This window comes from Stegodyphus dumicola, chromosome 2 (genome assembly GCF_044657685.1).
Source record: "Stegodyphus dumicola isolate Sdum_Otavi_A_Nest chromosome 2, ASM4465768v1".
In the NCBI taxonomy this organism is placed as follows: Eukaryota; Metazoa; Arthropoda; class Arachnida; order Araneae; family Eresidae; genus Stegodyphus; species Stegodyphus dumicola.
This window is the reverse complement of record NC_140769.1, coordinates 153,302,580-153,416,245: the sequence shown is the minus strand read 5'-3', so window position 1 is coordinate 153,416,245 and position 113,666 is coordinate 153,302,580. Positions and strand designations below refer to the sequence as shown.

Here is a 113,666-nt window from a genome sequence, read left to right as displayed (position 1 = left end):
AAAACTAATTGATATTTTTACACCAGTATGTATTTAAGTATTAGGTAAACAAAATCTATCGTGCGACTCTTAGCACTATTACTTATCTTTAACTGGAAGTTGCATTTACAAAAATTGTCAACCCTCTGCTTTATACTAAGGAAAGCTCTCAATGATTACATAAATCTTTCGACATTACACATCTTATAAAATTCTTTAAAACAATTTAATTGAGCTTATACAATGAATAAAATAAAGTTAGATTTACTGTACGTGCGATACAAAATGTATAAAATTTGTTGCAAAATTGAATTCTAACATTTCAATTGAAAATGCATCTAAATTACCCTAGGTTTGCTGTTAGGATGAGTAGCAGGTATTTTCCCACTTTTCCACGTGCCTTTGTGGTGTAACTGGAAACATGTCCGACGCGTAATAGGGAGAACCTGATTCGAGTATTGCACTTTTTCACACTCCTTGACATCGAAAAATTGTAAAATACTTTGCATATATATCGTGGTAATTAAGTGCATATATGGTAAACAAAATACGTAGTCTTCTTTTAAGGTTAGTTTTGGAGATCGATACACTGTTTATTTTAAAATATAAAGTAAAAGATATCTTTTCGAAATTGGCAACGATAGTACAAATTCGAAAGATGTAATGGTCGCTTGTGTTTTATTATGATAAATGTGATTATTGAGAAGCTTGATCTAGAGTCTAGAAAAAAATTTGAAATGAGTTTCACGTCAAATAATTGGATGTATCTTTGCATTTTATTGAAAAACGAAATCAGGTAATAGAAATCTTATAGCAAAATGTTCCCTTGAAGAATCTAAGTAAATCTGCAGCTTCGGCAAATTCCTCTCATCATTCAAAAAGTCTCATAATTAGTTCAAATAAGTTTTCAAAATCATCTTGCGTTGCGTGTAAGCACGCTCTGTTGTCTACAGATGTTCAACATTCAAAGATATGAATTATATCGAAAGATTTGATGACGTCAAGAAACATAGACTCTGTTTAAATTGCTTGCTCCCAATCTCATAAGGTATCTGAATATATGTCAAAGATAATATAGGTCAAAGATAACTTGTTCGATGTTGTATGTTTTTTCGTATTTCGCAATTTTTAATGTTTTGAATTTTTATGTATTTTTACCTTGCGGCGAAGTGAGAACTGAACTGATTGAATGAGAAATATATATCTAATGAAATTCGAGGAAATAGATTGAAATGAAATGCCGCAAAAAATGTGTATAATTTTAACAGATCGTATAAGGAAGTCATATGGTGTCCACATCAAATATTTTTATATATTCTTCAAGTAGTCGTTTCATAGTCATGTTTTATAACTTATTTTTACATGTTATACTTCATTTTAGGAACTCACGTGGATCACTTAAAATTAAGAAATAGATCAAGTGTTGACCCGCGAGTTATAGGTTTCCGAGGCCAAATGTAGACTATCAATTTGTGCTAAATTTTTAAGTTATTACGTTTTATTTCAATATTTTGAAAAGTAAAAAATCAGACAAAGGAATTTATGGTATTCGCATTGTTAAAAATGAATATTTTTAAATATTGTTTTAGTAATGAACATAAACCACTCAAACATATTTACTAAAAATAAGCCAAACAGGCTGAATTTTTAACATTCTTGCAACCATTCTCTTAACGAAAGAATGACGTCATGCCCCGTGATGTCAGATCGATGCAACACAAAAACTCAACGGATCGTCTGACGGACTGCAGGCGATAGGCATTCCGATCGCCTCGCAGAAATTCCATCTGAGCGAGTCTCTTCGACGCTACTGCCCCAGTAGCGGTGTAAAATCTCCATTTTAGTGTTGGGCCAATATCCGTAATTTCCCATCCCTACCTTTTTGTCGTGATTAGCTGTTCTAATGTTTATATGCGCCTTACCTAAGTTTCTCTCTATTCCCATTTGCTGATAATCAGGCTGTTGTTGTCTTATTTCACTAATGACAGTTAGCTCTCTTTCAGCTCACGTCATTGATTGGTCATGTGTCTTGTTGCAGGTTCTACTTCGTTCCAGCTCATTGCGGAAGAGGGGGAGGGGGAGATCTATTATTCTTCCCAGCATGTTGCCTTGAGATGGGTGCTGTTGTATTAAGTAAACAGGGCGTTGACATATTAGCGAAATCAGCTAATATTGAGATTTGTGTACCTAAGTAATTAGACTAATGGAATAATATATTATGTAATTAGTTATTTTGTAGAACTTTTTTCAGCAAATATAATAAAGAATCGGAATTCAAACAATTTCTCGTATATCATTTTAATTATGGGTTTTTAAATTGTTATTGCTAGTATATATAAATAATAGAGCAAAAAGGTGGAACGTTCTTGGGATTAGTGCTTATTTAAACGATACTACTGTTCTCTATTTTTAACTATTGAATTGTAAGCAAGTTTCAAATTCTAGAGTCATTTTCAAATGTTAAGTCATTTTAAATTTATAATTAACTAAATAGTCATTTTTTCGCATTTTGGATGAACAGAAGAAGTAATGAATGAGGTTCTTATAGAAGAAGTTTTTATTTAAGTATTGGAATGTAATACAAATTGTAAAGTTTAATCGACGAAGTTCATAACAACAGATATTCATCCCACAAGCTCGTATTTTAAACGAAGTGACAAGTGAAACGAAAAAGAACAAAAATGATCGGGCATATTCTTTAATGAACATAAAAACTAAAATAATCAAAATAAAAAGAAAGGCTTTTATTTTAATTATATATAAATTCAACACCTTTTTATAGTAAATACATTTTCGAAAAGATGAAAATTGAATTCAAAAATCAATATCATTTGTTTAATGAGGAAACATATTCTCAGAAAAATAATCGGACACTTTTAGTAATGGCCAATAATGACAAAACTTACATTGTTTTTGTTTCTTAATATTTTGTAGGATAACCTTTACATTTGCTCACTTCATTTAATCTTTTGGGGCATTGACTCCACAAGTGTGTGTTTTTTTTAAATCTAAAGGAGCTTTGTCTCTGAGGGGCTATTTTGCTTTCGTTATTTCTGAACTTATTTTACGACACTCCTCTTGAATCACTGCTTTCAGTTGCTGCCTCCAAGATGTGCTCTGTTTTCGAATTTTCGATTCTAATTCGTGCCAAATATGTTCAATAAAATTAAGATCGGGCGAATGGAGTGATGCCTGAGTTATTTCTGGACACTTATATAACAGGCGGAGTCTGACACTGTGCGCAGTATGCTTTGGATCATTGTTCTGGTAGAATTTTAAACTATTTCGTATATTAAGATTTTGCTCTGACGATGCCAAATTTCATTTCAAGATGTTAAGGTATTTATACTGATCCATTATAGCATCTACAAATTCTATATTACCAAAATCGGAATGTGCCATAGATCCCAATACCATAATTCCCACTCTACCAAGTTTAACACTTGGTACTAAGTTTTGCTTCCGAAACTCGTCTTTTGATTTTCTCCACACCAACACTCATCCATGTGAGCTGAAAGATGTTAAATTTGCTTTCATCAGCAAACAACACTTTTTCCAGTAGTCGGGTGCCTTTGTTTCATCGGTTTTTGGAAAGCAAGGCAAAGTTTTTTTTTTTTTTTTTTTTTTTTTTTTTTTTTTTTTTTTTTTTAAACCTAGATTTACAGATATTCCATATAATTCTCGATGTTCCGCAACAAGTTTAGAAGTACTCAGTCTTGGATTCATTTTAATATTCCTTATAATAAAGCGTGTCATTCTATGAGATAGCTTACTAGATGGTCTTATAGGTCTTCTTTTGTTTTGAATATCTTATAACGCTTAATCTGCATCTTATAACGCTTAATTACTCCAAAAACTGTAGAATTACTTAAATTAAATTAAATGGGCAATTTTCTAATAGGTTTTCTTTTCTTTTGATGCAAATCAATAACTAATTTGCGGGTTTCTAACGATGTTTCCTTTCGTGACCGAGCCGTTGCAAGAAAACATTAAAATAACGAACATTTTCTAAGAAGAACATCCGAATTATAAAAGCAAACAATTTTTAGAGTTTTGCCGAGCTTCTTTATCCGAACTAATTCCATAAATTTCGTTTTTTATTTATTGTAAATAATTTTGATTAGAAATCCTGAAAATGTCCGATTAATTTTGTTACATCTTTTTCTTCCATTTCAGTCTAAAACGCTATTATTTAAATTTACAATTTTGTTTTCCCGAATTTATTCAGTACAAGGTACGACTACAAATTATTCATTGCGACTACAAATAAAACATCCTATTACTTCTTTATTGTTTTCAAGTACACGACCACGCTTTCGGAGCCAGTAGGTCCCACCAGTGGGCGAGTGGTTAAGACCGCTGAATATTGGTAGTTCGACCTAGACACGATCAAAAGCGAACGGGTTAACTGCATAGTTATTTTTGAGATTTTTCCCGTGTGTAATATGTATACGAGCCAGTTTCCCTGTAGGGATTTATATTTATTTTAACTAATAATTTAAATTTTAGTTCAGACTTTCCTCTGAGCCTTCATTCCCTAATTGCCAGTGCCAGAATAGTTAAATTTGGTAGCGCGCGTGGAAGAATGCAAATTCTACTTTAAGGAGGTAAGTTTAAATACCGAGGTGTTAGAAGGGAAGTTAGAGAGTTGAGCTCTAGCTGCCGTGTCTGCCGTAGGTACGTTTGCTTATTGCTGGTTCTAGTGGCTTGATTGCATTTATCTGCTGCCACTAGTTTTAGAAGGGGGTTGAAGTTTGGGATCTCGCTGAGCCCTTTAGATTAGTTTAGCACTTGTTAAACATTTCAACTTTTGATTTTAAATTACCTACTTTTCAGTTACCGCCCAAGCACAGGCGAAGTTTGTTAGCGTCGAGTTGACGCAGTGTAAATTTTAAAGAGTTAATAAAGGGTTTGAACCCTTCTTTCTGTGTAGTTTCCTGCTACTCCTGTATCCAGATAGAAGTTAGCCCACCTGGATACTACATCTCTTAGAAAATCTTCCACGAAGGCATTCCTTCCTTTAGACAGATATCTCTTGTGCGCTTTCCTACATACAAAAAATCTAACCTAACCCGGAGCATCATTCCTAGATGGAAGAACTAACTGAACTTATGTAGATTTTTCTTTCAAATTCATTTCAGCAGGATTTCAGCAACCTGCTATTTTTATTCATGTTAAATTGAAATAGATTAAATTATTTGATTACGGAAAAGCACACTAGAATTATCTAAGTGTAAAATAGCCCATGGCAGGGTTGGAAGATCAACCGAGTATTTACAGAGGGGTTTACACCTCTTTAGAGCGACTTTGGGATCCTTTAATTAATGTTTATAATGCATAATTAGTGTTTATAATGTAATTAATGCTTATAAATTCTTTGGTTCAGAGAGTTCTTTGATCGTTGATCTGCATACATTTTTATATTGTAATTTCAATTAGTATGTTAAATGTCGGTGCTTCCTGTAGCATAAATGAAAATTTGGATTTATATTTTTTTAGCATTTGAGGCGAAAGGGTAGAGAAAGCGTAATTTGGTGGAGTACGGAGAAAATGTTGATTTCTAGATCAAATGAATTTCCGATTTGTGAAGTGAATATGAAATTGGCAGAGAGAAAATATTGTAGCCAGTACCTATGCGGGAGAAAGTGGTGATCTGAGTTTTTCTTCCGTTTAGTGAGATTAGGCTCAGTAAAGTAGGCTGGAATAACCTGATATCAGTCGAATACCTGAGCGCACTAAATGAGCATGCTATTTCATCAAAGGATTTAGCCCACCAGTGGTCGAGTGCTAAAGTCTCTGAAAACTGGTAGTTCCGACATGGGTTCGATTCCAGGCAAACGGGTTGGCTGCACAGACGTTTTCGTTGTTTTCCCGTCTGTGACATGTATACGAGATAGTTTCCCTTTGGAAGTCCTGCATGAAGACATCTCTTCTCTTAGGCAGATAGCTCTTAAGTACTTTGCCACTATTAAACAAACCAAACTAAACTACTGATTCATTTTTTTTCTTCATTGAAAGCATCGCTGTATTCTAGGACATTATTTACAAGATTCATCGAGCTCAGACTGTGAAAGATTAATTCGAGGAGCATACAAAGAATGGCCACCAAAATGTCCTTACCTTAACCCATTAAATGCCCAATTTTTTTTCTCTGAATACAGAGACTGTAAATTGTGATATAAATGGAATATAGATGAAATCTGTCATGAGCTCCAAATGGGGATCGACATTCAAGTAGCCCTTACCGGAAAAAAATTCACTTTGCCAATAAATAGTTAGTAAATATATTCTAAAACCATTAGAGAACATGGCAGTATACACGAGTTGGAAATTATGTACATAATAATATGACATACCGCGTTTTGAAACTGTTGAAATCCTTGAAACTTACAAAAATGTTACTTTTTCTCACAAATGATACTCTCCAGTTCACTCATTTAACAACTACTACTCAATGACCCTTGCAAAAGCTTGAGAAATGTTTAAACAACAATGTAAAAAAGTAACTATCGTTGCCTAACAAATTAAAGTTATGAAATTTCCGATGCCAAGACAATTATGGCAGTTAACAGAGTAATCCAAACGAAAATATAACGGATATACTAAGAAAGGATCTAACAAGAACCTTCTCTCCTTTGATACCGGTTTTCCGGAAACCCATACATTTTCTGAAAGCTTATATCACAAGTAGAAAATCTGTGAAGTCTTAGGGACAGAGAGAGGGACAAGCGTTTAGGAGCTATAGGACCCACAAAGTATCATTGAAGTGTGTATGGATGGACATATTTGCGTAATGGTGTCTTCATTTCTTGTATGCTCATGCATTGTATGCTTCCGAAGTACCTGATGGTAAAGTCTTACAAAACGAACTGGAACCTGAAGGATTTAGGGAAAGATTCAGCCTCTCGATATTTATTTTTTTCAGGCACTACAAATCTTTTGTTCGTTACATAACGGGCACAATCATTATCAAGACACATGAGCATATTTGGCATCGTGATAGTTTTCTGGCCCTGCAGTCCTTTTCACTATATTTATTCAGCGCTCCTCGTTTTAAGAACTTGATTAAGAATGCTTTTTATAAGGGCAGATACTTGGACGACGAGCCTGGAATATGGATTGCGCCAATGGCTTACTGCTTCGATTTATTGACAAATAATGAGTGTGAAAAGTGTGAGGCTACCGCTTTTGTAAAATGTGCCCATTGTGAACTGCCTTTCTGCCTGTCTCACTGTTTATATGATGAATTTCACATTGTCTCTTGTAACAAATTTTGTTTGAAGTCAATAACAAGTCGCATTTTCAACATCCCAACGTATAATGTTTCTTTCCAACGAGTTGTTTCTTCCTTTATATATTTATATATCCCCGCCTTTTTACCATATTATTAATTCATATAAATACGTGAAACAAGCATTTTAGCGACTTTTGGTGTCATGTTTCCAACACTTTTCTGATACATTGTAGGCCCTATAACTCCTGAACGCTTGTCCCTCTGCCCCTAAGATTTCGCAGTTTTTCTGCTTGTGACATAAGCTTTCAGAAAATATATGGTTTTCCAAGAAACCCGTATCAAAAGAGAGAAGGTTTACTTTTAGGGAGTAATATAACACTCTCTTCTTACACCAAGAATTTTAGAGAATTATTGATGCAACCTTGATAACATGTAAGTGCTGAAACCATATAAGGTCATTCAAACGATTCTATGACATATGCACTGCTAAAAGGATCCAACAAAATGTTACAACAAAGTGTTTTTCGTGCTTATATTTGTTTGAGGAAGGCATGATACTTAGTTGGCTAAAATACAAGGTCACATAATTTCGATTATAATGTTCAAAGCTTATCCTCGAAAGATTAATAGACTATTCAGTGTTTATTGATTTCAAGATTGCCTTTTGACTTAGTAACACCTGGGTGTCGATATCCCATCGTTCCGAGAACTCTTTGTTCATTTGTAAAATGGCTGCTCATGAATTTGGGAATCCAAGTCGATAAATAAAACTTTACATACATGACGGTTATGTTTTTTGTTTTAAATAAAGTGTTATTTTCTCGAAAACGCGAGCCTCAAGGCTTTCACGAAAATGCACTCTTCTTTCGGTAAGACTGTTCCCTTACAAATAAGTATTGATCTAATCCAGACATGACTAAATTATTACTTGCTTAACGTGTCAATAGCAAGTTGTCATATCCAAAATGAAGGCTGATCCTTCTGCAAATATGTATATCATCGACAGAATTGTTAACATGGAAAGTTCATGACTATGCTAAAATATTGAGATACTATCAGGAAAATAACGAACTGTAGCTACACGCAAACATGTCAAATACCGTAGAATAATTATCAATCATATTTTCAATGGCATACTTCCAAGTTTTTGAAAAGATTCTTCTCTGTTTATTAAGTAAGATTTTGATTTCATAGTAAACAAATTATATGAATACAAAAATATTTGGTTCTCATATTAGATAAATAACTGTAAGAACGGAAAAAACTCTCTATATATAAAAAAATGCTTGTTTGTTTGTCTTTTATATAAATCTACATTTTAATTCCGATTTTTATGAAACTTTTGACACTCGATCTTCAAAACAAGATGAGGGTTATGTAAGATTTCTCGAAAACCAGCCCACGGGGGTCAACACTGTTTATATACGTATATTTTACGCTAACATAGCGGACTTTTAATTAAAAACACAGAGATTTAAAAGCTTTGCACTGCTAACGTTAAGATATATGTGTTTCAAATGTGCAGGTTAGAATAAATAGAGTAAGCATTGCAGGGCTCCTCACTTTTATCTCTATTGACTAAGTGTGAGGGAACCTAGTGAACTACTAAGCGAATAATCGCTTAAGTCCGTAAACAGAAAGGTAAAGAAGCGTTAATTACCTTTTATTGCTCAAACCAAAGGTGTACAGACGGTCCTTTTTTCAGGACGTATAACAAGGCCTCCGTTTGGGCGTAAACTCAAAAATATAAGACATAAGAACTTAACTTAATGACTAACTAAAGAAATTTAGCGAAGTTAACACAACTTCTAACTAGTTGGCCCCTATACTGGCCCAGTGTGCAGACCACTACACCACGAAGGCACGCTAAGAAGGCGGGAGAAATACTTTATATACTCCCCCTTTTAAAGGGCGACTGGGGTTTTTTTTAGGGGACCCAATCGCCAAACTCTGGGTGGGGAGAAATCGTCATTCAACATCCTTTTAGTTCTGGCGCCACTGTAGAGATATTAGGTACTTTTGGAAGCAGACAAGATGAAAAATTAGCAACGCCTTCGCCGTGAATCAAACCGCGGAGTTCTGGAATACCGGCCCAGTGTGCAGACCCCCATATCACGAAGGCACGCCAGGAAGGTGGGAGAAATAACCTTATAATGTAAATATTGCACCCACATAATTTTAAAATCGATAATATAACTTCTGTTATATCAAAGGTTAAGCCCCAGTTCTCTTTGATACTGACATAATTTTCCAACTAACTATGACTAATTTCTTTATATCTGATACTTGTAAAGAATTATATATATTACAAGCAACCTTTATTAAGTATACAAAAGTAAAGAGAATTATTAAACTAAATAAATTTAATTCGAGCATAATGTGAGAAGATACAATACAGTCATGTAAAAAAAAAAAGTGTCTTGACGACGAAACGGCCACGGTGAAATGGCGACGGCGAAAATTCCTAGACCGCACTGCATAAAGTTGTTCCATAGTGGGGCGAAAAGGCACTGTGCAAGCCTGTTCCACAGTGAGTTGGAACTGCTCTGTTGCATATTGGCTTTAAGAGTACTCTATAAACCTGTTCAATTATAAGCTGAAAGCCTGTTCAAATGCGTTGTATAAACTTGTTCGATAGCAAGCTGAAAGACCACAGCATAAGGCTGTTCCACAGTGAGCTCAAACAGTGTTATATTATATAAGACTGCACTGTTGTGGGTTGAAAAGTCTATTTTCCTTTTTCTCGATTCTGCCAAGTTTTATTATCAAGTGTAACCATTCTCTTAAAGATTTCATCAGTTTAAAACTTAAAAGATGAATTTCTAGAAACGAAAGACTGAATAGTGTCAAGACTGCTATTCCTTCTAATTGCTTAGGAAACATGTAGTAATTCTGAATGGGAACAGGGAGCTTACTCAAGCTATGTTCGTGTGTGAGTGGAAGAGACAACACAAATAGGAAGGGTTAACTTTACCCTTTATTTCTCACAGCGTAGAGGCGCACCCGGACTTCGGGATACAGAGACCAACACTTTTGGTCTAAAACGTAGAAAATAAGAAATATTCAAATAACTAAATAAGAATGAAACTTAAATTCTGTACAAAGACTATTAACGCCGAATTGGCCTTTTGACACTACGTATGTAAGTGAGCGAAAGGCAAATACTGCAGTACATTTCATATATCAACAGGAATTAAGTTCTGGCCTTAAAGGCAGACATGAACTGACTGAAAAGCACGCGCATGGCAGCAGGAAGGCTTTTCTCTTAGCTAGAAGCCACTTCTTAAATACCTATACAATTTGCAAACTCATTAGCATAAACAATTCCTACTCGCGCTTATTCGGGCCGGAAATGGAAAATATGAGAGGATAGCAAAGTTTTAAAATAAAATAAACGTTAGTAAAACTTAAAATCCTTATAATAGTACAGGAGGCATAATAAATGAACTTACTTTACGTTAATTATCCGTATCGCACAGATCATCATCGTAGGAAAATTTAGAATATTTTCAATCTCAGTCATAATCCAAAGTAGTAAATATCCCAGCTTTTACCTCGTTCATACAAATGGCAAGGATGAGTTCTTTTATTTCTTTGTGCAGTTGCTTATATGCATAAGAACAAGCACCTAAAGTAACATAGTAAGAATAGTAGTACTTATGCATATTTTACACTGTAACTGAGCATAATGACCCGATGGTAAGTTTCATAATCAGCTACAATATTTGATTGCATATTTCACTATTACCTTAATTGTGAATAATCGATAGATGATACTTATATCTTGAATTATAAGATGAAGGTATCATCTAGCGTACTTGTACTGAAATTCTGTGTCGCTAATATTTCGGAAAAGCCAACCTCTTCGGCTCTTGGTCAGCTCGCTATTTCATTTCTATGCATTCATATCGTGAATCAAGTTCAGAAATATGTCCATTTCCTCCCCTATCATTTATTCTCAACATAAGAAAAGTGAAGGGAGATAAAAATTTACTTCTTTAAATCTAAAATTGGTTAGTTGGTAATCGCAAGTCAGTTAGGCACACAGAAAATGATGAATTCATTCCTGAATATCTTCACGAATTTCTCACTTGATGGGGAGAGTTTTGTCATTAAAGCGGGATAAACTATTTAAATAACTAATTTTTATTTGTAAATTTTTGCTCTACGGAGATGATAGTTTTTCATAAAATCCTTTAGTTTGGTTTTAGAACCTTTGTAAATTAAAAATGTATTAGGATCACCATTCAAAAAAAATAAAGATTAGAGGCGCTTTTTTTAAATACCTTACACAGTAAATCACCTTTTAAATAAAAAAAAACTCTAGATGCACATTTACCTTTAAATACTTTCGGGATGTATATATAGCTCACAGAAGTTCTTTTTATAGGGTTCAAATGGATGAGTGTAGAATTTAATAACATTAAGTACTGGCTACAGTTTTCATGGCAGTTTGATATTCCCTAAATACACATAAAGCTTGGCAGTCCTCTTGAAAATTAAGGTCTATCTTTTTTCCTTTAAGAGCAAAGAGCTAAATTCCTTTTTTCTCGAAAGAAAGCTATTCATTAGAAACTGTTTTCTAAAAGAAAAAAAAATCTGATGTGGGCACCACATGACTTCCTTGTGAGGCCTATTAAATTATACACATTTTTGCTGCATTTCATTTAAAATTATTTCCTCGAATTTCATTACAGATATGGTTCTTATTCAATTAATTCAGTTCTTACTTCGAGGCAAGGTAAAAATACATAAAAACTCAAAACATCTTCATTAAAAATTGTAAAATTCAGACAAACCTAAAAGGCCAAATGAGGTTGAAACAGATAAAAAGCAATTTTTACTATCCAAATTAGTTTCTACGCAAAAACAAGCAATTTGGCCGGCGGCAAGAACGCAGATTTTTCGGTGCAAAAAACTGAAAGTTACTTTTGGTTCCACTCGGTAAAAAGATACTGAAGGTGCAGAAGCTGATTTAATTCACTATTCTACTAAGATGTTCAAATGTAAACAGATGATGGCCTCGTTAGGCTTAGTAACACGTAAAAATTTGTAAAATTATTCATAATGCTACAACATATGCAGATTCACTAAAAGAATTGTTCAAAAACAGGAATCGAGAGCTATCGAAAGGGATATTTTCTCTGAAATACGATACCCGAAATTTCTCGTGATTACAATACTTACTTTACTACCTACAAGGAAATGAAAAAGAAAAGAAAAACCTTTTTTTCCAGATGTGAAGGAGATATAAGAAATTTTACAAAATTAAAAAGATATATTAAAAGGGCAAGAATACTTTAAAGATTGATTTCAATTTATACTGGACTATGATTACCCACGCCAACACAGCCCGGAAGAATAAATATCTAGAACATGTTGTCTATGCACAGGTAAGTACAGATAATTGAAAAACACAAATAATAAAAAATAGCCCATACCGTAAAAAAGAGAAATATTGAGAAGTTATAAAGGAACGCCACAGAGTATTCTGCTTAAAATAGTATTTTCACTCTTTCCTTGCATTTGAAGATTTATTCTTTTGCTCAAGAATATCAGCCAAGGCAAAGAGGTAAATGATCCTCTCTTCATTTCACAACCTGGTGGAAATTCCATCGTAATCTGTACTTATAAAATAATTTGAGTTAATCTTTAAGCTTCAACACTTCGTAGAGACATTAAGTTAATTGGAAAAGTCGGAGATGTGAAAAATTAGCCACCGCCTTCGCCTGGTTAGCAGCTCAGCATGCAGAACCACTACACCATTAAGGCACGCTAGGAAGGCGGGAGAAATACCTTATAACTTTACTTTTTATTACTCTTGAAAACCATCAAACATTAAGGGCAAAAAGAAATACATGAAGGTTTGGCATCTATGTCGAGAAAGAATTGCTTGAAATATCTGGAGATGAGAAATTTTTTGTGTTATTATGACATCAAGGATAGCGGGCACCACGGAAAAGTCCTTGAAACTCCTGGAAAAGAGGCACCACAAAAATTCTCGTTGCTGATTTTACTATCGAATGCATAGTGCAGCTAAATCAGGAATTAGAGAAAAATTGAGAAGGAGCTGGTATTATATTGTAAATGTTCTGAAGATTATATCTATTCTGTTGCAATAAGGCAAAGAAATGACAGACGCTAATGTAAGTCTTAGCTTCCATAACAGTTTCAAAGAAATGAGACCCATAATTCCTCGACTTAATCTCTTACATTACACAATAATTTTCGCAATACGTAGAGTAGGCTGCATAAACATATGCAAATTTTGAAAATTCTATAATCAGTAATTTTGATAACCAAATCAATGAAACAATGCCTTAACCTTAAAACTTTTCAAAGCATTAAATATAGTCTAAAAAAGCAGCACTGTTTTAAAGCACAAAATTATAGCTAATAAAACAAACACCAACAAACATATTATATTGGCCTCACATCTGTTTCCGGAAATGTTTTTTTTCCGAAATTGATTTACATAGATCTCGTATTAAATATTAAAATATATATTTCTTTTTATTTCTCATATGTTATTTTTCTCTCTTTTAAACCTTGCTTGTTGCAAAATAAACATCATGAAAATATTTTTTGTAATAAAACAATTAATTCAACAAGTGTCAATCCGTAATTCACATACTAATACGGAGTTCGAAAGTTTCGTTGAGATGTTTCGACAGACGATATTTATTCTTATAATTTTTTGTTTTAAATGAAGAAACATCACAGGAATTATTGTCTGCATATTGAAATTATCTCTTACGTGGAACTGTTGAAAATGACATAAGTCTGGACCACAATCTAATACTAAAGAGTCAGAGATATATCTTATGAAAAATCAAATAAAACACAAAATATTAATGCTGTGAAACTTACAATGGATTTAGAAGAACAGTTGCAATAAAAGTGAACCCTGAAACTGTTAAAAGAATCATCAGGGCATGGATACTGTGAGCAATCAATATGAAATTCTTTCTCAACAAGGAAACAAGGAAAATTCTCTTGGCATTCTTAGAATCCATGATAAGCAAATATCTATCCTATTGAAACAATATTATATTTGCAGAGAAATCACAATTTAATTATTTGGGTCCGATGGACGAATTGCGGAGAGGCGAAAACCGAATGAAGAATTAAATCCGCTTGTCTACTATTAAGCGCGAGGGCGCAAGCATAATACTAGTTTGAGGATGTCTCGCTGCTTCTGTGATGGAAAATTTAGATTTTATAAAAAATAATATGGATCTGTGTAAATATATAGATATTCTCAATGAAAACCTGAAAGAATTAAAAAGAAAACTTAAAATGTTATTAATACACATTCAAATTCTATCAGAATTGCGATCCTGAACATACAGCTCTAAACGTTCATTTGTGGTTATTATAAAACTGCTCTGTTGTTATCAGAACTCCCCATATCCTCCAGACTTCAATCCTATCAAACATGTATGGAGTGATTTAAAGAAAAGAATAAGGAAACATATTTCTTCAAAAACTGTTATGAAACATGTTTTTGTTAAATATAAATTGTTTCTTTAAAGTGTCCGAATACTTATGTTAGTTCTTTTTCAGAACTTTCTGAATAAATAATTTTTTTATAAGCGAAATACCATCGTGACTCATCACGATATCTCCGAAACTATACATCCGATTGACTTGAAATTTTGCTTTGTTACTCATTCCACGATGTAGACGCGCACTAAGAACGGATTTTACTTAAATCCTGTCCAAAATGGGCTTTTTGTTATGCAATAGAAGTTTCTCATACATTTGGCTTTCAAATCTAAGTTCAGAATTTTCTTTTATTGTTGCCAAAACTAGATATGAAATACAATGCTGCCAATGAATGCATTTTCCTTTAAAAATATTAAATTGGTCAATAACTTGCATCTATCAAACGAATACAAACAACGTTTAAATGCTAAGGCTAATAATAACATTTACATTTAACTGTTATCATAAGTTTCATGAAAATAAATGTTATTATTAAGAGAAATAAATAATTGTGATGAAAAATTAAAATGTTGTTGTTATTTATAAAAATTTCCATACATAAAAAATCAGGGACAAATAATTATAATTGATTAAAATATTTGATAAAAAAGACAATAATATTTATTTTCGTGAAACTTATAATAACAGTTAAATATATATAAATAGTTTTATGTTGGCAATTTTTCGTGGTGTGGGCCTACTGGGAACCCCGCCACGTTAAATAATGGGGACCCATCCCAATATACAGTTCCTCATGGGTGATGAAGAAATCTGTGTATGACAAATTCACTGAATGCACTATATTTCCCGACTTTAAATTCAAAAAAAATTTCATTACTTTTCAATTCGAAATTAGACATTTCGTCCATAAAAGAAGTCTAGGTTCACATTCAAATAGACAGTGTGCCCAGCAAAGCGGGCGGGTATCAGCTAGTGTTTAATATAACTGATATTTTCGAATTAAACAGAAAACACAAGTGTCCGAAAGCAAATGCGAGTCACTGTATCTATTTTCATATATTAAGTAATTCGTATAATAATTTCCCCTACATACGAGCCCCCTAGTGACAGCACGGTTTAAAGAATTGAAATGAAAATTGAGGGCAAACAACAAACGAAGAAAAAAAGGGCGACATGCATCTTGTGAACGCAGGTAGTTTGCATCATGTCTAAATAATCTATAATTAAAGTGTAGTCACATGGATTCTGTGACTGGTTTTCTTGATTTCCAAAATTCTCTCTTTGCCATAATGCAGATTATTTCCATTTATCAGAGCCGGGAGAAAGGCCAGTGTCGTTGGAAGAATCTAGGAACAGTAAGTACACCAGAGTGAGAGCTACCCAGATTCAGGCAGTAGTAGCCTATACACGGCCAACTGGAAGAACACGAAGGTCACGCCCAGCACTCCGGATGCGATCCCGGAAGAAAACCCCAAAGATAATCATTAACATTATTTAACATGTAGCGATCCCATAGGCCGAGACAGACTTGGCAATACCCTTACATTCCCAGCCAAGCCTAAACGCATCGCCGTATGGAGATGATTCTAGTCCAGGGAAGGCCAACCTACGGCACTCGTGCTACAATGAGGCAAAGCAAAGTTTTAACAGTGTCACGCGAAGAATTACTGAAAAGTTAAAAAGATTTGAAAATATATTGTTGCGTGCGTACGGGTTCGTAATAGACTGAAAGCACAAGTCTGATGAAAAGTTAATAAAATTTATTCTTATCACAAGAAATAAAACCAAATGCTGAAATTTTCCTCACAGATATTCGTACAATATCACACAGCAGTTATATTTTAAACTACTAAAACGTTAAATAGAACTCAATCCAAAGAGCAAAGAAATCTAATCCGATCTCATCGCGAAACTACTAAAACATTAAATAGAACTCAGTCCAAAGAGCAGAGAAATCTAATCCGATCTCATCACGAATTCGCTACAATCAACAACAAGAACTTAGTAAACAACTGAAATGAGATATTTTTCTCCGGGTTTTATAAGCTTTTTAATCATGCAAGAGAACATTCTAATATTTTCTCGAGGTTTTTGGAAAGCAAAAGAGTACAATTACGAGATATCTACTTATGAAATATCCGTACTCCTGAATTTTTACTTTTTCAGCTTAGATTTCTCCTAAAACTCGTCACGCGCTGCATTGCGGAAATAAAACAATTTTAATTATAATTCTACTAAATATAGCAAATTAAATGCAAAATCCGTAACAATATTAATATCGTCTGTATCAGCTTCATCGATAGGTACACACATAAACACATTAGAATAAATGTAACAACTCGTTTGAATTTCCGTTTAGGTTTATATCACTTGCGATACTCGCCCTATTCTCTAAGTTTAACTAATGCTACATACAGAAGTAGAACGCATAAGAAAATATATATCGAATCGTTGCTACACGTTAGATGCAAATACCATAATAAACTCCAATGATATAAAACAGAAATTAAACAATAAAAAAAGGATATTCACCGGACGCTTGCGTTGTATAGATGACAACAGCCAGGATGTTGGCACTCAAATTATCTCTGCACTAGAATATTGCAAATACTGCAAACTTTGGATGAAAGCTGTGACGTCATAGACAATACACAGTTAAGCATATTTGTATGTTACACTAGTGATAATTTTGATGTGGAAGAACTTCTTGATTCGCGCCACCTATTTTTAACTACAGGTTGCGAAAATAAAGGTAGGGAAAGTACTTAAAGCCGGGTGGATGGGGATGGGTGTATATGTTTGATACTGCCAACTGCGATAAAAAAACAAATCTGATGTGTACACCACATGACTTCCTTGTACGGAATATTAAATTATACGCATTTTTTCTTGCATTTCATTTAAACTTATTGGATTGAATTCAATCTACTTCGCCGACAGCGCATAAACCACAATAGAATAAATGCATTTTTTAAAAATAACTCTAGTATTTGTTTACCATAGCGACACTCTGGCGCTAGATTCACTTAACAGTATTATATTTCGTTCATATTATAACTCATAATGCACAAAATTTATATCATTTAAAGAATAGAATTATCTAATCGTTGCCACATGTTCTATTCAAATACTATAATAAAGCTAGAATGATGTATAAAAGAAATTAAGCAAATAAAACAAAAAAGAAACAGTTTTTCACAGACGATTGAGTATTTCTCATTCAATTAATTCAGTTCTCACTTCGCGAGAAGGCAAAAATACATAAAAACTCAAAATATCTATATTAAAAATTACGAAGTAAATCTTAAACACTCATTTCTTCGAAAAAATTCCAGAAAGGATTAAGCATGATTTAATTAGCAATAATAAATGAAGGCGTTATCTTTGTTGTAGCGAAGCTAAGTTTCTCTAGATTGGCAACAAATCCACTAGTCTGTTGTTTCAAATGTAAAAAATCAATGGCCGCCATAAAAAAAAAGGCTTAGCGGCACTTAAACAACTTTAAAATTGTTGATAATTCTAAAAATATTGCATACGGATTTACTAAAGGCATAAAAACCTTAACCGGAAGATAAAAACAACATAATTCAATCATTTTTAAAGCAAAAAATGTACAATTTACAAATATATAAGAGTAAAGAAACTGAGGCGAGTAAAGTTACTCGGCATCGCGCACAACCTCGGCAATACGCACCACATTGGCTTTGCCCATGTGCACATCGATTTATTTTCACTAAAAAAATATCCCAGAATTGCACAAACTCTGCATCGCGCACAACCTCGGTATTGCGCACCACAATGACTTTGCCTATGTGCACATCGATCTAGTTTCACTTTAAAAAAAATCACATGATTGCACAAACTCTGCATCGCGCACAACCTCGGCATTGCGCACAACATTGGCTTTGCACATGTGAACATCGATCTATTTTCACTTAAAAAAATCCCAGAATTGCACAAACTCGGCACTGAGCGTGCACATCGATCTATTTTCACTTAAAAAAACATTCCAGAATTGCACAAACTCGGCACTGCTCACCACATTGGTTTTGCCCATGTACACATCTATCTATTTTCACTTAGAAAACATCAGAGAATTGCACAAACTCGGCATTGCGCACCACATTGGTTTTGCCCATGTGTACATCGATCTATTTTTACTTAAAAAAATCAGGCATTGAATAAATTCTAAATTGCTTATATACTCAGAATTCTGCTTTCACTTAAAGAAATCGGAAAATTGCAGATACTCGCGCCTAACCAGCTCCATTGATTCGAGTTGCAAGAAAAATATGTCCAGAAAAATGATACAAAACAATAATAAAGCTGCCAGAATAAAGCAACCGCCGAACATCCAAACTGCACAAACTCGGCATCGCGCACAACCTCGGTATTGCGCACTGCATTGGCTTTGCCTATGTGCACATCGATCTATTTTCAATTAAAAAACATCAGAGAATTGCACAAACTCGGCATCGCGCACAACCTCGGCATTGCGCACAGCATCGGCTTTGCCCATGTACACATCGATTTATTTTCACTTAAAAAACATCAGAGAATTGCACAAACTCGGCATCGCGCACAACCTCGGCATTGCGCACTGCATCTGCTTTGCCCATGTACACATCGATCTATTTTCACTTAAAAACATCAGAGAATTGCACAAACTCGGCTTCGCACACAACCTTGGCATTGCGCACTGCATTGGCTTTGCCCATGTACACATCGATCTATTTTCACTTAAAAAAATAAAGAGAATTGCACAACCTCAGCTTTTCCAATCTTCTAGGATTGAGCCAAAAAGAAATACAAAATATTAAAAATAAGCAACTTTAAAACGAAGCATACAAGAAATTTTTTTCCTTTTCAGGAAAAATGCCTTTTTGAGGGGTTTTATATATGTATATTGAATTTATCTCAAGGGGAAACCCTTTTGGACCCCCCCCCCTCATCTTTAAATAAATTTACTAACGTTTTATACGCCGGTTCCGTAATACCCACAAGGGGAAAAAAACACTCGATTAAAAAAAGAACCACCACATAAGAACATTCAAACTGCAACAGAATTAACTGCTCAAATTAACAAGTAAAAAAAAAAAAGCTTTCATATTTGACATTACGGTTTCTTTAACGTTTGTGTGTTACCTTTCTGTATCAAATATCTTTACACTTAAACCATAAAAATCAGTTCAAAAGCAATATCGCAAAATAATTTTAAAATGAGCATAGCTTTAAATTTCCAATACACAATTTTGCGCACACCACATAAAAATGTTTTTTTTTCCCCGTACTTTGCTGCTGTTACTCGCTTTGAAATCTTTGAGTTTGTTAATCAAAAATTCGTTAAGTTTTATAAAATATGAATCAGATTATAAAAAAAATTTCCAAATTCCAAGTTTAGACTTCCAGAAGCCCATATTAGTTTGGAAACGTACGTTATTCAAAATTTGATGGGTCTAGGTACCGTTGTTTTATCACAATGCGAGAAAGATTTATGCAGATTTTTCAATATTTAATTTCTTTATAACAAAACGCGATAGCATTTAGTGGCAACAGAATAACAACACAGCTTCGAAACATCGGGTTAGCCATGTTGACGCGTTTATTGCCATTGAAAAACAATCGCCAAGCAGTGGGCTAAACCGCATTTCAACCCTGATGTGTACACCACATGACTTCCATGTACGGAATATTAAATTATACGCATTTTTTTCTTGCATTTCATTTAAACGTATTGGATTTAATTAAATCTACTTCGCCGACAGCACATAAACCACATATTATAACTCAGAATGCACAAAATTTATATCATTTAAAGAATAGAATTATCTAATCGTTGCCACATGTTCTATTCAAACACTATAATAAAGCTAGAAGGATGTATAAAAGAAATTAAGCAAATAAAACAAAAAAGAAACAGTTTTTCACAGACGATTGAGTATTTCTCATTCAATTAATTCAGTTCTCACTTCGCGAGAAGGCAAAAATACATAAAAACTCAAAATATCTATATTAAAAATTAAGAAGTAAATCTTAAACACTTATTTCCTCGAAAAAATTCCAGAAAGGATTAAGCATGATTTACTTCGCAATAATAAATGAAGGCGTTATCTTTGTTGTTGCGAAGCTAAGTTTCTCTAGATTGGCAACAAATCCACTATCCTGCTGTTTCAAATGTAAACAAGCAATGGCCGCCATCAAAAAAATTATTAGGCGTAGTGGCACTTAAACAACTTTAAAATTGTTGATAATTCTAAAAATATTGCATACAGATTTACTAAAGGCATAAAAACCTTAACCAGAAGATAAAAACAACATAATTCAATCATTTTTAAAGCAAAAAATGTACAATTTACAAACATATAAGAGTAAAGAAACTGAGATCACTGAGCCGGGTAACAGAGTGGATATATTTATAAATATATTTATATACGTTTGGCGCGTCCGATTGAAACTAAAATACGAGGTGCACATCTACATGTTATAGTAGTCTTATATACAAAATTTCAACGTTCTGAGGCTGCTCGTTTTTGAGTTATGCGAGGTACGTACATATGTTTGTACAGACGCCACCAAAATTTCTCTTCAGAATTCATTTGAAAACAGTTTTATAATTTTTTTGGAGGAAAAGAATATTTTATTTTGTCCTTACGTACAGATATCATGCAAAAATATCGTTAAATTGCATTCAATAGCGGTCAAAATGGATATTTTCGTTGAAACATGCTGCCTGAAACTTTTCGCGATTACAATACTTCCTTTTTACTTTGTACAAGGAAGTAAAAATATGCGTGCGACACACATTTCATTCGCTGGCAGAAGTTCATTCTACCTGCGTCTTATTCATCGTAAATTCGAATAGCAGTCGCGTCAAACTGTCAAATGATAAATGCAAACAACAGAATCAATTTGTGAGTACCGATTTGGTACTACAAGTCAACCGATGTACTTGTTAGTCAGTAACGAATACATGTAATTTGCTTCAGGAAAACGGACATCTCTGATTGCTACTGGAACTTGCATGAGGCTTGTACACAAAAATCGCATCTTCAAATATGTCTTTTGTACCACGTTCTTCGTAAATATAAAATGTTATTTTATTAAAGTGAATTGGTTAATTTACACAATCTGTCATGTTTAATTAATTTCAGTGATCAGTATCTGTAGGAAATTAACAATACACTCACCTTTAAAACCCCTTACTTTTTTTTGTGGGGGGGGGGCAACGAGTGTTCTCTCGCTAAGAGAGAAGAGTGAGTCGGTTCTTTGAATCAATTCTCAAACGAATAGCACACCTTTCTAAACTACTGGCCATTAAAATTGCAACACCAGGAAGGAATGATCAGACAAAAGTCAAAATCACATGAAAGGAAGAAGAGGTTGGGATATGCAAATATAAGTATTATTTCAGCGCATTTAGACGATGCAGGAGGAAGAAACGACTTCTTAGACACTGCATGAAAGAAAAGTTGTGTAGTAGATTTTATTCGGAAAGCGCTTTGCAAAGTCAGAATTTACACAGAATATCGTCTTATGCCTGGAAGAAGAAGAAATACTTACCAGCAAGTGTTGGAATTCGATAGAGGCAGAATCCTAATTTCGAAGTCAAACAACAAAAATCAGCAACAAAAATCAGCATAACCCGAAAGTTAAATTTCTGCAAAATATGTGCAACTTTATAGCTAATTGATGGAAAGAAGGGAATGACAACAAATGCATTGTTTATTCTCCCATCAATAAAATTCCGAGTTCTATACTTAAGGACCCCATTCCGGATATGAATTCTTGAGGTATTTATAGGATTCCTTGCCAGTGTGGTTTGATTTACATTGGCCAAACTAGGAGAGCCTTAAAATTTCGTGTCAAGGAACATGAGGCATATGTTAGAAAAAAGGAAACACAGAAGTCTTCAGTTGCTCAACATCGCTGGTCCGACAATCACACTTTCAATTTTTCTGCTGCCAAAATTATTCAAAAAACATCTTTCATTGGAGAACTGGATTTTCTAGAGGCATTTCACATTCAAAAAAATCTTTCTGTTCTAGTTAACGATCCTAATTCCAATCCATCTTTGCCTTCGGCCTTTAAAGAAATTATGTTTTAGTTCTGGTTTCACCAACAGATGGCGCCACTTGCTTATTCTTGTCCAGGCTTTCTTATCTTATCTAATCATTATTTCCTATCTTGTTCATTTGCAGTTTTGCAGCTGTGGATGGTGGTTTGGTAAAACCATCGAAACTAGTCCTGTGAAAATTTTGAAAATATAACTCTGATTTTTGTTGTTTGACTTTGAAATTAGTATTTATTCAGCGTGTTATTGTGTCTTAATTAGAGGCCAAATCGTTGCCTATCGAGAGAGGGGATTATCATTTCGTGATATTGCCCATCGCATTGGTCGACATCCAAACACTGTCATGCGCACATGCAATCAACGGATTGCCGAGGGTCATACTGAACGTCATGCAGGGTCTCAAAGCCCTCCCATGACTAACGACCGAGAGGACAGACATATTGTGAGGTCAGCCCTGCAAAAGCATACGACCACATCATGGACCATTAGTCAGAAAAAGGCCATGTTTGCAGCAGCGTGAACTATCAGTACGGCAACCATTACTTTGGCTTCCCTCGACAATGCAGCATAGAGAGAGAGACGGCAACCCGAACGACAAAGCTCGAGACGAGTCCCATTTCTTTGTGCAGTATTCTTATGGCTGTATACATGTCTGGAAACTCCAAGGAGACTGCATGTTGCCTGTTTGTTTTTGATATTAGCAGAGGGACCCTGCATCTGATGTGATGGTTTGGGCAGCCATTTGGTACACAACATGCATATCTCTAGTTCAAATCAATGGTAATTTAACGCAGATCAGTTCATTTTCTGTTATCTTATGTCCAGGGGTTGTAACCTATCTTCAAGGCCTATCAAACACCATAGTTCATTGAAAAAGTTCTGAAAAAGAAGTATTCAGACACTAGGAACAAATATTTTATATTTGATAAAAACACAATAATGAGACACTCAATATTTTGTTTGACATCCTTTGGCTAAAACTACACTTTTCACCATTATTTTATCATGATACAGCTTTGCTTACTATAGATTTTTGTGAATGCCAGGTGTATTTTCCTTGTTGACGAGGAATTTTCTTCTTGGCGATCGCCTATTGTTTCCACTTGCTCTAAGGATTCTTCTAATTGCAAATTATTCTTGCAAATTCGTTGCAAGTTTTTGAGCAATAATATTCGAGTTTTGTTTCACTTTTAATACGATGAACCTCATTCCTCTTAATTAGCTTGGAATGTGGTCTATATTTCAGTGCATTTTCAACAGTTCGCTGCAATTTTCAGCATTTTATAACATGAAAGATAAATGAATACTAGATATACATTATGGATTTTTTTTGGATGCTTCGAATAATTTTACGATCTTTAAAATGATGAATACTTAAATTTCTAACAAACTTGTCGTTACTTTGTTGCATCCTATCACTTCAAATATGGAACTGTTAATATATTTTGGTAAACAGGTAATAATTTCCAAATGCAGATGATATATGTTCATTTAAAACAAAAAACTATGACAAGATACTTTACCTGCCAAAACAACTTAACAAATTTCGAGCGAACGAATTATTATGTAAGCTACCGACTAATACATTTTTAATAAATGATTTTATCACAAAGAATATTTTCATGATATTTATTTTGTAATATGCAAGGCTTGAAGTGAAAATTTAACATATCAGAAAAAAAAAAAAAAAATTAAGTCTATGTTCTAATACTTAGTGCAAGATCTATCCAAATAAATTTCAAAATACAAGTGTTTGAAACCAAATGTGAGCCACTGTACATGAAAAATGCATCTCTGTTCTGTGCTGAGAATTAAAGATGTATTTCAATATCACTGTCACTTATCATTTTAAAAGTTCTAGTTTTCATTGGACATTTTACACTTCTTCTCGACACTGATAAGTAATTATAAAATATTTACCAATACTAATTAATAATTGCAATTTTTTGTTATTTAAAACCTTATTCTTTAAAAAAGTTGAATATTGCAGTTGTCTGCTACGATATACTGAAATGTTCTGGTTAAATATGAATGTTTTTCCATCTTAGATAGTTTCTTTAATGAAGAAAGTTAAAAAATTAACAGCAAAGTTTATAGTGAAATGTTTGTTTGACTTGCAGTTAATTCTTAGTCAATATTTCCCACAGTACCTGGAAGACAATTTTTTGGGATCCAAAACACCTTTCATGGTGTAAGTCAACAGATATGAAAGCAGCTGATTTTGAAGAATTCATTTGATAACCAATACCTGCATTTTGTTAAAAAAAAAGAATGAATTAAAAAATTTGGATAAATTTGCCAGAGGAAAATCCTAATTTATCAAAACGAACTCCTATTTTACTTTCTTTTGCAACAATGTATTTGTGCGGGCATATTTCTCTCTTCGATAGGAGCAAAGAAAAAAAAAAAAAAAAAAAAAAATTCTGCACAGAAGGAAAGAGCCATGACATATTTATTCCAAAAACAAAGAATGAAGGACAGCAAAAACTAGCATAGTGTTGTCTATTTAAGGAAATAGTAAAGACACATAAAAAATTATTTATTTCTTCTCTTCTGACATAAGATTCATGCTCTTTGATGTGAAATTTTAATGCTCATTTAGTATGGCCAATATATCTCAAACCACAATAAATTACATGGAATCTTTAAAAATTAAACAATTTCTTTTTTCTTTTAATGTAATGTCCACTGTCTTCCCACACTTTTCTAAGGTATTTACAATTAAAAATAACATACAATTTAGCACTGATTTAAAGAAAAGTCTTTATATAGAAAGGAATTCAGATATCAAGTAAAATGATAGTTGATTTGAATAAACTGAAACTGATAATGCATGAATTATATGAATTAGCAGAGCATTTTTATCAAATGTAATTATCACCTGAGAACTCATGTTGCTCTGTTATCACAGCAGATGATGCAAATGAAGAAACAGAAAGATGCTTCCTCAGAAGAGAACTGCACTAGACAGAATAGAGAAAGAGATGCCGATTTTTCAGAACTGTCACATTAGAAGCTTCTTTTATAATTCAACTTGCATATAAATGAAGATTGAACAGGTCAAGATGCAATTATCAAAAGAAAACTACATCTGAGAAAAACATTTTATTACAAAATTTATAACATGATTTTTTTATATTACAAAGTGTTCTCAGAAAATAAATGATGTCCTTATTTCCTTGGCATTTATGAAATGAAAGCATTCCTCCCATTGAGTTACAACTCTCATTAGTTTGACAGCAATGCTGACTGCAAATGGATAAAATAACTTGCATAAATTTTAAAGTTATCTTTACAATTACAAAGTGGTCAGTTTTATGCAAATATCTTTTCCTCCCTTCTTTTCTTAGTAATGACTGTGCCTGGCTTATGTTGAGCATCTGGGTGATTAGCAAGTTCTGGAGGACAAGTAGATATAGGACTGGTCATAATAAGTTGCTTCAAGTCATAAAACAAATGAGAATCTTCTTTGGTAATGAAAGTAACAGCAATACCATGTTTACCAGCACGACCAGTACGCCCAATACGGTGAGTATAATCTGAAAGATAAAAATATATACATACACATTCAGTATGAGAATTTGCAGTTATTTAGAGAAATTATAGTATATTGCTATAGGCTTACTAACAATTGAATCACAAAATGAATCATTTTTCATTAGGTCATTAAAAAACTAGTCTGCTTTAAAAATGAAAGCCACATAAAATGACTTAATGACCCATATTAATCTTGACATATCATATTTACTTGCATATTCTGTCTCTCTAGTTTTACTAATCTTACTTCTCTAATAACTAAAAACAGAAAATTATGTTGTACACCAATTTCTAAAGACATTGGTTAAAAACGAACATAGCAGATTAAAAAGACACTGTTGTACACTTCTTACTTAAAAGCATATATGCATCAATATTAGTAAAAAGATGTAACCAATATTACTACAGTCAAAAGTCGTTAATTCGGGCACCCATAATCCGGACCTCAAAGCTAAAATCTTTCTTCGCAAGTGCATAGGCGTTTACGCGTGCGTGCAAGACTTTTACGACTGCGCATATGCGTCTGCGCAAGCGCAGAATACGTTTTTGCGAGCGCGTTTAATGTATAACGGACGGGATAAGCTAAAATTATCTAATTATCTATTTCAGTTAATGCTGATGATTGCGTTGTTCCTTAATCTTCGAATTGGATACGGCTTATTATTTTTTGCAGACTGTAAGAGCAATTTTATAAAAGTAAGCTTGAACTTTCGATTATGTCTAATAGAATTTCCGATGCTTGAGCTCCCAAAGGATCTAGAAAACGAAAGTATGTTTCGATGTCCATCAAACAAAAAACGAATTGCTACAAAAAATGGATAAAGGCATATCCTTTGTTTATCAAACCGTTCTGAAATCTGTTTATCAATTTCACGCTGCTCTGCCAAGGGGGGGGGACGTCACGGCGCGCAATTAACTGGAAGTTGATCTGTCAGCACTATCCTTATCTTCAGGGCAAATGTTTTTATTTTATTTGGCTTATAATTCCTTACTAAATGTAGTATTTCATCTCGATGTACTCCGTCTTTGATATGATTTAAGTCAAATTCATTATAAATATCACGAATACAAATCAAATAGTTTTCAGGTTGCAATTTTCTAATTTCGGCTATGCGTAAGGTATGCTGTACGCATGCGCATTGAAAGAAATGTTTAATAAAGTAAACAAATAAATATTACGTTTCTTTTTTTGTAAATTTTGATACCCTTTAGATCATAATTGCTCATTATTTTATAAATTACGGTTTCATATTTTTAATTTTATAATTTCTGCATGCCATCTTACCAGATTTAAACTGATGATCTATAATCCGGAAAAATCGATAATCCGGAATCGCCGAAGTCCCGACGAGTCCGGATTAAAGACTTTTGACTGTATGTTCTAAATTTCAAAAATCGGCTGCATTTGTCACTTTAAATACTACTTTTTTTATGTATACCTCATGCAATGCTATCTATCTAAACCTTGCATGTTATTATCATGCATGAAATTCCTTTAAATCATAAATACAATTTTTTTTCCTGAAAAGGCTGGATATGTGAGAAGGCAAAAGTATGAGTAAGTACATTAATCTAGCCCTTAATACAAGACCACAGAATTACTTTTTCCTAACAAATAAGCTAAATAATCTGATGAATTTATTAATTAATTCAACTTATAATTTCACAGCTTATTATTTAACTGTATCCCTAGGGAAGCTCTGCAAAAGTCAGGATAGTTGAAAATATGAAGCCACATAAATCTATTTACATAAGATACCTCATTTCTTAATTATAAATCTAATCAAAGAATTACATATTTCCCCCCCTTTTATTTACTAATTTTTTTCATATGAAAACTGAGAGGGGAAAATTATGTGAATAAATTAATTTCCAAACAGTGCAATTACATTAAGAACATAACAGATGAAGGTCAACACATAGTCAAAAACCATAACAAAAGATGTTATGGATAAACTTCAGGTGACTATTATAATATTATTTCTTTAAAGGAAACCTACATTCCAACAAGATACATAGCAATATTAACATTACAATATCTAATAAGGTATCTTCGTTTCTACTTTTCTATTCCTTAGACCTCAAACCATCCATAAGTAATTAGAGAAGGTGAATGTGCATTTGACTTAATGAAAAATAGATTGAATGTTAGTTCACGTATGTTTCACTGCGATGGGTCTGTTCTTATATTAAGCTGGCATAAAGTTTAACAGTTAGAAAGAAAAGGTTCAGTGTGACCTTCACAATAGTTTGCAAGGGTTGTCTTTTTTAGTAAGATGAAAACAATCACTATGTGAATGAATCTATTTTAAAATTCAACAGAGGCTATTCTCTGAATGCAATGAAAAAGGGGAAAATTGTGTAAATATTTAAAAAAATTTCAAAACCTAGTGCTAAGTAAGTAGGAGGGAAATGCAAGGAACTAGAAATAGAAGGCTTTATATAAATCTATGATTGTATTTCAATGGCTGATTAATCAAATGATAAAACCCAGATTTAAATGAAATGAAATCTAAAGCTGTCATTAAAGTAAAATTCAAAATTCATAATTTTACCCTATCATCTCTGATTATAACTACAAAATAATGATTTTCAAATATAATAAATTTATAAACCAAAAATTCTAAACTTACCTTCAATAGTTTTAGCCATATCATAATTTATGACCATCGATACATTTTGAATGTCAATACCTCTTCCAGCTACATCAGTTGCAACTAAAATATCTTTAGAGCCACCTTTCAAACTAGCCAAAGCATATTCTCTTTGCTCTTGACCCTTACCACCATGCAGTGTACAAGAATTGTACTAGAAAATAAATTTGGAAAAAAAAAAATTAAGCACTGTATTTGAACAAATCATATAATCATAAATAACTTGCTGCTAAGAATAAGGTTAACAAACAATGGGTTTTCATTAATACAAATCAATTTTCAATTGGTTGGGATCCCATATACAGCATCCACAGTTACTCTTACAAATTGAGCAAATCCAAGGACAAATAAAAACAAAGGAAAGAGGAATAACCCATATAATAATATAAAAACAATTACCAGTATTTTCAAGCAATTTTAGACTGTAGACTTTGTTTACCTGGTGGCATAAATTAAATGAATATTTTTTTTTAAAGGAAGATCCATGGTTTATTTATATTATTTTTGTATTCTAATGAGAGTCAACAAACGCTAATCAAACGCTAATGGCTGTGATTTATTTTATGAACAGAAAATTTACTTTTAATGAATATTTAATAATGCTCATGCTATATTCTGTATTATATACTGCTGGGGGTAAAAATAGCTCCTATAAACTAAGACATCATCTACAATCATTATAGTTATTCCACACATTTTCCAATTCCTTTTTCATTTTTTGTAAACAATTTTATTTTAACCTGATGTTTTGTGATAGTAATGTTCTCACTGTAATAAATTTTTTACAAATTATTTATTTATTTTAAACAGAGCCTAGTTAATATCCAGTTTATGAGGAATTGACTACAATCAATAGCAAATATTTTGTCTGCGAAACAGGATGTAATATTAAAAGAAGGCATATATTTCAGCAATTAAAATTTATGGTTTAATAAGTTGTATTACTGTAATATGTATATAAAATGCACACAGATAAATTGCTAAAAGAGAATATGAACACTCGGAACTTTAGATCAGATCATTTCTCAACATCATTCTCTAGGTTTACACATTATTCAAAAGTCTGATCTGGAACATAATTTTTGATTGAAAAATTTATGCACAGATGTGACCTGGAACTTTGAAAAGCTAACGATAAAAATAGAAGTTTCTGAGACCCATTATAATTTGCTCCAACTAAAACTGCAATATGTATTTTGGAATAATTTTTACTTGTGCACTACCTGTCTTTTATGCAGTCGAAATTTTTGAGCCAATACATGTAAAAGAGATTAATTTCATCCTTACTCAATATTTTCTTTATATTAGAGTCCATAGGTAATTTTTCCCCCTTAATCACGTACTTCTTGCACATACTCTATGCTCATGGTATAATACCATAATGGCATAATGTTCAACAACTTTATTGTTCTCAAGATAATCTTGTAAGTACTTAAAGTTCATTCTTTTGCCTTAGCTCTTAAAATTGGTCTGTTAACAGCAACATTTTCTGACCATTCTTGTTTAAATTATTTGAAGAATGTGGATTTAACTCAAAATCTTCAGTGTCTCACCTACCTCAAAATTATTCAATTCAGTTTCTCTCTCTCTCTTTTTTTCTCCCCATACAAATCCGGAGTTCTATAGAATTCAAAACCCTTGTTCCAGAACTAGTCTTCTGCCAACTATGAATTCATTACTAAATTGTGCGATTTCCAGTTCCCTTACTTCCAAAATGGTAGGCCAATAAATGTTTAATTTAATCAGCTCAATACAAACACCATTAATCAATATCTAAATTATTTACACTTTAAAGAAATAGCTCACTGGTTAAAAAAATTACAGTGTATAGTGAAACATGAAATGTTATACAAAAATGCTACATGAAATTTATAGGTAAACATGAAATGTGAAATACTAGGAGATTTTTATGCCATGCATACTCATATCTTTAAAAGAACTCCAAAACTCCAAAGTGTTAAATGTAATGTAAAGTCATTTTAATGCATTATTTACATTATTAAGCTATTAAAATATATTTTGCAATACAGTCAAAAGTCTTTAATCCAGACATCCATAATCCGGAATGATCTATAATCCGGACCTCAAAGCCACGAACTTTCTGCGCATGCGTAAGTGCATAATGCGGTTATGCATAAGCAGAAATTTGCATAATACCTTTACACATTCACGTTTAATGTATAACGAATGGTATAGGCTAAGTTAAAATTATCTAATTATCTATTTCAGTTAATCCTTCAAACAAAAAGTGTAATTGCTGCAAAAAATGGAAAAAGGCATATGCTTTGTTTATCTGTTTATCTAACCATTCCGAAATCTGTTTATCAATTTCACGCTGCTCTGTGGGGGGGGGAGTGAGAATGTCACGGAGCGCAATGAATTGGAAGTTGATCTGCCAGCACTATCCTTATCTTCAGGGCAAATGTTTTTATTTTATTTGGTTTATAATTCCTTACTAAATGTAGTATTTAATATTGATGTACTCCGTCTTTGATATGATTTAAATCAAATTCCTCGTCATTATAAATATCACGAATACAAATCAAATAGTTTTCAGGTTGCAATTTTCTAATTTCGGCTATGCGTAAGGAAGGTATGCTGTACGCATGCGCATTGAAAGAAATGTTTAATAAAGTAAACAAATAAATATTAAGTTTCTTTTTTTGTAAATTTTGATACCCTTTAGATCATAATTGCTCATTATTTTATAAATTACGGTTTCATATTTTTAATTTTATAATTTCTGCATGCCATCTTACCAGATTTAAACTGATGATCTATAATCCGGAAAAATCGATAATCCGGAATCGCCGAAGTCCCGACGAGTCCGGATTAAAGACTTTTGACTGTAAAACATGTTAACCTAAATTTAATTCATTATTCGACTTTTTACATTTTTGATTAGTTTAATTTAATTTTGCAACTTTTTAAAAATTTTTTTGATAAAAACATAAGCATTTTAAATACAAGAAAAATAAAATTAATAACTAATGGAACTTGTAATAAATACTGTGGATAAACTCGGCAATTTACCATTCAAATATATAAAGCAAAATTAATGCAAATATTTTAGCTCAGAGTTGAGAGCTTGATAAAATGTTTTACAACCTCTATAGTAGATTAAAACAGATTAGTAAAAAATAATCCAAAAAATTACACTGAAAATAACTTAAAAAACATGAAATTCTTGCAAGTTTAAATTTCATTAAAATATGGCATGCCTGAATTTTATTTTCTTTTTTTAAGAATTTAGCATAAACATTTTCTTTTCGGCATTTCCTTTACAATTTGCACCAAGATAACAACAAATCTAAACTGCATTTGAAAGGAGTGATATAAATTCAGATTTAAATTTTAAAAAAAACTAACGGATTTACTGGGAGAAAGATGAGATGAAAAATTAAGAATCTCCCGATTTTACCAGAGGATTTTATAGATCTGTAAAATCTATATTTCAGCTTCAAATTAGATTTTTAATTAATTTACTGTCAACAATAAAAACAATGAAAACATTCACATTTTTCAAAATTAGGTATTAAGAAAATGTTAGTCACACTTTGATATCACATATTAATGTTTAACGTAACTCGAATCAAATGAATTACCAAAAAATATCAAGAACTTGTGATTAATTTTAGATCTTGACCTATGAACTTGATTAACTTTCTTTATGGCAACATCCATTTATGGCAGATGCAAAGTCTTCATTTTTCTATTGTTTATATATTCAAGGTGTGAATTGATAAATGCAATCTCAATAAGATAAATCCCTCCATTATTACTAACATTATTAAGTTTTTCAAAACAAAAAAACAAATATGACAGACATTAAGGAAATTCAGAATAAAAAAATAGCTACTTATTTAAGAAATGTATTTTTCAAAAGATTATTAAATTTTAAAATAAAACATTTTCTCTTTTAAAAGAAAGATAATAATATATATAAACCTGTTACCAGAAACAACCAAATTAATGATTTGCTAATAAAATTTACAGATCTGCCATTAAAACTTACACCCATTTTTTCAAGACCTTTGGCCAAAACATCTGCACCTTTCTTTTGGTTGACAAATATAATAACTGGAGGTTCAACACCTTCTTCCAATATCTCCATAAGCTTCTTCCTATTGTAAAAGAAAAAAAATTGAAAAATATTGCCCTATAGTTTCTCTCAAAACAAATTTGAAAATACTTCTATTAAATTTCCTATAATGAATTTATCACTTTACTTCAAGAAAATAAGAACAAGAAATAATACAGAGTCAATGCATTAAGATATCATTGATTATCAATGTAAAGACCAATTAATATGACATACACACATTTATATAGAAAACATATTTTTAATGATTATAATAAAAATACTTCTAGTAAATACATATTCACACAAAGATCAGTAAGATCAATGACAATATTAAAAAATCAATATTTATATTAACACTGGTGTAATCATTAGAGGCTATTTTGTTACCTAGTATTTAAAATTAGTATCAGAAAACTACACTGAAATAAACTACAAAAGAGAATGAAATTATATTTTAAATCCATAAGTCTTAAATCCATAAGGCAAATTCATTTAGAACAGATGCTGGCATTTATGCACAGATATGCAGGGTAACTATTCATAATTATTAATGTATTGTGACAAAGAGAAATACACTATATATATATATATATATATATATATAACATTTTGAGAAAGATGAGGCATTCATATCGTGGAAATCTGAAACAAACCTTGTAATGTGCGTAAGTAAACAAATAAAATAAATAAAAAGACACCAGCTCGTAACACTGCATGCAGATAGGGGGTGTAAATAAATAAAATATTTCTAAAACTAATATTTTTATAAGTACGATTCAATATAAGATAAAGGAAACATAGTAAAAAAAGCATTGATTTGTTAAAGTTACAATGAATTAAAATTAATGAAAAGGCAATTACTTAAATTTGCTTCTTTTGGACAAAACATAGTAAAGGTAACTGATTAGCAATTAAAAAAAGTTTATGATTACACTTGGAAGACTACAGATGAGAGAACATCACTTCAAATATACTTAATTTAAACCATATAACACTTGTACTAAGGGGGGGGGTCTTTCAAATCCTTATGATTAAAAATTTCAAAATGTATATGATCATTTTGAAATAAGATAGATGTTATGCAGAATTTATATCAATATACATCAGAGGTACAGTAAGAATGGCAGGGGGAAAGACAGTAAAACTTTAATAATAAATTTGTTACATGTTTTGCATGTAAACACACAGAACATTTTTTATTCTTATCAAAAAGTATAGTGAAAATTTTACCAACCAGACAATTTACTCCACAAGAATTATACAAAGAGTTAATATTTACAAAACTGATCAACCTTTAGATATAAAATGGTTTTCATGAAGTTCTCTCTTTTTTATTTCTTTCAGAAATGTGTTCTTTAGAAAAATATGGCAGGAGCAGTATTTAACCCCTTAACTGCCGCGGAAAAGGTACAAGATTCATTTCACAGTGCCACGGTTTTTCACACAGGCGCGCGTAGTTATGCGATGTATTAGAAAAAAATGAATGCACAAAATTTAATGTTTTGAGTAAAAGTATAATAAAAAGGTGTAAGTATAATAAAAATGATCTTTTTATAATAAAAAAGATCCCTAAAATGGAGTTTGATCAATTCATTTTTAGACCAGTAAAGTGTAACATCGGGTTTCGGTGTTATACCTTGTGAAATCAATATGCCTAAAAAAAGATATATTTCTTCTGAACTGGTTGAATGCCACGATTTTGTTCTTGATTTTTCGTTTGCAAGGTGTTGGTTCATATACTCATCTACAAAACGGTTAGTTTCAATAACAATATGAAGCACGAGCAGTTCATCAAAAAATAATTCAAAAAAGATAAATGGATTTGAAACATCCGTTATATCTTTCTTTATTCCTGGAACCTATTATAAAAAGTAAATGAAAACGGAGAACACAAAATAAAAAAAATATGTTTTACTCAAACAACACCAGCCAATACCGCCGTCATTACTTTCACCGCTTTAGACACAGCCCTCTCTCCAATTTCTCCCCACACTTTTCTGGAATAGTATCCTCCTTCGCATTCTTTGTCAAGGTCATTGTGGTGTCGCTTTCCAAATAATTTTACGGTAGCAGGGTAAAGCAAATGATAGTAGTTTGGAAGGGCGTATATATATGTCCGGGGCAGTTAACGCATCGGCTGAGCAAGGCGTATATATACGCCCGCGGCAGTTAAGGGGTTACGGAAATAAAAACTATTGCCACTTTCTTCAATATTCCGCATATTTACTTTTATATTATTTTATCTAATGACATGTATGAGACTGATGAACAAAAAGCATCAGTAAATATTTATATACAGAATGCTATAAGCTTTAGAGGTAAAGTTGTTAGAAAGTACACATATTTAGACTAATTTCATATTTAATATTTATCAAAATATGCAAAATGATGAAAACTTACCTCTTAACATTTTCAGTAACCATATAAACTATTTGTTCAACTCTTTCAACGGGCTTTCCAGCAGAACCTATATATACTATAGATGGCCTCCTTAAATAAGATCTGGCAAGTCTTTCAACAGCGGGAGGCATAGTTGCAGTAAACATTACCGTCTAAAAGATTATTAGAAAAAGGAACTTACATATGAAATATCAACTTTTATTTGAATAATAACTTAAAATGTTAGTTACTAAGCAACTGAAGGTAAAATTAATACCTACACATGATAATACTTAAAAGTTTCCTGAAAAACTAGTTAAAAAAAAACATAAAATTAGATGGCAGCATAATAGCTGCTTTTGTTTCTTCTTCTTATTTTTTTTTTTTTTAAATAAACAAATTTTGAACAAAAAACGAAATGATTTCAAGCAGATACATAATATATGCCATCACAAATACTGTTATTAATTGTACTAATACATTATTAAAAAATAAAATAAAGATTTAACAGACTCACACCCCCCAAAAAAGTCTGAACAAAACATGACTTTCTTGTATGCCCTATTACATTATACCTATTTTTTGCTGCACTTCATTTAAACTTATTTCCTCAAATTTCATTAGAGATTACTCATTCAATGAATTCAGTTCTCAAGTTTCTATGGATAAACAAGCAATTCTGCAAATGGGCAAGAAGACCGAATTTTCAGTGCAAACAAACTGAAATTTAACTTTTGATGTTACTGGGAAAACAGACATTAAAGTTGGTGCACTGACTTAATTCACTATTCTACTAAGTTTCAAATGTAAACAAATGGTGGTCTCGTTATTCTGAGCAGCAGTTAAAGTTTTAAATTGTTGATAAGGCATAGAAAACTTCACCAAAACATCAGAACAACATAATTCAATAACTTTTAAAGCAAACAATACACAGTTTACCAACAAATAATAATAATAACAATAATAAAACAGGATTAGCTGATAAGGTAACAGAGTAGCAATATATATATATATATATATATACGTTTGGTTTAATTGCAACCAGAACACCTATTATAGCAGTACACAACTACTTGTTATAGCAGTTTCACATACAAATTTAAATGTTTTGAGGCTACACATTTTTTAATTATGCAAGATAAATACATACAAATGTACAGATATACCGAAAAAAATAATTTCTTCCATTTTACAATCCGTTTTGGGAAAAAGAGTCTTTTATTGTGTCCGTATGTATAGATGTCGCACAAAAACATCATTCAAATGGATATCTTCATTGATATAAGATAACCGAAATTTTTCGTGATTTAAAGCAGCTCCTTTACTTTGTACAAAGAAGTAAGAAGCATTTATTACTTTTATTTTGCTTACTCTGTTAAGCAATTAGAGATTGATTGAGAAATCAAAAGATAAAACATATCTAGGTTTTGTTAAACGGCAACACTATGGGAACCAACCATGTATGGTCCACTGCGCAAAAGAAAAAAAAAAGGGGGGCAGTTCTATATCTCCCATGGGCTGATTGATAAAATTCAACTTGTGCTTTTAATGTCACGAAAGCTTGACTTAAAATATATATTAGAATTATATATAGCATTGTTCTAATAGAGGTATCTTGACACAAAATCGGACTTTTTCCGAAATGACATGCCAATTTTTTTTTTCCATATTTCGATTCTATGACTGAAATTATACCAAACTGCCAAGTTTTGTAAAAATCGCATGAGTAGAAAAAAGTTTGCTGGGACCAAGTCTAGAGAATATGGCATATTGTGCACAATGGAAGTGCAATATGTTGTCAGATTACTGGTAACAAGAAGTGATGTCTGAGTTGCAGCATTGTGATAATGCAACATCCAAGTCTTCCACTCCTCACAACTGAAGTTTCTTCTTATGCAAAGCATCTCTCAATCATGTTAGAATTCTCTGGCAGACTTTCTTGTTTTCTGTCTAACCACATGGAAAAAATTCATAGTGCATTCTGAGCATGTTGGTTATCTGTTTAAGTGAAAGGTCATCAAGTCCTTGGATCTTCGTCAACCAAATTATACCAAACTGCCAAGTTTTGTAAAGTTTATCCTTGTATAAGTTTTTCTTAAAGTTCCATTCTTAAGTAACAATATTTAATAGACGGAATTACATCTCACATTACAGAAATTAAAAAAAAAAAAAAAAAAAAAAAAAAAATTGGAAAAATACAAAAATAGTCTTAAAACATTTGCACGTGCAAAGCAACTAAAACTGATTGCTATAAGAATTCAAATAGAAAAATATACAAAAAATTTCAAAATACATAATTTTTATACAGAAATTACAGATAAGATGATACTGGAAATAGATATAACCTGTCTGTATTTATTCTTTGAATTAAAATTAGCCAATAACTTCTCTTCATCTTCTGCCTCATCTGTATCAGGTTTCTGATTTGTAACAGGCATGTACTCCAGAATCTTCTGCACATCTGGCTCAAAACCCATGTCTATCATCCTGTCAGCCTAAAACATTCAAATAAATCACTCATATGAAAAACTTTTATATAATGTGAACTTCTTAAAAACTCTTAACTATCATTTCTTTAAATTAACACTTTTTAAAGCAATCTTAAACATTTAGTTACATCAGTGAGTTATTAAAAAAATTTCCTATATGATTTCATATAGTAAGCCCAAAATGCTATTCATAGAATGTACTCATATCTTTAAATGCAAAAAGGGGACACCATACTGAAAATATTCAAACCTTAAATAATATCTTAGATTAAGACACAATAACACGCCGAATAAACACTAATTCAGAAGTCAAACAACAAAAATCAGCGTTATACCTACAAAATTTTCACAGGACTAGTTTCGATGGTTTTACCGAACCATCATCTTCAGCTGCAAAACCGCAAATGAACAAGATAGGAAAATAATGATTAGATAAGATAAGAAAGCCTGGACAAGAATAAGCAAGTGGCGCCATCTGTTGGCGAAACCAGAACTAAAACATAATTTCTCTAAAAGCCGAAGGCAAATTTGGATTGGAATTAGGATCGTTAACTAGAACAGAAAGATTTTTATGAATGTGAAATGCCTCTAGAAAATCCAGTTCTCCAATGCAAGATGTTTTTTGAATAATTTTGGCAGCAGAAAAATTGAAAGTGTGATTTTCGGACCAACAATGTTGAGCAACAGAAGACCTCTGTGTTTCCTTTTTTCTAACATATGCCTCATGTTCTTTGACGCGAAATTTTAAGGCTCTCTTAGCTTGGCCAATGTAAATTAAACCACACTGGCAAGGAATCCTATAAATACCCCAGGAATTCATATCCGGAATGGGGTCCTTGAGTATAGAAGTTGGAATTTTATTGATGGGAGAAAAAACAACCCGAAAGTAAAATTTCTGCAAAATATGTGCAACTTTATAGCTAATTGATGGAAAGAAGGGAATGACAACAGAATTTTTATAATCTCCTAAAATAAGAGTGTGGCTTTTAGTGTGTTGAGATGAGAATTTTTTAACTGCTTGATTAATAATGTTGGGTGAAAAGCCCCTGTCAATAGCTATTGCTTTTAAATAATTTAGTTCTTCATCAAGGGCTAGTTTGGAGGAGCAAACTTGAAGAGCACGGAAAACATAGGAATAAAATGAAGCTAACTTTTGTTTAGTCGGATGACATGATTTAAAGTGTGGTGGAAGGCAAACCGATGAAGGTTTACGGTAAACTGTAGTTGGATGTGTTATGTGTGACCAGAATGTCGAGAAACGGAAGAGAATTGCAAGTCTCAAGTTCAAAAGTGAACTGAATAGCAGGATCAATAGAATTCATTGTTGAAAGAACTTTATTTAAATCATCTTTATTACCTTCAAACAGTGGAGGGTGCATTAAGATGTCTAGAAACCAGACTTCGCGAATTTCATTTCTCTTGCATCGAAATTGATGAGCTAATTTCTCTCACTCAACTCTGTTTGAAACAAACACATTTTGTTTTCCAAAATAAATATTACAAGCAAACTGAGGGATTAGCCATGGGAAGTCCCCTCAGTCCCATCCTGGCTGATATCTACATGCATTATTATGAATCAAAATTGTTTGAAACTTTAAACTTCCCGGCATGGTTCCGCTACGTAGACGATACTTTTACCCTGTTTGAAGGTAATAAAGATGATTTAAATAAAGTTCTTTCAACAATGAATTCTATTGATCCTGCTATTCAGTTCACTTTTGAACTTGAGACTTGCAATTCTCTTCCGTTTCTCGACATTCTGGTCACACGTAACACATCCAACTTCAGTACTACAGTTTACCATAAACCTTCATCGGTTTGCCTTCCACCACACTTTAAATCATGTCATCCGACTAAACAAAAGTTAGCTTCATTTTATTCCTATGTTTTCCGTGCTCTTCAAGTTTGCTCCTCCAAACTAGCCCTTGATGAAGAACTAAATTATTTAAAAGCAATAGCTATTGACAGGGGCTTTTCACCCAACATTATTAATCAAGCAGTTAAAAAATTCTCAACACACTAAAAGCCACACTCTTATTTTAGGAGATTATAAAAATTCTGTTGTCATTCCCTTCTTTCCATCAATTAGCTATAAAGTTGCACATATTTTGCAGAAATTTTACTTTCGGGTTGTTTTTTCTCCCATCAATAAAATTCCAACTTCTATACTCAAGGACCCCATTCCGGATATGAATTCCTGGGGTATTTATAGGATTCCTTGCCAGTGTGGTTTAATTTACATTGGCCAAACTAAGAGAGCCTTAAAATTTCGCGTCAAAGAACATGAGGCATATGTTAGAAAAAAGGAAACACAGAGGTCTTCTGTTGCTCAACATTGTTGGTCCGAAAATCACACTTTCAATTTTTCTGCTGCCAAAATTATTCAAAAAACATCTTGCATTGGAGAACTGGATTTTCTAGAGGCATTTCACATTCATAAAAATCTTTCTGTTCTAGTTAACGATCCTAATTCCAATCCAAATTTGCCTTCGGCTTTTAGAGAAATTATGTTTTAGTTCTGGTTTCGCCAACAGATGGCGCCACTTGCTTATTCTTGTCCAGGCTTTCTTATCTTATCTAATCATTATTTTCCTATCTTGTTCATTTGCGGTTTTGCAGCTGAAGATGATGGTTCGGTAAAACCATCGAAACTAGTCCTGTGAAAATTTTGTAGGTATAACGCTGATTTTTGTTGTTTGACTTCTGAATTAATATCTTAGATATTCAAATTCATACAATATATTAAATTTCTTATTTCTTTAGTTTCAAAAATGGATGCTTCAGTATGTAGCATAGTTCGAAATGCTTTTTATTAAATTTATAAAATCTGATTATGCTTGTAAAAATAGAGGGAAAAATTAGTTCTATTGTTTAACTGAATTTCAGCCTGTCATGCGCCAAACAGAAAGTGACTTTATTTAAAAAGCTCATGAACAATGATCTAATTTACATTAAAATGTAATTTTAGCAGATTTGAATAGAATGCTACACAAATGAAGCGAGTAAGGTTTTTGTCGATTTCATAACAGCTGAATTTTTCATTGATAATCACAGTATGACGATTCTTTATTATTGCATTTGAATTTTTTTTAAAGGCATTCTGAGCATAAATGGAGAATGGAGAATTATAATTTTTTAATCTGATTTCTGAACCTGAACATTTTTTTTAAAGTTTTATTCATCTGAAGTCCGAAAACTCTTTAAATAGATCTATTCATATTGTTGATATTCTAAGCAATCATTGTACAGATATATGACAGCATTTTGGATCTGCCTATTCTTTAGTTAACAAGCTAAGAAACTATAAGTACTGCTGAATGGCAAAATCATAAATTTCATAGCACAGTTCAAAAACATAAACCAAACTTTATGCATAGAATTTCACTAGATTTTGGACCATATTATATGACATGGATGAGAGTAATAAATCATTTTGTGAACAATTAGAAAGCAACATTTTTTGTGATTCTGATACAGACATTTACTTGTAAGAGAAGGAGTTCAAGTGCCTGCCTCCCACTTTCCATGAAAGATTTTGTTACTTCTTGTAAATAGTCTTTCCTGTATTTTTTTTTTTATTAATTTTAAAGTTTATTGATGTATTTTTCCAATTATAACTTAATAATAATTTGAATAGCACTTCAGAAAATTATTCTCAAAGTAAGCAATTTTTTGTACATTTTCATGTGAAGTAAAGAAAAAGGAATATTAAATGCTAATTTTGACATATATGTGGTTCTTCCACATTTCTTATCTGGGGGCGTTGAAGATGCTAAATAACAATTCCAACGTTGTTTTCCACACCACAGAACATTTAATAAAGATAATCAGAAAAGGTACAAATTAGATTAAATACAAGTGCCATTTGATACAAACAGGATCCTGTATAGCTTTTTCCAGTCTTATAACATAACGGATTAGTGCCTACTCGCACTTGCTGATGTATTAAACAGTTCAATTTACCACCTTCGCGTGGAAAACTACAGTTCCTTATTCTACACCTTCACGTGTAGACAGACATCTCACCACCTTCGCGTGGGATAGCAGAAGAGTCTCTCTCATACTCCTCTTTCACCTTGCTGCTGGCGCATCGGTGAGGCCCTCTGGTGGTTGTGTCGCACTTACAGATACTACATATATGATAGCTTAAGTAATAATCTAAAATATAGAAAATTATGACATTAGAACTTAAACATTTCCACTTCCCCTAAAGTTAACCTTAGCGACGCAAAACCCTATCTTGTGTGACAATTCCTTTCGACTTCCATCCATCACGAGGTAACATCTTAAAAACCATCTCAAAAAGGTTAATTCAGATTATCTTCCTCATATCATGAAAATTCCGTAGCTTGAAACTCATATCTAGAATCAGTATTTAAGTAAACAAAGAGCAAAATGTAATCAATTTTAGCAAACAAAATCTTATGTACCCAAGATGTGTAGAAAAGAATGTTTCATGTAAGCAGTTTCCAAAAAGTCTTCTTAGAATTAAAAAGAATTCATTTCATTTATGGGTTTTATACTGCTATTACATGTTAACTGCTGCTAAGGGAAAAAAAAAAAAAAAATTCTTGTGTTTGATGTACTTTTTGCATCTTTCAAAAGCTTGCATAAATATACACGATATGATCTGATAAATAACAAATATCTGTCCTTCTTTTAACAACATTTTAAATTTCTAACATTAAATATATTAAGAAATAATTCAGTTCAATTAAGTATTTAAATGGTTATTTTTTTTAATTCGATAACATTCAATTGATATGCAATATCTTATTTGGGTGAAGATTAATACTTTTTAAAATCTAATTGTTCTCAATTAAAAAAAAAAGAAAGTAATAATAAACCTACTGCAAAGCACTTACTTCATCCAACACAATATATGTGCATCTATTTAGGACCAAATATCTGTTTTCTAAAACATCTATTAAACGGCCAGGTGTAGCAATGACAATCTAAAATAAAAAATAAATTATATTACATATTGTTTGATCTTGATATAAATTACATGCTCACAAAATGAAAACCTCATACAATTGAAGACAATGGTTTATATGAAGGTATTTTTCCTATATTTTCATTATTAATAACAGAGATTTCAAAATTTTAAAATGTTCACCGCATTAAACATAATAAGGCAAAATATATGCAAGTTCAGAATCTATACAAATTTACAGTGTATATTATTTTATAATGACAAATGATAAATAAAAAGTTCAAAATGATTTTATAAATCTAAATATATAACTCAAATGAATATTTATCCTCTCCCCATTTAAAAAAAAAAAAAAAAAAAAAAAAGAATAAAAGAATAAAAAAGTGGATGTAAGTGAAATTAGTACTAATTCGTTTTTAGGGCCCTTGATCTATACTGAGATAAACTTTCAATTTTATTGGAACTCAAAACAAAATTAAAGAGGTGAAAACATAACTTTATGTAGTAGTATCATTTTTAATATTTTCCTAAATCATCAGAATTAAACAGGAAAAGCATTGGTACTATATTTCTTGTATGGAACAGTAAATTAAAATAATATAGTGTATATTGTTTCTTATTGTAAACATTTAAAAATGCATTAGATATTTAAATACAGGCAATTTTATTTCAACAGATAAACACAAAATGACTAAGAAATGTATAAATAATAAAAATAGGGAATTTCTCAGACAGGATTTTTGAAGTTCAAGAGCTTATAATTATAATAATAATTAACTGCTATTTATTACAAAAATGTTGTTTCTATACTACAGCCACTTTATGATTATAAGCCGCTCTGTGATCTAACTATATGGTTGCATAACAATATAAATCAAAAAAGAAAACCATGTTTCAAAATCTATCGTAAATATCAAAATTTTTTATTATTTAGTAATTTTCTTACATTTATCTCATATTTTCTTATAATCAATTTTTTAACATTTTATCTATTTTGTGAAAACTTGTATGTTAGTTTACAAAAATGTTTTATCATTTATATACAGTGCTGGGGGGAGAAAAATTTACAGATCAATTTTTTAATTCACTAAAGTACTGCTAAACTACCACAAGGTATGTAACAAGACGCTAATATGACTTTATAAATATGGACAATTCATTCATTTCCTTAAATTTATGAAATTTGTGTGGATATATGTAGTTTGATTATAAATTTGTTTATATTTTTGAAGTGTCCCCTTCCAAACACTCCCAGCAATGTATATATGTATAATTTTTTCTATTGAAATGAAACCATTTTCTTTAAAATGCACGATTTTTTAAAAAATATTACAAAAATGTTATTGCAGCATATTCAGATACTATAAATGATAATATATAGTAAATTTCAGCACTTAATTTCAATAATGGTTTTTAATTAAACTAGGCCTTACAGAGAAAAATCGCCCAATCCAGTGCATATGTATATTTTCAGTGTGTGGGTGCTTGGGGAGCACTTCCTCCTTCTTTTGCCAGCCCCAAATGGGTCAGAAAAATAATAACGTATACTAATGTGGTAATTACTAGTAACATGGTATTGAAAATAAAAATTAGATATAATTTCTATTTGGTCTTTTGCCCTGTATCTAAAGTTTAATTTAATTTCAATAACTATCATTTCATTTTTGAACATCAATTTGTTAAAATTTAGTACAATTTCTGTATTTATTTTAATCTATCTAAATGCTTAATTTCAGCTTTACAGCATACATTTTGTAACTTTAAATTGTTATATGTTACAACAGTACTGCAGTATCGACTGTATGCAAAGTTTTCACAAATGGAAATAAATAATATATACAGAAAGATTCACAGTACTCGATTTATAATATAATTCACAGAAATCACACTGCAAGTCTATGATGGAAGCAGACACATAAAAAATATTGATTCACACAATTTAGAATGAACTTTGAAAAATTTATGATGTTCATTTAACATACCTCACATCCTAGACGAAGACGGAAACCTTGTTCTTCTCTTGATAAACCACCTATAACTGCTACAGTTCTAATTTCCAAAGTTTTTGCAAATTTTATAGTTTCTTCTTCTATTTGCTGAGCTAACTCACGAGTTGGAGCCATGATTATAGCATACGGCCCTTGATCTATATCTTCATTCCTAAAATAAGAATTTCAAAACATGCTTTAAATTATAAATTTCTTATCAAATAAGATCTTTATACAAGAAAGTTAAATTTAATCAAAGTTATTCAATATACACAAAACAAAATGTATATATGGTTTATACATAAATTAAGCTTATTTTACAAACCACAAAAAATATTTCATACAGAATAATCAGTTCTCTAATTATTGACTGCATAAGGTATTATGGAAAAATAATAAGATTGGTTTCATTAAACATATCAGTTTATAGGAAACGCATTTTTGTAAAACATAGTACAGTCAAAAGTCTTTAATCCGGACATCCATAATCCGGAAAGATCTACAATCCGGACCTCAAAACTAAAAACTTTCTGTGCATGATCTTTATGCATGCGCATATGCGTTTACGCATGCATAAATGTATACCGGACGGTATAAGCTAAGCTAAAATTATCTAATTATCTATTTCACTTAATGTTGCAGATTGCGTTGTTCCTTAATCTTCGAATTGGATACAGCTTATTATTTTTTGCAGACTGTTAGAGCAATTTTATAAAAGTAAGCTTGAACTTTCGATTATGTCAAAAAGAATTTACGTTTCTGGAGCTGCCAAAGGATCTACAAAGCGAAAGCATGTTTCGATGTAAATCGCACAAAAAGTAGAATTGCTGCAAAAAAATGGATAAAGGCATATCCTTTGTTTCTCTAACCATTCTGAAATCTGTTTATCAATTTCACGCTGCTCTGCCAAGGGGGGGGGGAAGAACGTCACGGCGCGCAATGAACTGGAAGTTGATCTGTCAGCACTATCCTCATCTTCATGGCAGATGTTTTTATTTTATTCGGCTTATAATTCCTTACTAAATGTAGTATTTCATCTTGATGTACTCCGTCTTTGATATGATTTAAATCGAATTCCTCGTCATTATAATTCGCTTCCGATAGCGAAGAAAGTGACACAGAGGTTAAATTTCGATTGACAAATTAGTGGGTAAATTTTGATACCCTTTTAGATCATAATTGCTCTTTATTTCATAAATTACAGTTTCATATTTTTAATTTTATAATTTCTGCATGTCATCTTACCAGATTTAAATGGATAATCTATAATCCGGAATCGCCGAAGTCCCGGCGAGTCTGGATTAAAGAATTTTGACTGTATGTATTTTTATTCTCAAATCAGTGATATATCCCTTCAAAGTAGTTCTCTTTGGAAGTTTCATATTATTAGAAAATTGATTGATTGCTTTTAATCTTCAAAATCACAGCTAAAATGCTTGAAACAGAATTGCTTTAAAATTGTTTGTTATAATTTTATGGTTGCTATCGACTTGTCAAAACAGCAATCTTTCAAGTGAATTTTTAATCTGAGAAAATTGAAGTCATATAAGCTCAGACCAGGAAGGATGCAAAACTATTAAACTGACCTTTTGAGTCAATTCGTACAGGAGGTGCTTGGGCATTATAATGAAACAGACTCTAAGTGCTATTTGACTGCATAGAAGTGACTTTTTTACAGAGCATTTCGAAGACTAGTGATAACAATGCTGACTTGACACAAAACCCCGAGACACTGAAAATCATTCCGATAGTCAAAAATAAATCAAGATAATTTGATTTTTAGATTTGTTCACCCTTGAGGTTTCAAGATGGGGGTTTGATAATAAGTTGCCTGTATGTTACTCTTGGCTTTGATATTCATTTCCAGAGTGAACTAGAAAATCCAGTATTCATTATTAGTTATCAGGGAAAACTTCTATCACTTTAGATTTATTCAAGACGATCCAGATATACATTTTTTAAAATTCTCTTTAGCTCAAATTTGATATTTTTGTGAACCAGATCATCACACACTTTTTATATGCACGATTTCTAAGTTAAAATTCCATACACTTTTAAGACATTTCAAATTAAATTCACAGAGGTTTCTCCTGCCCCAAATTTTGATTCTATTGAGACCATAAATGCTATATTATTTCATATTCTTAATTTTATAACTTCTACATGTCATCTTACTAGATTGGAACTGATGGTCTAATATATGGAAAACTCCAAATCCAGAATTGCCATGACTTTGGTGAATCCAGATCTCAGATTTTGTTAGTTAATTAATAGGATAGTAATTTTAATAGAATAGTGTTTCATTTCAGATATTAAAATTAAAAAACTTTACATTTCCAGAAAGTTTAAAAAGTTGATAAAAAGCAGTTTTTCTACATAATTAAATTCAAAGTATTTGCATTTGAATTTTCAACCCCCCTTCTCAAAAAAGGGGGGAAGAGAGAAGGAAAAGTCCTTAAATACTGATACCATTAAATCAATAACATTAAAGTTGTCAGTCAATTCCAGTTATATATAATTTGTAAGAAGAATACAAATACCATTGAATTTCTTTAAAAAACACATTTTAAAAAGATTATGTATTTCTTCGTTTTTGTTTTTCTGTAGTGAAAATGACTTCTCATAATATTCTAAATAATTCTGCATATAAATAGCACTTCATGTTCTTTATAAATCACAAATCTTTATTAATATTACCTTTCAATTTTAGGAAGTGAAGTGATCCAAACAAGAAGGGGAATTAAGAAAGCTAGAGTCTTTCCACTGCCAGTTTCAGCAACACCTATGATATCCCGATTTTGTAAGCCAATAGGTATGGCTTGTCTCTGAATTGGAGTTGGATCCTAATAATTGGAAAAAGAAAAAGGTATTGTAAAAAGCAAACCAACTTCAGCATACAACATCATACAATTCAGTTTTATAATGTCAAATTAATAGTGATTTTATATACTAGTAACTTCAAGATATTCGATGAAAAATAAGTGCTCCCGCCTTACAATTTGTACATTTTGAAAATATACATACAGACTGCATTAAAAAAAATTCTACACATCTTGAAAGACTGTTCTTATTCTGATGGTACCTTAGATGAGTAATGAGAAAGATGTGATTAAAGTGGATAATTAGCAATAATTTACTGATGCATTCAGGAAATAATTACATATTAGTATTAAGTGACTTGTTTACTGTCACCTTGTTCTCCTTCCTTACCATGTGCCTTCAAAGTATAATTAGAAGCATATATGGCTAGCATTCACGAAGTTCAGAGTTCAAATACTAGTGAAGACACTGCTTGACACTGGTGATTTTTGTGCTTTCTGCTTTGATAAATAATTAACAGGCTCTACAGCTTATGTCTAAACAAAGATGTGGTGGAGGATAATTTGTTATCATCTGGATTTGGCAACATGATGTTCCCTCTTCAGTCACCTTTTATGTAGAGGATAATGGAAAGAATTTTTTCCTTCCTTACTATGTACCTTTGTGGTGTAATTGGAACAAAATCTAGCTAGATCGGGAAGTTCAGAGTCCAAATTCTGGTGAAGGCAGTGGTGATTTTTTCTGCTTTTTGCTTTCATAAACCTAATGATTCTACATTCTCTACCAGCAATGCATGAAGAACCAGCACAATTTGGGTTAACACGAATGTCAAAATAGCATCCTGTAGAATTAGCTGTCAGATATTCTCAGCAAGTTTATGTACTTTTTGAGGTGTCTTCCTTAATCAACATCTTAGCATATCCCACAAAGTTTGATTGGGAAAAGATTTGCAGATTTGCTTGGTCAAAGAACTTATGACACTATGCAAATAATTTTTGGGGACAATCAGTGAGTGCACAGAGGCATAATCTTCTTGAAAAATAGTTTTCAATTAATACAATAGTACTTATATCAAATCACAGGACAACATCAACTTATATAAGCACTGAAAAGGATCACTAAATTTGGCATGTAACTGCTTTCACAAACAGTAACACTAGACCTGATTGATGAATGCATGGTGCTACACAAAAACATGGCAGAACTGCCAGGCTTCATTCACAAATGGATCTTATAATCATCCAAGTTAAACAAGATAAGATTCAAATCTGTTAAAGTCTAAGCTTTGTGGCTACAACATAATAATACACATATTATACACTACACTGTAGTCATTATCCAGAAGTGACAATTAATACCAATAATGGTTTCAGCCTCTGCTAGTCTTTGCACAAGGCACTTTGTGATATTAAACATCCAGGAAATTGTTTCAATGACAGATAATAAAGTTACTGGTGTTCTTATGACAAACATCACTATACCATTTATTTTTCTGAAAACTTGTCATTCTGCCTTTGATGATTTGCCTTATGATAATTAGCAGCCTCTTATTGGAGCTACTGGTAACGATATTGCACAATTATGTAATTATTCTGACACTAGTGCTGCTAGACCAAACTGCTTCCCTGAAGGTAGAAATGCAACTTTAGTCAAACTCACTCAGTTGTTACACATCATTGCAAATATTCATTGTTATTTGCTGATGCAAACAATACTACCACATAAATAACCCGATATGATAAAGTGGCTGAAAAATATTTCTTAGTGTTTTAAGAATTCACTCTGTGTATTCATTTCTGTCTCCCCCACCTGGATATGCAGGACAAGTATATTTTAATAAATTGCATAATTTGACTGTTTTACTTAGTATTTAGGCAATTTATATTTTATGTAACAGGGGAAAAATTGAATATTTTATTAATTTTAATGCTTAAAAATAAAATGCACTACTTTAATATATTATATTAATCAATGAAGACTTTGCACAATGTACAATATTTTTCAAATAGCAACAAAAATTTTGACCAGATAAATATTAAACAAATATTAAACTTAAACAGATTAGGGCTATAAGGTATTTTCTTTCTCTTTACGATCTGCCTTCATGGCATAGTTGGAAAGCACATTTAACTAGCTATTGAAATTCTAAGACTCTACATAGTAAAAATTAAAATATTCTGAAGTAATAGAGAAAGATTTTAAAAATTTTCACAGTGGATGAAACAGTAATTTTATTGAGAAGATTTATAAAAAAATAATTTTTACTAAATTATTTAATTATATTTTATAATACATACACTTCTATTTAATTATTATAAAAAGCCTGCAGAAAATTAGCAGTACAGCAAACTATCCAGAGTAATCATATCTTTAATTTCAAAATAAAACTGAAATTAGTTTCAGAATATGAAAATGTTCCTAGTCCTACTATGTAACATAACAATTGAATTATATGCAATGTAGGTATGTATCAAAATTGCTTACATAACAATTAAATGAGCTACTACTTCAAATATGATTATTATAATTATTATAAAAATAATTATAATAATAATAATTTTTGACATACTTGTTAATCTCTCAGCTTTTGAATTATGTCGCAAACTTATTGATTTACAAGCATATAACATTTCTCTACCATTTAAATTGTGTATGAATTCTCAAGTAACTACCAGAATTACAAGATTTTTGATGCATTGAAGAATGAAAGGGGGAGAACTGAAAAATGAAGCATATTTTTTTTTTTTTTTAATTTTTTGTTATTCTGAACTTTTATACAAATTCTCTAAAAAGAAACCAATAACTGAACTATGTAAAAAAGGGAAAAAAGAAATCTGTAGTCTTTTATATTTAATTGATTATAATAACAGTTAATCATATTACCCACTTTTCAACCCCCTACATCATTTCAAGTGCATAGACCTTAATAGATAAAATAAAAGTTACAGTTACCTAAAGAATGAATAAAAATACTTTAATTATTATTTACAATTAATTAATGTAATTATGTAATCAGATAAAACTTACTTTGTATCCTAATTGTTCTATAATTTCTAAAATTGATTTTGGCAATCCTGATTCTTTCCAGTGGCGAATAGGATTTGGTATTCGACCACCTTTAATAGCTATATTGAAATCTTCACGGAAGATACGCCAATCTCTTTCTGTCATTTCATCCATAGATTTCTGAGACCAATGACGATCATCCCACTTTTGCTTGTCCTCTTTTCGTTTGATCTTCTTCAAACGTATTCTACAAAGTAAGTTTTAAAAATACTAAAAATCTTTCATTGCTAAGCAAATTAATATTACAACTGCATCTGACAAAACTGAAAATTAATACCAGTTCTAGAGACAAAGTTTGCAATAAAAATATTTGCCACCACAACGTGAAAAATGTCATATTTTAAAGCTAAAAGAAAATTAGAAACTACAAAAATGTTGTAAATAATGTGTAGAGTTTCAAATAGAACTTTTATCATTTAGCATTTTTTATAAATCCGTAATTCTGAAAATACTAAATCAAAGCAAAAATAATTAAATTTTCATTTGATGATGTAATTTATGTAAGTAGCAATAAAAAATATCCATTTTATGCACATATGCAGGAAGCAGAATCCAAATTTTTGCAAACTGTATTTATTCACCATTAACAGAAGCCAAGCTGTTATTCATCATCTCTCTCTTCCATAACAATCAGTATAGTTTGGTTAATGGAATGTGATTAATTTTCATATAAGGATGTGCTGTGCAAGAGTTAGCTTTCCCTCTTTTGCAATTTAGAATATGTAGATTTTGAAAATATATATATATAAACATACAAACATTAATTTTTTTTTATGCTTGTTGTTATACAGGATCATGACTTAGTAAGACCATATATCTAAACTCATAATAATGTTTTAAATATGTCAAGCAATTTCTTGCAAATCATTTGATTACATGGACTGAGAATAAATTAATTCTAGCAGGCTGTGGCCCAAGCAAAATTTATAAGTTCTATGTACACCTGAAAAAAATGTATAAAAACATTTCAATATGATGTCTTTCCAAGGAACAATTTATATATATATATTTTTTTTTGTTGTTGTTGCCTAACCAGGAAGCAAAAATTTTTGACACTTCAGGTTAATATGCATGATGATGTCATGATTTAAATTTAATGTAATATAAAATTTTTTCTCAATATCAATAAAAGAATTAATGTGACAATTATCCTAACCTGAAACAAAAAAGTTGCTAACAGCAGCTATTTATTTAAAATGCTGACATTAATGAAACATTTTCAACATACAATGACATTACATGCGATTACTTGCTTTCTTCAATGCCAGGATATGACCTTGTATAATAATAATAATATGTTTAATGTTTAGCAATGCTATTTTTATTCCATATTTTGAAAAGCTTACAAATTTTTTATTAACAAGCTACGACTTGAAAGTGAGCAGAGGCAACGCTTCTCGAAATAAAGCAGATTTTTATCTCCAGCACACAAGATTGTTGCCACTAAGCAAAATTAGTGCAAAAATTACTGTTTTCAGTTTTTAATTAATATCTTGGCTGATTAAAGTCGAAACGAAGATGAGAATGGCTAGCACAAATTTTTGGAATTACCTCTTTTGAAACTCAACTCCTCACTGTTCCGGAGGAGATGATGTTATGAACAAACAAACAAACAGACGTGCACAGATTTTAATAGTATAGACTAGTGGGCAAGCCCGCCAGCTGAGTGGACTAAAGCCTGCTTTCGTTCACAGGGATTCAAAAGTTCAATTGAACTGCCAGTGTTCAGCGATTTTGCCGGGGTTGCGCCCGCTGTATTCACATATGCATGCACAAGATACTGCATACACGTGGCAAGCCCGCCAGAAGCCTGCTTTCGTTCGCCGGGATTAGAAAGGTGAACCGAACTACCAGTGTTCAGACATTTTGCCCAGGCTGCGCCCGCTGTATTCACGTATGCATCCACAAGATACTGCATACATGTTACACATGTGGAAAATCATGACAACATCCACGCAGCCAGCCTGTTCGCCGGATTCAAAAGTTGCACCAAACTACCATTGTTCCAGAAGAGATGATGTTACGATCAAACAAACAAACAGACGTGCACAGATTTTAATAGTATAGATAATGATGCAGCTCATTACCTAGATAGTTGTCAAACCCAAAACTGTTCAGATAAAGGTTTAAATAAGCCTCTTATTTAAAAAGAACTTAGAATATAAAGGCATGTTCTGATGCTAACAAAATCAATTACAGCTTGTGATGATGTAATTAAACAAGAACAGTCAAATTTAAACTAAAAATGTGCACTTGTGGTCAAAGACTATACAATTTAATTTAAGTTGGTTCAGTAACTCTATCATATGAGGAAATAGAAATTGGAAATTCTAGTTAAGACTCAAATCACAAACAACTGGGTAATTTACATATTAATAACTGTACATATCTTTGAAGAATAATATTTTTATGTATTCAATTTTTTTCTTCAACACATTTCCTTTTCATTTCAGAATTTTTGGATTTAATTAAGGATTTCTGTTATTCTAAAAAAAAAAAAAAATTAAAGCATTTAGAATGTATAAAAAAAGCTTTTCATTTTATTTCTTTAGTAATATGAACATTCAGAAGAAATATGAAATATATGTGGTAAGAAGGGCTGGTTATAGAGCTGATGTGTTAGAATTATTGGAATTTAATGACACACCAAACAACAAAATTATTAGAATTTAGTAACACACCGAACAACAACAACAAAAAAGTCACAACTTAAAGAATTTAGAGCAGGCACTATCAACAGAATTTAGAAAGGCACTAGGCAGCAGAATTTAGTATCTACAGAGATTGCATCTGGTGGGAAAATGCCTAGTGCCACCTCTGTGTATGATGCATTAAGGCATATTAGATAAATCTTTTACACTGTCAGTTTTTAATTTCTTTATTAATAAAAAAATTCCTTTCTATAACACTTGTTCGTGTGATAAGATTAGAAGCATTTCTGATATTTTCCGTGCTTCTGTCTAGTGAAGAATAGAAAAAATAAAGGGAAGATAAACATGTTAAGAAAAAGATTCTAGTATCAGAAGTAAAACATTTAAATGTTATATTTTCATTGTTCTTCCAGACGTTCTCCAAAAAGTAAGAAATTCATCGCAAACTTTTGGTAAAATACACCCATTACATGTTAATACCATGGAGACATTTTTCACTTTGTCACATATTTCTGGAATCTAGAATCGTGGATCTATAATCTTGCTTTCGAATCCTTTTAAACTTTCCAAGCTGCAGTGTCTAAAATCCTAATGAAAAATTATCCCTAACAATTCTGTAATAGCAAAAAGGAAGAAATATTTTGGGGAAAAGAAAGGGAAAAAGTTTAAAATTAATTTTATAGAGATAACTGATGCATATTCTGAGACAATTATATGGGAAAAACTCTTGGTACTTACATACCACAGCAGAAGTTGCGCTCATGCGCCAATAAAGAGCAATCCTGTTGTTGGCACGCAGTTATCTTTTGGATTTCTTTTTGCCTTGTTGTTTGCTGATTTTTGACGCCATTTTTTAGTGCTACAAAAATGCATCTTTGGGATTTGCCAAACACAGAAGAAGATGCAATTTTATTTTTTCAAAAGTGAAATATTTTACCAAAAAAAAAAAAAAAAAAAGTACCAATTCGCATGATATGAAACTTTCTTTTGGTAAATGAACGATTTGGAAATGTAATTTAAGACAGTGTGATCAGCAAGTGGGACTTAGAAAAAACAACTGGTTTGAAGGAAGCAGAATTCCATTTTGTTCAGCTTTGAGATTCGTATACTGCTGGTGCGAGGAGTTGACGTTGATTAAATTTTGTGAAAAGCAATTTGATTTATCGGATGAAACTGTCATAGACTGGAACAATTACATGCATGAATTATGTGTCTTGGACATGGAGAATAAACCAAGCAAGAAAGTAGGTGGACCAGATTGCATTGTGGAAATTGATGAAAGTTTGTTTACTAATCGCAAAAATAATTGTGGTTGAGTATTACCCGAACAGTGGGTGTTTGGTGGTATATGTAGAGAAACAAAAGATTCGTTTGTTGTCACTGTTCCTAATCGAACTGGCTCTACCCTTCTTAATAAAATTACTGAAAACATTGCAGATGGTACCACAATTTATTCTGACATTTGGAAAGGTTAACAAACAAATAGAATAGAAAAAAAAAAAAAAAAAAAAGATTCCTACATGCTAAAGTTAATCATAAATACAATTTTATTGATTCTAACACAGGAGTTCAATCACAAACAGTTAAGAGAATGTGGGGCAGTGCTAAATGGAGGAACAAGAGACATAGGGAGACAGTGAGACATCATTTAGAATCTAATTCAGCAGAGTTTATATGGCGTTCATTAGGTAAAAAAAAATAGAGACTGTTTTGAATCTATGTTAAACTCTATATCGGCCCATTTTCCACCGAAATTCGATTGACTACTTTGATTTTAAATAAAGTGTTTTAATTTATGGTTTCAAAATTTTTAGGTGTAGATTGGCAGCACTTAAAAACCGCCAAATCTGCAGCTGCAGTGGTATTAATACGTAAGTACCAAACTCTTACTATGAAAAAATTAAAAAGACAGCATTTTTAATTAATTACATAGCTAATTTTGCTTTTGCTAAGAACTGTTTCACAAATTGTGCTTTATAGCATTATAATATTGATAAATTTCATTAAAATAATGGTAATATATTGAAATTATATTTAAAAAATAACATTAAAATAAAACATTTTTATTTTTGTGCAAATTAAAAAAATTGCTTTATAGCATTATACCTTGTTTATTTTTCAGATTCAAAATGTTGTATAAAGTTGCCAAAATGGAATTTTATAATATGACAGCAAAAATTAAAAATGTTTTATTTTAATGTTATTTTTTAAATAAAATTTCAATACCTTTGTACAAATAAAAAAAAATTGCTTTATAGCATTATACCTTGTTTATTGTACATTATACTGTGTTTATTGTGCATTATACCTTGTTTATTTTTCTGAATCAAAATAAGTTGCCAAAATGGAGCTTTATAATATAACAGCAAAAAATAAAAATGTTTTATTTTAACGTTATTTTTTAAATATAATTACAATATATTACCATTATTTTAATGAAACTTATCAATATTACTATGTTTTAAAAAATCTTTGAAAAATTCCCAGATCTCGGAATTGAAAATTTTCTATAAAATCGCTAAAATGTTCATGAGTCACCAAATTTAGAAATGTTAAATAAAAGAATTCACATCATCAAAAGCAAAAAGTTGTTTAAGAGCTCTTCATTATAAAAATTAATTCCAAAATGCTTATGTTTCATGCCTTGCTAGAAACTCGAGTATCCCGCAATTTATATTAAATATGAACAAATTACCCATGAACCCATTCGAAAGATAACTTTATTTGTCAAAGAATCACCAAAAATATTCCTCCAAAATGCTAATTCACATTCAAAATAGCAGTCGTAAAAACAGACAGAAATTTCAAATGATTAAAATTAAGGACCTTCTGCTGATTTTGGACGAAATTAATAACTTTAAAGGACCAAAAATAGATTCCAAAAAATCTAAGGACTTTTAAGGATCATACAAACCCTGGATAAGTCTTATTTTTTTCCTTTCAAAGAACTTGAAATGGTATTCATAGTTACAGAGTAATTGGTATGTATTCAGTTACTGGGGGATATAGATGATAGCACCTGGCCTCATTCTGCATATGACATTTTCACACGGCATTTCCATACGAAAGTGACTTTATTAACATTCAGATACAAAACTATTATGACATCAATAAATTAACAAGGTCTGATAAAACAGGGGACAAAAGATCAAAAACCTTTAGTTGAGAGAAATACACAAAATATCCAGTCCTAAAAAATATTATATTATAAATAATACAGTTTAAAACAAAAGATATAAAAGTTTTTTTTTAAAAAAAGAAGTAATTCAGATGAATATGAATGAAAATAACAGTATAATATTTTTTTACCAAATAAAAATATCAAATTACAAAAAAATGGAAAAAAAATAATATGCATAATATACATGGATATAAAATTTATTTAACCCAACTTATTATTAATTTGATTATTTATATGAGGAAAAACTTATTTTAAAAGAATAAACTCACATTTCTTGTTCTTTCTCTGCTACTGTCCTTCGCAATTCCAATAATTCGCCATAAAACTTTGATTGCTCTTTTTTCTGAGTCTAGGAATACAGTTTGAAAAAATACTTAACAAATGTAACACATCAAAAAACTACTTTTATATTAAAAAGCAAAAAAATTAATTTGTATTTTTCCCCATATCTTAATGCAAAAAAAAAACATATTTCTATAATTACTAAAAAAACATATAGCTAAAAAAATCAAGACAGGGTTCGAATTTTGTTATAAAAATGATATAACAAATGGCTTATTAATATTTTTTACTTCATACAATGGAGTATATGAAACAAAATGGATAAATACCACATTTTTCCTTGCATTTTAGTGCTAGCTTCTGAATTTTTTTTTAAATATTTACATAATTTTCACATTCCTCTATTGTACAGCTTTGCCTCTGAAGGTTAGTTTACTGGTAAACTGTATTCCCTCGTTATTTTTATTTTCATTCAGTGTATTAAATTTGTATTTGTATTTTTGTATTAACATTTCACCCAATTTATTTTCCCTTGCGTTTATTATTTGAAACATATTTTGTGCAGATTCTTTGTTATGCTACCCGGGCGTGGCAGGTGTCCTTACATTTAAGAAACTGCGATTTCAATCAAAACCAAACATGTGATTTCAACTTATTTCTTTTATTTGCATTTCAACTCACTATAGCCTATCTACTGCTGATGGGTTCGATCTTTTGTGTTATGCTTGCACCACTCCTCCTCTGTTTCTCCGGTGCCCTTGTTGGAAATTACAGTCAAGCTTCATTCATGTGATTGTGGATTTGTATGTTCTTGTTGCAACCATATTCTTTGTAAATTTAATAACTTGCATAACTTTCCCCTTTTGATTTTCACACAATAAGATTGGTTAAAAAAAAATGGAAAAAATATGCAAGGAAACATGGTACAGTACAAAGTCCGAAATCCGGACGTCCAATATCAGGAGTGATCTAAAATTCGGACCTTAATACCACCACCAACGTTTTTCTTATAGGCTTTACGCATACATATTTGATTCTCCCCTCTGCACATAATAAAACATCTGGAGAGTCCCCATTCTTAATTTCACTTCGACACTAAATAAAAGACATTGCTATTGAAAAAACAACCATTTTAGTATAAATTTGTATGATCAGTAATTTGGCTCCATTGCTGCGTATCTGCTTTGGCATATATCTCAAACCGAAACATTCCACATAGATACATCGTTGATCTGACACCGACCTGGCGAATCATTATTTATTATACTTTCCTTTCATCACTGCATGTTTATCAACACATTACAACTTGAGTAATGACTCATGCAGTGATGCCTAAACAATTTTTTATGTTAGTTATTGAATAATAAAGGAGTATGGTAACCTTTTATGTTGACATTACGCTTGGCAATGATTACAGATTTAAGTTAAATGCGCTAAAAAATGTTGACGAGGAAGAAGTTAACAAAAATTTCTTTTCATATGCTAAAAATAGATAGACCCAAAGATTACATTTAGGGCTATTTGAATTAAGAATAACTGATTTGTTATTCACATAAACCCAGAACCAGCACCAAGGCTCATATGACCGCACCGGGTCGCAGAATATAGGATCAACAGAGACTGCATCAGGCGGTAAGATATTTACCTCAATAAGGCTTCAGTATACGTGGGAATTTATTTATTCAGAACTCTGATAACCCTTAAGCATATGCAAGAAGTATAATAAATAATTAATACAATTCAGGCTAATGGTCTTAGTGTACGATAGAAGCATTATAAAATTTAATGGAACAACTTGTTGTTAGTCGCCAAGCTCATGATGCATAGCCAAATATGTATAGTGAACGATAGCTAAATTTGATTATGATATTTTTTAAGCGAATTTTAAAGGTTTACGGATATCGTAAAACAAAGGTGAAATTTTCCAATTAACGGATTTTGTAAAGAAATGCGGAGAGGAAATAATAAATGAAGGTGATATAAAAGAAGTTTTTCATTGTGATGACAATGCTTTTCAATCATCAATCAATTAATGAATGGCGAAATCTGTAGTATTGTTCTAAATCGGGAAAATACCATTACCGATAGCGAAAAAGCGACAGAGAAGTTACTCAAAATGAAAATTTTCGATTGACAAGTTAGTCGGAATTTTCGACACAGCAATTACAGGACTTGAACAGTGGAACTTTGAACAAGAGATTATGTCTGTACAGAATTAAAGAGAAAGTATTAGCACAAAAAACGAAGCAACTTAAACAACTTACATTGAAAGAAATGTTTAATAAGGTAAACAAATAAATATTAAGCTTTTTTTGTAAATTTTGATACCCTTTAGATAATAAATACTTTGCTATTTCATAAATCACGATTTCATATTTTTAATTTTATAATTTCTACATGCCATCTTACTAGATTTTAACTGATGATCTAATATCCGGAAAAATCCCAAATCAGGAATCACCGAAGTCCCGACAAGTCCAGATTTCGGACTTTGTACTGTAGTCACTTAATGACTATTCCAGAAAGTTTTTAACTGAATCTTGTCTAATAGCTTTTGCAATATATTTACGAAGTTTATGATTTCTTCTCTGATGTGTGAATGGTTTTATAGAAGCTATGTATTTTACCTTAGCAGTGACATAAAAGATCAATACATCTTCCCAATGATTCAACACCTACTCTGCCATCACAATCAAATGGTTGAAGAGCTTTATCATATTACACAGTATTTTGTATTTATAAACTTCTAAAGTTCAGATAATAGAAGGACATGTTTTCAGATAAAGTACTTTAGTAATAAGAAATTAAATTTAAAAGGGGGTAATAAAGTGATTTTTGAGATTTGCAAACTGAAAGTCTGATTATGGTAGTTATTAGAAGATGAACACTAAAGCCAATAGGAAATATTTTGGTAAATGCCTTTATTTAAATGATATCTTACTATTTTTATTACTTTGAAACCAGTAAGAAATTGCAAAATATAGAATTCAATCCAAAATGACTCTATCCACTCTTGTTTTTATCGTACACATATAGAAAATTTTATTATAACATTAACCCTTTCGAGCCGGGTAGCGCAAACGCGTGCTTATCGCGGAGGCCGGCAATGTCTTACGCGAGCGTCTGTCCAGGGCCGGGGGGTTTTTTGCTACTAAGCCTAAATTTATGAAATTTCTGAAGTATCAACGCATTGTTTAGCAATGCTCTATAGAGTATTTAAACGGCTTATGCTTTATAGATATTTTTATACTATATACTTTAATTACCTTATTCCTTGTTTAAATGCATATTTTACACATTTTATTTTCATTACTCACCATTTTATGACTTTTAACATTATACATCTGAAAACTAAATATATTACTTAAAATTCTCTTTCTGTATGAAAAATTTGAAAACAGGGATCTACACACAGTCCTACGTTACATTCCTTGCACTCGTAATAACTCATTTGCCATTTTGAAGGATTTTTCCGGGAATGTGAACAAACGAAGCATCGTCGTCTCATTTTCTTATCAGTCTCTTCTGAACAAAGTTTTGGAAAATGTCTTTCAGTTAATCTTTCAGAATCAATATCAGAATATCAGAATTTCAGAATCAATATCTGAAATATTTTGCATCATTTCTGCTATTTCATGCTCTGTTAAACATTTTCGACACTTCGACATTGACGACGACAACGACTTCAACTTCGACAACGGTAAAAACAGAAAGAATTCACGTCTAACAAGATCTAATTATTTTGTAAAAACTGAACTGCAAATCGAAATACTCAACGCTTTAGCGCATATAAAACTTCTACTTATAATAAACAACTACCACGTGCGAATAAAGTGCGATTTAAAGAGATATCATAAATCACGCCATTCGGAAACATTTATTTCCCCGTTTGTTTATATAATCAAAAACACGTGTATGTGAGTCATGCTTTTCTCATTTCGAGTAGAAGGTCTAATGTACATGTATCTGAAACCATATGGACATACAGTGCCATCTTGTGGCAGAAATTATAGTTCTGAAAACGTTCCAGGATACTGGCACAAATACGTGACAGTCGGCGCTCAGCGGGAAAATGCTCTGGCATGCCTGCGTGTCGGCCGGTATGTGAGTGTGTTCGTTGCTGGCATGTAGATGTGACAGTCGGCGCGAAGAGGTTAACAGAACATAATTTTTATCTTATTTCTTTAGAAATCCTTGAATATCAATTTTTATTCTATTTCACTTCTTTAACCCTAATAAAATTCAAAATATATCATGTAATTCGGTAAAATGTTTTGACATTATTTTAATTAAACTATTAAAAATGACTAAAAACATGCTTAAGATAAAAAAAGCATATTTTTTTATTTATATGAGCTGCAGAAAATAAGATATAAATAAAAAAGAAAAATAGGAAAAGACATGATTTAGATACAATTATTGCATTAATACCTTTAAGTCTATACCAGCAACATGTCCTCGACCAAAAAACTGCACAGTGTGTCTTTCTTTGTAAATGGGATTATAATCCACAGCTGTGTCTTCAGAAGCATCCCAATCAAACACAAACTTTCTATCATTTAATCGACGAACACGTCTTTTTTTCTTTACCAAGCCTAAATACCTTTCCTGCAATATCAAAAGTACATATTAATTGTTATGCATGTTTACACTTCCTTAAAGTCTGTTGGTCCCATCTCTTTCAATAGGGACTTTAATGTATTTCCTTCATAATTAAGGGATATTAAGGGACACTTCATTTAAGAGAGACTGAAAAAAAGCTTCAAAATAAGTTAGAATATAGATAAAAAAGTAAAAATAGGAATACACTTTGTTAGCAATCTTTTGAGGTTTCAAAAGCAAGTTTGTGCTTAGTGAGAGATAGTTTAATGAAAAATTAATCTCTCTCATTTGAAAACTGCTTTTTAGTAGGAAAAAAGGAAAGAATATATTGAGAAAAAGCAAGTTGTGGTGCAAACAAAAGAATATTTTACATTCATAGCTACAGTTCTCAGAAGGAGGAAGAAAGTTGTATGGCAATTTAAAACAGGGACCAACGGGAAAGAAAAGATTGTCAGATGACTTTACCACTTGCCAAGATACAGGGATCTTACACTGTCATTTTTAGTTCACCGGGGAGCAAAAGAACTATAGTTTTGCAGTTGTGTATTATTTTTACATACTTTTAGCATGGGCTTCAAAAAGGAAAAAATTAAAATTAAAACATAAAGCCATTGTAATTCATGGAGTAGAAATTGAAAAGCTTAGTTTGAGAGATTTAGGGCAGAAACATGGATTAAATAAAAACCAATTAAGTTATGCGAGAGAAGAAATAAAAATATTATGGATTACTAATTCAAATGAACATTCCAAGACTATAAAATTTAGAAAGATTGAAGCTTTTGAAATTGATACAGTAATTTCCAATTGGTTTGGATCTGTTTTCTATTGGCACAAACAGTAAGTGAAAGCAAATTTTGTTAAGAAGAAATGGAAATGGCAGATAAAACAAGAATAGATTGGAGCAATTACATGGGAGAATTTTCTGCACTAAGAAGAGGATAAGAGACAAAGCCAGCAATTTCGATTATCAACAAAAATCAATAGAATCCAGATAGTCACCAAATTAATCATAATGCAAAACTAAAATTCGCAGTAGCGGCTGCAATGCAAGTACCTGATCCAGTAACAGATTTTAAGCTTATAAAAACATAAGAAATATAACAATATTTCCTTAACCTTTGAGATATAGAACTTGAAATAGAAATAAAGTTCAAATTTTTTCACAATAATTTTATTTATGCATATTATGTGCAAAAAATAATCAGGTTTTAAATTTTAAATTCTTCCTGTTGGAATCTGACAACTATAATTTCCTGTGGAAAGAACAGTTTACACTTTTATGACAGATGCATGTATAAAAAACTACCTAATTTTTATTTATCTGCAAAAATGTAATCATGTTAATACAAGAATTTTATCATTTTTTAACATGAAATTAAAGTACTCTGTGGCTTATTCATTTATTTATAAAATTTGATAACTTACACGAATTGCTTCTAATTCCTTCTCTTTGTCTTTGATTTCTCTAACTTTGTCTCTATCAGATTCTGTAGGAACACCACCGGGTCCAGCAGCGGCTGCTGCGGCGGCTGATGCTTCCTCTGCCTCTCTTTTTTCTCTTCTTTCACGTCTTTCTCTTTCTTTGTCATTTTCTATAAATACAAAGAGATAGACTTTAGAAACTGACATTTTGAGCACCACAATGTTTAGGAAACTGAATTTCTTTCAAGTCAGAAAACATTCAAAACACAAATACACACAAAAATTTGAATGACTAAATATAATACATTTTTGACAGATAAGTGTTTGATAATGGAATATAGTAAAAAAAATCTAACCATAAAATGATGTAAAATATTTCAACATAGTTTGAAGATGACTGCCACAAACATCAAAACGAAGTACCAATAACAAAAGGACTACAGTGATTTAGTCGTGCAACATACTTAAAGCTTTATTAAAGTTGGCTGAGAAAAATGAAAAAAAAAAAAAAAAAAAAAAAAACTAATTATTATATTATGCTTGCACATATACTGTAACTCATTTTTTTTTATTTTGCACTTTCTACATTTGAAGTCAGATCAAAATGCACTGCATAACACTAATTTAATATTTAACAGAAATTACTAATTTAAAATGACATACAGAATTACATAATTTTGTGCATTTTTTTAAAAATTTCTTTGGATCCTACTTTGTTATAATCTTAATATCATATAATAATAATAGGAGAGAAAAATCGCTTAATTGTCTGGCATTTATCACTCTTACTTAGTAAGTACAATGATCCCTTATTATAAGACAGAGGATGAAGCCAGAATTAAAATTGGATCATAAGATTACCCATGTTCATCCATGTTATCTCTACTGTTAAATAATGAAGAATCTGTTGGTAATTATGTTTGTTCTATTTTCAGAACTCTTTATATTTCAGTTCTGTTTATATTTGTTCTATTTCAACAATAACTGTTTCAACACTGAGGAAAATGACAGCACTTAGAACCACAAAATTTGAACACATTTTTTATTAATAAATTCCGTGATCTGATAGTGAACAGTGGCAACAATGTTCAAAATAAAACATTTTTATTTCTAATACAGGAAACAAGCCATTCTACCAAAAGGTGAGATATTAGTCTTTCAATTTCAATTAACAAACTTCACTATTTAAAAGCAATGTGGTACTACTACCTGAAATAAAATACTTTTTATCTTCTATGTGCCAGCATGCTGTCCTTCAGTAGAGCATAACATATTTTAAACTTTCAAATGTAATCTGTCTGATATTCAGCTACAAACTATGCAATTTAAAAGCAATAAATGCAGTTCTTAAGAATATTTTTTCTGCTTTTTATTCTGACTGATTTAAATAAAAATGCATTTAAATCATGAGAAGACTAAATAAAAATATTTATAAGAAACGGCACTAGCTAGACGATTATATATTTTGCCTTTTTACTTCCTTGTACGAAGTAAAAAGGAAGTACTGTAATCGTGAAAAGTTTCAGGCAGCATATTTCAACAAAAATTTCCATTTTTGACCGCTATCAAATGCAATTTAACGATGTTTTTGCGTGATATCTGTACGTAAAGACAGAATAAAAGACTCTTTTCCTGAAAAAAAAAATTATAAAACTGCTTTAAAATTAATTCTGAAGAGAATTTTTCGTGGCGTCTGTACAAACGTATGTACGTACGTACATACGTATCTCGCATAACTCAAAAACGAGTAGCCTCAGAACGTTGAAATTTTGTATATAGGACTGCTATAACATGTAGATGTGCACCTCGTATTTTGATTGCAATCGGCCGCACCAAACGTATATAAATATATTTATATATATATCCACTCTGTTACCTGGCTCAGTAATCTGTTTCTTTACTCTTATATGTTTGTAAATTGTACATTTTTTGCTTTAAAAATGATTGAATTATGTTGTTTTTATCTTCCGGTTAAGGTTTTTATGCCTTTAGTAAATCTGTATGCAATATTTTTAGAATTATCAACAATTTTAAAGTTGTTTAAGTGCCGCTAAGCCTTTTTTTTTTATGGCGGCCATTGATTGTTTACATTTGAAACAGCAGACTAGCGGATTTGTTGCCAATCTAGAGAAACTTAGCTTCACAACAACAAAGATAACGCCTTCATTTATTATTACCAATTAAATCATGCTTAATCCTTTCTGGAATTTTTTCAAGGAAATAAGTGTTTAAGATTTACTTCATAATTTTTAATATAGATATTTTGAGTTTTTATGTATTTTTGCCTTCTCGCGAAGTGAGAACTGAATTAATTGAATGAGAAATACTCAATTGTCTATGAAAAACTGTTTCTTTTTTTGTTTTATTTGCTTAATTTCTTTAATACATCATTCTAGTTTTATTATTTATTATAGTATTTGAATAGAACATGTGGCAACGATTAGATAATTCTATTCTTTAAATGATATAAATTTTGTGCATTATGAGTTATAATATGAACGAAATATAATACTGTTAAGTGAATCTAGCGCCAGAGTGTCGCTATGGTAAACAAATACTAGAGTGAATTTTAAAGAATGCATTTATTCTATTGTGGTTTATGCGCTGTCGGCGATGTATATTTTATTGAATCCAATAAGTTTAAATGAAATGCAAGAAAAATGCGTATAATTTAATATTTCGTAGAAGGAAGTCATGTGGTGTACACATCAGATTTTTTAATAATAACTATGTTAAGTGTCTGGCCACACTAAAAGCTAGTACTGAAAATGAAGGGTTCCTTAAAGGTAAAATTACATTTTTATATAGAATAAAAATAGATCTCTAATAAATTACTTAAAAACTATTTTTGTTTATTTTATATAACAAATATGTAAGGGGGAAAATTTTTAATACACACAATACATGAAAAGGAAATGCATAGAATTTTATCCAGATATGGAAAAATAACTCAAAAATATTTTTACATATTTACTTACTTAATATGCATTTCTATGTCTTGCAAAACTTTTTTCTTTGGATTCTATTACTAGAAATATTTCTAACTTTTTTAGCTGTCCTTTGGCCTTTAACATTTTTTACACACTTTAATTTTTAGTGCTAACAACTGCACAGTTCGAATGAATAACATATTTTTACATTCAAACCATTTCTACGATGCAGTCTCTAGTCAGAAAGTGGGATTTCTCTCAGTTGTCTTGCTCTTCCTCTTTGTTCTCGACTTGATGAAGTTTATTTTATTTATTTATTTTTTTTTAATGACAGTTTTTTTTTTTAAATGAGATTTTGGAAAACTCATTTATAGGAAGAATATTTGATGTCTACAGAATCAGCAATTTATACCTAAATGCATAACACTGGAAGCATATAACTTAGGAATTTTAAGCAACCTCCATGTAATACCAACACTATGGCTATTAATCAGCTTTACAGAAAAGAACTAATGTATACACATGGGTAGAACTTTAATAGGGGTAACACCGCTACACATACATATATACATACATACACACAAATGCATACATATATATATATAGAGACATATGCATATATAGACAACCCCATGAAAGAGTAATGCTCTACCATTCACCAAACTTGTAAGACTTAAAACTCAAGTGACTATGGTTGATTATTAAGATGAAATAATAATGGCTATGCATGCTCATGGCATTTGTTTACAAACTATTTCAGAGATTATTCAGGCAACAGACTGTCAAGAAATACAGGTAGATGGTGCTGATACACAATAACTGTTTTTAAATTTTGTTAATGTTGTGCATCATCAAGAGTATAAAGTTGTCTCTGATTATGTTGTGTAAATAAAGGATTAATATCTAAAACAGGTTCAATTACTATCCCTGAAGCTCATCAGATCAAGAACCAGGTAACTAGGCCTTTCTACTTTATTTTAAATGATTAATTGAATTCTTTTGTTTTATGAGACTTTGAATCTGAATAGTAATTATGCCCTGTAATTGTCTCAGTTGCTTTAAGTTAAAACATAATTTGACAGAAGTTCAGCCTCACAGTGTGTTTATATGTCAACGTACAATAATTCTGGTTTTACAAAATTTTCTTTTAATAATTCAACAGCTGAATCATATACATTTTAATGCAGAATCCTTTAAGAATGATTTTAGATAGTTAAATTTATCAATTTTAGACTACTGTTTATTCTCATAAATTGCATCTTCAAACTGTCCCTCCAAATCCTTGCCAGTTTTCCTATTTGCTATTAAAAGCTTCTGTTTTTAATTTTGGCACTTTGACATTAAAATAATTAGTAACTATCCCTTCTTCCAAAATTCTAGAGGATTCACTATGTGCATCAATTTTAACTTTCGCTTTGCAAAATGTTTACGCTTACAGTACTTTTCTAGTTTTTATTTGTAACATCAGCTTGAAGCATTTCTAAATCACTTACAATGATTTCAATAATAGAATCTAGGTGATACATCTGATGTTTTAAATCCAAATCATTTTAATCAATATTGTCCTCCTTTAACATATCACTTATTTTATTCATAATTTTAGTTAAGTACTTAAAACAGTTTTTCTTTTACTTTTTAACTTCTCTAATCCACTAAAATGTTCCATTTTCAATCATTATAGCTTCAGTTATTCCGGCACCATAAAACAAGAGTTCAATAGACAATCAGTTCAAATACCTAGTTCTTGATCTGATAGGCTTCAGGTACAGTAACTGAGCATATTTTAGATATTTATCCCTTATTTACACATCAGTAACCAGATCAAAAGACACTAAAAAAAAGTTTAATTGAGATATTTTGTGCAGTTGTAAACAAATAATTGTCCCTATTTAAGTTCCAACCCTCATGTAGCAAATAGCAAAGAAATATTTTTACCTTCTGCATTATCCTAGGCATTTTTCAGTACTAATGTTAAAAATACATTTCTTATATTAAATCGGTTTACACATTTTTTATTATTTTTACATCATGTTACATTTATCCATTTTACTTAATATTTTTAATTTCTTAGGACGTACTTTATCCATTGACCATATACTGAATATTTGTCAGAACAGTATTCTTAATGCAAAATAAAACATTAAAAATCTTCTTAAGTAAATCATACATTTATATATTAAAATCACTAAGAATGATCAAAATTCCTTTATATACCTAGAGAACGTTTTGCTTCTTCCATGAAATGAAGTCTAATTTTCCTTTCTTCTTCCATTCGCTTACGTTGCTCCTCAACTTCCTGTTGTCTCCGCTTCAAAGCCTCGGCAGCTCGTTGTTCTTTTGTCAAGAAGACAGGCTTAACGAAAAAAGAACACACATTTCAAATTTAAATACAAAAATAATTACAATTTAAAACAGAGATATTTATAACAGATATGCACCAAATAACAGGGAACAATTCTAAAATACAAGATCAATCATTGTAATAATTCACATTTCAATCAGGAATAACCATATTAACTTTTTTCTTCTGTTTACCTCTAAAACACTGTAACACCAACTTCTACCTCACTTTATATCACATTTCCTATGTTCTTTATTTGGGGGGGGGGCAGTAATAGGTAGTTCTGCATTTCTAAAGATAAGTAATACAAAATAAAGATCTTATGCAAGTTTCATATTCTTCCGAGTTTCTGGTGCGACACCATGCTTTAAATACATATCTAGTGGCAAAATACTAAACTGGCAAAAACTTTATTGCCTTCACAAAATATATTACAAAATTCATAAAAACATAATTTTAAAATTATTGCAGTTTTTGTAAAAATTATGAAAAATTTGTACAAATTGCAGAATATACTTTAAATTTTCTAGGAACTATACTTTTACAGAAAAATCGTCTCAAAAGTCAATCACCATGGTTGATCTCTTTTTATAATTTTACTTCCTTGATTAATTTTTAATTCACATTCATTTTTTATTCACAGGATTGCCACAGATGGTGTCCATTGATACTAGCAGCACTGAAGCAGATAAACTCTCTACATATATAAGTGGCTCTCTCAAGATATAGGTTATTTTAATTGGTCTAGCACATATTTTCCAGAGGATACTCCCCATTTTTCAAATAGTCTATTATTGTTTTTGGTCTTTACCCATGAATATTTTCCAATTAAAATTAAGTGAAACGCTAGCTGTATGAAGTTCGAACATTGATCTTCTTGATCGTCACATTTTTGTCACAGTACTGTTGCATGTGTACACGTTTGTAATAGATTGAATGCACACAAAATCAGTGATAGCTTGATAAAATTCAATTTACCAAAAGAAACATTTCTCAGTTCTGGAACTTTCCACAAAAATAGTTGTACAATTCTTCACAATATCAAAGTACAATCAGTAGTTCCACTTCAAACTACTAATAATGATAAACACAATGCAATGCAGAGTGCCTCTAAATGGCAAAGCTAACCTAGAGATATCTCAGTACTCCGAACTCACTCTGAACTATCTACTAAAAAAAACAACTAAGAAACTGATGCTCTCTCCAGTCTTATATAGTTTTTATCCAGCTGCCAATATACTTCTAGTACTTTTTGCTTCTCAAAATTACTGAAAGGCATATGAAAGCCAAATACAATTACAGCTACATAGAGGATCAATTAAAATTATTCAGGTACAACACTCATTACAGTTATACAGGGGTTGGACAAAAACATTGCGAAATGGTCGCCAGGTTTGACAATCTTTGACGTCACCAAATTTGGCAACAAAAAATTAGTCATTCTTGTTTTTCCAGCAGAGCATCGTTTCTTTAGATTTCCATGTTACAGTGCATGGAACTTTTGATTTCCATGTATAGAAAATATACAATTTCACTCAAATTATCTATATATGTACAAAATTCATGACAGTACATTGAAGCATGGTTGTGAAGTTTACATGTGTTCAAGAATCTCTTTTTTTTTTAATCGTAAATAAGATGGTGCTTTAATTGATAACACCAGTTTTATAAGAAGGCATGAAAAAAAAAAACAATTATGATGGTGCACCAACAATAGTTGGAAAATATCAAGGATACCAAAATTCACATGCCTAACCTTCAGATTTTTCGTTGTTTTTTGCAAAGGTAACAGTGTGTAGTTGCAAAAATTATTCAGGACGAGCTTTATGCAGTTTTAAAGCTATTCACCAAAGCAATAAATACCATCAAAGTTATAGCTCTGAAAGGCCGTCTTTTTTGCATAACTATGTGAGCACAGTGATGAAAGTTACAATTTGCTTCTTCACACAGAGATCATCTCCAAGGGGTTTTGCAACATTTTATAGACATTTTCAATGAACTGATAGAATTTTCCTAGGAGACAACATAATCCAGATGTTAAAAGCCAGACTACTAGCCAAAAAAGAAATAAATAAACTAAAATAAATAAAACAATGAAAAAAATTTTCTAATTAAATCTAAGAATGGAGAATATAGTACTAAAAAATCTGATGTGTACACCACATGACTTCCTTGTACGGAATATTAAATTATACGCATTTTTTCTTGCATTTCATTTAAATTTATTGGATTGAATTAAATCTACTTCGCCGACAGAGCATAAACCACAATAGAATAAATGCATTTCTTAAAATTCACTCTAGTATTTGTTTACCATAGCGACACTCTGGCACTAGATTCACTTAACAATATTATATTTCGTTCATATTATAACTATGTCTATGTCTTATCACTTAGTAAGAGGCAATCGACCATTAACGGCCTTTACCAATATATGATACTTGACTTTTAAATGCTTGAAGAATCGAGTAAGTTGTATTCAATAATATGGAAGTACTTGTACACATGCTGTGCTAGAACTCAGAGATTAGTAGCGACGGAGGCTCCTGTGCCGCCGTCTGTTCATATTATAACTCATAATGCACAAAATTTATATCATTTAAAGAATAGCATTATCTAATCGTTGCCACATGTTCTGTTCAAATACTATAAAAAAGCTAGAACGATGTACAAAAGCAATTAAGCAAACAAAACAAAAAAGAAACAGTTTTTCACAGACGATTGAGTATTTCTCATTCAATTAATTCAGTTCTCACTTCGTGAGAAGGCAAAAACACACAAAAACTCAAAATATCTATATTAAAAATTACGAAGTAAATCTTAAATACTTATTTCCTCGAAAAAATTCCAGAAAGGATTAAGCATGATTTAATTGAAAATAATAAATGAAGGCATTATCTTTGTTGCTGCGAAGCTACGTTTCTCTAGATTGGCAACAAATCCACTAGTCTGCTGTTTCAAATGTAAACAAACAATGGCCGCCATCAAGAAGAGGATTAGGCTTAGTGGCACTTAGACGACTAAAATTTTTGATAATTCTAAAAATATTGCATAGAGATTTACTAAAGGCATAAAAACCTTAACCGGAAGAAAAAAACAACATAATTCAATCATTTTTAAAGCAAAAAAATGTACAATTTATAAACATATAAGAGTAAAGAAACTGAGATCACTGAGCCGGGTAACAGAGTGGATATATATATAAATATATTTATATACGTTTGGTGTGGCCGATTGCCAAACGTACGAGGTGCACATCTACATGTTATAGCTGTCCTATATATAAAATTTCAACATTCTGAGGCTACTCGTTTTTGAGTTATGCGAGATACGTACGCATGTACATACATACGTTCGTACAGACGCCATGAAAAATTCTCTTCAGAATTCATTTTAAAGCAGTTTATAATTTTTTTGGAGGAAAGGAGTCTTTTATTCTGTCCTTACGTACAGATATCACGCAAAAACATCGTTAAACTGCATTCGATAGCGGTCAAAATGGATATTTTCGTTGAAATATGCTGCCTGAAACTTTTCGCAATTACAATACTTCCTTTTTACTTTGTACAAGGAAGTAAAAAGGGGGGAGCAGATATACTATGTAGGAGATTTTTCTCCTGTCAGATTCCTACATGTCACTTTCAAACACCTGCTTGCTAGGGAGTTGCATCTAGCCAATAACAGTACATTGGTTTACACAGAAGATACCATCATGCTTTTGGCCTTGAGTGGTCGCTGGAGGGGTAGGGTTGGTGCTATGGACTTTGCTGCTCGCTGCAATATTCGACAGTCCTAAATTCTAAAAAATTTGCCACCTTTAAATTCTGCTCTCGAGTGTCTCTCCTAAATTCCAGGATTTTGACATTTATGATTTTTGCTATACTGTACTCCTTTAAACTGTAAAAACTGATGGCTTGCAAAGCAATTTTGTGCAGCTCATAAAGATATTTCAGTTATGTACTTGTTTCGAATACAATGTTGCAAAGATTTCAAGAATTTAATTATTTGAAGACTGAGTTTACATTATTTTCATTACCATTAAAAACAAAAGTGAATAATGCACATGAAATTCTATAAATTGAACTAATCAATTTACAATGTGACATAAATCTTATTCAAAGATTTCAAGATATCGATTTGATTAACTTTTATTCACATGCTTAAAAATATAAATACATTCAGTTACTTATTGCTACACTAGGAATAATTGCTTTATTTTGGAATACATTTATATCTGAACAGCATTGTTTCAAAGTTAAAATTCAGAAAAGAAACCCAACTGACCGATTATTGTCTACAACCCACAATGAAGAAAATTTCTAGTAATTTTTCTCCAAGACCAAAACTTTTATCAGAATTAAAATGCTATCAGTACTAAACTGTAATAAAGAAGTTTATAATTATTATATACAAATATATGTATTTTAATTTATTTGGCAAGGAAAAAGTGTAATAAATAACAGAAAGAGACTAGGTACTCATTATTTATCCTTGAATTTTATCCCACATGGAAAGTTTTCATAATTTGTTTATTTACAGTTTGAATTAAAGTTATTTAATGATTAATAAAACATATTAGATTTATTTGAAATAAATGTCTCTGTCTTAAAAATGAATATTTAGATATCAGTATATTTAAATTATAAAATGTGACCAAGAAATGTATTGCAATACCAAACTTTCAGAGAGAAATAAATAAAAATTTGAATTTTTTTCTTTGCATCATCATCATTATTATTGTTGCTTATTGATGCTCTGATAAATATTTATTAAGCTGAATTAAGTTAAAATATTTTTATTTTTTTTATAAAAAATGTTTATTTAGCAGAAAAAAAAAATTCTGGCCCGTCAGTTGTTTCCAGACTCTGCATTCGGCTTGCATGCAATTTGAGTCTGAGACCACTGATTTAAAAGACAATAACATGTAAGATAATTAAATTTCAGTTTTATTCAGTTCAGGTATTTGAAAGCAATGTATTACCATTGCCAGAAATAAAGCATTCTTAGCTTTCACACAGATGTTACTGCCATTTAGTAAAATGTAAAATATTCAACTTTTAAAAACAACAAATGTAGTTCTTAATAATATATTTTTTTAACATTTAAATCTAATTAAAAGCATTGGATATTTTCAGAAAATTACATTAGATGGACTTTTTTAAATTATTATATATTTCAATTCGTTGGATAGAGTTCTCATTGTTTCAAGGTAAACTTTTATATGAATTAACTTTTTCCCCTCGTTTTGGGGAGGAGCCAGAATTTTTGGGTGAACTATTATAATTAAAATACATTGGAATGGTTCCACAGCTAATTCTGGAAACAGAAAAGTGAGGATTTTTTTATGGAAGAGAGATTATAAATTAGTTCTAAATTTATTGACATATTTACTGATAATATATTTACTGATAATTTTTCAGCAACTTAATGCAAAATACTAGGCATGATTATATACGAGGGCTATCCAGAAAGTAGATTACGTTTTGGAATAAAAAAATAAACAAAGTATAGGAAACAAATTTTATTATATACAGATGAAAGCCACACTCAAATACTACTTTTCTACATAGTCACCATACAAATTAAGGCATTTATCGTAGCGATGTACGAGCTTGGAAATTCCTTCGTCGAAAAATTCGGCCGCCTGCGCCTTCAACCACTTCGTTACCTCTTCTTGCAGCTGTGCGTCGTCATCAAAACGCATTGATTGCAATTTCGTTTCACAGTTCACATGTTTCACCCATGTTTCGTCACCAGTAACGATGCGATCGAGTAAAGAGTCACCATCCTTATGGTAAGCGTCCAAAAAGTTCAACGCTGCAGCCATTCGCTGATTTTTGTGGTCCTCTGTCAAGATTTTTGGAATCCATCTTGCACAAAACTTGTGGTAACCAAGCTTTTCGCTGATGATTTCGTGCAACAAACTTCGCGAAATTTGTGGAAAACTCAAAGAAAGTTCCGTTATTGTGAAATTTCGATTTTCACGGACTTTAGCATCGACTTTTTCGAGAAGTTCGGCGGTCACTATGCTGGGTCTCCCACTTCGATCTTCGTCGTGAACATTGGTTCGGCCATTTTGAAATCTTATGACCCACTGACGCACTCCACCTTCAGTGATAATGTTGTCCCCATACACTTCACGAAGCTGCCGATAGATTTCTATCGGTTTACAGTTTTTTGCAGTCAGAAACCTTATTACTGAGCGCACCTCGCGGGATTTTCAATTAACGCAGACATTTCAAACCGTCACAGTATCTGAACGGAGCACAGCACGAACCTCTCACTAGCACGGCTAGATGCAGACTGAGCTGCGCAACGCTCTGACCCCAAGATGGCCGCGCTAGCCCCGCCCCTAGCGGACACAGACGGAAACGTAATCTACTTCCTGGATGGCCCTCGTAATTTTAATTAAAATTTTTTGTAATCATATATATATAATAATTTATAATAAAAAAACTTTTCATATACCAGCTTCAAGGAATATAAATTCAATTTAAAACCATGAATGATAAAATTTTTTGAATTAATTTTAATTTGAATTAATGAAATTAAATTAGTATTTATTTATTTATATGGAAAGTTTTCGTACTATAAATTATTATGAATTATTTGTTTATTACTTTTGAGCTTTAGTTCAAGTCATAGGCTTTTTAATTTACTTTTAATTACTTTATTTTGAATATACATTTATTATAATTATTTTAGGTAGAACAAATGAGAAATACAGATAAACACAAAACACTGTAAATAGTAATTAAGCCATTTTTGAAAACATTGTTACTACATATAACCTTTTTCTTACACATAGTTCTGATGATCATAATTATTCCATCATTGCTTCTACTTAATAATTATGAAATGCTGTCATGAATATAAAATATTTATTCATTTTTGACTGTTATCGAAATTCGTGCAAAAATTAGATAATCCAAAATAAATGAGAAAACTTATGATGACTGCCTAGTGATATACCATTAAAAAAAACTGCTATAAATTATTACTAATTCTCAGTTATACTTGGGATAAAAGAATCTGCTATAAATAATTTTTCAGACATGTTAAATGTTACAGTATTAAGCATAAACTAACTTTTGATTAATGAAAGCAAACACATCCAGGTAAAAATATAGTCATACTGCAGATACTGCTAATTTACTGTAGCAATGAAGAAAATGAATTAAAAGTATAGTTTTCAATCATATACTTTTCATGTGACCAACTAAGTATATAGATATACCTCTAAATAGAAAATTTAAAATAATACATTATCATAAAAAAGAATATGTAGAAAATAAAATGACATACTTTGCTTCGTGCCATTTCTTCCGCTTGCATTTTTGCCTTCAATTCTTCTAAAGATAATGGTTCTTTTTTTACTTTTTCTTCTTTCTTTTCATCTTCATCCTCTTCACTCTTCACACTGATGATGAGATAAAAAGATATTCATATTTTAAAGCAGGGGTTTGAAAGAAAATAGACTATAAATTTATAATAATAAAACCTTAACACTTGCAACATCAAATATGATTTCCATTTTAATATTACCAGACTTTTCATTAATTTCAATTATATATAATTTTAGTTAAAAATAATCTTTATATCAAATATCAACCAAAAGCAAAATATTCCAGCTCCATTCAATTTTCACATAAAAGTCACACTAAACAAAACAAAAAAAAAAAAAAAGAGCAATAAGAATTGCAAAAATGTAAGCAGCAGCCATTTTGAAGATCTGACTATAACCTTTCTCTTTGGCTGCTTAAAGAATTTAACCTAGAAAATGAAAATCACATATTGATGCATAAACACAGGAGGAGAAAGTTAGGAAAAGCTTCTGCAATCATAATAGAAAATGAAATACTAAATGTGAAACAGGAAAACTATAACCAAAGAATCAAATTTTTTAAAGCTGTTGAGTTTACGATTGGTTAATAATAAAAACAGATTTTCATGGAAGTGAAAAATCTCTACGTAATCTGATGTTTAATTAGATTTTTTAGTCACATTTATCCTTCTGTACTCTGGCCATAATCTGATTTTTGATTAAATTTTATAATCTTTTTTTCTTTGTACCTTAGTATTTCTAAGTCTTAATGTCTTACAAAAAGCCTAATAAGAAGATAAACTCAGATCTCTAAATGGGTCCTGCCAATTTTATCTATACATCCTAATTCTCATACTCTCATGAAATAAATTCCTTTGCCATACCCATTATTAGCAGTTTCTTATTAATTTAAAGAGATAAAGAAAAAAGAGATTAGAAAAGTACCAGTATGCTTTAGTTTGCTATTTAATATCTTCACATCATTATTATAATAAATGTTCATTTCGATTCTAGATTTCATTCTCATTTCAAATAAATGCATTAACAAATTATGACAGTTCTTATTACAATTAAACTATCGGAAAAACATTTATGAATATTGTAAAAAAATTGATAGTTTCCTACAATAAATGTAAATGACTGATAATGCAAATGAAGTGCTAATAAAATTATAAATTCTTATACATTACTTCAACTATTCATGGAGCTGCATGCATTTAATGCTAATAATAAAGGTCAATCATAATTTACACAAAAATTACTGAAACAGCACATCTTTCAAGAAAAATAATATATATATAATAAAACATTAACCCTATAAATCATTTCAAGACTGAGGATAATAAATGATTCTTAAAGGAAAAAAGTAGAACAAGCGGGGAGGGATTTGTGGGTGGGAAAAGTAGAACAGGAGTTTTTAATTTTGTCTTATATGATGACTAGTACAAAATTAAACTGTAATATTACCAAATGTGAATATTTTATTTTTATGGAAATATTTAAGAAAAATTAAAACAGATATTTCACTTCTAAGATGTACAATTCTAAATCAGCATGTGAAAGAGTAAATTCCTCTCACCATAATTTTAATATATAGGCAATTTTTGCTTGGTAAGGCTATTTTTATTGATCCCAAAACACAAAGGATTAGTTCATTTTTTCCTCATTGCAATTATTCATTACAAGATACACATTTAAATAATTTACAGGTTTGAGTGAGCCTCAACCTCTAATTACATATAATTAAATATTTTACTTGAATTTAAATAGTAATTTTCTTTCTTGCACACATTTTAAAATTAATTTGCTACATACCAGGAAAACATTTTATAACTCATTGTATAGATATATTTAAGTTAAAAACAAAATTCAATACATTTTAAATTATACAATATTGATACTCACTGATTTTTATCTTTAGATTTTTCTTTGTGTTTAGATTTTTCTTTGTCTCTAGATTTATCTTTATCCTTGGATCTGTTCTTATCTTTTGTACGATCTCTGTCTTTGTGTCGATGTCGATCTCTGCTCCTAGATCTGGATCTATAAAAACAAAATTTAGCACATGAAAATAACACTTAATACTGTACATAAAAATAAAAATATGAGCTTAATACTAAATGCTCTAATTATTATAATTTATTTTTCAATAGTAATAATGAAGAAATAATACAAAAGATTGGTAAGAAAGGTATGATCAAAGAAAAATAATGTATGCTTATTATTATGAATAATTATTCGGCTGATCTTTGGAATATGGTAACAGGTAGTTTGGTGACATTTTGGTAAGGCGATAAAGGTTACTAGCTAGGACTTTAGCAGTTTTTAAGTGAAAATATGTTGACGTGTACATGGATGATACCGTGTATGTGAAATTCGTAAAAATGCGGCAAGCAGTGGGCGATTCTGCACTTTGTCCCAATTTCCCACCTAATCTTCGTCATGATTAAGCACTTTTGTTCCATAAAAGTTGTAGCATAAGCGTAATTCGGCTAGCAGATTGTTGGAAAAAAATGTTGAGTAAAAAAAAAAAACATGCCTTTACTTCGTGAAAACAAAATGGCGTCCAAAGAAAAACTAGCAGGTTGCTGTAGCAGGGTTGCTGTAGCAGGTTGCTGTAGCACATTTTTGCCAACAAATCTCCAAGTTACCATAATCCAAAGACTAACCACTTATTTTAGTCTAGAATATTGATTAATGTTATTCTGAAAGCAAAAAGGTATAAACAGTTACATTTTTTATAATGTATCAACTACTTGAACATTTTTAAAATTTACATTATAATTTTTTCCTGTATGGACAGATTTAAGAAGTGACCGACTATCTAACAGATGTTTACACAAATCCCTTCCTCTCAGTAAGATGAATTATTGTAATTTACAGGCTTTTAAAAGAAATTGTGAAGAAGATTTTAACAAAATATAACTTACAAATACATGAAATAAACATGATTCTAACAAATAATTTGTATTCTGCAAATAAGCTTATAAGGTAAATTTATTTATTTCAATACTTCAACAAAATATCTGAATAATATATGAAGTGATTAATTCACATCAGACTCTATTTAAAACTAGTAAATGGAATCATAAAAGTGAAGCAACAACCTATGTTAGGCATAGATTTTTAGCATAGAAACTCTATCGATTTCGAGGGCAAACAAAGTCCTTCTTCATCACCAGCAAAGAAATCTGCAAATGAAAAACCAAGTTACGAACATATGTATAACCTAAGGGTATAAATATACATTACAGAGTATAAATATGTTCAGTATATATATAGGATATATAACTTACAGAGTATAAACATGTTTGTATATATATTATAGAGTTTATATCTTTAAGTATAAATATATGTTTGTTATAAATATAGGGTATATAACTTACAGGGTATAAACATGTTTGTATATATATTATAGAGTTTATATCTTAAAGTATAAATATGTTCATAACTTGGTTTTTCAGTTGCAGCTTTCTTTGCTCCTGATATATTGCTCGCGGCAGTGGTATGTTTCGATTTAAAAAACCCATGCATTTTCCCTCAAATGCCCATTTTTTAAAATGAGACTATGTCAAAAAGTGAAAATATGCCTTATAACATGAACAATGCTGTCCCAGATGATGCTATTGCAAGAGATTTGTTTACGAGGCTAAAGTGTAAAATTCTCGACCTGGCCCAGAGATGGCACTCCAATCAGCAAAAATTTATGTTTCCTGCCTGGGTGCATGTGTCATTAGTTTGTATGACCAGTTTCGACTTCTTCTCTCAAGTAGTTTGTTTACACGAATTTTCGCAGAAAACGTCTTGCGTGTTATGCATTAAAATGTGTAAACTTGAATACGTGCAGTCATAAAATCCTTCGTTTTTGATGGATCAACCCCTAAGGAAATTCCCCCAAAGTTGATGAGGAGTCTGCTCCTTCCATGTCAAAGATTAAAATGTGGACAGCTGAATTTAAAAATGGTCGCATATTCACACGTGAAGGACAGCAGAACACAAGTGAGGGATGTCCAAAAACTGCAACCACAGTGGAAAACCATAAAAAACATGCATGATATCGTGTTGGACGATAGGCGAGTGATGGTAAGTGAGATAGCTGAAGCTGTAGTGATATCGCAAGAAAGGGTGTGAAGCATTTTGCTCAAAGAATTAGGGATACAAAAGCTCTGCCCAAGATGGGTGCCGCATTTGCTGAATGCTGATCAAAAGCAAAAGTGCAAACGATTTTTGCACCAATCTTTGGACCGATTCAACAAAAATCCAACCAATTTGGTGCGCTGATTTGTCACCAAGGATGAGTTATGAGTCCATCACTACATGCCAGCAATGTTCAGCAGTTCAAGCAATGGGTAGAAGCAAGAAAGTGAAGTCTATCGCATCTGCTGGAAAGGTCATGGCCAGCAGATGCGAGTTTGGGATGAGTTTTGCAATGCAAAAGGTATCCTGTTAATGGATTACCTTGCAAAAGGCAGAAGAATTACAGGCGAACATTAAACATTACTCCAACCTTCTTGACCAGCTGGATGTCAAGATTCACGAGAAGAGCTTGACATGAACAAAAAAAAAATTCTTTTTCACCAGGACAACGCATTTGTTCACAACGGTGTGGTGGCAATGGAAAAACTACGGAATCTGGGGTACGATTTGCTCGGTCATCCTCCCTATTCCCCTGATTTGGCACCCTCAGATTTCCATCTGTTCCCAAACTTGAAGAAATTTGTTTATAAGAAGCGCTTTGCATCCAATGAAGAAGAAGGTCATAGTCATTTTCATAACGTTCCAGACTCTCACTTCTGGGAAGGAATACTGATGTTAGAGAAACACTGGACCAAGTGTGTTGAAGTCACGGGAGATAATGTAGAAAAATAAAATAATTTTTTAACTGAAAGTCACAGTCTTTCATTGTCAGACCGAGAACTTTTCACGTTATCCTTATACATTTTCTATCTATTGAGCAGATGCTGCACTACATAATGTATGTCATGATGCTTATGCAGACTAAAATCCACAATAAAGATTAATTAAATTAATTAAGATAGCAATGACTTCAGCATACGTAGCAAGTCTGATACATATATCTAAGGTATTATATAAGCCGCCTAACTGTTATAGTGGTAGCGTCGTTAACTGCTGTTCCAAAGGGCCCGGGTTCGAATTTCGGAGAAGGCATGGATGTTTGTATATGTATAAGTATCCATGCGGCATAGGGACATTCTAAATAAGTGGCGAGCCGAAAGTCCTCTCGAGAGGTTGGTGGTAGAGGAAGAGGGGTGGGAGACCCTCGGACCCATCCCCTTGGGATACTCTCTATCAAACTTGGAGGGCCAGAACTGAGCTAAGTCCCACTGTCGCCTGTAAGGTGCTCAACGCTGTTGCCAACGACAGGCGTACTCTTGCGCTCCTTTCCATGAGGAATTCCGTGGGCTTGGGCTGACTATAGGTCAGACAAGTGAGCATTAGTCAACAACAAGGTATATTACTCACATACACACTGGAAAATGTGCACCTAACAAGAAACTTTGTTGAGTTAGCTTGAATGACATGAAATGCAGAAAGTGCAATGAAGTGGTTTATCATAAAGTACCTACCTCTAAAATAGGCATTTATGGCTTATGATGTCACCTGGGAATCGCACAGATTCAAGTCTATAGATGACAGCACCCCAAATGGATTAAACCAAGGGCCTTAAGTATATCTAGGAATAAATTTTGGTAGTCATCTCCTGTAATGAATATACTCGGGCAAGATCAAAAGAGAACCAGAGTCAACATGTTTTTTACATTAAAGGAAAATCGTTAATTTTTTACTTAGTTTATAACTACAACAAAAAGCTATCTTGAAGCAAAAGAGAACGACTCTTCTCAGCCCTCAAGCATCAGCTGCAGATCTTCAAATATTCCATTCTATAATCTGACCACGTCTCAAAATAATGATGGATGAATATTATGAGATGTGGTCAGATTTCAGAAAATAATGATGGATGAATCTAGGATTTTTTTTTTATGTAAGCTTAAAACGATATAATAAATGTTAGAGATAAAGAACTACTTGATGCTTTGTGTTCCTGTACAGGCTGTCATAGTTTCAACGCTGTTTTTATACATTAAAAATAGATGTACACTGCACCAAAAAAAGGGGGGGCAGTTCTATATCCCCCATTCTACTAAGCCGATTGAGGAAATTCAAATTGCGTTTTTCATGATACTTAGGATATGTATTAGATTTATCTATACCATTGTTCTAATGTAGGTATTTTGACACAAAATCGGGCTTTTTCTGAAAGGACATGACAATTTTTTATCTGTATTTTGATTCTATGACTCAAATTATGCCAAAATGCCAAGTTTTGTAAAAACCACATGAGTAGTTTTTAAAAAATAAGCTCTCAAAATTTGGTACTTTTCCATTTTTCTGGCGCAAGCAATAAAGTCACCAAAAATGGAACATCCGATGCCAAATGGAATATCCTCACTGGTAACCTTTTACTCCTCATTTTCAAAACACGTCGGACGATTTCTTATCAGATTGATTGTTTCTTTCAATACTGGTATACAATTACATACAATTTTTACCAGATAGTTCCATTTTATGCCCTAAGGCCATTTGAGGTAATTAAGTCAATTAGGGTGAAATCACACTGCTCACCCGAAGGCGAAAATATAGGAAAGGCAAAGTTAAGGTTTAAATTCATCAATTCTGATGAGAATGGACTAGCAAAGTAAAGAACTGCGGTTTTACATAATTTCTGAGTAAGCTATTCGTACGAATTGAAACAATTCTTGTACTTGTATTCCAAATTAAGATTTAACTTATAATTAATATAGATAATTACTGAGAGAATAGATTTTTGTAGTGTAGTTTATGCGAGATGTTATTTCAGAAAAAGTCTGATTTTGTGTCAAAATACCTATGTTAGAATAATGCTATATATAAATCTAATATATATCCGAAATCTCGCTTGAGATATGAAAAACAAAATTTGAATTTCATCAATTGGCCCAGTAGAATGGGAGATATAGAACTGCTTTTTTTTTTTTTTTTTTTTTTTTTTTTTTTGCACAGTGTGCATAAGACATTCAGTTTCTGTACAAGCTTGCCCTCCATCAAGCATTAGATTTGATTTACTGATGTTTCTGAAGTCTAGAGAATTGAAAGATAGTAAGAAATGGATGGTGGGGTTCATTACAAAGATTCGTACCATTTTAGAGTAATTTTTACAAGACCCAATATGGTCTGTTCTCAGATGTTTTATCACAAAGCAGCCCTTGATACTGAATGCTCGTAGCCACATTTTAGTTTAAAAAATAAGCACCTATAAGCACTTTTCAAGCACATTTTAAGGAAAAAATAAGCACCTGTCTAATTACATTATACACAACTACATAACCTTAAAAGAAAAATTAGACTTGCAATTTAAAATATGAGCAATGCAATATTTATTAAGAGAATAAATCATTACCTCAACCATGGAAAACAATTAACTTTTCTTTTTTTTAAATTTAAAATGACAGTTCAATTTACAGAATTAGTTTACAATGAGAGGAAAAAAAACTACGCATAACTAAAATATATTACAAGATTTAATGATGAAATTTCAGTTCAAAATATAGAAAATAAATAATAATAAGCCATATTAATTGTATTTGCTTGGCACCTAATAATAAATACAATTTATTTTTCCACTCATATGAATATTTAAATAATTTAATTTAAATCAAAATTCTGAACATTTTCTAAATTTTCATTGCATAACAGTTTTCCCTTAACATATATTCCAAGTAAAGTAATTTAAGTAAAAAAGAGGAACATTTCTGAAACCAGGAGACGAGAAATTGCTTCATGCAGTCATCCTTTAACAGTAAAAGCTTAACTAACCCGCATACTCGGAAATTGCCGAATATTCCGTATAGTCGAGCGTAACTGGAAAAAGAGGAGGGAGGTAGATTGTAGTGGTTCTTTAGATTTCTCGGCTAAATAAATGATTTTGACATTTCGATATCTGCATCATATAAAAATAGACCAACGGAACTTAGAAATATTCTGCTTAGAAAGCACAGTAAAACTCTTTTAAGTGTTCATAAATAAATCTCAGACTGAACATCTAATTAATTATCTCTGCAAAATACTGCAAACGTTATTGCATAATACGTGCGGCTACGTGATATTACGAAATCGGAATCAACAGCTGCCGGTATTTGGAGAATAAAGAACTAAATAAAGGAAAAGAAAGAGACTTAGTAATCTGGGGTGTTTTTTATTCTAATTTTGAACAGACTGCGTTAAATTTCCAGAATAGAATCATTCTTCGCTTGGGTTAGGTAGACCGCAAAACTTTTAGTCCAATTCAATCCAGATTGGACAGTAACAAAAAATGAAAAAAAAGTCTGCTGCTTCAATATTAGAGATCTTGCAGAGAAGGGGAGAACCTCCCAACCTCTGTACTGTATAATGTATTGGGATTAAAAAAAAAAAAAAAAAAAAAAAAAACTGACTATTCGATACTATCTACTTATTTAAGCCATTCCGAATATTATTCCTTAGAAAGCTAATCTGTGTAAAAATACACCCAATTTTTGGAAGTTTACCTACACTTCAGCAGCTACTGCAACTATATTATAAATATTCATACATATGCTCATAATATAAGCATAACGATCATAATAAACACGAATATGAACTGACCACACGGAACGAGAATGCAAATTATTAAAATCTTGATAGAAATTCAAACGTGTCTATTATTTGGATGGGAGGAAAAGAATATCGAATGTACCAGAATTTTCTATGGTTTTCGCAATTCTTGGACCAATAGAACGACGTGCACCTGTCTGTACTCTCGCACGCACCATGGGTTACGTTAATGCAGAGAAAGGGGAAAAAGCTATTTCTGGGAGTATGATTCACCATCCGATGTTCCATATAAGAAAGAAAAGTTGTTTTAGTTTCGGCTTTGGTGCGGAGGAAAAATGTGCGTTCATTAAAAAAGCACTAAAAGCAAAAAATAGGCACTAAAAACAAAAAAAATAAGGGCTTTAATGAAAAAGTAAGCACCTATAAGGGCTTTTATATTTTATTTTCAAATATAAGGACTTATAAGCACTTGTAAGGACCGCTATGAACCCTACTACAGTTTAAACTAATACAGTCAAAAGTCGTTAATTCAGACACCCATAATCCGGAATGATCTATAATCTGGACCTCAAATCTAAAAACTTTCTGCGCATGCGCCGCGTTGACACATGCGCATAGGCGTTTACGCATGCACGTAAGACCTTTACGACTGCGCATATGCGTGTGCGGAAATGCAGAATACGTTTTCGCGTGCGTGTTTTATGTATAACGGACGGTATAAGCTAAAATTATCTAATTATCTATTTCAGTTAACGTTGATGATTGCGTTGTTCCTTAATCTTCGAATTGGATCCCTTATTATTTTTTGCAGACTGTAAGAGCAATTTTATAAAAGTAAACTTGAACTTTCGATTATGTCAAATAGAATTTCCAATGCTGGAGCTACCAAAGGATCTACAAAACGAAAGTATGTTTCGATGTCCATCAAACAAAAAGTGGAATTGCTGCAAAAAATGGATAAAGACATGAAGAAGGTGACAGAGAGGTTAGTGAAAACGAAAAAATTTCGATTGACAAGTTAGTCGGTATTCTCAACACAGCAATTACAGGACTTGAACAGCGGAACTTTGTAACTGAACAAGAAATTATGTCTGTTTATAGAATTAAAGAGAAAGTATTATCACATAAAACGAAGCAACTTAAAACAACTTACATTGAAAGAAATGTTTCATAAAGTAAACAAATAAATATTATGCTTTTTTTTTTTTTTTTTTTTTTTTTTGCAAATTTTGATACCCTTTAGATCATAATTGTTCTTTATTTCATAAATTACGGTTTCATATTTTTAATTTTAGAATTTCTGCATGCCATCTTACGAGATTTAAACTGATGATCTATAATCCAGAAAAATCGATAATCCGCAATCGCCGAAATCCCGACGAGTCCGGATTAACGACTTTTGACTGTATAGATATGTATGTTATGAACATCTGACCTGATTTCTATAACTCACTTTGCATAATTTGACTATGCTCTCTACAAAAATTAAACAACCAACTACTACTAGTAACTTGTACTAGTAATACTATAAACAATGTACAAATTATGGTACAGTAGTAATGTATTAGCTAGACAGCATATATTGTGCATTATATATGTGCAAAAGTACATATATTACTGCTGCAATTTCAATGCTGTAAAGTGGCAGTGCATTACAACCAACCACTTCAAATGCAAGTTGTAATGCTTGCAGTGACAGTTTGTAGCTTGAAAATTTTAATTTATAAATTATAAAGTATATTTAATGAACTGAAGTTCATAAGACTAAACAATGCAGGATACTTATAATTTGTCTTAGTACATAGGGGAAAAAATTATATCATCATATTAAATAAATTGCAATCAAGTTTTTATTTTAAAGAGATATTATAAAGATATATTGTTACCTTCTGTCCCTACTGCGAGGTCGCCTTCTGGGGCTATGAGATCGTGATCTGCAATTAAAAAAATAAAATATGACAATACAATTGAAATAATATACAATGGCTGAATTGTTAAATTTTAAATTAGTTGAGGGACAAAAAAGGCTCACGCTTCACTTGTACAAAATTACAGACCTATATTTATTGCATGTAAATAATATAACAGCAATACTCAAGATTAAATACTTAACATTTTGTCAGTAGAGCTTCTTACAGTTTTCAATCATTTGCATAATAAAAGAAAGACAGAGGTTACACATGCAGAAGCAATATTAAAAAAAATTTCCTCCAAATGCAAATGAAATACAATATGACATAATTACATAACTGCATTCTATATAATGATTAATTATAACTTTCCTTTCAACAAACACATTGCGGACATCAGAAGTGATTTTCAATTCAAATAAGGTATTCAAGGAAAAGGTTAAAAAAAATCAGTAAATGATTATTTATTTGAGACAAAGCTAGCCTAAAATAAGAAAGATACAAGGGTATTTATTCATCCAGTGATATATTTCACTGAAATAGCATGATCAGAAAAATTACTGTAAATAGTTTAAATCAAATTAATATCTGAAGTGATATATAATAAATATGATATATAATGATATATATATAAATATATGTAGTGCATGCATGTGTATGCATATCTACATATATATTATGTGCATATGCATATTTGTGTATATATATATATAAAGTCATGAAAAATTTGTTCATTCTCCTTTTCTCATCATGTTAACATCACTTTATTGGGTTCAATCTCTACCACAAAAATATGTTGCTTTGATGATTTCATATGGCAAATGATTCTGCTCCAAAGATTCAGGATTTAATCTCAAAAACACCTCATTAAACCTTCAGAGCAATCTGGAATCATTCAAAATTAGTTCATTTCTTAAACAATCAATTTAAATCTGAAGCAATCTCGTAGACAGACACATAAAATTTTGACAGTTTTATGCATTACCCAGTGCTTACAAACGTAAGTAAAAAAGTTGCTAGGTGGTAGATGAAATCTAAATACATCTGCAGAAATCATTTAGCAATATCAAACTATGATATATTATTTCAAGTAACAGATTATGATCAACTCTGGTAATTCTTGTACAATAAGTTCACACATGAAATTCTCTGAAAATTTAACCACAAATTCTTAAATTCCTTCCTTAAGTCAAATATAGGATCCATCAAAATGAATCACAATAAATAGATATTACAGTTGTATTAAATCAAAATTAAATGCTTTTAGATTTTCATATTTAATCGATCAGGATCTTTTAAGCAAGATTTTGAGGAAACAATCACCATTTCCAAAGGATTTTTGCAGATATGTTGCAGAGCATAACACAACTTCAAATTATGACTCGATTCAAAAATTTAAGATTCAATTAAATAATTATGATTTATTACTTAAAGTAATTAATTATTATCAATTCTTGGAAGCTCTTATATAGATTATTGTCTAAGCTGATAAGTTATATTTATATCATAAATAGTTGGTAATTAACTGACTGAAAAGTCAAAGGAGAACATTAAATACTGTCAATACATCCCTAACTGCTTATTCTAGGTAAACCATACAATGCAATGCATGCTACTTACGATTTGATAAGAATAGGGTATTTTTATATTGTGCCTAAAAGTATGTATAATATTGCCTTATATATTGCAGATTTAATTTCAAATTTGTATGCTTGAGAATGTTTATCATATTTTTTTTAATTAAATAAAAGCCTGCTCTCATGGGAAAAAAATATGCATAAAACTTTTCTATAATATATATATAAAAGGCTGAACTTCTTATTTTTAAAGTTAGCATACTTTTTATTCATGTAACACCAACTTATAAATACACTGAATAACTTAAAAAGAATAAACATTTAAAAAGAAAAAAAAAAGTGAAAATACCTTCTTCTTTTCTCAGCTCTTGATCTGTCACTAATACGATCCAAATTTCTATTTTTATCCATGTAATCCATCTGAAATAGCATACATATAAAATTATACATGGTTTAATAGATTATTTATTTCAAATCAAAAACAACCCTCAATAAAGTAATGTTTCTACAATACAATCAAGTTTCATTAAATTATTTTTTGTCCATATATTATATGAATATCTTTTTTGATGGCAAGTTTTCTGATGGAAGAATGAATTCTTCATTTTTGATGAAGAATGAATATTGGTACTTGCATATCAGCTGAATCACCCAAGCATAATTGGGCAAATTTTTATGAAACAAAAAGAATGATTATGTATAATTATTCATTATATACCTACATATTTTGAATTTTAATTATGTATTTATCCCAAAAATCAACAACTTAAAAGCAGATTTTTTTTCCTTTTTTTTTCTGCCCCTTCTCCGGTGGAAATTTTATAGTGATCGTTTTGAGAATAGAGTCTAAGCAATTGTTCCCTTTAGCAATTTTGCAGAAAAATACTATATGTCTGCACATATTTTACCTCAATTTCTTCCACCGCTAGCAAATCACACAAGTTCATATTTTAAAATAGGTTAAAAAAATATAGGGTATTCTATATTTTGGGGTTATCATAAATGATATCATATCATGGTTATCATAAAGGAAACAACCTAAAGTTGTTGTTTCATTTATAGTAACCTGACTATTTTAAGGTGTACTGTGGGTAAAAAAAGTATTTACACACCTACATTTTTGTTTGCAATTCATAAAAAGAAGCATTAAGAAATAAAAAAAAAATTGGTATTGCCAAATCAGAATAAGTTTAATCATCCAAAACAAACAGAAAAATTACAATAATATAAATAACAATGCTTTTTTGTAACAAAATTAAAATATCTGGTATCAAAAATGTATTTGCACACCTGCATGAATACAAAAGAAATAAAATATATAAGCAAATTTCAAATAACTAATATTTAGTATGCATGCCTTTAGCATCTATTACTGCTTGTAATCTTGCTGGCATTGATTTAAATTTTCTGTAACAGTAGGGTCAGTATTCAACCACTCTTCAATAAGGGCTTGTTTAAGGGCAGATTTGCTTGAAATCTTCCTTTTTCTTATTTTTAAATCCAAAGAATTCCACAAATTTTACTTAGGACTTAAGTCTGGTGATTGTGGAGGAGTGGCAAGTTTTCTGGGTACATTGTAAAGCAACCACATACGTATTATACCGGCAATGTGCTTAGGATCATTGTCTTGCTGAAAATAGTATGAATTACTGATACCCAATTTTATTGCACTTTGCGGCAAATTATCTCGCAACACATCTATATAGGTTCGAGCTGTCATATTCCCATCAATGAAACACAAATTACCAACTCCTTTGCCAGCCATGCACCCCCAAATCATAACAGAACCTCCTCCATGTTTAACTGTAGGTAACACATTTTTGGTATGAAAAGCAGTACAAGGTTTTCTCCAAACTAATTTCCTGCCATCTGATTTAAAGATATTGAACTTATTATCGTCGGAGAATATGACATTTTTCCAGAAATCAATTGGCTTATTGATATATTCCTTAGCAAATTCAAGTCTCTTCAGCCTGTTTCGTTCAGTTATGAGAGGTTTTTTCCTTGGTGATCTCCCATAAATCTGTGCATCGTGCAGGACATTTCGAACACTTTGGGCACAGATTTGAACTCCAGATGTTGAAGCGACATCATTGGCTAAAGTAATTGCACTAACAAATTGATTTTTTGATGCTTCTCTTATGATTTTTTGCTTCATTCGCAGTGAAAGTTTCTTTGGGCGTCCAGAGCGCAAGTTATTTGATGTAGATCCTCTTTCTTTACAACATTTTATAACATACCAAATAGTAGATAAGCAAACATTTACTTTTTTACCTATTTCTTGATAACTTAGGCCATTTTCATGTAGAGAAAAAATTTTTTCTCGCAACGAAATCGGCAATTCAGATTTCTTAGGTGTCATTACAATTTGAATCGACAAGCAACTGATAATGTTTCGACAACACCTCCTTTTATCTTACGTATGTTATTTACTGCTGGATGACTGTCAAATAATAGCATAAAAATACAAATTTGCTAAAGTTGAGTTGAGTGTGCAAATACTTTTTTTGACATAAGCTATTTTAATATTGTTGCAAAAAATGTTTTTTATTAATATTATTGTATTTTTTGTAATTAATTTAAATGAATAAGCTTATTCTATTTTTAAATGCCAATTTTTTTATTTCTTAATGCATTTTCTTATAAATTGTGAGCAAAAATGTATATGTGCAAATACTTTTTGTATCCACTGTATATTTTGGTAACCCTACTATGATGCGACTGATTATAATATGTGATTGCACTGATTTTGATTATTTGGGAGAATATTTCTCAGGGCTTATGTCTGCGTTGACTGTCAGTTAGAAAGTATGTTGCTTATATTATGCTTTACAACATAAAATGGCTGTCGGTGGTAATATTAACCTAAAGTTTCTGTACAATCTGGAATGAAAGTCTTGATTGACTGGTGTGTAAATGAAATGTTTAAATGGTTCAGTTCACCTCTAAATAAATTATGCAGTAATATTTAAGGATTCAGAAACCAAAGCTCATATGAACACTATGGAAGGTATGTGGAGTATAATAAAAAGGGATTTTCGAAAGAAATGCCACCGAGAGTCCAGCAGTATGGACAATATTTTTGATTCTTACTTTTGTGAATTTATGTGGTGATGGCAGTACACAGATTCTAGTTCAGATAATTTTAAACAGTTATTGGATGCTGTTAACGAATTCTATGCACCACACACTGAAGACACAGAAATTTTTAAATACAGTAAGTCAATATTTTCTTTTAGTACTTTGCAGATTAGATAGCATGTATTTACATTTTTACATTATTTCCTTGTTTTATTTTGATTTAAAATGCAGTTCATTGAGATTATGATTTTTTAAAATTTTTTAATTATGTTTTGGATGCTATTATACATGGAAGGGCATTGCACGTAAACAGAAAGGGCATCAAAAAATTCACCAGATTTTGCCAAAGAGAACCTGAAATATATTTTTCCCAAAATATATAATACTTAAGTTTATAAAAGCATTCCAACTTAGAATGAAAAAAAGAAGAAGAGGCTAATCGTTACTGTATGGTACAGCTTGGTTTTTTTCTGAAAAAAATCGCGAAGCAGTATTGGTTATTCGCGAAATCTGGAAGCCCACTGCGCTTTTCTGCAATAGTAACCCTTTCGTATGGAGCCAGGTTTTTGGTTCTTACTATTCTTTTCAGTTGCTGTGTTTGCTTGCACGTGCACGGTATGGTCTTGGATTTTGAACTTGCTATTATTCTTTTGTGGGTACCATCATTTCAGTATGTCTGAGGTGAGTAAGAGGATGAATGCTGATTAACAGCGGATGAGCTGAAACAACGAAAAATTTAATTGAATTGCCTACCTGGGGGATGGAGGAGATGCATGTAAAAATAAGGTATGTTAAAAAATTGACGTTTCATTTATTTATTCATCTCTTGTGTTAAGTTTTTGTTAAAAGATTTGTTGCTTAATGTTTTTATGTTAGGAAATATGTATTTTTGGTTATTTGTTCGTCTCTGTGTGTTAAGACAGCAGCAAATTTTTTTCTGGTTGCCATGATAGTTTTAACCTTCTTTTAGCCTCCTGATTTTGTTTTCACTTAAACACATCAATGTATACATGGACATCGATCTACTTTCACTTAAACACAATCAGGAAGTTAAGGCATTGCTCAATGTCTATTTTGTGCAATTCTTTGATTGTTTTTTAAATGAAAATAGGTCAATGTGTACATGGACACAGAGTTTGTGTAAGTCTTTGACTTCTTATTTTGGTTTTGTGTAGCAGCCATTTTGAAATTGCCGCCAATCCTTCCTGGCACCGATCTTGTTGTCAAAAAAGAAACGATTCATCAAGGGATATCGTAGAGTAAATTTTTACCACAGAAGAATATATGTGTTGTAGCTCTTAAAACTTAGTAACTGTTTTGCATATAACTTGGCATATTCTGAAAATTTGGCACCACCTACTAAAGTGGCTGCATTAATAAATAAGTACTGATATATTAAAACAAAGACATATCTTGGAGTTTAATTGACATATGTAATTGAAATACTCAATAAATATGTAAATTGTTTCTCACGGTTAAAATGTACTCTACAGTAACTCTCAGCAAATTGTTTCTTTTTTTATGCCAAGATCAGCACCAATTTCAAGATGGCGCTGATCTTTCTGCCTGCTACTCTAAACCAAAGCAAAAAGTATAAGACTTACACAAACTCGGTATCCATGTACACATCGACCTATTTTAACTTGATAAAACATCAGAGAATCGTACAAACTAAGGATTGTTGCACTACCTAAACTTTGTCCATGTAAAGGTAAAACAAAGTTAAAACTATCATATAAGAAAAAATTTGCTGCTGTCATAACACACAGAGATGAATAAATAACCAAAAAGACACAAACAGAGAGTAATAAATAACCAAAAATACATATTTCCTAACATAAAAACATTAAACAACAAATATTTTAACAAAAATTAACACACAAAGACGAATAAATAATAAATGAAACATAAATTTTTTAACATACCTTTTTTTCACGTGCATACGTTCACGCTTCCCACCAACATTTCCTCCATCCTCCAAGTAAGCAATTAAATTAAATTTTTGGTCGTTTCGGCTCATCCGCTGTTAATGGCAGATAAATACGTATAATAGCATACAAACCATCAAACATTCAGCCTCTTACTTACCTCAGACATACTCAAATGATGGTATCCATATCAAAATACAACACCAACACACGTGCAACCAAACACAGCAACTAAAAAGAATGGTTAAAATAAAAAAAACAACGGTCCATATGAAAGGGTTACTACAGTCAAAAGTCGTTAATCCGGACGTTGGGACTTTGGCGATTCTGGATTATAGATCATCAGTTTAGATCTAGTAAGATGGCATGCAGAAATTATAAAATTAAAAATATGAAACCATAATTTGTGAAATAAAGAACAATTATGATCTAAAGGGTATCAAAATTTACAAAAAAAAAGCTTAATATTTATTTGTTTACTTTATTAAACATTTCTTTCAATGTAAGTTGTTTAAGTTGCTTCGTTTTTTATGTGATAACACTTTCTCTTTAATTCTATAAACAGACATAATTTCTTGTTCAGTTACAAAGTTCCGCTGTTCAAATCCTATAATTGCTGTGTCGAGAATACCCACTAATTTGTCAATCAAAATTTTTCGTTTTCAATAACCTCTGTGTCACTTTCTTCGTTATCGGAAGCGAATTATAATGACGAGGAATTTGATTTAAATCATATCAAAGACGGAGTACATCGAGTTAAAATACTACATTTAGTAAGGAATTATAAGACAAATTAAATAAAAACACCTGCCCTGAAGAAAAGAATAGTGCTGACAGATCACCTTCCAGCTCATTGCGCACCGCGGCGTTTCCCCCCCCACACACACACATGCAGAGCAGCGTGAAATTGATAAACAGATTTTGGAATGGTTAGATAAACAAAGGATATGCCTTTATCCATTTTTTGCAGCAATTCCACTTTTTGTTTAATGGACTTTGAAACATACTTTCGCTTTGTAGATCCTTTACATATTAGTAAATATATATCAGAAATTCTATTTGACATAATCGAAAGTTCAAGCTTACTTTTATAAAATTGCTCTAACAGTCTGCAAAAAATAATAAGCCGGATCAAATTCGAAGATTAAGGAACAACACAATCTGCAACATTAACTGAATTAGATAATTTTAGCTTAGCTTATACCGTCCGTTATACATTAAATGTGCATTCGTAAACGTATTTTGCGCATGCGCACACGCATTTTCGCAGCCTGTGACGCATGCCAGAAAGTTTGTAGCTTTGAGGTCCGGATTATAGATCACTTCGGATTATGGGTGTCCAAATTAACGACTTTTGGCTGTATTACAAAAAATACACAATATGTTTGGTGATATTTACAGAAATAACCTCTTTTTAATGACAAAAGCTAAAAAAAAAAACACACAATTGTCCCCAAGGCTAATTTTGCCAACATTAGGGTTAGCAAAAAACTTATTCCAAGCAGCGGGCTTCCAGATTTCACAAACAACCAATACCACTTGGTGGTTTTTTCAGACAGAAAGCAAGGGGTACCATACAATAAAAATCAGCCATTTTTCACTTCTTAAATGTATTAACATTAAGTAAAACTGAAGCAACTGTAACTTATAATATTAAAAGACTTATAACGGTAAAGCAATTACATTAAAAGCACAAAAGAGTTCAAAATAAAGCACTCAAATCAAATCATGATCTCGTACGCTATAGTAAATTCTCCCTAACAATATTTTTTTAAAAAATACTTTAATATAACTCAGAATTTATATTACAGAAAAAACTTATATGTAGAAAAAACTCCTTTTTCATAATTCTAATAAATATATGTATACAACTTAAACTTAATTATCATGAATACAGGGAATAACACACTTGCATTTTGGTCAAAAAAGCAACTTTTAAACTGAATTCTAAATTAGAGAAATAAATTCCTTTCGTACTTTTCCATTTTGCCGGCACAAACGATAAAGTCGCTAATAATAGTACAACTGATGTCAAACGGAATATCTTAGCTGGCAACCATTTACCCTTCATTTTCAAAACAAGTCGCAGCCATTTAATCAGATTGATTGTTTCTTTCAATACTAGCATACAATTGCATAGAATTTTTACTAGTTAAATTTTATGCCCTAAGACCATTCGTGGTAATTAATTAGGATGCAATCACACCACTCACTCGAAGGCGAAAATATAGAAAAGGCAAAATCAAGGGTTGAATTCATCAATTCTAATGAGAAACCACTGGCGAAGTACAGCACTGCGGTTTTACATAATTTACGAATAAGCTATTCGTATGAATTGAAATAATTCTTGCATTTAAACTTGTATTCCATAAAATTTAAGATTTAACTTGAAATTAATGTAGATAATTACTGAGAGAATTAGATTTTTGTACGTGATTACGTGAGATAAGATCACTTAGGGTCACGTGATACGAACCAGCAAATCAGGATGTTGAACTATGAAAGCATAGTAAATTCTTAAATTAATGTCTTTTTAAAAATTTATTGTCTTTATTTATTGGCTTTTTACAAAATTTTAAACCATATTAAAATGTTTATGCCTTCAAAATAAAAAATTCTTAGAACTAACATTTGTTAAAATTTTTTATGTATATACTGTATGCTGTCTCCAACAAAGTCTACTTGGCGAGATTTGTGCCAGCAAAACGGAAAATACCATTCCTTTAAAAAACAAACTTTTGTCAATCAATTCAATTATTTATAAGGAAGAATTACATGGAATAAGTGGCTGTCTTTTTATCAGCAGAATTAGTAAAAAATCCAGCATTTTATTCTCCTTCTGAAAAATAGTAACTCAATTAATACTTTCTTTACTTTATATTAAGGCCTGGTAGTGCAGTGGCTATCGCATCGCGCAGGAGAACCACAGGTCCGGGGTTAACTCAACCTTTCATCCCTTGATTTCCATCCCTTGGGTCGATAAAATGAGTACCAAGCTCGCTTGGGGCTAAACACTGGAGGTCCTGCGACAAGCTGACCACTTGTTCAGGGCATCTGCTTCCGCACCCCAAAAAGCAGATTTCAGGGCACTGCAGGCCTTGGCCCATTAGGGCTGTTTAGGCCAATGAGTTTAGTGTTTTTTTTTTTTTTTTTTTTAACTTTATATTACAAATCTATATCAAAGCATTCAGCAGCTTCAAATAATATAGTTTAAACCATCAGGTACAGAAACCATTGGTAAAAATATATTTACGGGTGCCTTTTGGTGATAACTGGCGATTTTTTGGCGGTATATGGACACCGAGTTTGCGCAATTCTTTGACTTATTATTTTGGCTTTGTGTAGCGGAGGCAATTTTTGCGCTAAAACTCGCTGCTACACAAATTTAAAATAACAAGTCAAAGAATTGCACAACCTCGGTATCCATATACACACTGACCTATTTTTACTTGGAAAAAAATCAGATAATTGCACAAACTTGGCATTGTGCATGCCCTTGACTTTGCACACATGGATCTGTATTCACGTAAAAAGTCAAAGGAGCAGCAAACAAAAAAATATATGATCTCAATAAACTACATTTTAAATCAAGCAATGAAATAACATAAAAAAGGAAATTCATCTTAGCACTATCCAAAAAACTTACTTAAATTATCTGAACTAGAATCTGTATACTGGTGTTGCCACATAAATTCACAAAAATAAGAGTCAAAAATATCCTCCATAGTGTCGATATTGTCCAACGTTCGACCATATGCATTTCCTTCCTACAAACATGACACTTAGTAATGACTACTAAGTAAACCTTCATTTACACACCAGTCAATTAGTGCTTTTCTCCCTTTCATTCTAAATTGTACAGAACTTCAAATTAATCTTAGCACATTCAGCCATTTTACCGTGTAAACCACAAAATAACAACATAATTATCGAAAATCCGATATACACTTTCCATATCTTTTACCATGATTCAAATTGACCGCAATCATGCAACCAATTACGTCATAATAGGGTTTCCATAACATTCAACTACTCAGGTTAATAAAAATGAAACAACTTGGAGATAAATGAAACAGCAACTTAGCAATAAATGAAACAACAACTTAGCAATAAACCAAGGGGCACCCGTAAATCTAACCAAACCATTTGTTGTCAAGTAAAAAAGTAACAACAAATGAAAAAAAAATCTTTGACAATCAATCAAATATTCAAAACTCTTAAGCTGGCCATATTTAATATGCACTGCAGATACTCTAAAATAGTCATTTCTCAAATATATAGAGCACAAACGAACATGCAAGATTTAAATTGTTCTAAGTTTCACATGAAAGCAATTCATGGAAAATCTATCCATACAGAGTTTTCTTTTAAAATTTTCAAAAAAATTAATCTATCCGTGAAGTAACTATTATAACATATATAATAAGTTGGTCATGAATTTTATTGGCATTAATAAAAAATTTTATAAGATTGTAAATCTATCCAAATTGCTCAATCCTAACATTAAGATTTCTATGTAATACATGTTACATACAGCTAACTGGAATTTTAATTCTACAGCTGGATGTGAGAAGCATCTGTGAACAAAAATCCTATCAGTAAAATCTATACAACCCTCCACTTCTAGGAGTTGGACTGATAGACACGGATTACTTTCATTCTTTTTCTAACTCTATTTTTAATTTTTAAACTTTGTGTCTTTTACAGTTCAGAAACAGGTTTTATTATTTATTTACTTCCTTTGTTGCACAACTTCCTGAAGACAATGCAGGGAAAGATGCAAATTTCATATTTTATTTTTGGTTTAGGCATATTTCACCATTTCTTACAGTTTGCCACGATTCTGGTTCTTTCGGATTTGCATTTTATTTATTCTGAATTGAATATGTGATGAATTTTAAACATATTTTTTATTTTAGACATTTATTTTTTATTCATATATTTTTGTATTTTTTTATTTTGCATAAATTAATAAATAATAAAATAAAAATACCCATACATATATATATAGATATATTGCCATTTTTGAAAAAAATTTGGTTAACCTTTGGAATATGGTAACAGGTAGATTGGCAACATTTTGGTAAGGCGATAAAGGTTACTAGCTAGGACTTTAGCAGTGTACATGGATAAAGTAAAGAGTGTGTGCAATGCCATTTTTGTGCAATTCTTGGATATTTTTTTTAAGTGAAAATAGGTCGACCTGTACATGGATACCGTGTATGTGCAATTCTTAAAAACGCGGCAAGCAGTGGGCGATTCTGCACTTTCTCCCAATTTCGCACCTAATCTTCGTCATGATTAAGCACTTTTGTTCCATAAAAGTTCTAGCATAAGCGTAATTCGACTAGTAGATTGTTAGAAAAAAATGTTGAGTTTAAAAAAAAAAAAAAAAAAAAAAAAGCCTTTACTTTGTGAAAACAAAATGGCGTCCAAAAAAAACTAGCAGGTTGCTGTAGCAGGGTTGGTCGCCAAATTTTCGCCAAAAAATCGCCAAGTTACCATAATCCAAAGATTAACAAAAAATTTGGAAGCATTTCCGCAAAGGATCCGTTAATGTAAACATCGCCAAAAATGGCGATAAACGTTCAAAGCTGGTAACCCGGCGAATTGGCAACCTGGTTCGTTTTCAGAAAGAGAATATTTGCCGTGTGTTCTGGGCTTCGTTTTACCGCTGGCTAGCAATGCGTCAGTACCGGGTTAGGTGGTAAAAATCGCCGGAGGTTGGGGGGGGGAATATAATATGGCTTTTTAGAATAGTATGGCTGTGTTCTTACGTAAGTTTTAGAAGACTTTAAACACGCAGAACCACAGGGCTCCTAAAATATTATGATTAACGTGGGTTAAGTTTAAATTAAGTTTTTATTTTTATTACTGTTATTTTTACCTAAAATAATAAGAATTAAATCAGTTTTCATGCTTAAAAATTTGATATATTTTTAATAAATTTTTAAAAATTACTTTTCAGAGTGTGCCAGGTGTTTATTATACAGTAGATGATTAGAAAGAAGAAAAAAAATTATTGCTTCTGTGAGATGCCAAAATTCTTTTATGTATTCCCAGGGTCATCAAATTTAGTAAACCACTGCTTTGAGTAATTAATCAAAGTTTGAATGAATCTTGAAAGATAACAAGATGTATAATGTTTATTCTAGTTTTATTTACAATGCTACTTTAAAGGGTTTGAATATTATTGAAGATACTTGGCATTGTCAAATTTATTATGAAAAAGACAGTTGTTTCAAAATAAAATATTTTAAGCTATCAGCAAGTAAATTAAAAAAAACAACTTTGAAAAATTGCTTGTGTAAAATGAATGTTTTAAATGTATTATTTATTAATGAATCCATTAATCTATTAAATGTACAGTAGCACTATTTATTAAACATAATTTTGAGAATATCGAAAAGCAAAGCACGTAATGAAAAAGACACTTTTTACTAAGAATATTAGTATTCTGTATCAATGACAGAGAATATATGTAATGAATACCATGGCTAAATACCTATATAAACAAAAAGAAACAAACAAAAAAAAAAAAAAAAAAGTAGTATTCTCTACCTTGACACTTGCAAAAGTAATCCTGCTATGCAACACATAGTTAATTTCTGATTACATGATATTGCAAGCATTTTCTTCCGATTTTTCCTACAACTGATATTGAATACTGGTAGTCTGATCTGGTTTCATATCATGGTTAAAGGGCAGGCTGCATAGTTGATTTTTCTAGCTTACCTCATATGTAATGCAAATACAAGCCAGTTTCCCTTAGAAAGTTGTTCAAAACGGCATCTTTCTTCAGGTCCATAGCCGGTATTCATTGCCATATTCGAATAACCTAAACTTTCCTTCAGATTCTACATTGACATGATGTATCTGTTGTAAGCAAGACAATGATCATTCCGCCTCTATCAGTGTAGCAGGAGTGTATTTAAAAATGTCAGAATCATGGGATTCATAACAAAATCGACCAAGTTTTAATCTTGAAAACTTTATAAATTTTCCCGATTTTCTTACATCATGGGTTTCACTAACAATATATTCCTACTTTTGTTCAAGTTCATAAGCAGTTGAGCAATACAATTCTGAATACTGGTAGTTTGACCCAAGTTTGAATCTTCAATATTCAGTATCTTAGGCCATCACAATGTCATGCCCCCTAAAGTTATTACTGCTTGGCATAATAACAATCTCACTTGACCATGTTACCCACTTTGTCAAAACTAATATATCAGCTGCAGTCTCTCCAAAGATTCTCACTATAAAAGAGATTTAAAAAGATCTTTCTTAGAATACAAATAGGTTTGTCAACGTCTGGCAACAATTCATGAACTTTTCACGCAAAGCATTTACGACTCACTTCAGATACAACATTTTGAGAAGTGTTTCATCTACCTTTTTCAGTATGGTTGCATCATTCAGAAGGAAATGATGTTGTCATGTTTAATTTCATTAGGCCTGATGCAGAATAAAATACTGGAACTGCTGGTTTTTAAAAGTCTAAAATACTGGAACTGCTGATTTTTCCTACATCTGTTATAAGAAGAAATTATTTCAATGATATCCTAGAACTGCAATTATCATAGCGTATATATTAATTTGTCAACAGCGTTGGTTATTTCATAAATGGAAATGAGAATATTGCTTTTTCCATTCTCACTTTGGATATTCTAAATTGCACTAATGTATACAGCATTGAATTATGTCCATTTTAAGGTAAATTTGCGGAACATCATTTCTTATAAGTTTCAAAACATCTTTTCAGAAACTGTCTTTCTTACAAGATTTAGATGATGAAGATATATTTAGTGATCATCAGTCTGAATTTGAAAAAACATGCGACTCTTCAGAAGACATTCCTTGTGATCAAAGTGACTATTTTAGAGGAAAAGATAAAACAACAAGATGGAAGAAAGAACCCTTTCGAATTCAAAGATGCATGGTGTCCCATAATATCATAAAAACATTGCCTGGCAATACACATATATCTAAAGATGTGGCTTCACCCATCGATGCATGGAAGCTAATATTTGATGACACGATGATTGAAATGATTGTGAAATGCTCTAATATTTATGTAAAAAATATTTCGGGAAATTTTAAAGACATGCAAAACCTATGGAGAAAGAAGTGTTTCTTGCTTTTTTAGGACTTATGTAAATCCCATTCCCATTATCTATCCTCCCATGTAAATGTTAGAGAATTATGGGTAACTGATGGAACAGGATTGAATATTTTTCGTAAAACAATTAACTATAAGCATTTCCATTCGTGCCTTATGATTTGATGATGTCGGAACACGAATGGCAGAAAAAAGAGTGATAAATTAGCTCCAATAAGAGATTTGTTTGAAAATTTTGTCAAGAATTGTCAGAAATTATATCATGTAGGGGAATACATGACTTTGGACGAAAAGCTAGAACCTTTTCAAGGACGATGCTCCTTTCTTAAGTATATGCCTAAGAAACCTGTAAGATATGGTATAAAGATATTTACTGTGGTTGATTTTAGAACCTTCTATACTTTCAACATGGAAATTTACTCAGGTCAGTAGCCAGATGGGCCATACAAGAAAGTCAACAGTTCTTGTGAAAAAGCAAAGCGCATCCTAACTCCATTATACAATTCAGGAAGAAACGTTACCACAGTTGGTATACCAGTTTATAAATTGGCCAATTTCTTACAGGAAAATAAAATTTCTATCGTTGGAACAATATGCAGGGATGAGAAGATTATCCCACCTGAATTTGTGTCGAATAAGAATAGAGAACAGCATTCAACCCTCTTCAAGTTTCAAAAGGATATAATGCTACTTTCTTATATGGCTAAAAAGAACAAATGTGTCAACCTTTGTCAACTATGCACAATGATGACTATATTGATGAAAGCACGGGAGATTTGAATGAATTGAAAAAATCTGAAATAAATACATTTTATAACATGACAAAAGGTTAGGTTTATTGAGATTATAAAGTATACTAGGACTATCTGCCTAAAGGGAGGGATGACTTCGTGGAGGACTTTCTTAGGGAAACTAACTTGTATACACGTTACACATGGGGAAAACCACGAAAACGCCCATGCAGCCAGCCTGTTTGCGGGATTTGAACCTTGGACAGAACTACCAGTGTTCAGCGACTTTACCGCTCAGCTGCTGGTGGACCCCATGATAAAAGGAGCAGTTGATATAGTCGACGAAATGGGTGGCACTTACTCTGTGGCCAGAGTATCAAACCGATGGCCTATGGGCATATTTTTTTTTGTTATTTAATATTGCCAGCATAAATTCAAAGATCTTGCTTTTATCTATTAAAACTCCACCAGAGAAGTTCGGGAATAGGAAGCACTACTGACTTGGCCTTTGCACTTTTAGATCCTCATTTAAAATCACGACAGAAATAGAAGGAATACAACGAAGATTCTCTAGAAGATTTGCAAACAAAGAAAAGAAAATTACCGGAGATGTTACAAAGAGAAAAAGACAGAAAATCAAAAACTATATGTGTGAAGTGTAAAAAAAATATACTATGTCAAGAACACTGTGAAATAGAAGCTTCATTCAAACTACAAAATATCTAATTCTTCGGTTGATCTTTACAATATGGTAACTGGTAGTTTGGCGACATTTTGGAGGCGATAAAGGGACTTTGGTGGTAATGTGAGCAGTACTCAGTTCCAATTACGCATTATTTTGTGTGAGGGAAATGAGAGATCATGGGATATGTCATGTGATATTAATGGACGAATTACGGTTCTTTAATCGGAAAAGGGGGGAAATCGCGAAAAAATCTGGAAATTTTGTATTTGGTTTATTCTGTGTTGTGTGAAATAGTGTTCGTGAATTTTTGGATCCCATGGCCGTAACTAAAGAAAAGTTTATCGGACACGTAATCAAGATTCTGAAGAAGATGAGGTAAGTTAGTATTTTTAATAATTTGAGGATATTATTTTTATGCATTGTTCTAAATGTAAGATGGAAGTAAAGGAATTTGGTATTATTGGGAAAATTGTTATTAGCAATGATTTAGTTTAAAGTAATTAGGATTGTAAGGTAATTTTTATTAATTTAATGTATGTGCTCATTTATATTTTAAGTAGTGTTTTTGAATTTAATTATATTTTAATTAAATGATAGTTATTTTGTGAATTTTATGTTTGTAGGAATTTGGTATATGTTTAAGTTGAAGTAAACGTGCATGGAAATAATTTAAATATTTGATACTAAGTATTTGTAATGCTTGCGGTAGGAATTCGTTGGTGACGTGTATAATGTAATAGATGATTTGGAGGTAAAAGTTTTTGGATATTTTATTTATTTTATATGTGGAAATGTTCATATTTGGAAAGGGTAAATACTTTTTCGCGATCAGGTAATTTCATATATGTTCTTTTTACCGGGTTTAAAGATTGAGAAAATTGTCATGTATTTTCGTGAAATTTTTCTAATTTATGAGAAAAAAGCAGTGTACATGGATATAGTGAAGAGTGTGCGCAATGCCATTTTTGTGCAATTCTGGGATGTTTTTTTAAGTAAAAATAAGTCGCCGTGTACATGGTTTATGTGTATGTGTTATTTTGAAAAACGCGTAAGGAGTATGGTATTGTGCACTTTTTCCCTATTTTGCAGTGAATATTTGTCATGATTAAGCAGTTTTGTTAGATAAAATTTCTAGCATAAGTGTAATTCGGCTAGTAGATTGTTGGAAGAAGTGTTCAGTAGATAAAAAGAAAAGAAACATGTCTTTACTTCGTGAAGACAAAATGGCGGCGGGAAAAAAAAAATAGAGGGTTGCTGTAGGAGAGTTGGTCGCCAAATTTTCGCCAAAAAAACGCCAAGTTACCATAATGTAAAGATCAACCAATTCTTCTTGAGCCTAATTGATTTGAAAATTAATTATATAACTCATTGTCCATGTAATAATTCTTCATAATTTGGATAATTGCATTCAAAAATAAAAAACACAAATTTCTCATAGAAATCAATGATTCCTAGTCGTGAAGAAAACATAAGTACTTTTGATTCATTTGTCATTAATTTTAAAAGAAACCTTATTTTTAAGCAATTTTATATAATAAATATTATAATTAATATAGAATGCATTATTTTACATTATTACATTTGTACGTCGTTTAATTGCGACGCGCATTCTCGTGTTACATAATAATATATAGCGCGCGTCCTCACCGGTTAACTATACACCGCTAAATGTCATGGTTAACCTATTTATTTTACTTCTATATGCTATATATCTTATAACCTGACTGTACACCACTGAAATCAACGTCCATATGTTAAATATCTTGCAACGTAACTAACTATACAACGCTAAAATCATGGCCGATTAGCCATTGGTGAGCTTGGCAAATAAATAAGCACCGGCGCCAATGGATCCTCTGCGGAAGAAAACCCAAAAATTTAAATAGACAATAATTTTATCATTTAAATGATTAAAAATACAGAGATAACTATATTAAGCTAATAATTTCTAAATGACAGCACATAAGCAAGTTATGAATATATTTTCACTTAATTGCTGTTTAAATATAATTACTAAACAAATTTTAACTATCGATTTTCTTACCTAAACTGCTAATAGTGCACTCAGTAAGCTCTCTTTTTAAAGGAATACTTAATAGGTAGTAATTAAACTTTGCAAACGAAAATGCAAAAAGTAATTATTTGCATTTAAATATTCAATTTTCCTTTAAATCGATAACATAACTTACAAAACGTGTACAAGAGTTATAAGCACCATCCGTAATGGAATACAGTCACGCACCATGTTTCTGGATATCATAAATAATAACACAATATATCAAAAAGTATACATTTTAACCACAAAAAACATATTAAAGCAATCTGTTAAAAAAAAAAAATCTGAACAGACTTATCAAATAGGCTGCAATAATTTTTTTTCGTTAATTTAAAAAAAAAAATCTTTAGTCTGTAAAAAAGGATCAGTGAATTACAAATACTTGACCAGGAAAAAATTATAAAGTAATAATAAAACAATAATAATACCATAAAGACCTATTTAGTATTAAAATTACGGTTTCCCTACCACAACAGCCCGACATTTGTCAAATGCCGCTTCCTAAAAGTCCTGCAAATCGAAATGTAATTATGCACAGTGACAAACCAATTAAATATAAGTCAATGAAATGCTACATTTTACAACTAAAATCTGTTTTCAAAGACTCGTAATATTTCATGAAAATAAAATTGAATTAAACACGAATACATACTTTAAGTTAATTGATGAACTGAAAAACACAAGTATAACAGAAGAAAATGTTATTGTGAACCTTGAAGTCTTTTTACCCGTAAGTTGAAATGTTAACCATTAGGTGAATGAGAAGAATTCCGATAAAAACTTCAAAATAAAATAAAAATTTTTAAATTTATTAAATAACAAAGCAAAGTAATTGAATAATTGTGTCAGTAAATTAAATAGGATTCAAATATATGTAAAAAAAATACATTTCATGTTTTACCTTTTTCTCTCAAGAATCCGCAGCTTTCCCGGTAATCAAGGCTCCCGAATACGCCTGGATTTTCGCCTTGCAAGGCAGAAAGACGTAGACTGCAAAAGATCATATATTTGTTATCTGCGTTGTAAATATTTCCTCGCAAGATGGGACATTCGGCCTACTCTATTGCAGTCTTAGTTCGGACTATTTTAGAATTCGAAATTCAAATCAATGTCGACGGAGATTGGACCCATCGTGGGATATGTTACGATTTATGATCCGTGAAATTTTCTAAGATTGCTATCAAATTTAAATTTCAAAAATTGCAATTTTCGAGAGGCTGTTTCCAAAAGATCACATGAAATAAACTTTTCCTTCAAGCACCGATTTGTGGTCGAAGTTTAATTACTTGTTGCATTCGCCTTCTTTTATTATTCTTTGCTGTGTCCTATGGCGTGAAATTTGTATTCTAAATTATGTAAACTGTTATTAGTTAAATTTGAGTATCACCGACAGCAGAACATTGAATGCTGCAGATTTTCTGCAGTGAAAATACAGTATGGATTTATCTTAAATAAAGCGTTTAAAAAAAACATAGGTAAAAGTTTAAAATTGAATGCCCTTTGTTTCTTGGCGATTCTTTTTTGACGCCAAGATCGGGACCAGGAAGGCACAATTTCAATATGGCCGCTACACAAAACCAAAATAAGAAGTCAAAAAATTGCACAAACTCTATGTCCGTGTACACATCGATCTGTTTTCACGTAAAAAAAAAAAACATCCTATAATTGCACAAACTAGACATTGCGTACTGCCTTAAATTTGTCCATGTAAACATCAATCTATTTTCATTTAAATAAAATCAGGAAGCTAAAACAAAGTTAAAACTATCATGGTAACCAGAAGTGAGGTTTCATCGCAAAATTTAAAGGAAAAAAAAAAATTGTCGCTAATCAAAGGGGCACCCAATTCTACACTAGAGCCAAAACATATATTAAATGCACGTGCACTGAACTTATTTACATAATAATCGAACCAAAGATTATGTGCGTGATAACTATCAAAATAAGTTACTGTATTGAGATTCTTCTTCAATTATAAACGAATTGCATTGTGTAATCCGCAACAGAAATCTGATTGTTAAATACACTCACTTCCAAAAGTTAAGCACGGAGAGGAAAATGCTAATTTCTGGAAGCCAATCAGAATTGAAGAGGATGCAATTCGCTGCGGAGGACTTAGACTTAAGACTTAGACTCTATAATTGACCGAGCTATTGCGAAGAGCAATGTTGCCGGTTCCAGAATTAAAGCCCAAGGGCACTTGACATAAATAAATCCGGACGTGGAGAAAATCTCAGATGAGAAAACGGAGATAAGGGGAAGAAGAGAAGTACCAAAAGGAGCAAGACAATCCAATCGGACCAGTTCGCAAAATGTGACGAGCGATCATAGCTTTCAAGGAGGACCCAAGACAATGGAAATCAATGACAACAATGCGAGAAGATACACTACAGCAATAGTTCCAATGACAATTCAAATACAATTAAATAACATCAATCAGTAGTGCTAAATACAACACAATACAAAACAACTATACAACACAATTTAAATACAATTATTCAACGAAGCTACAGAAGAACTTCAATCAAAATCAGATGCATTGGAAGTATAAATAGCTAACAATTGAGGATCTAAGTGAAAAAGTTGTCATCTCCTCCCATGAAGGTGTGAGCTGCAAGTGGTCTGACGCTTCTATCTTCGAAGAGAATTTCATAATTAAAGTCTTGGGAGTAATTAACAAAGTCACATTGCACAGCTTTGTTGAAGAATTTTTCATTAGATCTTCTGATGTAATCTGGAATCGTCTCAAGTTTTAAGTCTCTGTGTAAAAGTTTATTGCGGATAAGATAGTGTGAATCAGTAATAATGCGCAGAAATTTGTTTCGCACTACTTGTAATTGATGCAGTTGAGTTTGAGTGACCGTGTTCCAAGCAGGAGCAGCATAACAAAGTATCGGTCGAATGCAAGTGGTATATATATGTTTTTTGGTACGCAAGCTAAGATTTGAATATTTTCCAATGACCGGGAGAAATCTGCATATTATGCCCATGGCTTTGCTCTTGACACTATTAATGTGATTAGACCATGTGAGCCTTTGGTTCAAAATAATTCCTAAATATTTGGCCTTTGTGGCCAGTGGAACAGCTTCCTGAAAAAGGTAGAGGTCTTTAAAAGCAATGTTTTTCTTAGTTTTGCTAAGAATTAAAAGTCGTGACTTGCTAGCATTGATTTTTACTCGCCAATTTCTGCACCAGTCTTCTACGGCATAGAGGTAATTTTGCATTTTGTCTATTGCATGATTAGCTTGAATGGATTTAATTGCAATCGCTGTATCGTCGGCATAACAGGCTAACAGAGAGTAATTGTCCAAACCAGGGTGAGGAAAGTCTGATATGTAGAAAAGATATAGTACTGGACCGAGAATACTTCCTTGTGGGACGCTAGATCTTATAGGTCTTGAATTGGATTTTTCATTTCCTTGAGCGACGAAGAAAGTGCGGTTCTGCAAAAAGGAGAAGATCAGAAGAATGAGCTCTCTAGGAAGACCCAAGTTGATAAGCTTGAAGACGAGCCCCTCATGCCAGACGCGGTCAAAGGCTTTTGCCACGTCCAGCATAAGGAGCGCAACACTTTGCTTGTTATGGAATGCAGATCCCACAAATTCTACAATTCTTACTAGTTGTCGAGTAGTATTGAGGTTTTTCTGAATCCGTACTGATCATTAGGTAGCAAGTGAAGAAAAGGTTCCAATCTAGTGAGAATAAGTCTTTCATAAATTTTACCAAGGCTGGATAACAAACTGATAGGACGATAGCCATTAGGCTTGGTCACATCTTTACCCGGTTTGGGAAGAAGAAAGATCTTGGCTTGCTTCCAAGGATCAGGGAAATACTTGAGAGTAAGACAAGCGTTGAGAATACTAGCGAATTTACTGATAAGTTTTCTAGGTAAGTTACGAAACATTTTATTTGTAATTTGATCACTTCCAGGAGCTTTTTTGATGTTGAGATATTTAATAATATTAGTAATTTCCATAGGAGAAGTAAGCCTTGGGATGTTATGAGCCGAAGAAGAATGAAGCCAGGAATACACATAGTTTTCGAGAATAACTTTAAAGGTCTGATTCATGGGCTTCATATCAGGAGTAAACTGTTTTTCCAGGTATTCAGCGAAAATATCGACTTTATCTTTAAGTGAGTAGGCAATTTTAGTATCCGTATGAATAGGTCTATTATTAATACTACTTCTTTTAATATTTTGATGATACTTCCACAGAGAACCATCATTAATATTAAGTTTAGATATAAAATCTTCTCTTGTTTCCTTTTTAAAATCAGTGATAAGTTTCTTGATTCTTCTATTAAAAATATTGATTTATCTTTTAAGGGCAGGGTCCCAGTTACGGTGCCAAAGCTTCAGCAATCGGTTTTTTTTCTTTGATAATGTCTCTGATACTGCGAGGAAGACGAATATTATTGTTAGTTAATTGAATGGTAACTGTAGCATCTATGAAAGCTTTCAGTATACTGTCAGTGAAGATTTTAATGGCAAGATCGATATCCTGTTTGGTAGAAAGTGAAGTGAAAATAGGAGGATGTTTGAGTAAGATATTGTGAAAAGTAATCCAGTCAGTATTATTTCTGGTACTAGGAGGGTCTTCTTTAGAAACACCAAGAGAAGCAATGACAGGTACATGATCAGATGTAAGTTCTGCCTTGACTTCCAAGGAAATAGGGATAGAAGTATTTGTAAGGATAATATCCAAAATGTCCGAGAGATTTGGAGAGGCAGGACGATAAGTGGCTTCAGAAGGTACATGTAATGCGACAGGATGATTGCAGATAAAATTATGCATAATACGTCCATTGGTGTTAGAACGACGACATCCCCATTCTAGGTGCTTAGCATTCATGTCTCCGGCAATAATAACTTGCTGATCTTCAGGAAGTAAGTTTTTTAACATATTTTCAGAAAGTCGGTTTCGTGGTGGATTATAAATAGCCGTAAAATGGATGGTACCAAATTGTGGGAGTATAACAGCAACAGTCACACTTTCGAATCCAGAAGCAGAGTTTGTCGAGACAAGACAGGATTGCAGAGAGTTTTTAACAAAAATTGCAGCTCCTCCTCTTCTTTGTGAAAGTCTATCACCTGTGTAGGTGCGATAATTAGCAATATACAGTCTATCGGCAGGAACAACATGTGTTTCAGAGATCATGTCAATATCTATGTTATATTCTATAAAAAAAGTCCGAAAGTTCATCAATTTTGTTAACAATGCCAGCAGCATTCCAATAGCAAAGTTTAAGCGAATCTGACTTATTGAATATGCTGGTCAGAATTAGTTTCATCTGATACTGTATTAGTGGCATTTTGACGGATGTTTTGCGCAAGGAGTTGTATTCCTGAGTTTTTCAGGAAGGTGACTAGAGTATTAAGGTCATCAAATATCTTTTTTGCTTCTGCAATAAGATTTGGAGAAGGATTGCTATTAGCTTTGATGGCTTCAGCAAAAGACTTATTGATAATAAACCTATCAGCATATGATTTGATTTGTTCTTTTTTAGCTTGCTTCGGAAACTTTTGACAACCTTTAAATGAAGCTGTGTGGTCTAGACCACAATTTGCACATTTAGCAGGTGCATTCTTGTCTTTTTGACAGGTTCTTGAGTCATGGTTATCACCACATTTAACACATCTAAAGTCATTGTGGCAAGCAGCTTGTGAATGGTGAAATCCTTGACATCGGAAGCACTGGACTGGGCCAGAGCGTCCTTTATATGGTTCGACTTTGATATGTAATCCACAAATTTTGGTTTCTTTAGAAATTTCTTTAGATTTTTCATTTTTCTTCAGAGTGATAAGAAAAAGTGGAAATTTTTTAACTTCTCCTTTAAATCTACGAGAGAGTTGACTGACACTTATAACTTCGTAATTTTTGCTTAAAAGTTCTTCTTTGAATTCATCAGGATCTGTGTCCATTGTAAGATGACGGAAGACTACTTTATGATTCTTCTCATCAGGCAAGAGAAAGGAGTGATATTTAATTTCCTTTTTGTTCAGAACACTTGTCATTTCTCTATGAATGTTGACATGAGAGACCTTAATTTTAAAGCCTTCTTTTTGAATTTAACCTGTGTAATCAGATTTGTCTGATAATTTATGTTCTGCAAATAACGCTTTTAGTTCTTTCCAATCAAATTTTTTATCATTTATATAAATGGCAGGTGGCGCTTTGCCTTTTTTGTTTTGATCGTTTTGTATTTCTTCATTTATCTGAGATTCATTTGGAACAACAGGACTAGTGTCCATTGATTCTTGACTATTAATGGAAGGAGTAACAACTGGTTTGAGCTGAGAAGGATTAATGGGACGAAAATGACCCTTTTTCCTTTTACCCACACTACGATCTCCTTTGGGTTTTTGTTCAGTTTCGTTACCTGAACTATCCGTTTCTTGTTCGAAAGGAATTTCATTTGAATTGTCTTTATTTGGCATATTAGGTGAGCCTTTCATACGTTGTCTTTTGACAATTTTCCATTCACTTTCTGTAGGTGTAGAAGGAGTTTCTTCTTGATGTTCTAATGACTCTTCAATTTCTTTGTGAGCAGTAATTAATGCATCATACACTTTTTGAAGTAGATCAAATTCTTTGTCTTCCTTGATAGAAAGACTTCCATTTTGTTTCTTAATTATCAGCTCCTCAACGGTAGCCGCAAAAACTTTCAAAAATGGTTCCATCATTCATAAGCAAATTAATGAAGTCCGGCCCTCCGGAACCAGACCACACGAAGGTGTTCTGGATGAGCCGGCGGGACTTCACAAGGCCCTTGTATTCAGCACTGATAGTCAAAGCTAAAGAGTAACAATCCAAAACAGTAAAAAATCGAAGGATCGAAATCCAACAATACAGTGATGAGCGATCAGTGGCACAAGATAAGCAACCACAAGGCGAAAACGCAGACGATCTCCAACACCGAGGCGGGAAAACACGTCATCCAAGTACGGGTAGAACACGCAGGTGCAACTCGCAGGTGGAAGAGCAACGTCTCTCCGCTGCAGAGGTAGATGGAAGTATGCAGATATGTTAGGTAACAGCCAATCGCGCTTTCATATCAAGAAATATGCAAAAAAGGCAGTCTTATAAGAAGCCAGCTTTATGAAGAGTTACAGAAGTTGATTGTAAGTGCTGATAGAAGGTGTTTAAAACTTTCGTGCGATTTGTTTTCAAGACATAGGTGTTTGTATAACTTCCAGAAGACGAATGAAAGATTCTGAATGCAGGTGTGCTGTGGGGCGCATTGAAGCAGGACAGTCGATCACAGATGTCGCTTTTTTCTTAAGCGTTCATCATTCTGTAATTTCACGTTTATGGAAACAATTCCAAACCACACAGACAGTTGTCCGAAGACCCGCAGCCGGTCATCCAAGGGTTACAACCCCCGCGGAAGATCGATATATTGCTATTGTAGCCAAGCGGAATCACAGAGAGACCTCCACACGTAGGACATCTATGGTTACAGCGTCCATTGGTAAAGCGATATCTGCAGCTACTGTACGCCGAAGATTACCTATGAATGGACTGTAAGCCCGAGTACCTCGAGTTTGTGTTACTCTGTTCGCCCAATCAAGAGGGGCACGATTACAGTGGTGCCGGGAACATGTCAATTGGAATGTGTCTGACTGGGGCAATGTCATGTTTACTGATGAGTCAAGATTTGCTCTGGAGCCAGATGACAAGCGTATAAGGATATGGCGTCACCAACGAACACGCAATCAGTCCCAAAACATCACCGAACATCACGCATTCCGAGGCGTAGGCATTATTATGTGGGCAGAGATTTCATTAGGATGCCGCACCGACCTGCACATCTTTAAATGGGGTTCTTTGACGGCTGTCCGGTATCGAGATAAAGTCCTAGAACCCATTGTGAGGTTGTACGTTGCAGCAGTTGGCCCTACTTCGGTGATGTTTTAATAGACGATAACGCACGTCCCCATAGAGGTGACATAGTCGATGACTACCTGGAGAGTGAAGGGATTGCGCGTATGGCGTGGCCAGCATATTCGCCCGAAATTAATCCCATTGAAAATCTTTGGGATGCTCTCAGCTGTGCTGTATCTTCACGTTTTCCACCTCTAGCCACTCTTATTGAGCTGGAAACTGCTCTACAAGAAGAATGGCGATTGCTTAATTCTGCGATGGTTGACCACCTAATTGAAAACATGATCACAAGGTGTAAACTTTGTATACAGATGAGGGGGGATCACATACCCTATTAATGTCCTTTTTTCATTTTATGCTATTTATTTTCACTTTATACATAATTCAGTTTAAGTCTACAGTATGTCATTATCTGATAACTTACAAAAATGTAATATTGCTTTCATTTCTGTACATAATTATTGATTTTGCTTTATGTATAAATATATATGCTACTTTCCTGCCGAATTTTGTGTCAATCAAAGCAGTATCTGTTGATTTTTTTGCATTTTACATCTTCGTGCTTAACTTTTGGAAGTGAGTGTACATTTGCTCAATAAATACGAGTATGATCTTGTGTCGTGAAATACTATTTTGCATATAATTTTTCATTTTGAAAGAAACTTCATTTATGTGTTGCAAGTCATTTATTTATTTAATGAAGTGTATGCAAACCAAAAGAAAAAAGTTCATACATATGATATATATATATAATAGAGCATTTATGAGAAAGAATAGCCTAAGAAGGCATGCACTTATCCACACAAGACAGAAACCCAGGGCTGGAGTAAATTCTGCTGCGCAGTTTCTTCATAAATTCTAATATTTTTGCTTTCCGGTGTAGTTAAAACACACATGAGGTTGAGACCCAGAGCTATGCTGGAGAACGCGTATAATGCGCTTCCTTTTCCCAAGAGGCGTTGGGAGACGAGGAAACGCCTCGAAAGTTTTAATACACTCGTTCGCGTCTACCCCCCTCCTGAGTGAATTTGCTGATCTTTCAGCTTCCCTCAGGGTCACACTCTCTCTTTGTCCCGTAATCGGACAATCTTACTTCTTTCAACCGTAAGCGGTTGTTATCAGGCTCTAAGCACATCTTTATTCTCTTCTTAAAAGGGCTCTAGTGCAAGGATTACTTAATTTAAATTTAATCTCTTTAAGAGAACTTAATGCTTTTTCATTAGTTATCATAACACTTAAAGTTAATGCAATCTTATTATATTTATAAAAGTTTCTCCTCAGAGGCATTGCTGGCCGTGTCTCTTTAATTCAAACTCGCCTAACGAGTTCCTGCTTTTCCTCTCCCCCAGACCCAAAGCACTTGCGACATGAAGTTTTTCGCGAGTGTTTCCGCTCTCGTGTTGTTGACACCGCATGACCATTGATCAAGGAAACATAGATGCTTTTCAAAATTCATGATGTAGCACCTCCAAATTGATTCTAGCCCTTATTTGACACCAAAATTACTAAATTAAGTCCTTCAGTATTTGTACCTGTTTTCACTGTCGAAGGCAGTTACTCTTTTTGTTAAATTAACATTTTGGCACTAAATTTACCTCTTTGCGGAACCCTTTTTTTGGCGATAAAGATAATTCTTTGAC

At 31.8% G+C, this 113,666-nt stretch overlaps 1 protein-coding gene and 1 long non-coding RNA gene across 4 annotated transcripts; one reads left to right on the top strand and one right to left on the bottom strand.

The window, feature by feature from the left end:
- Positions 1–25,819: 25,819 nt before the first annotated feature.
- LOC118193399 (putative ATP-dependent RNA helicase DDX23) lies at positions 25,820–104,873 on the bottom strand. 3 transcript variants are annotated; one of them, XM_085811299.1, is made up of 18 exons: positions 104,793–104,873; positions 87,887–87,957; positions 85,937–85,984; positions 77,325–77,462; positions 75,401–75,515; positions 67,969–68,107; positions 62,828–62,994; positions 61,232–61,408; positions 56,788–56,867; positions 50,648–50,873; positions 47,498–47,643; positions 44,795–44,972; positions 42,742–42,831; positions 37,733–37,882; positions 35,409–35,560; positions 32,940–33,048; positions 28,904–29,078; positions 25,820–26,272 (listed from the first exon to the last, which is right to left on the bottom strand). In XM_085811299.1, the coding sequence occupies exons 2-18, from the start codon at positions 87,955–87,957 to the stop codon at positions 26,049–26,051; spliced, it is 2,385 nt and encodes a 794-aa protein (XP_085667425.1). In that variant the 5' UTR covers positions 104,793–104,873; the 3' UTR covers positions 25,820–26,048. The 3 variants fall into 3 exon arrangements, with proteins under 3 accessions (XP_085667425.1, XP_085667427.1, XP_085667426.1); XM_085811301.1 differs by lacking the exons at positions 85,937–85,984; positions 87,887–87,957; positions 104,793–104,873 and adding an exon at positions 81,008–81,026; XM_085811300.1 differs by lacking the exons at positions 85,937–85,984; positions 87,887–87,957; positions 104,793–104,873 and adding an exon at positions 78,527–78,545.
- On the top strand, positions 55,150–98,813 carry LOC146998616 (uncharacterized). Its single transcript, XR_015039619.1, has 2 exons — positions 55,150–55,208; positions 98,515–98,813. It is a non-coding gene; the product is annotated as an uncharacterized LOC146998616 (long non-coding RNA).
- Positions 104,874–113,666: the final 8,793 nt, after the last annotated feature.

Bases quoted from the DNA above. Each gene is read 5' to 3' on its own strand.
- LOC118193399 (XM_085811299.1), bottom strand. From the start codon at position 87,957: ATGGATTACATGGATAAAAATAGAAATTTGGATCGTATTAGTGACAGA. The intron at 33,049-35,408 runs GTAAGTTTTCAT...CTTTTACAATAG, and splicing joins GTTACTGAAAATGTTAAGAG to GAAGAAGCTTATGGAGATAT. The intron at 26,273-28,903 runs GTAAGTTTAGAA...TTTATCTTTCAG, and splicing joins TATGGCTAAAACTATTGAAG to ATTATACTCACCGTATTGGG.